Genomic DNA, 144,179 nt, shown 5'->3' with positions numbered 1-144,179 from the left:
GAGGAAATAGGCAATCTACCTGAAAAAGAATTCAGAGTAATGATAGTAAAGATGATCCAGAATCTTGGAAATAAAATGGAGGCACGGATTGAGAAAACACATGAAATGTTTAACAAAGATCTAGAAGAACTAAAGAACAAACAGAGAAGAACAACACAATAACTGAAATGAAAAATACACTAGAAGGAATCAATAACAGAATAACTGAGGCAGAAGAACGAATAAGTGAGGCAGAAGACAAAATGGTGGAAATAACTGCCAAGGAGCAGAATAAAGAAAAAACAATGAAGAGAACTGAAGACAATCTCAGAGACCTCTGGGACAACACTAAATGCACCAACATTTGAATCACAGGGGTCCCAGAAGAAGCAGGGAAAAAGAAAGGGTCTGAGAAAATATTTGAAGAGATTATAGTGGAAAACTTCCCTAACATGGGAAAGGAAATAGTCACCCAAGTCCAGGAAGCACAGAGAGTCCCATACAGAATAAACCCTAGAAAAAACACACCAAGACACATATTAATCAAACTAACAAAAATTAAATTCAAAGAAAAAATACTAAAAGCAGCCAGGGAAAAACAAAAAATAACATACAAAGGAATCCCCCTAAGGTTATCAACTGATTTCTCAGCAGAAACTCTGCAGGCCAAAAGGGAGTGGCAGGATATACCTAAAGTGATTAAAGAGAAAAACCTACAGCCAAGATTACTCTACCCAGCAAGGATCTCATTCAGATTCGACAGAGAAATCAAAAGCTTTACAGACAAGCAAAAGCTAAGAGAATTCAGCACCACCAAACCAGCTTTACAACAAATGCTAAAGAAACTTCTCTAGGCAGGAAACACAAGAGAAGAAAAAGACCCACAAGAACAAACCCAAAACAATTAAGAAAATGGTAATAGAAACATACATATTGATAATAACGTTGAATGTAAATGGATTAAATGTCCCAACTAAAAGACACAGGCTTGCTAAATGGATACAAAAACAAGACCCATATATATGCTGTCAACCAGAGACCCACTTCAGAAGTAGGGACACAAACAGACTGAAAGTGAAGGGATGGAAAAAGATATTCCATGCAAATGGAAATCAAAAGAAAGCTGGAGTAGCAATATTCATATCAGATAAAATAGACTTTAAAATAAGACTGTTACAAGACATAAGGAGGGACACTACATAATGATCAAAGGATCAATCGAAGAAGAAGATATAAAAATTATAAATGTTTATGCACCCAACATAGGAGCACCTCAATACATAAGGCAAATGCTAACAGCCATGAAAGGAGAAATCAACAGTAACACAATAAGAGTAGGGGACTTTAACACCCCACTTACACCAATGGACAGATCATCCAAAATGAAAAGACATAAGGAAACACAAGCTTTAAATCACACAATAGACCAGATAGATTTAATTGATATTTATAGAACATTCCATCCAAAAGTGGCAGAATACACTTTCTTCTCAAGTGCACACAGAACATTCTCCAGGATAGATCACACCCTGCATCACAAATCAAGCCTCGGAAAATTCAAGAGAATTGAAATTGTATCAAGCATCTCACAATGCTATGAGACTGGAAATCGATTACAGGAAAAAAATTGTAAAAAACCCAAATATATGGAGGTTAAATAGTGCACTACTAAATAACCAAGAGATCACTAAAGAAATCAAAGAAGAAATTAAAAGATACATAGAAACAAGTGACAATGAAAACACGACGACCCAAAACCTATGGGATGAAGCAAAAGCAGTTCTAAGAGGGAAGTTTATAGCAATTCAATCTCATCTCAAGAAACAAGAAAAATCTCAAATAAACAATCTAATCCTACACTTAAAACAACTAGAGAAAGAAGAACAGAGATAACCCAAAATCAGTAGAAGGAAAGAAATCATAAAGATCAGAGTAGAAATAAATGAAATAGAAATGAAGAAAACAATAGCAAAGATCAATAAAATGAAAAGATGGTTCTTTGAGAAGATAAACAAAATTGATAAACCATTAGCCAGACTCATCAAGAAAAAAAAGGGAGATGACGCAAATCAATATAATTAGAAATGAAAAAGGAGAAATCACAACTGACACCACAGAAATACAAAGGATTATAAGAGACTACTACAAACAACTATATGCCAATAAAATGAACAACCATGAAGAAATGGACAAAATCTTGGAAAGGTACAATTTTCCAAGACTGAAACAGGAAGAATTAGAAAATATAAACAGACCTATCAAAAGTAATGAACTTGAAACACTAATTAAAAATCTTCCAACAAACAAAAATCCAGGATCAGATAGCTTCACAGGCGATTCTATCAAACATTTAGAGAAGAGCTAACACCAATCCTTCTCAAACTTTTCCAAAAAATTGCAGAGGGAGGGACACTCCTAAATTCATTCTACAAAGCCACCATCACCCTGATACCAAAACCAGAAAAAATATCACAAAAAAAGAGAAAATTATAGACCAATATCACTGATGAACACAGATGCAAAAGTCTTGAACAAAATACTAGCAAACAGAATCCAACAACACATTAAAAGGATCATACACCATGATCAAGTGGGATTTATCCCAGGGATGCAAGGATTCTTCAATATACACAAATCAATCAATGTGATACACCACATTAACAAATTAAGTAATAAAAACCATATGATCATCTCAGTAGATGCAGAAAAAGCTTTTGACAAAATTCAACACCGATTTATGACAAAAACTTTCCAGAAAATGGGCATAGAGGGAACCTACCTCAACGTAATAAAGGCCATATACGACAAACCCACAGCAAGCATCATACTCAGTGGTGAAAAACTGAAAGCATTTCCACTAAGATCAGGAACAAGACAAGGATGTCCACTCTCGCCACTCTTATTCAACACAGTTTTGGAAGTCCTAGCCACAGCAATCAGAGAAGAAAAAGAAATTAAAGGAATCAAATTGGAAAAGAAAAAGTAAAAGTGTCACAGATTTGCAGATAACATGATACTATACATAGAAAATCCTAAAGATGCCACCAGAAAACTACTAGAACTAATCAATGAATTTGGTCAGGTTGCAGAATACAAAATTAATGCACAGAAATCTCTGGCATTCCTATACACCAACAATGAAAAATCAGAAAGAGAAATTAAGGAAACACTCCCATTTACCATCACAACATAAAGAATAAAATACCTAGGAATAAACCTACCTAAGGAGGTGAAAGACTTGTACTCAGAAAACTATAAAACACTGATGAAAGAAATCAAAGTTGACATAAACAGATGGAGAAATATACCATGTTCTTGGATTGGAAGAATCAATATTGTGAAAATGACTATACTGCCCAAAGCAATCTACAGATTCAATGCAATCCCTATCAAACTACCAATGGCATTCTTCATAGAATTAGAACAAAAAATTTTACAATTCATATGGAAACACAAAAGACCCCAAATAACCAAAGCAATCTTGAGAAAAAAAAAATGGAGTTGGAGGAATCAGGCTCCCCGACTTCAAACTATACCACAAATCTACAGTAATCAAGACAGTATGGTACTGGCACAAAAACAGAAATATAGATCAGTGGTACAGGATAGAATGCCCAGAGACAAACCCACGCACATATGGCCACCTAATTTACAACAAAGGAGGCAAGAACATACAATGGAGAAAAGACAGCCTCTTCAAGAAGTGGTGCTGGGAAAACTGGACAGCTACATGTAAAAGAATGAAATTAGAACACTACCCAACACCAGACACAAAAATAAACTCCAAATGGATTAAAGACCTAAATGTAAGACCAGACACTATAAAACTCTTAGAGGAAAACATAGGAAAAACACTCTTTGACATAAACCACAGCAAGATCTTTTTTGACCCACCTCTTAGAGTAATGGAAATAAAAACAAAAATAAACAAATAGGACTTAATTAAACTTTTTTTGCAAAGCAAAGGAAACCATAAACAAGACAAAAAGACAACCCTCAGAATGGGAGAAAATATTTGCAAATGAAAAAACAGACAAAGGATTAATCTCCAAAATACACAAACAGCTCATGGAGCTCAATATCAAAAAATCAAACAATCCAGTTAAAAAATGGGTGGAAGACCTAAATAGATATTTCACCAAGGAAGACATACAGATGGCCAAGAGGCACATGAAAAGATGCTCAACATCACTAATTATTAGAGAAATGCAAATCAAAACTACAATGAGATATCACCTCACGTTGGTCAGAATGGCCATTATCAAAAAATCTAGAAACAATAAATGTTGGAAAGGGTGTGGTGAAAAGGGAACCCTCCTGCACTGTTGGTGGGAATGTAAATTGATACAACCACTATGGAAAACAGTATGGAGGTTCCTAAGAAAACTAAAAATAGAACTACCATATGACCCAGCAATCCCACTACTGGGCATATACCCTGAGAAAACCATAATTCAAAAAGAGACATGCACCACAGTGTTCATTGCAGCACTATTTTCAATAGCCAGGACATGGAAGCAACCTAAGTGTCCATCAACAGATGAATGGATAAAGAAGATGTGGCACATACATACAATGGAATATTACTCAGCCATTAAAAGAAACGAAATTGAGTTATTTGTAGTGTGGTGGATGGACCTAGAGTCTGTCATACAGAGTCAAGTAAGTCAGAAAGAGAAAAACGAATACCGTATGCTAATGCATATATATGGAACCAAAAAAAAAAAAAAAGTGGTACTGATGAACCTAGTTGCAGGGCAGGAATAAAGATGTAGACATAGAGAATGGACTTGAGGACATGGGGGGGAGGGGAAGCTGGGGCAAAGCGAGAGTAGCATCAACATATATACACTACCGAATGTAAAATTCCCTAGTGGGAAGCAGCAGCATAGCACAGGGAGATCAGCTTGGTGCTTTGCGATGACTTAGAGGGGTGGGAAAGGGAGGATGGGAGGGAGGCTCAAGAGGGAGGGGATATGGGCACATATGTATGCATATGGCTGATTCACTTTGGTGTACAACAGAAACTAACACAGTATCGTGAAGCAATTATACTCCAATAAAGATCTATTTTAAAAAATGATTTCACTGGTGTATAACATACATATAATTAGATGCACATATTTTAACTATACTATTCAATAGGCTTTGATAAATGTTTACACCTGTGTAAGTCTCATTACAATCAAGATATAGGATATTTTCATTACCCCTCCAAAGGTTTCTTCTTTGCCCTTTCCCAGTCCATTTCCAACCCTACCTCAACTCCCAGCAACCACTGACCCTCTTTCTATCACTATATATGTGAATTGTCCCTTCCAGATTTTCATATAAAAAGAATCATATGTTATGTATGCTTTTGGTCTGGCTTCCTTCAAGCAGCATCTTTTTGAGATTTATCCAGGTTGTTTAATGTATCAGTAGTTCATGTCTTTGCATTGTTGAATATTATTCTATTGTATAAATACAATATAATCTGTTTATGCACTCACCTGTTGTATATTTGGATTGTTTCTGGTTTGAGGCTATTAAGAATTAAATTGCTATTAACATTTTCGTACAAAAAAAATAAGTAAATTTAAACAAATTTTCCCACATGAGAATAAAGTGCAATGTATTTATCAATCAGTAAAGACAAATGGTATGCATTCATTCACTTATTACTAAATAGATAGGCTTAGAAGAGAGTGCACGTGCTTTATTAAATGAACTGAATTAATTTTAGTAGGGCTGGAAGATGAAGTGCAAGGAAGTGAGGAGTAAAGAGAAACCTGGACCAATTAGCAGAGACTATGTCATGAAGGACCTTGTAAGCCACAGGACGATTCATAAGGCAATGGAAGCCATCAATTTTCGACTTCCTACGTGATCAGATTTACATTGTAGAAAGCTCCCTCTAGTGGCAGTGCTGAGGATAGACAGATTAAAGGGCAGTAAGAAGCACTTGGGAGGCTTGAGGTATTCTAGGTGAAAGATAACATTGAGCTGAAATAATAGTATTTGCCGTGGGAATAAAGAGAAGTGGAAAGACTCAAGATTGTAGGAGTTGAAATCTCCCAGACTTGATAATTTGTTAGATGTAGGCAGAGGAATGCCTGGCAGAGTCACAAACCGGGGAATAAAAGAAAAGAACAGGCTTGGAGTAGAAGACAAAGAGCTCAGATTTGGACATACAGAGATTGAGCCAGTTAGACATAAGGGTCTATGGCTCTGAAGAGAGGTCAAGGCCAGCCTACAGCACTATAAGCACAGCCTACCATCACTACTTTCTCATTATTTTTAGCCCCTCCTCATCCAGTCTGAAGTCCCAGGACCATCACTTGAGCCACATTTTGCTGGAATCCTCAAGTAAATGGACTTACCCTAGGGAAGGACATGTGTTCCTCTGAGACAGTGAGGACAGATATAAGGGTCAATACGGGTGCAGAGTCACAGCAAATGGAGATGTAAAGTTGATCTCTTAGAGTCTCTTATTATTTGGGGTAAAATAAATGTTTACAAAAAATAAACACTTAAACTATGTGTTTAATTTTAAGAGGATCTATATAGTAATTTATATACTGGTTAATTAGAGATAGATTGAGAGATCATAGTAATTTTATAATGGGTGAAATCAACACATTACGAAGAATACAGTTTAGAAATGTATGTGAACAAGTACACAAATTTTCTATAACAAGCACTTTAACAGAGGTAGTTCTCCTTAACAAGCGTTTTTAGTTTCCAGGTTGTAAGTCAACATCCACAAAACAAACATTTCTCAGCAAAGTGCTACTTAGTGCTTATAATCTCAAACTCCCATTATGTTTTCTAACCAAGTCTGAATTAAAGAAAATGGGGCTTTCCCCTAAAAAGAATCAGGGGTCCCTGGAAAAACAGCTGATTTCAGGACTAGAGCAGGGAAAGTACAAGATGAACCTAGAAAATCTTGGATCAGATAGTAGGGAAGTGCTGAAAAAATGAGAGGGCCATATGCCAGAAGAAGTCAGGAACTAGACCAAAGAAGCATCCTTAGGCTGAATCTGGGATAATTTGAGCATTAAAATTAATAATGATAGAAATGGACTATTACTCACTGAATTTAGAAAAAATCATGAGTCCATACTAATGCTAAATAAATAAAGGGGAAGAGGGGAGGTGTTATGAGTTGAACTGTGTCCCATCACCCCAAAAAAATCATACATCCTAATCCCCAGTATCTCAGAGTATGCTCCTATTTGGAGATAGAGTTTTTGCAGAGGTAATCAAGTGACAGTGAAGTCATTAGGGAGGGCATTAATCCACAATGACTAGTGTTCTTATGCAAAGGGGATATTTGGACGTAAAGACATGCATAGAGAGAAAAAAATGTAGAGACATAGAGAGAAGACAGTCATCTACAAGCCAAAGAGAAGCCTGGAATACATCCTTCCCTCATAGCCCTCAGAAGGAACTAACCCTACTGACACCGTGATCTCAGACTTGTAGCCGTCACAACTGTGAGACAATAAATTTCTGTTGTTTGCATCACTCAGTTTATGGTACTTTGTTACAGCAGCTTTAGCAAACTAATACAGGAGGAAAAGCTCTTTCTTATAGTAAATATAAAAGAAATAATAGAATTAGAAAATCACCATTATATAATCATCATAATAATAATTGATTCAGGCAAGAACCATTAGTAGATGGTAAAATGCATTGGGCAAAAGGGTAATTAGGACAAAATATTTACAGTTTCAAGGGATTCTCTTCACAGATCATTTAATAATTGCAGAAATGGTAACTTAAAAAGGAGAAAGCTGGTGGAAACAACCTTAACGAAATTTATCAAGTTATTATCACCAGTAAATGGCACAAAATGACATCATGTGTAACTTGAATCTAATCATGAAGAAACATCATAGACACCCAAATTAACATTTTATAAAACAACTGACCTGTACCTCTTCAAAAATATCAATGTCATGAAAGTCCAAAACGGCTGTTCCAAACTAAATGAGATAAAGGAGAAAACTAAATATCATGCAACACATGATCCTAGATTTAAACCTGGATCAGAAAAATATATAAACTGACTCTTAAATGATTCAGCAAAAATAAAAATAATAATAGAGGTATGTATTGTATGTGTAAAAAAATAAGGAGTTCCTTATAATATTTCTGCAATTCTTCTATAAGCTTGAATATTTTTCAAAGTAAAATCTTAACAAAGAGAAAACAGGGCTTAAAAACCAGAAGTATCCATTCAAAGTACACCTTAAATTCATACCAAAAATTAAACTCTTAAGTAATCATATTTACACAAAGTCAATTATTTTTATCAGAGAACAATATTTTTCAACAAAATTTTATAATCAGTTGAGTATTTTAATTATTTATTTGATATTTACTTTTTCTAGAACCCTGAACAATATTATTATATTTGCACAAATCATACTTTTAAAACTATAACCCTCACAGAGCTGTTAGATGATAAAGATCACTTATTTCTGCTAAAAAAGGAGACATAAAGGGAAAAAAGAGTTAACAAAACCTTTAGTTTCCCAGAAAAAAAAAAAACCTCGTAATTTATATAGCATAATTTGTTGTTTCTTAAATTACCTCTTCACATTAGTTCTCAATATTTATAATTTATATGGCCATTATGCAAACACATATATGATAGGCAGATATTTCAGATTCAATTCAATCCTCCAAATTCAATCCATTTTTTGCACTCAAAAACACCATTCAGACTCAAACAATAGAAGAAAAGTACATAATCCTAAAGCAAAGAAAGTTCTTTCCTGGTGAAAACATACGGCTTGAGATCACTCAGTCCAATAACATTTGTTAGAAACCCAAGGCAAATGTAATTTTTTAATTATAAATTAATTATAAATATATATTTTATTTATAATTGTTATATAGAATATACATAATCTCATATATTATATAATATTTTATTTTTATTTATAATTTATAAATAGAAACTAAAATTTTAATTTTTTAAAATAACCATTTATTTTACATATATTTTGACTTTTTTTTCCCTTGTAGATAATTATGAGCAAGAATTGGTGCCAAAAGTAAGTTGAGACTGTCATCAATTTTGAAATAGGGTAACCTATAACTCCTTTCTCAACACTCTACAGTTATGCTAATTCAGTATTTCCTTGTGGTAACTCCTCTGCTTTCTGATATATGGTTATCAGAATTAAGCTCTTAATGTGGCAGGATCTAAGTTATTGTTAGTCTCTCAATTTTGGCCCAGGCTTTGACCAGTGGGAATCTCAAACAATACTTCATAGACCACCAGCCTATAAAATTACCAAAAAGTAACAGAGCAATATTTCTCTGATTCAGTTGCCTCCTACAGAATTCAGGTAACTCAGACCCTAAGTCCTCTCTCCCAAGGAGAGAAACCCCTCTCAGCAAGGAGAAAAACCCCTGGAAGAAGTCTTCCTCCTCACTTCCATGTCTCTCCTCGCTCCTGGGTATGCAATCTTTCTCAATGTATCTGAGAAACAAGATGCTTCCAATGCCCATTAAATCCCAGCTCACTGAGGATGCCTGCTTGGTGCCAAAACAACTGCTCGGGACTGCTTTGACATGTGCTTTTCTTGTCCATGTCAAATCTCAAAGCAGCACTGTTGTGTGTCCTGTTATTTTTTTGTTTTTTATTTTTTGTTTTCTTGGTCACACCATGGGGCTTGTGAAATCTTAGTTCTCTGACCAGGGATCAAACCCAAGGCCCTGGCAGTGACAGCGATGAGTCCTAACCACTGGACTGCCAGGGAATTCCTTCCTGTTAATTTTAAATGGAAGCTCTTATGACACACACCTTAACTTATTTCTCTCTCTAGTACAGTCCCCTCTTAACACTTGTCCAAAGACAACTGGGCCAGAAGCCTGAAGATTATCACACCTGGGTGCAACCATGTGCATTCTCTACCCCACTCCCACCTAGGTTATAATTTGTGGAGCATAATGTCATAAAGGGAAGAGCGTATAGAGAGAATGCTCCAAAAATCTGCAGAAGGGTCCACTCAAATCTTTAACTGAATTCGCATCTATCCATGAATGTACTGAAACTCTATGAGGCTGATTAAGAACCTCCAGAAAACAGAAGACTGAACAATTACCAAAGCTCACACAAGGCTGGGAATAGTTCATATTACCAGGGTTCAGAGGCTTTTCAACACATAGGTCATTGGGTAGAGTCTATAGAAGGGTATTGCCTTAGCAAATTAGCCCCTAAAAGGCTATTCTGAACCTACCCTAACAAATTTTAAAATCAACCCTTGCAAGAATCCGATTAATCCCAAGCAACTAAACTGTGTACCACAACAAAGCCCAATATTCCTTAAGAGAATACAATACAACTCAACACCTAAAAAGTAAAATTACAATGTCTAGCATCCAATCAAAAATTGCTAAGCATTCGGGGGCTTCCCTGGTGGTGCAGTGGTTGAGAGTCTGCCTGCCAATGCAGGGGATACGGGTTCGAGCCCTGGTCTGGGAAGATACCACATGCCGCGGAGCAACTGGGCCCGTGAGCCACAATTACTGAGCCTGCGCGCCTGGAGCCTGTGCTCCGCAACAAGAGAGGCCACGATAGTGAGAGGCCCGCACACCACAAAGAAGAGTGGCCCCCACTTGCCACAGCTAGAGAAAGCCCTCGCACAGAAACGAAGACCCAACACAGCCATAAATAAATAAATAAATAAATTTAATACTTGCTACTTTAACTAGCTCCTCTGACATCTCACTGTATTCACTATTAAAAAAAAATTGCTAAGCATTCAAAGAAGTAGAAATATATAACCCATAACCAAAAAAAAAAAAGATAACTCAATCAATAGAAACAGATGCATAAATGACAAAGATAATGGAACTAGCAAGCATGAGCATAAAGAGGAAAGAAATAAAAGATATTAAAAAAAGACACAAATGGAACTTCTAGAAATGAAATGTATAATATCTTAAATGAAAAATATTCTGAGTGGGATTAACAGCAGGTTAGACAATGAAAAAGGAAAAATAAGTAAATTTGAAGACCTGGAAACAGAAAACTATCCAAAATGAAACACAAAGAGAACAGGGACTGAAAATAAATTGAGCATCAGTGAACTGTGGGAGAGTATCAAATGATCTAACATACATCTTAATTATAGTCCCAGAGATGAGAAAGTAAGTCTTAAAGAAATAATGGTTGAACATTTTTCAAGTTTGATGAAAACTATAGACCCTCAGTTCTAAGAATAAGGATCAACGAACCGCAAGCAGAGTCAACCTAAACAAAATCACACCAGGGAATTCCCTGGCTGTCCAGTGGTTAGGACTCCGCACTTCCACTGCAGGGGGCACAGGTTCAATCCCTGGTCAGGGAACTAAGATCCCGCATGCCATGTGGCACAGTCAAAAAAAATACATAAATAAAATCACACCAAGGAACATCGTAACCCGATTGCTAAAACCCAACAATAAAGAGAAACATTTAAAAGCAACTAGAGGAAAATGAAAGTACAGCTGACCCTTGAATAATGCAGGGATTAGGGGCAGCAACCCCCCCACATAGTCAAAAAATCCATGTATAATTTTACAGTCGACCCTCCATATCATCAGTTCCACATCCACAGATTCAACCAACTGTGGATCGTGTAGTACTATGGTACTTATTTATTGAAAAAAAAAAATCCATCTACAATTAGGCCCATGCAGTTCAAACCCATGTTGTTCAAGAGGATGTAGAAAGGAACAAAAATAAGAATGATAACAGAATTCTCATCTGCAGCTGTACAAGCTGAAAAACAGTAAAGCAACATTTTTCAAGTGCTGAAAAATCTTTTTAAACAAGCAGTTAAGGGGGAGCTTCAAGATGGTGGAAGAGTAAGACGCGGAGATCACTTTCCTCCCCACAAATACATCAGAAATACATCTACATGTGGAACAACTGCTACAGAACACCTACTGAACGCTGGCAGAAGACCTCAGACCTCCCAAAAGGCAAGAAACTCCCCACGTACTTGGGTAGGGCAAAAGAAAAAAGAAATAACAGAGACAAAAGAATAGGGACGGGACCTGCACCAGTGGGAGGGAGCTGTGAAGGAGGAAAGCTTTCCACACACTAGGAAGCCCCTTCGCGGGCGGAGACTGCGGGTGGCAGAGGGGGGAAGCTTCGGAGCCACGGAGGAGAGCGCGGCAACAGGGGTGCAGAAGGCAAAGCGGAGAGATTCCCGCACAGAGGCTCGGTGCCGACCAGCACTCACCAGCCCGAGAGGCTTGTGTGCTCACCCGCCGGGGCGGGCGGGGGCTGTGAGATGAGGCTCGGGCTTCGGAGGTCGGATCGCAGGGAGAGGACTGGGGTTGGCTGCGTGAACACAGCCTGAAGGGGCTAGTGTGCCACAGCTAGCCAGGAGGGAGTCCGGGAAAAGGTCTGGAGCTGCCCAAGAGGCAAGAGACTTTTTCTTGCCTCTTTGTTTCCTGGTGCGTGAGGAGAGGGGATTCAGAGCACCGCTTAAAGGAGCTCCAGAGACGGGCGCGAGCCGTGGTTATCAGCGCGGACCCCAGAGACGGGCATGAGATGCTAAGGCTGCTGCTGCCGCCACCAAGAAGCCTGTGTGCGAGCACAGGTCACTATCCACACCTCCCCTCCCGGGAGCCTGTGCAGTCCGCCACGGCCAAGGTCCCGTGATCCAGGGACAACTTCCCTGGGAGAATGCACAGCATGCCTCAGGCTGGTGCAACGTCATGCTGGCCTCTGCCGCCGCAGGCTCGCCCCGCATCCGTGCCCCTCCCTCCCCCCGGCCTGAGTGAGCCAGAGCCCCCGAAACAGCTGCTCCTTTAACCCCGTCCTGTCTGAGCGAAGAACAGACGCCCTCAGGCGACCTACTTGCAAAGGCACGGCCAAATCCAAAGCTGAACCCCAGGAGCTCTGCGAACAGAGAAGAGAAAGGGAAATCTCTCCCACCAGCCTCAGGAGCAGCGGATTAAATCTCCACAAGCAACTTGATGTACCCTGCATCTGTGGAATACCTGAATAGACAACGAATCATCCCAAATTGAGGAGGTGGACTTTGGGAGCAAGATATATATATATATTTTTTCCCTTTTTCTCTTTTTGTGAGTGTGTATATGTATGCTTCTGTGTGTGATTTTGTCTGTATAGCTTTGCTTTTACCATTTCTCCTAGCATTCTGTCTGTCCGTTTCTTTTTTTTTTTTTTTAGTATCTTTTTAAAAAATTTTTCTTAAAAATTATTTTGCATTTTTTATTTTAATAACGTTAATTTATTTTATCTTCTTTCTTTCTTTTTTTTTCCTTTCTCCCTTTCTTCCTTTCTTTCTTTCCTTCCTTCCTTCCTTGTTTCTTTCTTTCTTACTTTCTTTTCTCCCTTTTATTCTGAGCCATGTGAATGACAGGCTCTTGATGCTCCAGCCAGGTATCACGGCTGTGCCTCTGAGGTGGGAGAGCCAAGTTCAGGACACTGGTCCACAAGAGACTGGTCCACTGGTCCAAAGACCTCCCAGCTCCACATAGTGTCAAACAGCGAAAATCTCCCAGAGATCTCCATCTCAATGCCAAGACCCAGCTCCACTCAACGACCAGCAAGTTACAGTGCAGGACACCCTATGCCAAACAACTAGCAAGACAGGAACACAACCCCATCCATTTTCAGAGAGGCTGCCTAAAATCATAAGAAGGCCACAGACACCTCAAAACACACCACCAGACGTGGACCTGCCCACCAGAAAGACAAGATCCAGCCTCATCCACCAGAACACAGGCACTAGTCCCGTCCACCAGGAAGCCTACACAACCCACTGAACCAACCTTAGCCACTGGGGACAGATACCAAAAACAACGGGAACGACAAACCTGCAGCCTGAGAAAAGGAGACCCCCAAACACAGTAAGTTAAGCAAAATGAGAAGAGAGAGAAACACACAGCAGATGAAGGAGCAAGGCAGAAACCCACCAGACGTAACAAATGAAGAGGAAATAGGCAGTCTACCTGAAAAAGAATTCCGAATAATGATAGTAAAGATGATACAAAATCTTGGAAATATAATGGAGAAAATACAACAAACGTTTAACAAGGACCTAGAGGAACTAAAGAGCAAACAAACAGTGATGAATAACACAATAAATGAAATAAAAAATTCTCTAGAAGGGATCAATAGCAGAATAACTGAGGCAGAAGAACGGAAAAGTGACCTGGAAGATAAAATAGTGACAATAACTACTGCAGAGCAGAATAAAGAAAAAAGAATGAAAAGAATTGAGGACAGTCTCAGAGACCTCTGGGACAACATTAAACGCACCAACATTCGAATTATAGGGGTCCAAGAAGAAGAAGAGAAAAAGAAAGGGTCTGAGAAAATATTTGAAGAGATTATAGTTGAAAACTTCCCTAATATGGGAAAGGAAATAGTTAGTCAAGTCCAGGAAGCACAGAGAGTCCCATACAGGATAAATCCAAGGAGAAACACACCAAAACACATATTAATCAAACTATCAAAAATTAAATACAAAGAATAAATACTAAAAGCAGCAAGGGAAAAACAACAAATAACACACAAGGGAATCCCAATAAGGTTAACAGCTGATCTTTCAGCAGAAACTCTGCAAGCCCAAAGGGAATGGCAGGACATATTTAAAGTGATGAAGGAGAAAAACCTACAAACAAGATTACTCTACCCAGCAAGGATCTCATTCAGATTTGACAGAGAAATTAAAACCTTTACAGACAAGCAAAAGCTAAGAGAATTCAGCACCACTAAACCAGCTTTACAACAAATGCTAAAGGAACTTCTCTAGGCAAGAAACACAAGAGAAGGAAAACACCTACAATAACAAACCCAAAACAATTAAGAAAATGGGAATAGGAACATACATATTGATAACTACCTTCAATGTAACTGGATTAAATGCTCCCACCAAAAGACATAGACTGGCTGAATGGATACAAAAACAAGACCCATATATATGCTGTCTACAAGAGACACACTTCAGACCTAGGGACACATATAGACTGAAAGTGAGGGGATGGGGAAAGATATTCCACGCAAATGGAAATCAAAAGAAAGCTGGAGTAGCAATTCTCATACCAGACAAAATAGACTTTAAAACAAAGACTATTACGAGAGACAAAGAAGGACAGTACATAATGATCAAGGGATCAATCTAAGAAGAAGATATAACAATTGTAAACATTTATGCACCCAACATAGGAGCACCTCAATACATAAGGCAAATACTAACAGCCATAAAAGGGGAAATCGACAGTAACACAATCATAGTAGGGGACTTTAACACCCCACTTTCACCAATGGACAGATCATCCAAAATGAAAATAAATAAGGAAACACAAGCTTTAAATGATACATTAAACAAGATGGACTTAATTGATATTTATAGGACATTCCATCCAAAAACAACAGAATACACATTCTTCTCAAGTGCTCACGGAACATTCTCCAGGATAGATCATATCTTGGGTCACAAATCAAGGCTTGGTAAATTTAAGAAAATTGAAATCGTATCAAGTATCTTTTCCGACCACAACGCTATGAGACTAAATATCAAATACAGGAAAAAAATCTGTAAAAAACACAAACACATGGAGGCTAAACAATACACTACTTAATAACCAAGAGATCACTGAAGAAATCAAAGAGGAAATCAAAAAATACCTAGAGACAAATGACAATGAAAACACTACAACGAAAAACCTATGGGATGCAGCAAAAGCAGTTCTAAGAGGGAAGTTTATAGCAATAAAATCCTACCTTAAGAAACAAGAAACATCTCAATTAAACAACCTAACTTTACACCTAAAGCAATTAGAGAAAGAAGAACAAAAAAACCCCAAAGTTAGCAGAAGGAAAGAAATCATAAAGATCAGATCAGAAATAAATGAAAAAGAAATGAAGGAAACGATAGCAAAGATCAATAAAACTAAAAGCTGGTTCCTGGGGAAGATAAACAAAATTGATAAACCATTAGCCAGACTCATCAAGAAAAAAAGGGAGAAGACTCAAATCAATAGAATTAGAAATGAAAAAGGAGAAGTAACAACTGACACTGCAGCAATACAAAGGATCATGAGAGATAACTACAAGCAACTGTATGCCAATAAGATGGACAACCTGGAAGAAATGGACAAATTCTTAGAAATGCACAACCTTCCAAGACTGAACCAGGAAGAAATAGAAAATATGAATAGACAAATCACAAGCACTGAAATAGAAACTGTGATTAAAAATCTTCCAACAAACAAAAGCCCAGGACCCGACGGCTTCACAAATGAATTCTATCAAACATTTAGAGAAGAGCTAACACCTATTCTTCTCAAACGCTTCCAAAATATAGCAGAGGGAGGAACACTCCCAAACTCATTCTATGAGGCCACCATCACCCTAATACCAAAACCAGACAAAGATGTCACAAAGAAAGAAAACTACAGGCCAATATCACTGATGAACATAGATGTAAAAATCCTCAACAACATACTAGCAAACAGAATCCAACAGCACATTAAAAGGATCATACACCATAATCAAGTGGGGTTTATCCCAGGAATGCAAGGATTCTTCAATATATGCAAATAAATCAATGTGATACACCATATTAACAAACTGAAGGAGAAAAACCATATGATCATCTCAATAGATGCAGAGAAAGCTTTTGACAAAATTCAACACCAATTTATGATAAAAAACCCTCCAGAAAGTAGGCATAGAGAGAACTTTTCTCAACATAATAAAGGCCATATATGACAAACCCACAGCCAACATCATCCTCAATGGTGAAAAACTGAAACCATTTCCACTAAGATCAGGAACAAGACAAGGTTGCCCACTCTCACCACTATTATTCAACATAGTTTTGGAAGTTTTAGCCATAGCAATCAGAGAAGAAAAAGAAATAAAAGGAATCCAAATCAGAAAAGAAGAAGTAAAGCTGTCACTGTTTGCAGATGACATGATACTATAAAAAGAGAATCCTAAAGATGCTACCAGAAAACGACTAGAGCTAATCAATGAATTTGGTAAAGTAGCAGGATACAAAATTAATGCACAGAAATCTCTTGCATTCCTATACACTAATGATGAAAAGTCTGAAAGTGAAATTAAGAAAACACTCCCATTTACCATTGCAACAAAAAGAATAAAATAGCTAGGAATAAACCTACCTAAGCAGACAAAAGACCTGTATGCAGAAAACTATAAGACACTGATGAAAGATGAAATTAAATATGATACAAATAGATGAAGAGAAATACCATGTTCTTGGATTGGAAGAATCAACATTGTGAAAATGATTCTACTACCCAAAGCAATCTACAGATTCAATGCAATCCCTATCAAACTACCAATGGCATTTTCCACAGAACTAGAACAAAAAATTTCACAATTTGTATGGAAACACAAAAGACCCTAAATAGCCAAAGCAATCTTGAGAAAGAAAAACGGAGCTGGAGGAATCAGGCTTCCTGACTTCAGACTATACTACAAAGCTACAGTAATGAAGACAGTATGGTACTGGCACAAAAACAGAAACATAGATCAATGGAACAGGATAGAAAGCCCAGAGATAAACCCACACACATATGGTCACCTTATCTTTGATAAAGGAGGCAAGCATATACAGTGGAGAAAAGACAGCCTCTTCAATAAGTGGTGCTGGGAAAACTGGACAGGTACGTGTAAAAGTATGAAATTAGAACACTCCCTAACACCATACAGAAAAATAAACTCAAAATGGATTAAAGACCTAAATGTAAGGTCAGACACTATCAAACTCTTAGAGGAAAACATACGCAGAACACTCTATGACATAAATCACAGCAAGATCCTTTTTGACCCACCTCCTAGAGAAACGGAAATAAAAACAAAAATAAACAAATGGGACCTAATTAAACTTAAAAGCTTTTGCACAGCAAAGGAAAGCATAAACAAGACTAAAAGACAACCCTCAGAATGGGAGAAAATATTTGCAAATGAAGCAACTGACAAAGGATTAATCTCCAAGATTTACAAGCAGCTCATGTAGCTCAATATCAAAAAAATAAACAATCCAATCCACAAATGGGCAGAAGACCTAAACAGACATTTCTTCAAAGAAGATATACAGATTGCCAACAAACACATGAAAGAATGCTCAACATCATTAATCATTAGAGAAATGCAAGTCAAAACTACAATGAGATATCATCTCACTCCAGTCAGAATGGCCATCATCAAAAAATCTACAAACAATAAATGCTGGAGAGGATGTGGAGAAAAGGGAACCCTCTTGCACTGTTGGTGGGAATGTAAATGGATACAGCCACTATGGAGAACAGTATGGAGGTTCCTTAAAAAACTAAAGATAGAACTACCATATGACCCAGCAATCCCACTACTGGGCATATACCCTGAGAAAACCATAATTCCAAAAGAGTCATGTACCAAAATGTTCATTGCAGCTCTATTTACAATAGCCAGGACTTGGAAGCAACTGATGTGTCCATCAACAGATGTATGGATAAAGAAGATGTGGCATGTATATACAATGGAATATTACTCAGCCATAAAAAAAATGAAATTGAGTTATTTGTATGGAGGTGGATGGACCTAGAGTATGTCATACAGAGTGAAGTAAGTCAGAAAGAGTAAAACAAATACCGTAGCTAGCACATATATATGGAATCTGAAAAAAAAAAAAAAAGGTCATGAAGAACCTAGGGGCAAGATGGGAATAAAGATGCAGACCTACTAGAGAATGGACTTGAGGATACGGGGACGGGGAAGGGTAAGGTGGGACAAAGTGAGAGATTGGCATGGATATATATACACTACCAAACGTAAAATAGATAGCTAGTGGGAAGCAGCCGCATAGCACAGGGAGATCAGCTCGGTACTTTGTGACCACCTAGATGGGTGGATAGGGAGGGTGGGAGGGTGGGAGATGCAAGATGGAAGAGATATAGGGACATATGTATATGTATAACTGATTCACTTTGTTATAAAGCAGAAACTAACACACCATTGTAAAGCAATTATACTCCAATAAAGATGTTAAAAAAAAAAACAACAAAACAGGGACTTCCCTGGTTGTGCAGTGGTTAAGAATCTGCCTGCCAATGCAGGGTACATGGGTTTGAGCCCTGGTCCAGGAAGATCCCACATGCTTACTGGAGCAACAACGCCTGCGATCCACAACCACTGAAGCCCATGCACCTAGAACCTGTGCTCCGCAGCAAGAGAAGCCACCACAATGAGAAGCCCGCGCACTGCAACGAAGAGTAGCCCCTGCTCACCACAACTAGAGAAAGCCCACATGCAGCAACAAAGACCCAATGCAGCCAAAAATAAATAAATAAATTTTTTTAAAAACATAAATAATAAAACAATAAAAATAAAAATTTTTTTAAAAGCAGTTAAAATAGAATACTGGACACAAATGAAGAGAAAATAAGTGAACTGGAAAATGGAGCTACGAAAATACTGAGGAATGTAGTACATTGATTTATTCATTCAATGACCATTTGAGTGCTAAAATGTTCCAGGCACTGTCCTTTGCAATGGTGATATCTCACAGAGCTAAAGAGAAAAGTCCCTTTTCTGACCTTTTTGAGCTTACAGTATAGAGGAGAAGCTATACAAAACAAATAAACAAAAATAAATGTATAAGGTCATGTCAGGTAGTAGTAAGTCTTCGACAAAAAATGAAAGAGAGAAGTTAGCTAGAGACTGAAAGTAGATGCCATTTTAGATAGGATTCAGAGAAGTCATTTCTGAGGAGATGACTTTTGTGCAAATACCTAAAGAAAGTGATGATCCATGAGAATGATCCATAAGAATATCTGGAGGAAGATCATTCCAGATGGAGGAAACACCAGTGAAAAGGCCCTAAAACAGGAACCTGATTGGTATGCCAAAGAATATCAAGAAGATGGCTCAGAGAGAGAGACGAAAACTATAAAATAGGGGTTAAGAGACATGGAGGACAGACAGGAGCTCTTAAAGAATAAAGTATAAGGATGGAGACAAGTCACCATCCCAAGAAGCAATGGCTGAAAATTTTCTAGAGATTATGAAATGTATGAATCATTAGATTGAAGAAATATTATGAATCCCAAGTAAGAGGAAAAAAAATCCATACCTAGACAAGTTGTAGTGAAATCTTGGAAATATCAAAGACAAAAAAATTCTTGATAACAATTCTTCATGGCAAAACCACTCTTTTCTCACTCCTCGTGTTTCCTGGACTCTCTCCCCAACATTTATGCTTCACTCTGAGAGGAAGTAACTGATACAATTAAAGAAAAGCTTGCCTCCTGTCTCTCTTTATCCTTGACCATGTCTCTCTTTATGAGCATCTTCCTACATGCTCAAAGTGTATATGCTACCTAGTGGCGAAAGGAACCTGCATCAACAGAGCAGGTGTGAGATGGCCCGCTGTGCAGGGCCTGCGATTTACAACCATAGGTTGTTTAAAGGACATCAAGCTCTGACTGCAGCAATCAAAAGAACAAGCATTTAACTTCCCACCCTTCATTACTCAACATAAAGCACTAGTGAGGTTATTACTATACTAGTGTCCTGAAGAAAACTGTGTTCTTTCATTAGTCAAAAGTCGACTAATACAGTCTTAGGACAAGTGAAAAAACAGTGGTTGAGCTACTAAAATAGCACAGCAACTTTAAAATGTCACTTAGATTTCTTCCCAAAGTATGTTTCTTATGTCCTTTAACTATGCTCCTACTTAAAAGTTTTGAACTGCTTAGGAAATGCCTTCCTTGTAGGTGAAATTCACATAAAATTAAATTAACAATTTTAAAGTGAACAATTCAGCGGCATTTAGCGCATTCACAATGTTATGCAACCTCTATCTTTCTAGTTCCAAAACATTTTCATTACCCCGAAAGAAAACTCCATATCCATTAAGCAGTTGTTTCCCCTCCCACCCCTCCTCCACAGGCCCTGGCAACAGCCAATCTGCATTCTGTCTCTATGGCTTTACTTACTTTGGACATTTCGTATGAATGGAATCACACAACATGTTGCCTTTTACATCTGCCTTCTTTCACTTAGCCTAATGTTTTCAAGATTCACACACAGTTTAGCATGTATCAGTACTACTTTCCTTTTTAAAGCTGAATAGTATGCCACTGTATGTATATCCCACAATTTGTTTATCCATTCATCCATTCATGGACATTCAGGCTGCTACTACCATTTGACTTTTATGAATAGTGATGTTATGAACATGCAGCTACATCTCTTTGTTTGAGTACCTGTTTTCAGTTCTTTTGAGTATATACCCAGGAGTGAAATTGCCAGGTCAAACGATAATTTAATGCTGAATTTTTTGAGGAAGACATTTCTTTTAAACTTTACAATGTTACATTGTATTTTTATCATGATTCTAATTCAGCCATTCAGTTAGCCCATTCAACTTTTTCCCTCTAAAATATTTAGATTTTTTTCAAGTATATGTCATTTATTTTGCATGTGTTATTACCTATAAGTATAAATGATACATTAAAGAATTTTGACGTATTTAGATACTCTTAAGCAATTGAAATATATTATCTTCAAATTTCAAAGATATTCCATGATACTATTTTATTGGAAAATTTAACATATTTTTAATAGCTAATGGGCTATTTTATATATTAAAAACTTCTCCCAAGTCTAGCATAATTTAGTCTAAATTCTGAAAAGAGAATTTGTCACATTCATACTTATAAGCCTATAAAACTGTCTAATGATGATTCTGGTGGTTCTTTTACTGTTTGCATTTAAAGTCTATTATTTCATCTCTATCCAACGTAATTGATTGCTAGTTTGCTCAAACTACCATGACTTATAATAAATTAAATATATTCCTGGCAAATTTATTCAACAAAAATATCTCTATCATTCATATTAAATAACATCCATATTGTAATTGTAATTCCAAAGTTAAAAGAAGTATTATATTTTCTAAAGAGATTTTAATGGCCAATTTTCTTTATTCTCTTTATTTCTTTATTCTTTACCTTATTTCCATAAATAAATGTCTAATTTGAAATTACCCTAATTTTAATCTCTGATCATCAGTTCTCTTACAAAATAAAAGATACTACATTCTTGGGCCATCACGATAGTTTATTGTGGTCAGATATTTGTTACCAACTCTGCCTTTAGCTGGAATAATTCCTCACTTATGGACCATATCATGATTTTCATGTTACCTAATCTGCCTATAAGGACATAAAAGATATATATCCACCATCTGAGGCACATAGTTTTAAGAAAAGAACATTAAAAAGCTCTGCTTATCTGCCATTCCATTTTCCTAGGGACCACTCAAGAGTCATTACACTATGAGGAAAGCAGCGTTGTATACTAGTTAACAGATAGACCTAAAGCAAGCAAATCATCCCAATGTGATATCATGATTGCTATAATAGACATGTGGCAGGTGCAGGACTTTACAAAGGAGGAGGAAAGCTGCTGCGTCTGCAATTCTCACGCTTTCCCAGAGAAGTAACCCCTCTCATGCTTTGCCCAGAGTTTTACAGGATGCATAAGGCTCAGAGGCCAGAAACATCATGACGGCTTCGGAAAAACATGAGTCTCACAGACACAGAAAACAAACTACAGTTACCAAAGGGAAGGGGGTGATAAATGAGGAGGCTGGGGTTAACATACACACACTAATATATATAAAATAGACAATCAACAAGGACATAGCACAGGGAACTATACTCAATGTTTTGTAGTAACCTATAATGGAAAAGAATTTGAAGCTGTACACCTGAAACCTATAAGGGAAAAGAATCTGAAAAAGATTCACTGTGCTGTACACCTGAAATTAACAAGACACTGTAAATCAGCTATACTTCAATTAAAAAAAATACTGGGCATGCAAAGCGAACACTGTCACTAGTAATAACAAAAAAAAAAGAAAAACATGAGTCTCCTCGTACTCCTATTTCCGAAAGTGTGAAGGACATTAACTGGAAGACGTGGACGAGGCCAGACCATACATGGCCTCACAGGCCATTCTAAGAAACTTGAATTTAATTCTGTAGGTAATAGGAGCTTCTAAAAGGTTTTCATAAAGGAGGCTGGTCAGGAGCTCTTTGCTTAATCCAGGCAAGAAATGAAAGAATTTGATCAAATAGCAATGACACAGGAAAAAATGGAATTTATGCATAAGTAGGGTATAAAATGGACAAATCTTGGTGTCTGGTTGGAAGATTGAGCTAAGATGTGACAGGGGTTAGGGAGAGAGAAGTGGAGCGTGATTCCCAGGAGGAACCTGTGTAGAGTTGAAGCCAGTCCGTCCTCTGCCATCAAAGTGGACCTCAGTGTCCACACTTCTCAAAGGAGGGGTGAGACAAGGGACGGCCCTTTCCAGGAAAAACATGCTGCATCTGACATTATGGACCTAGCCTTTCTGGGGACAGAGAAAGACAGCTCCAGTATGCAGGAGGCTGGAAGGACAAAGATCATTCACAAAAAACAAACACACACACACACACACACACACACACACACACACAACAGGCTTGCTACTAAAGGCATTTAATGCTAATAGCCATGAATTCTCAAATGTCCTTAAATTCAGCCTCATCATTCATCCATCTCATGTATGAAAGGAAGCAAATGTAAGTTCTTTAAGAAAGACATCAATTCCTGGGACTTCCATGGTGGCACAGTGGTAAAGAATCCGCCTGCCAATGCAGGGGACATGGGTTCGAGCCCTGGTCTGGGAAGATCCCACATGCCGTAGAGGAACTAAGCTGGCGAGCCACAACTACTGAGCCCCGTGTGCCACAACTATTGAAGCCTGAGCACCTAGAGCCTGTGCTCCACAACAAAGACAAGTCACCGCTACGAGAAGCTCACGCCCCGCAATGAAGAGTAGCCCCTGCTCACCGCAACTAGAGAAAGCCCGCGTGCAACAACAAAGACCCAACGCAGCCAAAATTAAATAAATAAATAAATAAATGTATAAATAAATAATTTTTTTTTTTAAAAAAAAGAAAGACATCAATTCCTATGGAACTCAGTATCTACTATTCTGTGCCTGCTTCACTCTTAATGAAAGTCAAATGTGAGTGCTTGATTCTGATAGTCCAGGCATTTGAAATATTGTTCTGCACTGGAAATGAATTATGCCAGCATCTGAAGGACCACATGATCAATAGCATATAAAAATGCTTGCCACACAAACTGAAACTTAGTTTTTCTCTTCCTCTGCAAAAGACAAACAAACAAGCAAACAAATCCCCCAGCTTCTTACAAAATGTTACAGGAAGTTTATAGGCTAAGTAGATTTTTGCAAAGTTAATGATTTTTCAAAGTCCTCAACAAGATTAATTTACTTGATCAAAAGAGCAACATTCTCTTCCCTCAGATACTCTCTTTTCCTTCTCGAAAGTCAGAGTTTAAATATATAATCGCTAGTATTATCAGACAATAAGCCTCATTCTTCCCATCTCCGAACTACTCCAAAATTATAAGTTACACTCCCTTTTAGGTCACCAGGGTCTCAAAATCTATGGTGTTTTAAATATACAGTTTAATATAATAGTTCCCTCATTGAGCAAATAAATACTAAAGCTTCTACCAAAGGTGATTAACATAAAATCTATAAATAGGAAGCATCGTAATAAGATCAGAAATTGCCTCAAACTCCAATAACAATTAACTTAGAATTTTTTTCATACAGGAAATATTATTACAAGTTTTAGTCTGTGGGTCATAGTACTTCTAAAACAAAAACCTCAAAAACTGTTAGCAAATGGTTCTCAAAATTTTCTGCCTCAACTCCATTCACATGTGCAACCAATTCATTTCTCCCATCATAGGCATTCATTCAAAAAAATACATTGAATTCCTTCTATAAGCAAAGTGCAGCCAGAAGTAAATACCACTGACATGGTCCCTATCCTCATAGAGATTAAAGCCTCCTATGTAATCAAGTAATATAAATGTAAATAGGAATGGAAAGGAATAAAAAATGACATTAAGATACATGCACCCTAATGTTCACTGCAGCATTATTTGCAATAGCCAAGACATGGAAGCAACCTAAGTGTCCATTGACAGATGACTGGGTAAAGAAGATGTGGTACATATATACAATGGAATATTACTCAGCCATAAAAAAAGAATGAAATATTGCCATTTGCAGCAACATGGATGGACCTAGAGATTATCATCCTAAGTGAAGTAAGTCAGACAGAGAAAGACAAATATATGATATCACTCATATGTGGAATCTAAAAAAATACAAATTAGCTTATTTATAAGACATAAATAGACTCACAGACATAGAAAACAAACTTATGGTTACCAAAGGGGAAAGAGAGGGAGAGAGGGATAAATTGGGAATTTGGGATTAAAATACACACACTACTATATATAAAACAGATAAACAACAAGGATTTACTGTATAGCACAGGGAAATATACTCAGTATTTTATAATAACCCATAGGGAAAAGAATCAGAAAAGGAATGTGTGTGTGTGTGTGTGTGTGTGTGTGTGTGTGTGTATAACCGAATCACTGTGCTGTACACCTGAAACTAACACAATATTGTAAATCAATTATACTTCGATTTAAAATTTTTTTTAATAATTTTTTTCAAAGGCATATACAATTTGGTACCTAGGTTTATAAATTATGATATAGGAAAATCCCTAGTTAAAAAATGCCTCAAGGAGATGAAAGTTGGTTTCTCTCTCCCATAATAGTGCCACAAAGTCATCCAGATTCCTTCCATCTTGTTGGCCCATCATTCCTTAGGGTGTTCCTTTTGGCAGCCTAGTCACCATGCATCATGTCTACATTCTAACTTTAAAAAGTAGAAAGAAAAAATAAGAAAAAAATGGAAAGCAAGCAATTTCCTTTTAAGGGACAGGACCCAGAAGCTGCCTACATCATTGCTCCTCTCATCTTACAGTCCAGAATTTAGTTGCCCAGCCACATCTGTCTGCAAGAGAGTCTGTGAAACATAGTCTCTAGCTGGGCAGTCATGTGCCAAACTCGGGGTTCTTTTATTAAAGAAAAAAGAAGGGGAGACCAGAGACAGGGGACCCTTCCCAGTCTCTGTCTTATCTAGTCCTTATCTAGCATTAAACAAATGTCAAATGAATAAGGTAATTAGCACTTGTTGTAGAAAATCAGATCACAAGCATATATGGCCTCTCTCATATGAATTAATAAAATGACTGAGTATTAATTAAAAGGGTTTTTGTTCTTAATTTTTTATTATTTCAAGAAAGTTGGAGATTGGGTCTCATGACACTGTTTATCAACATCTGGGAAATATCCAAACTTGGTTGCTATGGTACCATCTTTATTTGACACATAGTTAAAATCCAATTGAAGTAATCTTTACTAATAGAAGAGAAACTGCTTAAATAAATTTGAACTACCATAAATTCATTCCAAGTAATGATTGTAAGTGGTTCTAAACAAACCAGTCACTTAAGAAGACAATAGTTAAGAAATAAAAATTAATGAAAGAATAAATATAAATCAGTGCCTTGCTTGAAATATAATTATTTTCCTATTTCTTCTCATTCACATAGACTTAGTAATCTTTTCTGACAAGCCCCACAAGAAGATATATATGTAAGAAGTATGGATCCAGGGCTTCCCTGGTGGCGCAGTGGTTGAGAATCCGCCTGCCAATGCAGGGGACACAGGTTCGAGCCCTGGTCTGGGAAGATCCCACATGCCACGGAGCAAATGGGCCCGTGAGCCACAATTACTGAGCCTGCGCGTCTGGAGCCTGTGCTCCGCAACAAGAGGCCGCGACAGTGAGAGGCCCGCGCACCGCGATGAAGAGTGGCCCCCGCTTGCTGCAACTAGAGAAAGCCCTCGCACAGAAACGAAGACCCAACACACCCAAAAATTAATTAATTAATTTTAAAAAAAAATAAGGCTTTAAAAAAAAAAAAAAGAAGTATGGATCCATTGGCATTCGCATTTCAAATTACAACTAAGAAAGATGTGAAAACATGATAGAATTAGAAGATCAGATGTCTAGATTCCCCATGATCAGGAACAGAGGAATATCTTTCCCAGCCTTCTGCTGAGCCCCTACCCTGTGTTAGATGCCTACCCTGTGTTAGATGACGTGCTAGGTGGTGTCACAAGAGTTAGGGGACATAGTTTATGCTGGCAAAATAATCACAATCAATGGTCAAGAAAGATAAGTACATGGGCTCTTTCATCTCCCATGTAATGGGAGACGTAGTGTAGACTAAGCATATTTTAAGCCTTCTACCACTGTTTCCTCATTGTGTTTACTTGTCCCCGTCCTCCCCCCACCCCTTGTGTAAGTGCTTACCATACTTGTTGTACAAGCTATTTGTTACATTGTATTTAACTTTGTCTTATTTAATTCTTATTGTCAAGGACCTTGAAAATTTTGTCTAAGGAAATTAGCAATGAAGTCACATAATGTTATCTACCCTACTTTGATTTGGGTAGGAAGCATTTATGAAATACTGTATGGCAGGGAAGATGGAATGGTTAGGTCCGAGTAATTACAGCCAAGCTGTTCTCTAATCACAAGGTATCTCTGGCTGTTTGGCATGAATCTAATTTCACAAAACATGTCATTCATTATTGCTGGTATAAAAGACTTTTTTAAAAGAATATCTTCTAAAGAACACTGTAGTTATGTAGGAACAGAAGACCAAATTTTATTTTCAATGGTTCAGTTTTTTTTTTTTTTAAGACTTTTTTTTTTTTAAAGGAATTCCTTTATTTTTTTAAATTATTTATTTATTTATTTATTTATTTTTGGCTGTGTTGGGTCTTCGTTTCTGTGCAAGGGCTTTCTCTAATTGCGGCAAGCGGGGGCCACTCTTCATCGCAGTGCGCGGGCCTCTCACTATCGCGGCCTCTCTTGTTGCGGAGCACAAGCTCCAGATGCGCAGGCTCAGTAGTTGTGGCTCACGGGCCCAGTTGCTCCGTGGCATGTGGGATCTTCCCAGACCAGGGCTCGAACCCGTGTCCCCTGCATTAGCAGGCAGATTCTCAACCACTGCGCCACCAGGGAAGCCCAATGGTTCAGTTTTTAAATTCAGTATTAGAAATAGATATGAACACCTCTTCTGAGCTCCATATACGTGAGTAAAACAACGCTGTTCACCCACATCAATCTGGACTGATGGTTTCCTACTTTCCTTTAAAGCATAAACAGCCAGCTCCTGCAACCTTCGCAATTGAGGGGCAATCTCCTCTTGGGAAGGGAGCCCCAGCTCTTACCTCAAGAGTCTCCTTTGAACATTCTTGCTACCACCTTGCTGGCATCAAGCATTGACCACCCTTAATAAACAACAGCATAGAAGGAAAAAAAAAAAAACCCAACCTGAAGCATTTAGCAAGGCTTTAGTAAAGACTCTGGGATAAGAAGGCATTAAAAACAGAATATCACATGAAACTGAATACATACAGCTCCTCAGGACTCTGAGGCTTGGTACCTCCTGTACTTCTATAGAGAAGACGGGGCCACCGTTCCCTCATTTAACTCCCTCAGCGTCTTCCCACACCTGTTTCTCTCCCCCCGCCCCCACACACAGTTTTGTTTTTGTTTTTTGTTTTTTGGCTCCATCACGCGGCATGCGGGATCTTTAGTTTCCTGACCAGGGATCAAACCCTGTGCCCCCTGAAGTGGAAGCCCAGAGTCTTAACCACTGGACCATCAGGGAAGTCCCTCCTCCACACTTTTAAGAGATACAATTGTTTCACCATGATTCACAAGAGCTTCCTCACTATTGTGTCCAAGATGGATACAAGGAATGATTTTTAAATTAAAATACCATTGGAAGAGATATTTTAACATACAATATGTCAATATTTGTCACTGTTACTGAGATTTGACCCTGAAAAAGATGTTATTAAACAGGCACAAAATGTAAGTTGTAATCTCAGAAGAAAGATCATAATTCGGTGTTCGGTGTCCATCACAGAATTAGAATGAAGTCAATCACATACATAACCAACTGTATGGAATTAAGGGATGTTACTGATGCCAGGTGGTACCTGCCCCATTTTCTTTCTACATCACATGATTGAGCCTCTCAGGCCAGCTTTTTCTCCCCTATTGTTTCCTAATGGAATTTCAGCATTTTGCCTTGAAACTGTAGGCCATTTCAATTTCTAATAAAAAAAAATCTCAAATGATAATAAGAACACATTATTCACTCTTCCTCTGCAGTTACAGAGAAGCAGATTTAGTTTTGTGACCTAAAACTGAACTTACAAATGTAACTTCTAACATATAAATCTTGTAAAACATCTGAACTTCGAAGATAATTGCTATGCCCTGTAAAAGTAACCTCTAACATCTAAAAAATCTATAATTGTGATTGATTGTTTAAAAAACCTGTTTTCCAGGTGTTAATATTTAAACAAACTCTTCCTTATTTGCCCAGGCATTTCCTGGTTTTAGCACTGAAAAGTCCCACTTCCCAGGAAAACGCTCAGTCTCAGGTAAACCCAGATGGTTGGTCACACTAATTGACATCCTTGTGTTCTGTAAAGTATAAATGCATGTAAATTTTCTTTGTAAAGTCAGAAGAGAATGATTGGCATATAGCTCTTCTCCCCAAAGCAAGAAGATTTTAAAACCTATGACTGCAATACTCCTTGCTTAAACAAAGGGATTAAGAATCTGTGTCTCACTTTAATTAACAATGCAAGCAACTGTAAACTATGAACTTCCATGATAATTGCAAATAAGTCAACATGCCCTGAATCCTAGAATATGGGCATACATTTTTGTGCTCACCAAGTACTCACAACAAAAGGAAACATACTTAATAAGTCTACCACGTAATAAAATAGATTTATGATTCATTTCAAACTGCTAATTAATAATAATTTTGATGTTCTCTTAGAATGCAGAGGGGCTTTGAGTCGAAAGGTTTAATGACTCAAACACTGCCCTAATTAGAATGAACCCTGTGGTCCTGGATTAGAATCAGAGATGTAAGTATCAATTCATGTTTAGCTTAATATAAATACAAATGGACAGATACAATAACAACTATAGACGTGTGTATACGTGGGTTAGTACACATACATATATTACCTGACTTTGTCAGCAGAGACGGCCTAGAAGTAATGACATCCCAGGAGCCGTTAGCACAGCCAGTTCCTGATCTTGGACCCAGGAGCCAACATGAAAGAGTTTCCAATTGCCAGAGCTGGAACAACCTAAGGAACGAAATAAATAAAATAGTATGAGATTGTAACTTAGAATATAATATAAATATGAGATTCCATTAAAATTTTAGTAAAGGAAAAAAATAAATGGCTAAATACAAAAGTGGACTGAAGTAAAAATATATTTCAAAAAAAATTTTGGAAAAAGTAAAGCAGTTGGCCAATCCAAAAATGGGCAGAAGACCTAAATAGACATTTCTCCAAAGAAGATATACAGATTGCCAACAAACACATGAAAGGATGCTCAACATCACTAATCATTAGAGAAATGTAAATCAAAACTACAATGAGGTATCACCTCACACCAGTCAGAATGGCCATCATCAAAAAATCTACAAACAATAAATGCTGGAAAGGGTGTGGAGAAAAGGGAACCCTCTTGCACTGTTGGTGGGAATGTAAATTGATACAGCCACCATGGAGAACAGTATGGAGGTTCCTTAAAAAACGAAAAACATAACTACCATATGATCCAGCAATCCCACTCCTGGGCATATATCTGGATAAAATCATAATTCAAAAAGATACATGCACCCCTATGTTCACTGCAGCACTATTTACAATAGCCAAGACATGTAAGCAACCTAAATGTCCATCAATTACAATAGCCAAAGACATGGAAGCAACCTAAATGTCCATCGACAGAGGAATGGATAAAGAAGATGTGATACTTATATACAATGGAATATTACTCAGCCATAAAAAAGAATGAAATAATGCCATTTGCAGTAACCTGGATGGACCTAGAGATTATCATACTAAGTGAAGTAAGTCAGACAGAGAAAGACAAATATCATATGATATCACTTATATGTGGAATCTTAAAAAAAAATGATACAAATGAACTTATTTACAAAATAGAAACAGACTCACAGACTTCAAAAACAAATTTATGGTTACCAAATGGGAAATGTGGTTGGGGGGGAGGGATAAATTAGGAGTTTGGGATTAACATATATACACTACTATATATAATATAGATCATCATATACAGTTCCTACTATATAGCACAAGGAACTCGACTCAATATTCTCTAATAACCTATATAGGAAAAAAATCTGAAAAAGAATGGATATACATATATGTATAACTGAATCACTTTGCTATACACCTGAAACTAACATAACATGGTAAATCAACTATACTCCAATATAAAATAAAAAATTAAATTTAAAACAAAATATGTGCCATATTTGTACAATGGAAAACAATTCAGCAACTGATAGGAACTACTGGTACATACTACATACTGATGAACCCAAAGACATTGTGCCAAGTAAAAGAAGCCAGACACAGAATATTGCGTATTTATATGTACTGATCTTCAAATTTACAGAAACAGAAAGCAGCTCAGTGGCTGCCTAGGACAGGGGTGGGAGGAGGGAAATTGACTGTAAATGGGCATGAAGGAACGTTTTAGGGCACTGGAGATGTTCTACAACTGGACTGTGGTGATGGCTGCACAACTTCATAAAGCTAATAAAACCACTGAATTGTATACTCACAATGGGTGAACGCTATGTTGTATAAATCATACCTCAGTCAAGCTATTAAACTAAATAAATAAATACAAAGTGAAGGTGTTATTGTCACCTAATATGTTATATTGTAAACCCTGTTTCTCTTTAAAGAAATGATTTGACATTGCTCAGTTTTGAAGACAAAGTGCTTTGAAAGTTGTCAATCTGTACATAAAGTAGTAATATTACTGATAAAAATAAATAGTAATAAACACATTTTAAGGTACTCTCTTATCCCCCAAACCCCCACCCTCACAGTCAAATACTCCCACAGGAATCCCTTGCTTCATGAGCCTGAGTTCCACAGCCAACTCATTCCCATAACCAAGCTTTCTTTGGAGCTCCATCAGCCCATCTCTGGAACACACTCCAATGGAATGAAAAAGAATAAGCCTTAGAGCAGTCATGGGTTCAAACCTTAGCTCAGCGCATACCACCTATATGACCACCAGCAATGTATTTACCCTTGAATATCTCCTTTTCCCAAGGGCAGGAAGAGAGGCACTGAGGCAGAAAGATCAGCCCTGCACTGAGAAAGCCTAGTTGTCCTCTGCACATCTTTCCAAATCCAGCTGAGCCCCAATTCCTCCACCTAGCCTTCTCTGCTCCTTCAGCTTTTCCATGAAGTCATCCATGGAAGTACCTTCACCGGCCTTGACTTTGAGTTCCTTGAGGGCAGGGACCAGGTCCTACATATATTATTTCAAACTTCCAGGTTGGAGGTGTGCAAGAAATATTTATTGAAAATAACCTATTTCTACTCACCACTGAGTGAGCTGCTTCTCATGATCACTTGCAATGACGAAGGGTTGACCATGAGCCCCTGTCAATACCTCTAGAGCCTGAGGGTTTGTTCCTTGCTGTGTTTGTTCTAACCAACCTAGTCTGCCTTACTTACTTCTTCATGGGAACAGGTGTTAACGTGTGCTAACATGGAGAAAGAGCCAGCCTGTTGCCAGAGAAAGGAGCTTTTTCCTAGTGCAAGGACAACTGTTCCTGTAAAGTTTGGACTCTGATGACGTAGTCTAATCAATTAAGTTAATCAACCTAGATTTATTATTTTGCTCCCCATATCCTGAGTTTGGTGAACACCATTGGCCAATAAAGTCAGTAAATAAATATTTTTAAAGAGAAAATGCTTTCATTCAAAAGCATTGCTGGACATTTGTCATTTGAATACTTGGTGGACAATATTTGTCACTCCTAGGCTCATCTCTACACAGCCCTTCCCTGGAATCCCTCCCAGTGGAGGAAGTATACTTTTTATTCAGTTGACATCAGACTCAGCCATGTGACTTGCTGTAACAAATGGAATGGGAGCAGAAATGATCAATCTTATAATTAAGCAAAAACTTTAAGAAGCACTGTGATGTTCTGCCATTACACTTCCCTCCGCCTAAGAATGGTCTGGCTCCATCAGCCTGTGTCCCAGGACAAACATGTGGAGTGAACCTGCTAATCCACAGCTAATATGTAGTGTGGGCAAGATACGAATATTTGTTGTAATCAACCACTGAGATTTGCGGGTTATGCTTTGTGACCATAGCGGAACTTACTGAGAGTTGACTAATACAGGAAGTTAACTGTAGACATCTCATACTCCTCCTCTGGCTTTTGTCACAACATAAATCTAGAAAGCAACCGGAAGCTCATTCTTTGAAATCAACAGTAAAAGAGATGAGAACTATGTCATACGGTTATTGGGATTGTTTGGTGGGCTAGCATATGGAAAGCGTCTAGGATTCTGTGAGCTTAATTACTGTGAGCTCCTCCCCACCACAACTCCTTCCCTTCTCATTTTATTCCTACTTCCACGGTGGAGGTAGGAAATTACAGATAAATGTCTAGTAGGGTCTTGACTTTTCTCCGAACAAGTCATACACAGTCCCTACCTTAAGAAGTTTCTAGGCTAGCTTCTGGTAGGAAAATGTGCATGCTTGCTTCCTCAGATGTTGAAGTAAGCTTCCAGCATCCACGTGGAAAGCTAACAAATGTGATTGGGATATGCCTCGGAAGCAACGCATTGTTCATCATTTTTTCCACTTCCCACCACTACCAACCACCACCCCCATGCCCAGCTAATACTCCCTGGTACTCAGGCTGGATTAGATTCCCCCCACTTTGCGTTCCCACCCCTCCCTGTACTTCCCCTTTTGCCCAACTATTACTTTGGATTGGACTTACAGTTTGTGAATCAGTCTTTCCCCCAGATGCTAAGTTCTGTGAGAGAAGAAACTATATTTTCTTTATTGTATTGCCAGAAGCTGGCTCATGTCTGGAACATGGTACTCATTTATCAACATTTTATGAATGAATAAATTTGATCAGTTAATTCCTTCATAATGACTTTTGAGTTCACACCGAAAGTTGATGAATTTGCTATGCCATGTGCTCAGGGCTCCAACTCAATCCTTATAGATATTTTTTAAACTGACAAAGAGCTCTCCACGTGAAATCAGTATGTGGTTTACATATACCTACAATCTTAAAGCACTCATATAACCTTGTGGAAATTCAAATGGGCAATCCACCAGCTGAATTATCAGCTCCTAACTAAGCAGATTTTGGCTTTCATTAAAACTGGTAAAATATATCCCAGAAGTTAATTCATAGCTTGAGAATAACCATGAACTTCACGAAGCTGAAATCTGCTAAAGCAGGGGTGTTCTGAGGTACGTTCAGCAGAGTTTCCAAGTGTATATGTTTCCATAGTTGCCTACACTGTAATAACCAAAAAATAGATAAGCTAATTTCCTAAAAAAGAACAGAATAGAATGGAAAGAATAGAATCTCCTTCATCTCTTGGAAGGACTCCAGAGTTGCCAGAGTATGACCATGTCTTTGCTCCTGGGATATCTACAAAACTTTGATTCTATGAGTTTCTTTTTAATGATGAGGAATGATTCTTGTTCTGTTTATTTTTACATAACACCTCTATCATCAAACATATTTCAAAATGATGATTTGGACTGGTGCAGCCACTGTGGAAAACAGCATGGAGTCTTCTCAAAAAAACTTAAAACAGGACTACCATGTGACCCAGCAATGCCACTCCTGGGTATATCTGAGAAAAACAAAAACACTAATTCAAAAAGATACATGCACCCCAATGTTCAGAGCAGCATTATTTAAAATTGCCAAGATATGGAAGCAACCTAAGTGTCAACAGATGAACAGATAAAGAAGATGTGGTGCATATATATACAATGGAATACCACTCAGCCATAAGAAAGAATGAAATTTTGTTATTTGCAGCAACACAGATGGATTTGGAGGACATTATGTTAAGTGAAATAAGTCAGACAGAGAAAGGAAAATACTGTATGATATCACTTATATGTGGAATCTAAAAAATACAACAAACTAGTGAATAATACAAAAAAGAAGCAGAATCACAGATAAAGAGAACAAACTAGTGGTTACCAGTGGGGAGAGGGAAGGGGGGAGGGGCAATATAAGGGTAGATGGAAAAGGGGGGTTATTATGGGATTATATGAAATCACATGTGTGAAACTTCTGAAAATTGTAAAGCACTATAGAATTTAAAGACTCTTTCTAAATACTATATGATATCACTTACACGTGGAATCTTAAAAATACAAAAAACTAGTGAATATAACAAAAGAAAAAGCAGACTCACAAATATAGAGAACAAACTAGCGGTTATCAGTGATGGCAGGGGGCAATATTGGGGTAGGGAAATAGGAAGTACAAACTATTGGGTGTAAGATAGGCTCAAGAATGTATTGTACAACACAGGGAATATAGCCAATAATTTTATAATAACTGTAAATGGAAAGTAAACCTTTAAAATTGTATAAAAATTAAAAATTTTAATACAAATAAATAAATAAAATGAAATCAGATTTTTAAAAAAGAGTAGTTCATTCAATAAAAAATTTTAAATAAAGGAAAAAATTTAAAAATTTAAAAAAATTCCAATGACTTGGAAACACCGTCTTTCTTTGGTAGAAAAAAAAATCCTTCCATCCCATCCTCCTGTTAGGCTTTAGTCAGCTTAAGCCTTTTCTCTTAGTTTCACAGGATTAGCAGAAGCAAAGCGCAATTCAGGACTTTGGTTTTCCAACTTTCTCTGGTTCAGTGAAATTCTCCTTCATACCCATCACCCAGTCCCTGCTGATCCTGAGAGGCCCTCCAGAAGGCAGGAAGAAGGGTACACATGCCTGCTTTCTGAATTGAAGAAGGATTTTGTTTGCTTTAGAATTGCCAAGCTACTAGAAAAAACTCACGTCAATTTAGCCATGAGGCTACACACAGCAAAGGCAAGCGTGAGGCAGGTATTTGGGGAACCACATGGTTTGTCTGCAGACGTTCCAATGACCTTTCAACTCAAAGATTATATCAAGCTGTCTACAAATCACATTGTCTATGTAAAATTTTCTCTTTCATTTTATGGCTCCCATGTCTCCTCTCCCATCTGCCAGGGTTGTGGTTCAGATAATCTGATTTTTTTTTCCTGAAATATCATGGAATAAATCTACATAAAGCCTCAAGGTTTCAGAGCTACCCAGGTTCCAGACAGGAAGTAAACCACTAGCCCTCGGGAAGCCTCCTTCAGCCGGGCCAGGATTCTATAAAGTCCCTCCCAAGTTAAATTCTCTGGCCTCGCGGCAGGTGGATACTCAGAACACGCGGAAGAGCACGAAAGCTCCTGCCAACTTTTCCCCACCCCAATTTGTCCCCCGCTTCTTCCCCACCCTCTTCTTCCCATCCCTCTCCGTAAAACATCCTGTGGATGTTGGCTGGAATTTTCCCCTTGAGGAAAGCTGAGGAATAATTCACCTCCAGAGGGTTTGCCTGGAGGAACCGCAGGAGACAAAGTCCAAATCTGCCCCACTCTCCCCCGTAACCAGGTTGGCCACAGGAGAGGGCAATGGGGTCTGCTTCTCCCGCAGCCACTGGCCCGCCGCCAGCGAAGGGCTCCTCGTCCATTCCTCCCCGCTCCCCTCAGGCCAAGTTTATAGTGCGGGCAGCGCTGCCCTCTAGCGTTGGCAACTGGGAGCCCTGGGGCGCCGTCAGCTCCAGAATTTCTCTTTTACAGCCTGAGCAAGACCTGAAGCACCTCGGAGCTCCGGCCCCCTGTTCTCGTCCACCACCCCACCCCCCGCACTGCACCCCGGCCCACCTCTTCATCCCACCCACCCCCTTCTCCTTTCAAGGGTGTCCTGGAGGGCTGCAACCTACCGGTGGATTTAACAGACGGCCCCCCGTTCCTGCTCCTCCTCCTGTCCTTCTCCTCCTCCCCGCTCTCGCTCTCGCCTCCTCTTCCAGTCGGGGCGCCCAGACTTGGCGGAACGCAGCGCCTGCCGCCCTGCGCGCCGCGCTCCCGGCCCCTTCTCGCCGCAGCCCGGGGTCACCGCGGGGGCAAAGGGCGCCCGAGGGGCCGGCGCCCGGGCTCGACGCGCCCCGAAGCTGGGTGCCGTGAGAAGCGGCGCTTTGGTAAAGCTCGAGAGGAAAAGGAGCGGTTCGGAGTGAGACTTCAGGAATCACCGGACGCCCGGGTTTGCCTAGTGCGCGGCGGCTGCGCGCACCGTCCACAAGGTGAGGAGTGCACGCCTTCCGGTACGGCCTCGGCCTCCCCTTGACCCCGTCCCGAGGCAGAGGCTCGCGCTCGGGCTCGGGCTGGCGGATTTCTGACCGGTCTGAGGCTCAAAGGCGACGGGGGTTAGGGCCCGGGGAGGGCGACTACGGGGGTCGCCCAGGCACCGTGCCTGCCTCTGGACTTCTTAGCACGGGACACGGTTCTCGATCAAACAGTCCTCCAAATGTGTGAAGCTGAGTGTCGACACTGTGTAGAACTGTGCTTTGAGAATTTTATACGGCTTCCTTGCAAAAGGATTTGAGGCGGCTTAAAAATTAAGTAAAGGTGGAAAAGGGGTGCTTGGAGGAAGGAACTTGGGTGGCAGTCCGGCGGAGAGGGGTATGCTGTGGGGACCGCGGGAGGACGAGGGGGAATGCAGAGCCAACGCTGATGGAAAAACCTTTGATTAGAAAGGAATGCACGGTTGCTCCTGCGGTCAGAAAACAGTGATGTGCACCTGAGAAAGAAAATACCCAGGTGGGGAGGTGATGGGGCTGACTCATTTTCTTAAATTACCAAATAAAGCATGGAAATGCGAGTGAAGACGGGAAGTTTAGTCTTAAGCTATTTCCACCCAGTACTGAAAGGTGAGAGACTGGCCCCCTACGTAGTGAAAATGAAAGGGAATTGAAGCTAAAAGGAAGTGGTTCCTGCTCCTATCTCAGGCTCATACAAGGTTGTGCGTTATTAAAATATCATATACTTTTATGTGTTTCCGTCTGCGTCCAGTTTGGGGTAAGACCTTGTATTCAACCTAACCCTGCTTGTCCTTGAGTTAGAAGGATGAAGCAGAGGGTGTCAGCCTCCCAGGGTGCTTCTTCCTAACCTTCCTTATTGTCCTTCCGTGCTTCCTGCACCAAATCTCCCAGAGTCTGGGAGGGACTAATCGATGGTCAAATGGATTGGGGGAGGGGTTTTTTCCCAAAATAATTCAGGGTTCTCTTACCATTTTTCTCTCACTCCCAGCTCCAAGCAGTATATGCTCAGATCTGAACTTGACATTGCTCCACAATATATGTTTGCCATAGTTATACACTCAGATGCAATGTGCATGACCGTAAACACCCAGGGTGGACTTGTGAATCCGGGACTTCCCTGAATTAACCCTGTTCAAGGGTCAGGAAGCAGGGGCCTGGGTCTGGTTCCCTGTGCAGTCTCTTCCATGGGGAACATATTAGAAATACATATTTGAAATACAGAGGAGATTATGAGCCAGCCTTTCTTCTCTTGCTGGTGTACTTGTTTACCTGCTGAATTCAATGAGATGACCCTGTCTTCAACAAATAAATGAGTAGAAGCATCTGAGGGCAGTTTAGCAAATGCAGAAAATATGCCTGCCTGCCTGCCTGCCTGCCTTTTTCCTCCCTTCAGAAATTTAGCCCCCGGACCACAGAACTGTGAAAATGAAGCAGGCCTCCTAAATGGGGCTCAGCTCAATTTCTGTAATCATGTTTAAAGCAAAGTATGCTGCTTATTTCTAAAATTGCATAGCACCTCCACTACTAACCATTTTGCTGCATAGAAGTGGGAGAAGTACTTCTGCCAGGTATTTCATCACTAGAGACCTATACAGAGAAGCTCATTCACATCCTGATTCATCGTTGTTGATAGAACTTAACTATCATGTCATCATCACCTGGTATGGGCTGTCGAAGCCCAAGGGTTGCTGCAGATCTCATGATGAGCTGGAAAGAGCTGGAAGAGTTCAAAAAAATAATGTAGCTGAGACTCAGATTCTCAGAATCTTGTTTCATGCACGCCCAGACATTCCTTTTGGTGGTCATTGTTCCTTTCGGGAAGATATACAGGGATGAAGACTTCACAGATTATTTTCATAGTAAAAAGTATTCAAATTAGCCGTTTATGTCCACCAGCTGACAAATTTAAAATTCCATGGAAATCAACATAGTAAACTCAAGTTTTCCTTCTCTTCTCCTGCCCATGGTGACTTTACACAGGGCATATTCCCAGACCAGTGCTCCTGGCACACCGTGCCCTTAGGCACATGTTGAGACATGAGCCATCACCTCCTTTGCAACTCTCCCTGCTATCACTTTTTTTTTTTTTAATAAATTTATTTATTTATTTATTTATTTATTTATTTATGGCTGTGTTGGGTCTTCGTTTCTGTGTGAGGGCTTTCTCCAGTTGCGGCGAGCGGGGACCACTCCTCATCGCGGTGCGCGGGCCTCTCACTGTCGCGGCCTCTCCCATTGCAGAGCACAGGCTCCAGACGCGCAGGCTCAGTAGTTGTGGCTCACGGGCCTAGCCGCTCCGCGGCATGTGGGATCTTCCCAGACCGGGGCACGAACCCGTGTCCCCTGCATTGGCAGGCGGATTCCCAACCACTGCGCCACCAGGGAAGCCCCCCCTGCCATCACTTTTTAAGTTTATTTTATTTTATTCATTTATTTAATTTTTGGCTGCATTGGGTCTTCGCTGCTTCCCTTCGGGCTTTCTCTAGTTGCGGTGAGCAGGGGCTACTCTTCATTGTGGTGTGCGGGCTTCTCATTGCGGTGGCTTCTCTTGTTGTGGAGCACGGGCTCTAGGGGTGCGGGCTTCAGTAGTTGTGGCGCGCGGGCTTCAGTAGTTGTGGCTCACGGGCTCTAGAGTGCAGGCTCAGTAGTTGTGGCACATGGGCTTAGTTGCTCCGTGGCATGTGGGATCTTCCCAGACCAGGGCTTGAACCCATGTCCCCTGCATTGGCAGGCGGATTCTTTTTTTGTTTTGTTTTGTTTTGTTTATTTATTTATTTATTTATTTATTTATTTGGCTGTGTTGGGTCTTCGTTTCTGTGCGAGGGCTTCCTCTAGCTGCAGCAAGCGGGGGCCACTCTTCATCGCGGTGTGCGGGCCTCTCACTATCGTGGCCTCTCTTGTTGCAGAGCACAGGCTCCAGACGCGCAGGCTCAGTAGTTGTGGCTCACGGGCCTAGTTGCTCCGCGGCATGTGGGATCTTCCCAGACCAGGGCTCGAACCCGTGTCCCCTGCATTAGCAGGCAGATTCTCAACCACTGCGTCACCAGGGAAGTGGCAGGCGGATTCTTAACCACTGCGCCACCAGGGAAGCCCTCCCTGATATCACTCTTGTTAGCCTTTCTGGTATCTATTCAGAAACACCTGCTCCCCATTTCTTCTTATTGATGCCTGGTCAGCATCAATCATGTAAATAAATTTCTATTCTTTGGAGGAAAATAGCCTAGGTTCTCAGAGATGGGACCTAGGAAGAGACAAAAATCCAGGACACATCTTTAGCCCAGATGACACTGCAATATGTTTCCATTCCCTGCTGTTTGATGAGATTCTTACTGGAGAGTGAAGTGAAATATGTCTCTAGTGGCACCTTGTCCCCAGCTGGCTCAAGTACCTCCCCATGGACGTATTAAACCACGCCCGATCACCACCACCACCACCAGGATCTCAAGGCTTCAAATCGAAAGTAGATCCCTTTGCAGAAAACCTCAGGCCCTGACCTTCTGGGTTATCTTTGCACTAATCAAGCATCTGATTTCCACGCCTCACCTGTATACACGTGTCATTTTTTCATGTTTCTGTAGTCTTTCTTGGAACTTTATTTCTATACTGTCCTTCAAAAGTACAAGATTTAAGTCTAATATTTTAATATAGAGAGGGCTTCTCTCTTATTTCCATAGGCTTATTTACATGAGAAAATAAGCTCGAGGCTGCTCAAGTGGTGAATTTCAACCAAATACGGATTTACTGTTCATACCACATTTTATCAAGGCCATCTCATGGCAGAGGTGAATCTGGGCATGTTATGCTTTATGCTCCTTTCTGCTCCACCTCCCACATTTTTATGCATGGGAAATTATATGAACATTAATTGCAGGGAAAGACTGAAGATGAGTATGCTGTATGGGTGAGGAGAGGGGTAGATGGCTGGATAGGGAAGAGAAAAGGCGGGGAAATGGGGCAGTGGCTCTTTAGAGCATCTGACTTCTCCTGTTTTCTCCTCCCTGAGTTATTTTCTAAAACTAGTACTGGGGCCTCTAAAGCTTGGGGCCAGTCATCCTTCCAAAGTCTATCTTCCTAGGAATGAAAGGACTTTCATCCATATCCCATCACCTTTTAATAATTTGGTATTTGTTTCCACATTTTGTGGATAAGAAACTGAGAACCAGAATTTACAGAGATCATTCAGTCAGTTGGCATATTCCTGAATCACAACAAATTGGCAAAATCTTTGAGAATTCTGTTTCTGATACAGTTTGATTCTGATTTTATTTTTCATTTTTAGTTTATTGTTTGTTCGTTTGTTTCATCCACTGTGGATTACCTGGTCACTATGGTCTTTGTCCTAATAGATTTCAGTGCTTTTAGTTCTGAAAAATGCACATAACCAGAAGAACACTTGTAATAGGTTTGTTGTTAGAGCTCTCTCCTGGTCACCAGTTCTCAACATGTGCAGTTGTAGGATTAGGAAGACAAAATCCTTTGGAAGAAGCTATAAAACCCAATCCTTCTACACGTGGATCATTTTAAGTTGTAAGAGGAATGAGCATCTCAAGATTTTAGTTATCAGTACAGACCAGATGGAAGGTCTTTATGAAATCTGGCTTGAGAAAGAAAGCATTTTTAGAGTAAGAAGGTAATATTTTGAAAGATAGCAGCCAATAGCAGCAGCAGCTTGCAGTTTTAAAGCTCTCAGATCCTTCTAATGACCCCATCTACCAAAAATGCCCAGGTAAAGTAAAACCAGACCCTGAGAAATGTCTTTCCTTATCTGCAGCCGTTCTTTATCCCTTTTTCAAATAATGGGCATATGGTGATGTTTCCAAGGGATCTGGGAAGGATCTGACTTAAACTTGAAAGTATGGGTTTGGTTGGGGCAGCTTGCCCGAGAAAGTCAAATTTGTGTCAAGATCTGTATTCTTGGGAATCAAAGACAAGCCAAAGTGTCTTTTTGGAGTAAACTCTGCCTAATAGTGAGATTGATAGGCAATACCTCCCAGAAAATGACTTCAGCTACAGTATTATAGTAATGTGCAGAGTTTTCATAAGCCCATTCATATATGGTGGAAGGGGGAAAAGAGGAGGGAACTAATGTATGATGAGTATCTGCAATGCTTCAGGAATTGTGCTAAGAACTGCACATATATTCTTTTATTTAATGCTCACAAAAGCACTGCAGGATAAGTATTATCAACCCCTACAATTCATTCATTCATTTAAAAACTACATTTGTCATCCAACTGCAGGACCTGCTGTCCTTTTCAGGAAGCTGCAAAAAATCCAGAGTGAGTGACGTGAATACACACAAGGGGAATAGCTAGAGAGAAGCTTTGAAAAGAATGTTGGTTGTGGAGGGGATCCTATGACTTTGGACTTTACTCTGTAGGCCTGGGGGAATCATTACAGAATTTGTAAATGTATTTAAATGTATTAATTAAGAATAATATACATACAAAAAGTGTACAAATCATAAATGTTAAGCTCAATGACCTTTCTCAAAGTGAACATACCCAGGTAACTAACGACCACCAAGATAAGAAATAGAACCTCTTCACTACACAAATCCCTTCTGTCCCCACCCCATCACTCCTTCACCCTCCTCCCTAAATGTAACCCCTACCTGCCTTCCAACATCATAAATTATTTTAAGCTTTATATACACATAAATCACATAGAATGGTCTCTTTTGTGATTTGGCTCAATCTTATACTCATGAGATTTATTCTTGTGGATGGTGATACCAGTAGCTTGGCAATTTGTTACTGTGGTTGAAATCGCATTGCATTGTATGAATGTGCCACAGTTTAATGAATTATTCTACTGTTGATGGGCATTTGGGTTGTTTCCAGGTTTCTAAACCTGGTGACTAATGTTTCCTTTCACCAAGACTGAGAGCACAGGAGAATGAGTAAAAACGCATTTGTTGGCTCTCAGAAGGTTAAAAGAATTGCCAGATTTGGGACTTCCCTGGCGGTCCAGTGGTTAAGACTCCACGCTTCCAATGCAGGGGGCGTGGGTTTGATCCCTGGTCGGGGAACTCCCACATGACGCGGGGTGCGGCCAAAAAAAAAAAAAAAGAATTGCCCCAGTCTGTTCTTATGCCACAAGCACTCTGTCCCCTGGCTCCCCCCATGCCCCTTCCTCCTGCCCCAGCAGCCCTCACACCCCGAATTATAATGGGAACCTCAAAGGGAACGTGAACTACATATTTCCTGAGCTGGTGACCTGTGAATCATTTGCTTTCCCTTCAGTTTTACCTCCTTTCAGCGGCGCAATTCCAAACAAAGAAGGAGATGATGAGGAATCAACTAAAACTTTTTTTTTTTACCTTTTAGACTACAAGACAGAATTCAGGGCAAGAGAATGGAAATAAAGGAAGTAGAATGTAGAGAGCCTAGTCTTGTTCTGGTTGGTTCAGGAGGACTGACCCAGTTAAAATGTGCAGAGTGGCAGATGCCAGCACTTCACGAAAGACAAGCACTATCTGAAAATGCAGTTAGACCTCCAATGGGCTGTGTACTTGGCTTTGCTGGGGACCTGTCACGGGTCAGGCTTTCCAAGAAACACACGCTGAGATGGGATTTATGGTACAGGATGTGTATCAGGGAATGCCCAGGGGAACCACACCAGAGGAAGGGGAGGAAGCAGGATTGGGCAGAGGGAGAAGCTGAGCTGCAATGTGGGCCTCCGGGGGGTGTGTGAGCATTCTAGAATGATCCACCAGAGTTGTCCCAAGCTGGGCCACAAGGGTCAGGCTTCCCAACCTTTCCTCCCACGGGAACTGAAAGTGGCTGCCCTGAGAAGGGCACAACCCAGCTCTCTGCAGCTGAGGACATTCCTGAAAGGGCTGTCCTGACCCAAACCCAGCGGCCTGGCTACAAGCCCTTTCTTTTTTTTTTTCTTTTTTTTAATTTTTAAAAAAAATTTTATTGGAGTATAGTTGATTTACAATGTTGTGTTAGTTTCAGGTGTACAGCGAAGTGAATCAGTTATACATATACATATATCCCCTCTTTTTAAGATTCTTTTCCCATATAGGCCATTACAGAGTGCTGAAAAGAGTTCCCTGTGCTATACAGTAGGTCCTTATTAGTCACCTATTTCATATATCGTAGTGTGTGTATGTCAATTCCAACCTCCCAGTTTATCCCTACCCCCTTTTCCCCCCTGGTAACCATAAGTTTGTTTCCTACATCTGTAACTCTATTTCTGTTTTGTAGGTAAGTTCATTTGTACCCTTTTTTTAGATTCCACATACAAGCGATATCATATGATATTTGTCTTTCTCTGTCTGGCTTACTTCACTCAGTATGACGATCTCTACGTCCATCCATGTTGCTGCAAATGTACAAGCCCTTTCTTGAAGGAGAGATCTGGGCAGCGAGTCTCTGTGTCCATCTCAGGACATTTTTTTATATGGACTCCAACTAGAGAGGGTTAAACTAGATAACTTTCCAGGCTGCTCCTTCTAACTGTGAGATCTGCATTGACTTTCTTCATTATACCCAGGTTTCTAAGCCACTGAAGAGCTTACAAAGTGTTGTAACTAATTTGCCAATTTGCCTTTCATCTCTCCTCCCTACCATTTCAGCAAGTAAATACATCACTTAAACCACTCAAAGAAGAAGGGCGGCAAGACCCCCTATAAACACACGTGACCCCTTGATGCAGAGCTTCTCTTAAGAAGGTGGAGAGGGTGTACTGCCAACTGTCTTCAGTAGTAACCTTTTAGATGATCCTAAAGGGACTGTGTGTGTGTGTGCGCATGTGTGCGCACGCGCGTGTGTGCATGCCTGTAATGGTGATGCCCGTATTTAACGCTTGAGAAAGACTTTGCTGTAACTGCTCCTTTATAACTGGACCTGCCTGAAGACTGAAATATAATAGAAAAACTGCTCATGAAAACCTCTCCTTACTATCTCTGCCTATTCAACTCAGTTAACATGCTATCCTGTAGAGGGGTTTTTGTTGTACATCTTTACAAGGGACTGGATGATACTTATCAGTTTGAAGAACCTCTCGGAGCAGATTCTGCTGGGGAAACCCCTGCTCACACACCACACACAGCAGCCCCTGAGCTGGAAACTCTGCCTCTGACCTCATGATTCATTCCATTTTGCCTTTAATGCTGGGGCTGTTGCTCCCAGCTTTCCCATGACTGTATTTAGTGAATCCCTACCAAGGGCCTCTCCCCAACACTTTTGTGACCCAGAGAGGGCAGAATTACACTCTGCATCCATCCGAGCTCCATTCCTGGGTCCTATTTGCTTTTCCTCCCACTGTTTGGTCTCCTTTCAAAAATAGTTTTAGTGTCTGCAAAAGCATCATTACGAAGGAAACACAGTCTGTTAAGAAAATGTCATTAGTTTTTGGTCTTCACTGTGTTAATTTTCTCCAACATTCTTACTTCAGTTCTCCAGTTTGCTTTTCTTGATTGCAATCTGACGCCTCCCCCCCGCCTTATTACCTAAAGTAAGTTCTTTGATCGCTCTGGGCCTTGGTTTTCCCATCTCTAACATAAGAATGACAATTCCTGCCTTCTAGACCTACTGTGAGGAGTAAAGAAAGGGTAGTGTAACATAGGCTGTGAAGAAATGGAGGTATTATTACAATCACTATCTTCATTATTATTCCTGTGTGGGGTGTTGTAGAAATAATCCTGACCTAAGTTTAGGTGAAGGATGTGGCGCTGGTCTTGTACAAAATAAACAGTGATGGATCCAGGCTGAGTTCCACTGCCCTGAACCCTGTCGGCAAGAATTTTTCCTCTTTTAATTACTAAACTTTGCCTCAGATCAGCCCCAGAGCATGCTCTTGTGGGCTGCTTTCTCCAGCCACTCCATCTCCACACTCTGGATCCACTCACAAATCCCTCCTCTGTACATGCAGGAGAAGAGACTGGTCCCAGGGTGGAATTGTGGAGTTGCATTTGTCGTTGCTCTGTACCTAGAAAGTCACATGATTCTGCATGCTCTGTAGTGATGCCTCTTAAACCTCAGGTGCCTGGGCCCCACCTGCAAAGCTACTAATCAGTAGGGTGGGGAGGGCAAGAATTTTCATTTCTCACAATCTCCCAGTGATGTTGATGCTGCTTGTCTGCACACTGCACTTTGGGTAGCATGGATCTGGGTGGGTGGCGGGGGTGAGGGGGGTGGCCACGGGGTCAGCACGCCATACAAAAGAAAATGTTTTTGTCACAGCGAAAGAAACAGAAAACGTATAAGGGAACTCATCTCAAAGAACTACAACCCAGATTAGAGGTGTGTCATCTTTAAGCAAGAAAACATTTTGCTGTCATGTTGCAAATACTTTATTACCGCAGTCTTCTTTGTGGGGAAAGCAAACTTCCTTTTAAAATGAGCAAAAATATCACATCAGTGAGCCAATGTTCATCTCAAGGGCTACCAAAAGTTTACAAAATTCAATATATATTCATAATTTTTTTAAAAACTAGTAAACTGGAAGTAGAAGAAATAAATTTATTAATAAACTAGAAACAGTAAAGAACAGTTTTTCACAGTAAGAACATCTTTCTCAAACAATAGCCAACATCATGCTTTTTGGTAAAACACTATAACGATAAGACAAGGATGCCTGCTAATACTACCATTATTTAACTTTCATCTAAATCTTCTAATCAATGTGGAAGGAAGGAAGGAAGGAAGGGAGGGAAGCAAAGAAAAGAGAAAAAGAAAAAAAAGAAGACTAGAAAAGAGGTGTTATAAATACTGGTCAGGCTGTAGCTGTATTATTATTTATAGATGATGTGATTATCTACTAGGAAAACTCAAGTGAATAAATGAAAAGTGCCATTAAAAAGAATGGAGGAACTCACGAAGATGAGTATACAAAAATATACAGAAGCCAATAGCTTGCCTAATTGGCAACAATATTATTGTAGGGATATCTACAAAGCTTGCAAATCACTGGGGAGAAAACAGGCCTGAGAAATGTCAGAAGATTCTGTCAGAGTCCAAGAAGAATGGGAAATGAAAGCCCACCTCATCTGAAGAAGCTGAAGGAAGAGGACCCTGCAGGAAGGGACTTCACATTCCAAAACTCATCTCCATGAATTCTGTAATATTTATCACTCCATGGTTTCTGACCATACCATGTGGCACTCTAATTCTCTCCTGTATTACCATAAATGAAAAAGAACAGTATCCTTAGTTAAGTAGCTTACATCTTTTTTGTTTGGTTTTCCCCCCTTTTAAATTTTTATACAATTTTTAAAGGTTACACTCCATTTACAGTTACTACAAAATATTGGCTATATTCCCCATGCTGTACAATACATCCTTGTAGCCTACCTTATACCCAAAAGTTTGTACCTCCTACTCTCCGACTCCTATATTGCCCCTCCCCCTCCCACTGGTAACCACTTGTTTGTTCTCTATATCTGTGGGTCTGCTTCTTTTTTGTTATATTCACTAGTCTGTTGTATTTTTTGGATTCCACATATAAGTGATATCATACAGTATTTGTCTTTCTCTGTCTAACTTATTTCACTTAGCATAACGCCCTCCAAGTCCATCTATGTTGCTGCAAATGGCAAAATTTTGTTCTTTTTTATGGCTGAGTAGTATTCCATTGTGTATATACACACACACACCCCACGTCTTCTTTTTTTTGTTGTTTTTTGTTTTTGGCCACTCCCCATGACATGTGGGATCTTAGTTCCCTGACCAGGGATCAAACCCACGCCTTCTGCATTGGAAGGCAGAGTCTTAACCACTGGACCACCAGGGAAGTCCCTATACCATGTCTTCTTTATCCATTCATCTACCGATGAACACTTAGTTTGCTTCCATATCTTAGCAATTGTAAATAATACTGCTATGAACATTGGGGTGCCTGTATCTTTTCGAATTAGTGTTTTTGATTTTTCAAATATATACCCAGGAGTGGAATTGCTGGGTCATAAGGTAGTTCTATTTTCAGTATTTTGAGAAACCTTCATACTGTTTTCCACAGTGGCTGCACCAATTTACATTCCTACTTATTATGTATGAGGGTTCCCTTTTCTTCACATCCTTGCCAACATTTGTTATTTGTGCTCTTTTTGATGATAAGTAGCTTACCTCTTAAAACTTTATTTCATGGTGCAGATTTTAATGTTGAACTCTGCCCTTCTCAAAGAAATTTTTGTCACCTGGCAGAAGAAGGGGACATTTAGTAATCCATAAATACTCCCCTACCATATAGTCCAGCATAATTTAAGTAAACATTCAAGGAAAGAAGCAGAGTTTCCTCTTTCATTATGTTTTCATTTGAACTGTTTTAACTTTCTGATCATTCTGTCCCTCTGAACCTAATTCAGTTCCTTACGAAGATGGTCTAAAAAAAAATCAAGTATTAAATATGACATTTTATTAGTAGTGGTCAATTACCAAATAAATTTACAGGATACATTCATATTGGCAAGCATATTTCATAGATTCTAAACTAGTAAAGTAGTGTAATCTCCTCACCCTTTCTGTGACATGATAAGCCTGTTTCTAAGGCCACCTGAGGCCTCACCTGATGTCCAAGGCATTGGAGGACCAAAATGTGCTGACCCCAGGATTTGGCAACTTACATATAAGTGAAGCATCTTATCAAGAAGGCATGAAGATGACTTTAGAGGAAACAAAAATCTCCAAGCTCACGAGTCTTGCTTGGTTTTCAGCTTGGTAGCAGAAGCAGTGCTCTTGTGATGCAGATAGAGCGGTTTTCCCCAGCACATCCGTGGCGATTTATACCTTTACCAAAAAGGTGGCCAGCCAGGTCCCACTGATTTTTGGATAATCTCTCATATTGCCTTAGTGTACTGAGTGCCTCTTTCTCAGACATATTTAACACTGACATGCACTTAGTTAATAATTTATGGTTCATACTATTGTTAATACAATTGCTACACATTACTGTTATTATATTAAAACATGTGGTATTAGTAGCATATGGTTTGCCGGTTTAATAAAAATGAGCATGAATCTAAGGGTGAGGATGCATGGAGCAAAGACTTAAGGTCAGAGAACCTGGATTAACATCCCAGCCTCCTGGCTTGTGAGCTTCATGGTTTGTCACCATTACTGTTGGACAATAATACCTGCCCTGCCACCTCTAGAGAAGTTTCTCAAATCAGTGCGTGCTGTAGGAATTCATCCTTTACATGATCACCTGTGTTAAGTCAAACTGCATCTTGTCTTCCTCCAAGGGGACAATTCAGCATGGAACTCAAGCTCTGGAGTTCAGCGAGCCAGGTTCAAATCCCAGCTCAGCCACTTGTTAACTGCTTGCTTTGAGGAAAATTACTTACCTCTCTAAACCTTAATGTCTTCATTTGTTAGACAGGGCTGGCATAATAGTACTACCTCATAGGGCTACAATGGGAATTTAAAATATGTATTAGTTATCCATTGCTGCATAACAAATTACCCCAAAGCCTAATGGCTTAAAACAACAGATTTTCATTATTTCAGGGTTTATGTGGGTTGGGAATCTGGGCATGGTTTAGCTGGGTCCTCTGGCTCAGATTTCTCACAAGGCTGCAATCAAAGGGTCAACCAGGAGTGCAGACATCTCAAGGGGCAACTGAGGGAAGATATGCTTTCAGACTTACTCATGTAGCTATTGACAAGCCTCAGATACTGGCTGGCCAGAGACTTAGGTTCACTGTCACATGGACCTCTCTATAGAGCTATTATCAACACGGCTTGCTTCTCCCAGGTGTTGCAGCTTGCTTTCCCCAGAGCTAGGGCTGAGAGTGAGAGATTCCAAGATGGAAGCCACAGTCTTTTTATAACCTTATCTCAGAAGTGACATCCCATCACTTGGGCTGTACTCTGTTTGTTAGAGACAAGACACTAGTTCCAGCCCATACTCAGGGGAGGGATTTACACAGGGGCATGAGTACCAGGAGGAACAGATCACTGAGGTCCCCTTTAAGGCTGCCTACCACAATATGATGATATATGAAAAGTTGTTTGATAAAGACTCAAGTCAGTATCAGCTGCTATTACTACCTCACAGTACTGTTCTTAGACTGAAATTAGAAGCTATGTAATCTATCAGAATATATGTAAAAGGAATTTGTAAAATGTAAAGATCCTTGCAAAATAAAGATTTTATTAGTTTTATAACATTGAAAATCTACTTCCAAATTATAGGTGGTGATATAAAAACAGCAAATCAAGGAGTAAGTGACCTGAATTCTACACCTTGCTCTGCGAATGACCTTGGAATAACCATTTATTTGTTTCATGCATTAGTTCTCTTATAAGAGCAATACTAATAACAGCCTTATTAATCTCCAAAATTTACAAGCAGCTCATGCAGCTCAATAACAAAAAAACAAACAACCCAATCCAAAAATGGGCAGAAGACCTAAGTAGACATTTCTCCAAAGAAGATATACAGATTGCCAACAAACACATGAAAGAATGCTCAACATCATTAATCATTAGAGAAATGCAAATCAAAACTACAATGAGATATCATCTCACACCGGTCAGAATGGCCATCATCAAAAAATCTAGAAACAATAAATGCTGGAGAGGGTGTGGAAAAAAGGGAACCCTCTTGCACTGTTGGTGGGAATGTAAATTGATACAGCCACTGTGGAGAACAGTATGGAGGTGCCTTAAAAAAACTAAAAATAGAACTATCATACGACCCAGCAACCCCACTACTGGGCATATACCCTGAGAAAACCATAATTCAAAAAGAGTCATGTACCAAAATGTTCATTGCAGCTCTATTTACAATAGCCAGGACATGGAAGCAACCTAAGTGTCCATCATCGGATGAATGGATAAAGAAGATGTGGCACATATATACAATGGAATATTACTCAGCCATAAAAAGAAATGAAATTGAGTTATTTGTAGTGAGGTGGATGGAGTTAGAGTCTGCCATACAGAGTGAAGTAAGTCAGAAAGAGAAAAACAAATACAGTATGCTAACACATATATATGGAATCTAAGGAAAAAAAAAAAAAAAGGTCATGAAGAACCTAGTGGCAAGACAGGAAAAAAGACACAGACCTACTAGAGAATGGACTTGAGGATATGGGGAGGGGGAAGGGTAAGATGTGACAAAGTGAGAGAGTGGCATGGACATATATACACTACCAAACGTAAAATAGATAGCTAGTGGGAAGCAGCCGCATAGCACAGGGAGATCAGCTCGGTGCTTTGTGACCACCTAGAGGGGTGGGATAGGGAGGGTGGGAGGGAGGGAGATGCAAGAGGGAAGAGATATGGGGACATATGTATATGTATAACTGATTCACTTTGTTATAAAGCAGAAACTAACACACCATTGTAAAGCAATTATACTCCAATAAAGATGTTAAAAAAAACAAATAACAGCCTTGCCAGGATAAAATGTAATAGCATACATAAAATTATGCTGAAACCTAAAGAAATGAGATGCTGATGGTGATGCTGATGGGGATGATGATGATGACAATGATAAAAATGATTATATATTTCAGCTACTGCTTCTTGGTCCTTTGTTGACAGTTCAACTAAACAGATGTGATTTTTTTTATCAGTTATATTTTAAATCTATGCATAAAATCCAGCTACTCCCAATTTTTACAATTTTATATGGCTTAATCTTATCTGGCTTTGCATATTAGATATGCTGCCCTGAAAAGTGGATGCAAATAGAACTTTTGGAAACTGACCCACAATTCAAATGCACAGAAAGGGTTTCCATATATCTAGTGGAAGTTTACAATGCATGTGTGATATAATTAGTATTTTTGTAATAGGAAGAATTATCTTTATCTAATTAGCCTGAAGTTTCTGACATTATATCAAGTGCTTTAGAATTGGGCACACATGGATAAATATTCTTCTAGTATATAATCAAGCCTTAAAGTTATTAGAGAAAGAACTTGCAAAACAGCCTTTTGAAGTAGGCAAATATAACCAACTTTTGGTTATCTCCAAGAGTGTTTTATGTTTAATTCTTTTGCTATGTACACTTCATCTCTCACTGTACACTGACTCAAATTCAGCAGGCACAAGTTGAAAATCTCCTGTTCAACCACTTTATGTGTTTTTTTTCCCTTGCTTATAAATGTATTACATGTTTATTGTAGAAAATATGGAAATACAGAAAAGTGTACAGAAGAGAATTAAAATTATTCAAAACCCCACCACCAAGAGATAGCCACTGTTGATACTTTGATGTATTTTTGCTCCCACTGCTTTTACTCTATATAAACAGAAAACAGATGTTTCTTTTTTAATAATATTAGAAGCATACTATGTGTGTTTTGTATCCATTAACTTTTTTCCAATTGACGTTATATCTTTAATAGTTTCACGTATAACTAAATATTCTTTTAAAACATCACTTCTCATAAGTATATATTGTATGGATATATCATAACATTTAACCAATCGTTACCACTGGATTTTTAGATTGTCATTTTTTTAATACTATAAAATTAGAGTGTGAAATTATATACATTTAATACTATAACATAGCATGAAATTTTTTACTTAAATCTTGTCATTTATTATTCTAGCTATTTTGGTAAGCGGTCTGTAGCAAAGGAGTTCTTGACGTCACTAGAGGGGAAATGAGTTTTGGTAATTTAATTGTGGATAGGACTTACATACACACCACAGCCTTTTCTTTCCCTTCCTTCCCTCTTTTGGCAGCAATTTATAGGCTTTTAGTGCTGGAAATTGTCAAAGCAACAATCTAATTGGAGTGGCATCTGTCCTTTTTTCCCTACCCAGCATCCATCCGCTTTCTCTGGTAATAGTGCCCTGATTTTTCTTGAAGAACCACACCTCTTTTTCCTCAGTCTGCATGACCCACTCAGGTCAAACTGAATGCACCCTTGACTCCAAGAGTTACACATGACCCAGACCAATTGCAACATCTTGCTCTTCTAGCCCGAGGTCCCGTGATCCAGAACAGACCAATCAGAACCAGTGAAACTCAGTTCAGAGGTTTACAGGTGCTGCCAAAGCCTTTTATCTGTATCGGCTGTGTAGATTTGAGGATCTATGCCTGGAAATGCTGGGACCTGACCTAAGGGGAAAGCCCCCTAAAGATAACACCTTACATGGTGAAAAGAAGAGATGGAGAAAGATTCTTGATTTAACTCTTTGACTTCCTGGATCCAGCTGTTCCTGGATCTACCCTGGACATTAAAGTCTCACTAGCAATTCCCTTTTTTGCATAAACCAGTTTAAGAGGATTTCTGTCATTTGTGTTTGAAAGGATTCTCACTAATCCAGAGATCTTACACCCTCAACTGATGAAGAGGAGTTGTGATTAAGATGTATAAATTCATACTTTATAACTTTATGAGTTGTGGTTAAGAAGATTCTGGAGCTGAATCGTGTATCCATCACTCACTGTGTAACTGCGGGAAAGTTAACATGACCTTCCCTCCGCCTCAGCTTCCCTACTTCTACAATGAGGAAAATGAAGGGTTAAAGACATTAATAGGTGAAAAGTGCTTAGAACAGTGCCTGGCACCTCCTAAGTGCTATCTAATTGTGCCCCTGCTGCCGCTGTTGTTATTTTGAAGGCGGAAAGTGAAACACAGGAGGGGTAAGTGACCTTTTTCACTCACAGCTTTGTTTGCCAACCTAAAATTCAAACTTAGGTCTTCTCTTTTCTGTGCTCAGTTAACGATATCATCATCTTTATGACAGAGATTTAAGCATTAGGCTTTGAGAGGGTTTCTGTCCGCATATTTGAATATTTCTGTCCAAAGCATTGGAGGGAAATCCGAGGCCCACAAAACAGCTTTCTGTTGCTAGCAGTGAACAGCCCCTACCGCTAGGACTGCAGGTTATAACTTACAACCGAATATCTTTTATCATAAGAAATTTAATTAACTGTATTGTTAAATGTATTTATTTAAAATTAAAATACACTTTATTGTAATTTCTATTATTACAAGTGATTGAAAAGGAAATACTTGGTCCCTCTCCCAGCTTTCTTTTTCTTAAATAAAATATACCTTCCCACTAAACCAGTTGCCCCTGCAGAATGCCCTCAGGCAGTGGGCTCCTGTGACTACGGAGCCCTGGGCAGGCATCTGGTCTCTCCCAAACGTGAATCAGATTTCATCATGACTGGCTCGGAGAGAACGTGGCATATGGCCAATGAATACACAGCTGCCTCGTGAATTTTTCCACCGAGATTAGTCTAATACCTAAATGTACAGTGAATAAAACACTTTCTAAATAAGAATATTATGTTCACATTCCTTGTCACTGTCAAATATTAAGAGCCAGGTCATTCCCTTGAATTATAACAAAATCCCACTCTCCTGTTTGAAAAAGTCCACGTTACTTAGTATTTATTGTCATACTAGTCAAGTCCAGGCTGCCTTTTAAATTTTATTATTAAAATTTTTTTCAGACAGCTACATTGTCTGTTATTAAAATAGAAACTCTTCTGTGAGTGGAGAACTGCTCCGTAAAGGCCTCATAAAGTTCTGATAGAGATGGAGAGCATGGAAGAATGATGGCGTGATTGGAGGTGCTGGGCCTGGGGCTTTGGAAGGGTCCGATCGCAGTTCCAACACAGCCCTGACACTTCTTGGCTGCCTGCCATTGAGCAAGGTACTTACTACCCTCTGCCTTAGTTTCCTCATCTGTAAAATGATAGTAATAATATCATGCCCTAATGATAATACAACTATTATCAGAATCAAAATTGGGATAATAAAATTGTCAGAATCAAAATGAGAAAATGTATACAATGCTCTTAGCACAGTACCTGCTGCATAACAAGCCCTCAAAAACAATGAGAGCTGCTTTGTTATTGATCCCAAAGTTTGCAGAATTATCTTTGTAACCATGGGACAATTATCAAACCTTTCTGGGCCTCAGTTTTGTCATCTTTACAAGTAAACTGGATCAGATTCAATATAAAATGCCTTTCAGGTTTAAAATGCTATGACAGTGCCCATAGGTGTAAGGTAAACCCCAAATCTATAACAGTGTTGATGTTGGGGGAATTTTTTCAAACCTATTCTTCCACAGTGAAATCAAGCTGCACCCATTCTCAGCAAGGTTCCTCCATTCATGACTTTTTCTCCATCCAGTGTTCAGATTTTTCAGCACTTGTTTGGGGAGAAGAGTTAATGGCTCACTGCAGAACTTTCCTCAGCATGACAACTTTAATAGTATTATCAACTTTCTTTCCGATTCCATAATGAATCTTTATCATAATTAAAGGGCTGCATGATGTTGATAGCACAGACAAAAGTAACCAATTCAAGGATTAACTTGGTTACTGAGCATCACTGATATAGGTTATTCCTTCCCAATTGTTTTGCTGGGGTGGGTGCTGAGGGCACTATCTAATCGTCTTCACTGATTAAGCCAACCTGAAAATCTCTTTATCAGCCCTTAACTTCGTACTTCACCAACACAGCCTTTGAAGTATTTATGTTTTTCTTCTCATGAAGAGCTTTTAATTTTTTTTTTGCCTAGGCTCCAAAGTAAGAAATTAATTTAAAAAGCATTACTTTCAAAGTAGACTTCTGAAAGCCTCCACACATCAACATTAAATCTAAATTGATAAGTATTTTTTTCTTTAAATGATGCAACTTGTAAAACTAGTGGTATATTTCCTGTGTGAATAACTATACCTATATTGATTTATGAACTCCAGAAAGAATTACCACTAGGGAAAAAGACAGGCTAGAGGAGCATTAGTTGTGAAGCAGATATAACATTTTAAACTGTGTTTGCATTTACAACATGTGTTTATGTGTTAACTGATATTTATACTCATTTTCCAAAAATGAATTATAGATTGATGAAGGATGTATTCAAAACTCAATTCACTGGAAGAAAAAACAATAGATATAAATATATGCTGTGAGATTGAAAAATGTTTTTCTTCTAATAATATAAATGGAATAATGCAAATAAAAATGTCACCTAAGTAAGTGGCACACTGTATTTTTGGACCCCAGATTGACTACTGTCATAACTACCAGAAAATAAAATAGAAACTAGATACAGCCAAGCATTGGCAAATATTCTTCCATATTATTGTTAAGAAATTAAAATAACTGCCTCTTCATGGTGTGAATTTTCCTTATTTGAGCCTTTCTTGATTACAAGTAACAGATTCCCATTTCAAATTAGCTTAATCATGAAGGGAATTTATTAAAAGTTGCTAGGATATATGGTGGAATCCCAGAGCCAGAACTAGCTGCTAGGAAGTTATCCAGAACCCAGAACCCAGTATGTATATGTCTCTCTTTTCTCTCCTTCCCTCCCTCCTCATCCCCTTCCCTCCTCTCCTCTCCTCTCTCCAGATTGGCTCTCAATGTTCTGCATGCACGTAGGGAAATGTAGGTGTTCTGCAGCTCCCTAGCTTAGATGTCCGGGTTCAGACAACTCAGAGAGAAAACCAGTAAACATCTCTCACTCACAGGTCCAAATTTTTAGAAGAAAGTGTTTGGCCCAGCTGTAGTTAGGTATGTACCCTTGGCCCAATGAACAATGGCCAGGCGGTGAGGTTCTGGAATTGCAAACATGGTTGCTGGGAATCTAGTCCTACCAGGAGGGGAACAGTATGCAGGAAAAAAGAGGATATGAGTTGTAGAGATACTCCCCCCGAAAGTTGTCTGTTCTTCCTTTTGGCTGGCATGCATAAACACACACACACACACCCCTCTACCTGTCTCCTTATATGAGGTCTCCCTGCCATATGTGATTAAAACAGCTTACATTGAACTACACACTCTCACCCACTCTCCTCCTAAAGGGGGATAATCCAATCAGTCATATCTAGCAACTGAAACCAAAAGTGTCATCAATGGGCCCCTGTCCTCAAAATGAATGATTTCCAGATTAGCCCATTTTCCCTCTAGACCAGACTCCATTTTGTCGGACAATGCTCTTTTCCAACCTGCAATTCAATGGTTAGATGGAAAAATTAGAAAGCTGTCAGAACCACAAACCACCCCCACTTAGAAAGAAAAAGATACAAGAAACAAAAGTCTTCAAGGCAACACCATGCATTGGTTACCAGACCACAGAATATATTACATCTCACAGGACAAGGATTACAACGATTAAAAGGAAGGATAAAAATATTTTATGGGCATCCATTGGTGTTGTGGTGGGTTCCTTGCTTAATTAACTGCTTCAGTAAAACATAATGCAAATGAGGGAATTCTTTCTGCATGCTGCCCTGAGTGACTTAGCCAATCACTTCCACAGTCTCTCTGTAGTTCTGTAGCCTTCTCTATTGATACAATTTCTCTCTTGGTCAAGATTCTTTGGTTTGCAAGTAAAAACATACACAGATGTAAAAACACACAGCTTAGGGGGAAAAATAGGTTAGGAGTTTATTGGAAGGGTACAGGGGTGTACCAGTTAGCTACTACCAGATAACAAATAACCTCAAAACTTAATGACATAAAACAGCACCCTTTATTTAACTCAGTTTTGGAGACTGTCTGGGTAATTTTTCTGGTGTGGTCCAGCTCAGCTGGTCTCTGCTGAGATAGCTTATGCATCTGCACAGCTGGCATGTCAGTTATAAGCCTGATCTAGTGTGTTCACACACTTATGGGGATTGGCAGGCTGCCGTCTAGTGCACCTAAATGGGCCATTCAGGATACTAGACAAGGTGTCCTCACTTGGTGGCCACAGGGTTCCTAAAAGAGCAGCTCTTGAGACCCAGAATCAAAACTCATACAATTCCATTTCTGCCATGTTCTACTGGTCAAAGTAATTCATAAGTTCAGCCGGATTCAAGAAATGGGGAAAAGATCCACCTCCCGATGGGAGGAGCTGCAAAATATTATGGGCATTTCTGCAACCTCCAGCAAGTGATATTTCAAGGAGGTCCAAGGTAATGTGAATAGCCAGACACCACAGTGGCTAGAACTGGGAATTGTAAAGCTTGCAGAGCCTGGGAGATTTCCATTTTCATTCAGGCTATTGTCTGCCTCTCATCATAGCTAGCTCTGTTCCCCTCAGTAAGACAACTGACTTTATTCTGTGACTTTCTTCTCTTGTGTGTGTGTACAAGACCAAGAGGATGGCCCCACGTTCACCAGTGCACATGTCCAGTTCAAGTGACCAATAGACAGCTGTTCACCCAGCCCATCCACCGTGTCTGGGGGGAGAGCCACAGAATAGACACATGGTAGCTGGGAGCCCACCCTGTGGAAGGGGAAGTTTTGGGATCCTTCTCAGAGAATGAGAGAGACCCAGGAGGCACTTTCTGTCACCGTAAGTAGTGACAAAGCCTGTGTGCTATAAAAAAGACAACTCTCCAAGTGAAATATGTACCCTATTGCCAAGTCAGTAGCAGGCAAGTGCAACAAAAATTGAAAACAAGCTTGTCATTTTCTTTTATTTCTTCTGAATCTGAAGCTCCTGTAAATACTTTCTGTTCTTTTAGAAGGTTTATAAATGATATTTAATGGAAGTCAAATTTGGTCTGCAGCGTATTTTTTTCGTTCAATTTTTCCCCATTATCTTGGGAACATCCCCTAATGAACATCCCCTATTCCAGAGCACCACCACAGCATCCTTTCCATCCATCTGGGAAATGAGCACAACATAAACCAGAGCAAATAGACTATCTGCTTTCTGATAGCAAGCATGATTTCAGGAGTTTCTCTGAGCCCGTGTCTTATGACTCCACCACATTTTCCTACACTTTCTGGAGGTCCAGCAAAGAGTCAGTTTTCCCTGGCAGTCTTGTTGGGGCAAACGACATCTCTTGCTGACACCACTGCTTATTTTCTACAGAGCGATTGAGAGGGACTATACACCCCATGCAGATTATTTTCCCACCTGCACTTACCCATCATGGAACCTTAAGCAAAGCCTCCTCTCTGTCAACTTGTCACCTACAAAATCTAGATGTAAAATATCTGCTCTTGCTGGTACTCGATATGTTGGTTATCAAGATCAAATGAGTCCAGGTCTACATGTGTTAGCACCTTGAAAACAGTAGAATGTTCTGTACATGAAAAGAAATGGAACTTCTCTCACAGATGCTTGGAAGTGAGATCAATTGGCACAGGTTATTTTATGCCCAGTGTCGTGGTACAGAAGTAAAATCCCATCCTGTAAATGTAGATGGGCCTGTGGAGAATTGTTCCTCTGCTACCCCAGCCTGCTGCTGCCCCTTGCAGTATCCCGGCGGCTTTTCCTCTCAGCCTTCCTCTTTACATACAAACACTTGAATAAGTCCATCAGAAGGAGGTGGAAGGTATGAGAACTTAACCAAGTTTGGTTCTCCCAAAAAAAGCCTCCAGAAAGCTTGCCAGTGGGTTCAAAGATGACTTGTCACACTGGTCTGGTTTAGAAGTCCTTTGGCTCACCCACTTTCTGATATCCCTTCCATAATTTTCTCCTAAGTTTATCATTACTGTCTTCTCTGATTTCCTTTGAATTTTTTTAACAGATCATGCATTCCCATGCTTAAAATTACTCCCAAATGTCAAGAGGACTCTTACAAAATGCCAAAACAGCCAATCTTCGAATTATGTTCTGGATGTAGTAACTTTTGCCCTAATTTTCAATTATTATACTTGAAATTTTTCCACTACTTCAATATTTTGTTTTGATAAATGTCAAATCTACAGAAAAATTAAAAGACTAGTACAATGAGCATGGGTATATCCTTCTAGATTCTTCAACTGTTAACATTGTCCCACATTTATTTGCCTTCTGACTCTGTCTCAAAATATCTCTCCCCCTCCGCTCGAGTATACATATTCATATACGTCTGTATGTGTGCATATATACACACACATATGTATAGGTTGAACTATTTGACGTCACAAGATGTTCTGGGCTCATCTTGGGCTTTCTCTACAACCAATTTGGAATCATCCATTTCTTCCAGGAGTACTGGTTTCTTTTAATGGAGAATTGTACTTAGAAACCACAGTCTGGGCTCTAGGTATACTTGATACTAAGGTGTCATTGCTTCTAGGCCTTTTTAGTGAACAAAACTAAGAAAACAGTTCTAAGAGTTCCTATCGTTGATGTTTCCAACTCTAATCCAGCACCCCTGAGTTCTTTCTCACTATCTCTTGTTTCATATTTGTATCTTCCTTCTTCTACAAATGAGAACTCTTGTTTACACCTACATCAGTGTATTTAATCATGTGTTCTGTCCTGCCGTACACACAAAATAGTTTCAGAATTACTGTATCCATACTACCACTAGCAATAAAACTTCTAAGTAAAGGTCAAGATTTCTTTGCAGTTCTTTCTTTCCTTAGGAAAAAAAAAACTGCAAAAAAGTTCCTTAATATTATAGAGTATGTGTCATTATATTATCAGTTTGATTATGTACCTGTGTTTATATTTACATTCAATTCTACAATTTTCTTTTTCCATTGCTCTTCAATTAATTATTTTTGAACACATAAAATATTTACAAAGTTCAAAAGTCCATCTCCTCACTTTCACTCTGTGTGTGTCTTTTGCCCTAAAGTGAGTTTCTTATAGGCAACATATTGAAGGGTCTTGTTTTTTTTATCCAATCAGACACTCTTTGTCTTTTGATCAGAGCCTTTAGTCAATTAACATTTCTAGTAATTATTGATGGGTATGTACTTATTGCCATTTTATTCCTTGTTTTCCAGTTGTTTTTTGTAGTCCTTTTTGTTTCTCCCTCTGCAGTTTGATGATTTTCTTTCGTAGTATGCTTGGGTTCCTTTTGGTTTTTGTGTATCTGTTGTAGGTTTTTGATTTGTGGTTACCATGGAGTTCACATATATTGACACATAATTATATCTACTTGATTTAAACTGATAGTCATTTAAGTTCAAACACATTCTAAAAGACTTACTTATTTTACTCCCCCTTGCCACATTTCGTGTTTTTGATGTCTCATTTTACATCTTCATACTTATTCCTTTACGGTTAATTGTAGTTATAGTTGCTTTTACAATTTTTTTGTCTTTTAATCTATTGAAGTGATAAAGTGCTTATTTACGTGATCTTCAGTCTCTACATTGCCTTTCCTATTGGGATTATCCCCCTCCTATAGATCTTTATTTCTTTTCCATTTAGAGAAGACCCTTCAAATTTCTTTTAAAGTAGGTTTAGTGTTGATGAATTCTTTTAGTTTTTACTTGTCTGAAAACTTGTTTATCTCTCCTTGTGTTCTAAATGATAATCTTGCCAGGTAGAGTACCCTAGGTTGCACATTTTTCCCTTTCAGGACTTTGAATATATCATGTCACTCCCTTCTGGCCTGTGAAGTTTCTGTGGAGAAATCAGCTGATAGCCTTATGGGGATTCCTTTGTATATGACTCTTTGTTTTTCTCTTGCTGCCTTTAGAATTCTCTCTTTATCTTTAACTTTTGACATTTTAATTATGATATGTCTTGGTGTGGGTCTGTTTGGGTTCATCTTGTTTGGGACCCTCCGTATTTCCTGTACTTGGATATTTGTTTCCTTCTTTAGGTTGGGGAAGTTTTCAGCCATAATTTCTTCAAATACATTTTCAATCCCCTTCTCTCTCTCTTCTCCTTCTGGAACCTCTATAATGTGATTTTTGGCACGTTTAATGTTATCCCATAGATCTCGTATGCTGCTTTCATTTTTTTTTTTTTTAATTTGTCTTTCTGTCTGCTGTTCTGTTTGGGTGATTTCCATTATTTAATCTTTCAGATCACTTATGAATTCTTCTGTGTCATTTAGTCTACTATTCATTGCTTCTAGAGTGCTTTTTATCTCACATATTGAATTATCTATTTTTGATTGTGTCTTCTTTATATTTCCTAGTTCCTTGTTAAAATGATCTGTGTTTAGGCCAATTCCCTTCCCTAATTCACTTAGCATTTTTATTACCAATGTTTTGAATTCTTTGTCTGATAGATTGCTTATTTCTGTTTCATTATTTTTTCAGGGGTTTTCTCTTGCTCTTTCAATTAACAGTAGTTCCTCTTCCTTTTCATTTTACTTAACTTTCTCTGTCTCTATGAATTTAGATGAAACATATGCATTGTGGTCTTGAAGCGGTGTTCTTATGTGGACTATGTAGACTGCATTTGCCCAGTCCCTTTGGTGGGAGTGCTGGATTTGATACGGACACCTGTCACATTTTTCCTCAGGGTGTGGTAACCACTCTCACCTTGGTAGGGGCTGTAGCTGGTGATGGAGGAGCTAGAGCTGGCTCTAGGTGTGAGGCAGGACTTCCTCTCTGTTCAGTGGCCATCACTGCCCTGTCCTGGGTGGGGTCTCCTCCCAAGTTACTGGAGTAGAAGCCCTGAGGGTCAGGCTCAAGCTGGCTCTGTTCTCTTTAATGGTGTGTTTTTCTTTCTCCCCGCACTGAGACCTTTGCCCAAAAGGAGGGGAGTGCTAAAGAAAGTGGGGCTCATGTGCTTACAGGGGTCCGATGTGCTGCCTGTGTAGGTGTCTGTGGCTCCGCTCAGATGCAGCCCACAGTTGCATCTTTTGCACTGTTGTGGTCGCCCCAGATCTAGTGCTAGGCAGTGGCATGGAGTGGGCGGGGCTGGAGCTTTTGCTCAGCCTGGGCTGGGGCACATAGTGAAGCAGTGGTGGGGATTCCAGCAGCCACGCTGCCATCAAAAGTCTGGGCTGTTTCTGGGGTGCTTTTCGAGTAAGCACCAACAATGGCCACCACTGCCCCATCTGGACTACACCCAGGGACCCCAGGTTGCTTCTGCATTCCTAGGTTGTAGGTTGAGTTTTTTCCCAGGTCCTGGCAGCCCTAGGTCCACCGGCATGGAGTAGCAGGGATGGGTTGTTCACTCAGCTCGGACTAGGAAGCACAGCGAGGTGGCAGCTGCTAGGGCAGACCTCTCTTCACCCAACCTGGAGGCAACCAGCACCAGTGCACTCCTTATGAGTGGAGGCTAAGCTTCAGCCTTTCTACCTGTCCCGGCAATTCTCCAAGCAGCCAAGGGGGCTGGTCTTCTACATGTAGGACCCCAGGACTGGGACGCCCAGTGTGTGGCTCAACCCCCTCACTCCCCAGGGCGAATGCCTGCCTGTGTGATCTCCCTTTTCCTCTTAGTTCCCTCCCAGGGGCACAGGTCCCAACCAGATGGTTTCCTTCCCATCCTACCTGATTACATGTGTATCTTTCTTAGAGCCCTGATTATATAGGAGTCCATCTCCCAGTTTCCAGTTAATTTTCCATGAAAACTGTTCCACATGTAGATGTATTTCTGATGTGTTCATGGGGGAAGATGAACTCCACATCCTCTTACTCCGCCATCTTGATCTCCCTCCTCTGGCCTTAGACCTATATCTGGATTTTGAATCAACATTATAAAGGCTTTTCCCTGGCCTATAAAGAAATTGACCTATATTTTCTTCTATTCTTGTATAGTATTTTTACATTTAGAACTGTAATTAATTGGGAACTTTGGTATGGATCTAATTTTATCTTTTTTCAAATTGCTATCCAGTTGCCCCAACACCATTTAATTTACAAGTCATCATTTTTCCAGTAATGTTAGAGGCAGGCCACCTTTATCATAATCACAATTTCCACTTGCACTTGAATCTACTTGGGGAGTTCCTGTTCTGTCCCACTGATCTATCTGTCTATTCATGCACTAATATAAATGTGATAACTGGGTTTTTTTAGTGTTTAAAACTTATTTTTCATTGGATTGTCATTACAATTATGGATATTATGTAATTCTCAAAACAATTTGAACTCACTATAAGTATTGGTAGTTATTAAACATGAAACAATAATTATAACAGCAAATCTTAATAAAATAGATGTGAGAGCCTTTGTGAAAAGTACCTTTGTGAAAAGTAATTTTACTGACATCAATTTTTTGAATTGTTCCATTTTTTTGGTGCCCTGAATATTTTTACATTTGGGTGCAAAGCACCACAGTAATACAGCTGTTTTCTTCTGGGAGACACAATCTTACACACAAATCGACATTATAAGAGTATATGTGGATGACAAAGTCTGAATATTGATTCCTTTAAAAATGTGTGTTTTTTTTTAAATATGATTTTAAAAATATGATTCCTTTAAAAATATCCTACTATTAGGATATTTTCCTACCCAGTTTTAAGACCAATGATATATACAATACAACCTTCCAACACAAAATGGACCTGCTAATTCAGGAAAAGCCTATGGTTTTCCAGCTATGTCTATGATCGAGTGGAAGAATCTATAAAAACACGTTTTTTTAGAGTCACAGAGTGCTTGGGTGCTACTTGCTTAGCCTACGGCCTTATTACATGTTATTTACTTTTTTTTTTTGAGTTTTGTTTTCTTTTTCTGTGAAAAAAAGAACACCACCACCAACCTTAGAGTTTTATGAGAGTTGCATATGCAACTTTTATTTGGCCAGGCTGGTATATGCATATGCTTATTTAGCCAGGTTGGAAGACTATAATGTTAGATTTGTGCTTATTTGTTTGTTTGACTCTTTATTGGTGTTCACGGGGTTCCATGGCTGAGTTCCATCACATGCCAGCCTTGTTGTTAAGCATATAAAACAACCATTGTTGAAACCGCCTGTCTCCAGATACCCAACAACAAGGCTGAGACTCTGAGACAGCTTAGTAAAATCTATCCAACAGAATTGAGAAGGCTTGGGAGCAGATGTTCGGGGGCATTTTAAAACAACTTTAGGCACCAGTCCAGGGGGAATTTTTGTTCAAGTGGAGCTGGCATTGTGGGATTTTTTCAAAAACAATAAGCAGTCCACCATTGTTCAAAGATGATTATTTCCTGCCTTCTGAGGCGATTACTTGAGCAATGTATTTCAAATAATCCTGATCTAAGAATTTTTCACTTGAACCTTTGAAAAAAAGCAAGAAAAAATATCTATCTTTTACTCTTAATAGTTGTGTAGAACAACCTCTAATGATTAGGGTATTTGGAAGTTTCTTTTTATGATAGATGCTGGCCAAGACCATCTGTGTTTTTGTGAAACATTGTTAGAATTAAATCCCCAAATTCAAGAGGAGCTTTCCCTTACTGTCACTTTTCTTCCTACCTCTTGACTCTTCAAGGACTCTCCATGGATACCTCAGCCCCAGCTTCTCAGGCCTGTGACACTGGAGAAAAAGCACAGTGTGGTCTGTCTCACATCAGTTGATCTGAAGGTTTAGTTCTTTCCATTTGTTTTACAATTTCTTATAAAATAAATTATTTTCCCAGTGGGAAAAAAAAAAGAAAGACTTACAGGCATTTGCATGGAAAGATTTCGAAGATGTATTGTTAAATGGAAAAAAAGCATGTGATGGAATGAAGATTAATATGCAAAACCAGATCCCACAAGCATAGAAAAGCATGGACAAAAGTCTGCAGGGTGCGTGATGGTTACACTGGGCACCCATGGAAAGGGAGTGGAGTGGGGAGGGGTCAGGGGGCCTGTTGCCTTTAGTTATGTCTATTTCCGTTATTATTTAAATATTTTACATTTAGGCTCTTTTGACTCATTGTTTCATTTCTTAAATTGTTTTCAATTGAAAAAGCACATGCAGCGCTTGATCAGTAGAGGCACTTGTCATTGACAAGCCTATGTTTAGGTCAGCCCCTCGAAATCACCTTCCTTGATCATTCTATCTAAAGGACCCTCTCTTCCTTCACTCTGTCCCTGCTTCCCTCATCTCCCTCAAAACACTTGCCACAATCCAAAATTAAATTGTATCGATGTTTATTGGCCTCTCTCCCGACAAGAATGCAGGTTTTGTGATGGTGGAAGTCTCATCAGTCTTGTTCAACTTTGATTCTCCAGTGAGAATCTGGAAGAGAACTGGGCGTAGAGTAGACGGTCAGTGAATATTTGAATAAATACTGGAATGAATGAGACAGGTGCCCATTTAACCTGTGTTCTCAGCTGCACAACTCCTGAGGGGCAGAAGCTGCAAGGGAAAGTAGCAGCTTTCCCAAGTTCTGTATCTGCTTCCAAAATACCCCTCTCTTCTCTGTTAGAGACACTTGTTTCAAGAGATTCAGAGAAAATTTGCCCCACGAAGGATCCCAGCAGTCACAGATTTGTGACACAGAAGTGTCTACCAACCTGATGTTGGCCTGGCTTCCAAACAGTATGAGGCAGTGTGTTACTCAGGGTTCTCCAGAGAAGCAGAACCAACAGAATGTGTGTATCTCTCTGGCTCGCTCGCTCTATACACCTATTTTTTAAACATACATTATAGCTCTGTTTATTCTGTAAAAATGTAAAAAGTGAATTTTTTTTCCATCAGGGGAGAGCACAAAAGAATAACCACAGCCGCCCTCTTATGTAGAGAGAGATGGTCCCATATCAGATTGTGACTCCCATCACAGCTTTGTAGTGAAGCAGTGGTACTATTCAAAAGAATCCAGAATTGGGCTTAAAGTCTCTCTGTCACCTTGCCTGAAGTAGTAAAGAAATGAATTATTCTAGAAGAAGAATAGATGTTTGATATAGCACAACATGAAGGAAACAAAGTGAAGTAACTGATTTTCACTAGTAATGTTTTTTTTTTTTTAAGTAGTATGAATTTAAGCTTGTATCCATCTTTTGGAGCTTAGATGTGATAAAAGAATAGCAGCACAGGACAGACAGGCCCTAACTTTTGGGACGGGTTAACATGAGCTGCTCTACAGAACCAAGCTGCTTCCAAAATTGTCACTGTGATTTTTCAGGTACCACTTTGTACTGTGGGCACATTTTGAATTAGAGGTTGGTCCTTTCTGTTATTCTCTGTCTTGTCCTGTGCAGCAGTTCCACTGGCTCTGGCAGCATCACTCCATATCCTACCAACAGAGAGAGATTGATCTTAAGGAACTGGGTCACAAAATTATAGGGGCTGGCAAGTCCAAAATCTACAGAGCAGGCCAACAGGCTCGAGACCCAGGGAAGAGTTCATGTTTCAGCTTGAGCTCAAGGTCAGTCTGCTGGCAGAATTTCCTCTTTCTTGGAAGGCATCAGTATTTTTTCGTTTAAAGCCTTCCACTGATTGGATGAGGCCCACCCTCATTAGGAAGGGTGATCTGCTTCACTCAAAGTCTACTGATTTAAATGTTAATCTCATCTTAAAAAATGCCTTCACAGGCAGGGAAACTCTGCACCCTTTCCCCATACTTTGCCCTGTGTATGTATCTCTTTCATCTGGTTATTCCTGAGTTATAGCCTTTTATAATAAGCCAGTGATCTTGTAAGTAAAATGTCTCTCTGAGTTCTGTGAGCCACTTTAGCAAATTAATTAAACCCAGAGAGGGGTTCATTGCAACTTCCAATCTATAGCAGGTAAGTCAGAAGCACAGGTGACAATCTGGACTTGGGACTGGCATCTGAAGTTGGGAGGGCAGTCTTGTAGGAGTGACCCCTTAACCTGTGGGATCTGATGCTATCTCAGCAAAGATAGGTCAGAATTGAGTTAAATTGTAGTTTTGGGACTTCCCTGGTGGCGCAGTGGTTAAGAATCCGCCTGCCAGTGCAGGGGATATGGGTTCGAGCCCTGGTCCGGGAAGATCCCATGTGCTGCGGAACAACTAAGCCCGTGCGCCACAACTACTGAGCCTGCGCTCTAGAGCCTGCAAGCCACAACTACTGAGCCTGCGTGCCACAACTACTGAGCCTGCGTGCCACAACTACTGAAGCCCACGTGCCTAGAGCCCATGCTCTGCAACAAGAGAAGCCACTGCAATGAGAAACCCGCACACCACAATGAAGAGTAGCCCCCGCTCGCTGCAACTAGAGAAAGCCCACGTGCAGCAACGAAGACCCAACGCAGCCATAAATAGATTTATTTTTTTTTAAATTGTAGTGTTGGAGAATTTCTCCTTGGTATGGGGAATCGCCCCCAACACAGACACACACACACACACACACGCACACGCGCACACACACACACACACATTGGAATTGGTGACCAGAACCTTTAGAGACTCACCCACGTTGTGTGCAGTTGTGCTTTGTTTATTCTCATTGCTATATAGTATGCCAGTGTATGAGTATAAAATAAATTTTTTAAATACAAAAAAAAAATGCCTTCACAGAAACATTTAGACTAGCATTTGACGAAATATCAGGGTGCACAGCCTGGCCAAGATGACACGTAAAATTAACCATCCCAGGCAGGATGACAGAGCTTCAGCTGAGGCAGGTGGGTAGACAGTCCGGTGGTGAAAAGATTAGAAACAAGGGCATGTGTGAGGAAGAAGGGGTAAGTTTTATATAACTTCCTGACAGATGTTGAACCTCTCTTAACCCTCTTTTATGCAATGATTGGAAAGAGAATCAGAAGCTGGAGCCAGGGTCAGCAGTGGGATCCCTGGCTTTCCAGTCCCATCTCAGCCAAGCGTGGAGATAAAGCTGTTGGTGGAGGCCAGACAGCTCTGAGCGTCCAGCTTTGACAGCAGTGACCTTCTTCCCCAGTATCACTACATTCTTGGGTACTAGTAAGAAAGCCAATCAATTCTACCCAAATTACAAATAAGTTGAAATGTAATAGGGAAGAACCTTTTGTATTCTATTACAAGTTAATCACTAAAGGGATGTTGCCTATAAGCTTAAATTATACATAATGGCCCATCGCTGGGAACCCTGCTTCCCAGGTAATGAGCATTAAGCTAGAATACCTTTGTTTAAGCTCACAGGAAACATCCTGACCAGGTCCACCTGTGAATGACTGCAGGGAGGAAGAAATTAACACATTCCCTCCTGAGGCTGATGGGAACCAGGAGGTGTTTGACTTTACTCCCTCCCCTTCTAGTATAAAAGGAGCCTGAATTCTAACTCAGGCAAGATGGTTCTTTGGGGGCACGATCCCACCATCTTCTAGGTTTGCCAGCTTTTCAAATAAAGTCGTTATTCCTTGCCCCAGCAACTCATCTTTCGATTATTGGCCTGGTGTGCGGCGAGCAGTACAAGCTTAGACTCGGTAACAGAAAGGCAGACTGTCTAAACAAGCAAACTTAAGTGGCACACTGCAGAAGCTGTCCAGATAAATCAGGATAAGATTCAGCCGGCAAGTTTGAAAAGCTTATATTTGGGGTTCCCATTATTCCAGCGGGTGACCCTGACAAGTTAGATTCTCTTTAGGACTCAACTCGGGCAGATGCTCTGTCATCACAGATGTCCTGTCAAGTTCTGTGGAGCTGCAGGTGGAGAGAGGAGTGGAACAGGGATGACCCCACCCGGAAAGTGGAGGTTAATGAAAGGATGTCAGAGAAACAGGATTCTAATGGGCTTTAACACCTCTCTGGGTGATGTGGGACCAGTCACTTAATCTTCAAGCCTCTGTTTCCCTTCTGATTCTCTCCCAGCCCTACAATTTCCTGGGATTTCTAATCTCAGACACTCTGATGGTCATAATGGCCTCAGTCCCCTCTCCTAATACCTAATGCTAGCCCTCTATGCCTTCAAATATCTGCCACTACAGCTGTTGATTTTACTTCCACCACTTCAGTCACGGAAAAACCATACTAAAAAACACTTCTTTTCCCCACACTGGTGAGTCAGAATACAGGTTCTGAATTGCTTTATACATACACTGTATGTTTATCTAATTATAAATAGAGAATGATACTGTGCCAGTGATAAAAACGAAGCGAGGAACTATCAAGAGAGCCTGGCCATATTTCCAAATACCACTATATTCTTTCATAGTTTGGTTTCAAATCAGCTTCCAGTATTTGGGGAGTCAGTTTTTCTTTTTTTAATATTCCTGCTGTTCACTTGATTCAGAAAATCTCTTGTTGCTATGGAAGTCGAATGGGTTTTTTTTCATGTTTTCAAATCCTCTCTTCATGCCTTTACAATTAAAGAAGTCAGACCTAATTATAATGCTAAACATTTCAATGTGAGATCACATGTGAAATAAAAGAGAATGCTTTTTCTGACTCGGTTTATTATTGTACCTGACTTTAACTCTTTCCCATTCTTTCACATCCCACTTAAATGAGACTAAGGTGTGATGAAAATCAATTATATGAGTTTAATTTGCCCAAGCTTGGGATCAAATTTCATTACTCTTTTCCTGAACATCTGGTTATTCTAATTAATTTTCTCCTCCGTATCAGCGAATTTAATGATTCACTTCCATGCCCTTCTTTTGCCAAGTGTGTCAGAGCGGTGTTGTTGGCCAGAGGTGTATCCATGGCTGTTAAGAAGGTCTGACTCTGGGAGAAGAGCCAGGAGCAGGGTGCTGAGCAGGAGAGGAGGGATGAGGTCATTCCATTGAGCAGTGACTGTCACCTTCATTTTGCCTGTGGGCTTCGTAATGTCCACGTGTGCACATGCAAATGGACATGGGCACACACAGAGATATGCATCGTTGCATGTATCCTGATATCAGAAATGGGTGGCAAGTGAAGATGAGGGCATATTCCACATTTTTTAACCTAGGGACGTCCCTGGCAGTCCAGTGGTTAAGACTCTGCGCTTCCACTGCAGGGGGTGCGGGTTCGATCCCTGGTCGGGGAACTAAGATCCCACATGCCGTGCAGTGCTGCCAAAAAAAAAAAAAAAAAACCTAGTCTGAATTCAAGTCCTTTGCAGAGCTCATCTGAATAAGCCCTTTTAAATCTGAGCCCTTTAATTACTCCAGATTCCCTTAACACGTGGCTACTTCTGTACCTTGACTGTCATAGCCAAGTCACAGGTTGACATGCACAGCAGGGAAGATCAGTAACAAATGCATGAACTTGAGGCACGAGATCAGGCTCCAGGCATCCATGCTCAAGACTGGCATTGAGAGGAATGTCAGACCTGCTAAACAGTTAAGAATGTGATGTGAGTGCCTGGAATTAAGAGTGGAGACAAATTAAATCTGAAATGGTATGTGTGGCCCCATCCATGGAAGGTGTGAAAATGTCCCTGGTCTACTGCAGCCCTCGGTAGGTTTATTAACTCCTTCCCGAAGGGAACACGGCTCAGCCTGTGACTGACCCTGAGCATCTGCAAACACTGAACAATGTGCAGGGAAACAGATGCATGAACATGAATACATCCATGGGGAAGGGTACTGTCAGCACCAACGACTACTGAGGCTGACGTCAGTCACACAGAAACAATAAATCGACAACCCATGCCTTGTGCTTCTGTTTCGCCTTTAATTCCCAAGGCTAATCTTCAAAGTAAGAACTGCCTTCCTGAGAGCATGTTTTCATGTACCTTTTACTAGTTCACAGAGTGGGCAAAGAAGATGTGAACACAAAGCAGGTGAGATTTTGTTTGCACATGAAGGAGCATTTCTTGGTGATGAACAATTGGAACAGTTTATAAAATGTGGTGTGTGGGTTTTCCAACCCTGGAGCAGGTTAAAGAAAAAAATCAAAAACCATTTGCCTGAAGTTGCTTGGGTTCAAAATGGCAGGGATTGAACGTACATCATTTTAAGCAGCTGTGAAACTGGTCAGACATAGATATAGAGAGATTAATATCATCATTTGTCCTGTAAATACTTGCCGAGTACCTAGTATACACCAAACACTATGTCTGGCTTTGGAAATACAATGAACAAACTTTCTTTCCAAGGCCTTCACAGTCTTAGGGGTAGGACAAATAGACAAGTAAAAATTGCTGTACAAGTCAGGACATAATTCTAGAAAACTCTAGAAGAGGAGTTGCACTGGGTGCTATGGAGCACAGAAGAAAGGCACCTTACCTGGGGCAATGCACGCTAAGGAAGGCTTCCTGACGATAACCAGTCCTCCAGTTCTGAAAACTAAATCATGTGATTATAAAGAAAGCTCATCTGTAGGAATAAAATAATATGCATTGGAATCGTATCATGTGGTGTGGGGTGGTTGTGTTATTAGCCCGCAAGACAAAAATCAAGTGTATTTACAATTATTCGCAAACTTCCTGCATGTTGCCCCTAAAGTACAATGTACATAAATATTTGCAGTTTTATGTTATAACTGTATTCAGTAATAAATATGCATAAATATGTGGTCTAAGCAATAAACACAAAGATCACAATCAGCATAGCAAGATGCTCTCAATGTGAGAGACACGAGAAAATGCAATACACTCATTTAGTGATAGAGCAGAATCGTTTGCAGTATTTAAATTGTTTCTTCCTTCCTCTGCCTTTGTATTTTTCTTCAAGCATGGGTAGTCAGATTTGACTAAGTTAAATGAGGACATGGTGGGATTACACTGTATTACTTTGACTTCTCTTTACAACAGTGATAAATTACAGTTGGAACAAAAGGCTTCAAAGTGTCTTAAATTCTCTTAAAATAGTGATTCACAGTACTGAAGAACTAAGTGAAAACTCCAGCAAAAGAAACCTTTACAAATAACAAATATTTATTAATTTTGGTATCCCTATATTTTTTAATGCTGTTCAATTAGGAAGAATTATTTCATTTATAAGAATGACGACTTTCTCATAAAATTATAACTGATCATTTAAAATTAACAAATGAAACAATATAGTACCATTAAAAGAAATGAAAAGGAACATCATTAGAAACATATCCTCCAGATTTACTGTGTTCCATCCACCCCTGGACTGTGTTGCCCCGGCTGTTGCTTCAGAGCCAAATCTGCTCAATTAATATCACCTTCTGCCTCATTTCCATTGCATCTGTCAGTCAAGTTCCCCATCACTGCCCCGCTCCGTGCCCCATATGAAGCCCTCCAGACCAGTCTTGCCTTGAGGGACTCAGTATCCTGGGCTTCCTACCTCTGTCAGGGGAGCTGTCCGAGGTGCTCCTCCTTCAATCCTGGGACATGTTCACTGCTGCTCTGGCCCAACGTGGGACCAGAGCTGGCTGACCTGTGACGCTAGGCAGTTCTGAGTCTCCTCACCTTCTGCGCAAAGCTCCCTGTCTGATAACGAGGCTCTCATTCCTGGCATGGAGTCTATCCCACTCCTCCATCTTCTATGAGTCCCACTCCAGGGAGTCTCAGTGATACACAACTGAAAGCATTTGAATTCCTTAGTGCAGTACTTCTCAAACTTGACTGCATATTTTATTCATCTGGGAAATTTTTTTTTTTGATATCAGTGTCTGGCCCTACCCCCCATAGATTCTGACTTAGGAGTTCTGGGATGGGTTATAGGCATTAGCATTTTGTACAAGTTTCCCAGATGGTTCTAATGTACATGCAACCAGAGTTGAGGACCACTGGCCTAGCAGGCATCACGCTTAATCCCAGGCTCACCTTCCCAGGCAATGCCAACAGCCAGGTCAGTCCATCTAGGGGTTCCTAGCGTGTGTACACACACACACACACCAGACTAAGTATAAGTAAATAATTCAAGGAATGATTACAAATAGGAGCAGAGACAAAGTACACCCAGCATGCTATGTCTGAATTTCTGACCCACAGAATCCAGGAGCGTGATAAAACAGTTGTTGTTATATACCATTCTGTTTGGGAGGTTTTGTTATACAGCAAGAGATAATTGGAACAGCAAGTTACATAACTTTTCTAAGGTTTGGTTTGATCGTTTTCTAAGGTTTTGAAAAGTTGTGTTGAAAATTAAAATTAATGTATATAATTTACCTGGCACAAAATAAGTGCTCAATAAATGATATCCATTCATGATAGTGATTATCATTTATTTTCATTAACTTTTGTCTCTTTGAGACCTGGCTGCTGCCACTGCTTCACAGGTGCCCTTCACATCTGAAGATGCATAAAAATGTGAACAAAAAATTCTATATGACGAATGCTCTTTCAAAGCTAACCATGCAAAAGGACCAGCCCCTTGGTTTGAGGTGACACCATTTGCCCAACAATTTAATCATAAGTTACTTTTTCGATTCATGTTTTTCTGAGCAATTTAACAAATATTTATGAAACAGTGTGCCATGTACAGTGACACAGAAGATAGAATCCCTGCCCAAAGGAGTTAACAGTCTTAATAATAATTAAGAAAACAAAATCATCAAATAGGCCTAAGAGAGCTTCTAAAATATCCCTTCATTTTATACTTGAGGAAATCGAAGTCTGGAAAAGTTAATCAAGCTGCTCAGGACCACACATTATTGGCAGCAGACCTGAGACTAGAACCCAGGACTTATTACTTCCAATAATTTATTCATTCCTTCCTTCAAGATACATTTGTTGAGCACTTCCTATGCTCCAGTCACTGGGGACTCCAAGATGAATAGGAAACACTCTTGCTGACAAGGAGTAGTACAGGCACAAAAGCAGATAAGTGCAGAGCTCAAGAGAAGAGCTGCAGGGTTGAAAGGTGGCCTGGAAGCAGAGAGGGGGCTGCCCATCTTTGCTGGGGAAAGATTCAGATAGGAGATGACATTTGGGCTGAGTTTTGAAGGTTGAGTAGGAGTTTGCCAGGCAGAGAAAAGGCATGCCAGGTAAGAATAACCAATTTTGTGATGCCTTAGAGATATGACTATGCATTTTTATTAAACCAGAGTTTCAGAAACTCAGCTCCATGGACATATTCTTAAAGGACCTAGAGAATTTTTATCATTTTAAAGGGTTAATATTTTATTCAAGTTTATTAAACAGACATAATTCTTCACAAACAAAAACAAGACACATAAAATATACATCTTTTCTAAAGGAACATGTAGTGTCTGAATTGAAGAGACCTTCAGAGATCATTTATCTCAGCCCCCATGGACTCATGGGCCATAGCAGAGGAGGGATATAGCTTAATGAGCAGGAAGACTGTGAAACCAGAGACACAGTTAAACAGCAAGAACAATTAAAGGTTAAAATTAGATTATTATTCCCTTTGATGCCATTCCCCCATGGCATATCACAAAATATAAAAGCAAAGGGGAGGAAAAAAAAACAGCAACTGAGAAGATTACCCTTGAGCCAGCCTATCACAATTATAATATGGTATTTGATAAAAGAAAAGACATTTCCAAAGGCCACCATTATTAATGCCACCAAGAAAGAATTGGAAAGTTGCAGTTTAAATCATTGGTTCTGTGCCAGTTCTCTTTTTTATATAAATATCAATTCTCACTGTGAGTTACTGCACCTTAATTTAGTTAGGAATAACTAAATGGCTTGCTAGAAGGTGTGACTCAATGGAGGGAAAGGATTATCAGGTAGGGCAATGATCCATAAATAGCTGTTATTATTATTTAACATTTGTTAAACACCCACAGTGAGCTAAGCACCGTACTAAACCTCGGGAAGTTGTGGTTCTTTCTCTGACAAGGAAAGGCTAAATACACAGAAGAGAGGAACGCTTAAATCTACTTAAGATCAGGGAAATTTATTTTTCTACTCCAACTTTTCCTTACTTTGCTTGTCAAATTAATACAATTCAAGGTATTAGACTAGTATTGATAATAGTTATTCCTTACCCTTACGTATTCAGTGTTTTATACTTTACAAAGGGTCTTATATAAAGATCTCATTAGATAACAGGGTACATAGTCTTTGGAAAATGTCAGCATTAAGGAGAGAGAGTTTCATTTCAGGAGAAGATGAAAAAAGTAAGAGGGGTCAGCTGACCTTCAGAGCATCACAGGGCAGTTGTACTTGGGGAAAGAGAGAGATTTTTAGGGTGGGTAATATACGCACAAAGCAACTGTCCCTCCCACCTCTGTCTTTCAGCCACCAGTTTCTCTCCTTAGAGGCAGTCAACAAATTCAGTTTCTTGTGTATTCTACCAGAGCTATCAAATGCATGTCCTAGCATAAAGTTTACACGTGTGGTATCATACTGGATGCACTGTTCTACACCCCACTTCTTTCTCCTATATTTTGGAGATTATTTCATGCTGCATTATTATTTGTAATGGCTGCATCATATTTCAGGTATACATGTGCCATAATTTATTTAATTAGTGTGGTAATAAAGGATATTTAGGAGGGTTGGGTTTTTTTTTTTTTTTTTTTTTTTTTTGGCTGTGTTGGGTCTTCGTTTCTGTGCGAGGGCTTTCTCCAGTTGTGGCGAGCGGGGGCCACTCTTCATCGCGGTGCGCGGGCCTCTCACTGTCGCGGCCTCTCCCGTTTCGGAGCACAGGCTCCAGACGCGCAGGCTCAGTGGGTGTGGTTCACGGGCTTAGTTGCTTCGCGCATGTGGGATCCTCCCAGACCAGGGCTCGAACCCGTGTCCCCTGCATTGGCAGGCAGACTCTCAACCACTGCGCCACCAGGGAAGCCCGAGGGTTGGGTTTTTTGTTTGTTTCTGCAAACTTCTTCTGTTACAATGATTCAATACATATCCTTGTAGAAACAACTTTCCTGTAAGTGGATTTGCTGGTCAAAAGTGTACATGAATTCGTAATTTTGATAGCTGTTGCCAGATTCTTCTCTGGAACACCTTGAAATTCTCAACAGCAGTGTATAGGAGTGCCTATTTTCCCCACTGTCACAGGCACAGTGTGTTATCAAAATTGATGATTTTTGATAATCAGATAAGTAAAAAATAGAATCTCATGGTAGTTTCATTTGCCTTCCTTCCAATTATAAGACTTTTTTTTTTCACAGTTTAAAAAACATTAGCATTCCTTTCTGTGAACTCTGTTTATATTCTCTGTAAGATTTTCCTTTTGGGGTGGTTCTCTTTTTTCTGATTGATTTTGGGGAACTCTTTTAATGCTAATGAAATACATCATCTGAATAGCATATTTTTTTGTAGTATGGCATTTCTCTTGACTTTAAGGATAATTTTTGCCTTACAGAATTGTCTCATTTTAATAATTTAGTGAATTAATCAATCTTAGGTTTTGTTTCATATTTATAAGTCACTATTAATACAAGATTGTTTTTAAAAGAAACTCCCTAGTTTTCATCTGGTATTATGATTTTTGTATGTAAGTGATTAATCCATTTGGTATTTATTTGGTGTGAGGTAAGGATCTAATATTTTGTTTTTCTTGATGGCTACTAAGTGGTCCCAACTTCTTTCATGAATAAATCATCTTTAAGTTTAAATGACACTTCTGTCAAATATTAAATTCCTCCATAGACAGTAATGTTTTGTTAAGACCATTATTCAGTTTAGGAATCTAGAAATTCGCCTGGGTCAATTCACCAGAGTTTATGCTGGAATGACCTCCTGAATCGAAGTAGATGTGCGTGGCAAGGAAAAAGTGATATGTAGGAAACAGAGTGCCAGCTGGCATTAAGATAGCAAATAGGAACAGAGAAAAGTTAAGATAAAAATATGAAGAAAAAGTAGGAAAGATTCCAAAACAAATGCTTATGATGCAGAAGGTGATCTGCATTCCAGGTGCCCTACTGATAAAATAGGCAATCATCTACTCCAATTGCCCTCATTATAAAGTTTAAATTCCACTACGTGAACTCCAGGACCTACCTGTCTGATCTGGCCTCTGCCTACCTCTCTAGCCCAGGATAGGTTGTTACCCCTACTTGTCTTTCAGGTTTCAGCTTAAGCACTATTTCCCCAGGTCTACTTCCCTGACCTGGCCAGTACTGAATCAGCTATTCCTCTTAACGTGTCTCTGCAGGATCCTGTGCATTGCAGAGTCTGTCTAGTCTCTTAATGCTTTCACCTCTGTTGTAGACTTTTCCCCCACCCCCCAGCTTTTATAGACCTTTCTCCTGGTAAATAAATTTCTCTCTGGGAGACTGCCCTTTCTCTTACAATAAGCTCAGTGTTTCTGAGGGCGTTGACTCCGCCCAACACAGAGATCCTACACAGGATTTAGAGCAGAGCCATTTTAGCACCAATCATGCTCCAAGCCCCAGTGCTTGGTTCAGGGATGGGCGTGTGCCCAAGGAGAGCTAATAGGACACCGTGAAACTTAGACTGGGGAGCCTGAATACAGACTCATACCAGAAGTCATCACAAAACAGGAGGCTGAAGAATGAACCAAAAATAAAGTGGGACTAAGAAATGGGAAGACAGAGAACATCACTTGAAGCCCTAGGTCAATCTGAAACCAGTCTTGTCCCTGGACTGTTTAATGATATGTGAGTTAATACATTTCCTATTTGCCCTCAAGTCACATTGAGTTGGGTTTTTTGTCACTCCCAACTGCAACTTCTTAACCTAAAGGTTAAGCTTCTTAAGGGCAAAAACTGTCTTAATGCTATTGTATTCCTAGCACCATGCCTGGAGCACAACAGCCTTCAATACAGATACAGGGGAAAAAACAGAATAACTAATCTGATAAAGTTCTTTCAAATTCTAAAGTGACAATTGCTTCCATGTATTGATATTCTACTTGCAAAAGATCACTGAGACCGGGTTGTATGGCAGAGCCTGGATTCTTTGCAGGGCTCCCTGGGTCAAAGTCCTTGGTTTTCTCATCTATAAAATGGCAACAATAATACCTAATTTGAGGCTTGACGTAAAAATGATGATAAAATAGGACCTGGGAGCGCGCCCCACTGCTGCTCCCAGTGAGCGGCCACAAGACCCGCCACACGCCCCGCAGGCCAAGTCCAAGGTCAGGTGCGTGGGGACCCATCCACGGTGGATCCTGTGGAGTTCTCCATGTGGACCCAGCATTACTCTCAGTACTGCCAGACTGTGTGGGTCCTCAGGCTGAAATTAGTGCCCAAAGTGCAGAAGAAGGCAGACCAAGCCTGGGCTGGGTCCTGGCAGAGAGCAAGGTGCTGAAGGCCATCAGTGAGTGCCGGGAGCTGACGGCCTGGGAGTAGGCCAAGAACCCGGAGCAGGGGCAGCAGCAGGCCGAGGACAGGGCCCCCCAGGCTGGAGAGGCGCAGGCCTGGACATGCCTCTAGGAGCTGGAAGTGCTACAGCTGCAGGAGAAGATGAAAAACTTCCTCACCCAAGAGAACCTGGAGATGCAGGTGCAAGACGCATTGGACTCCTGGAAGAGCTACAACTGGGCCATTTCTAGCACAGGGCTCCTAGGGGCCCAGCAAGGACAATGCCCACCCAGGGCCCAGAAACCATGTGTGCGTGTGTGTGGGGCGGGGGGCATTAGGAGAGTTGAGCCTGATCTGGAATAAAGCATCTGTTGCTTCTTATTAGGAAAGCTCAGCCTACTCCAGCACAGCCCTCACCTTCTGGCCCCTGCACCCACCACTTGGTTAGAAACTCTCCAACACAGTGCCCTGTGCCACCCACGTGCATAGCTCTAAGCACAGCACCAGCCCCTGGGACAGGTTCCATCTCACAGAGGAGCAGACCAGGCCACTGTCCCCTCAGGCAGCCAGGTCATCTCTGAGTATCTTTAAGGTTAGCAGTTAGCAAATTACAACCCATGGGTCACATCTGGGCTGCTGCCTACTTTTGTTAGTAAAGTCTTATTGGAATACAGGCATGCACACACGCACACGCACACACACACGATGATAATAACAGCACACATAAATACTTATTCTTAAACTGATTATTTCACCCTTTTTCTCCTGTAGGCTTAATCCTCTTCAGAATCTTTACAGATTATAAAAACCACATAGGAACTCTCTAAACTCGGAAAGGAAGGTATCATGGCTATCTATGAGAGGTTACCCTGATTTTGCAAATAAAATTGTTTTCACTCAGCTTCCAGTTGTCTCTGCTGATGAGAGAATGCAAAGTAGTGGATAATCAAAAGTCATTTATACATGTTTGGGGACCTTGTTGTCTGATGAGTTCAGCAGTAAATTTTCCTTCCTAATTGCATTTTGCCTACAGTGGCACCAAAGTGAGTCTGGATTGTGAGAGCGTAGGTTGACCGGGTGATAAAGAAGCTAATCATTGTGTCGGACAGGAACAGAAACCGAAACCATTTTTTAATGTTTTTAAATTTTACTTCATGGAATCCTCAAAGCAGATAATCTACAAAGCAGAGCGATAATGTCAACGAAGTATAAGAAATGTTTTTGTTCGACGCCATCATTATGATTTTTAACATAGCATTATAATTTTTTTATTTTGCAATAATTAAAAAAAAATTTTACCTACTGTAGTTAGAGGAACTTTTATTAACTGTAAAATTTTACACTACTTGAATAATCTCAATGTTTCAATTACCATCTTCTTAAAATAGCACAAGTAATGGTTGAAGCAGTATTCATTCTATTCATAAGTTAATGCTGTTTTAATTCTGTGAGTGAAATGGATTAAAAATTCTTTATGGAGCGCTGCTCTGATCCACAGATCACATATGAGCAGCTGGGCTTTGGAGAACAAAATGATTCCTCTGTGCATGTACGACTGGGGAGCCAGGATAGGAGGTATAAGAGCATGAATTGGTTTGCAGAGAAAATGTAGCAGTCTCAGCTGGACTGGGAACTATCGTCTTAGGTATGCCTAGTGAGATGTGCAGGTGCAAGGCATTGCTAGAGGATTCCTTTCTTAAATGTCTGTAAAGAAACTTATTCCTGTAGTGACATCAGCATCATGGCTTCATGAGATGCTCCCGTTGCCTCTCCCTTTCAACCTACAATTAAAATAAAACATCCATAACTCAACAAAGGCTCCTCTGCCCAACACACCAGGACGCCAGAGAGATCCCCACGGCTGTAGATCTAAAGGTGAGTGGGTTGGAACATACACAGGAGACAGAACTGGGGGAACAATGGACGTGGTGCCCACCATCCCCGCCGCAGCCCCAGAGAATGCAGAAGCAGCAGCAGAGGTGACACACACGACTCTGGCCGCCCAACACAGTAGCACCTGCAGCCACAGGGAACCAGGTGCAGTGGAGGTGGCACTCGCAAACCTGACAATCCCAGATGTGGCAGAGGCACCTGAAGCCCTGGCTCACCCGCCTCCCCTCACCACAGCGGTGGTGCCCGCGACTCAGGCAACCCCAGACATGGCAGAGGCGTCGACCATCCCCGTGCCCCCGATGACAACACCAGCAACAGCAGGGACACTGGAAGCAACAAGGCTCCGGCAGCCCCAGAGGCACAAGCAGTGATGACAAGGACACCGCAACACCTCTGGCAGAGGCAGTAGAGGATGCGAAGTGCCAATTCTCAAATACAGCCTGAGGAAGCGCAGGTAAGAGAAACCAAAAACTTGTGCTATAGCGCCACCTACTGGAAAACGAAAGAAAGGCCTCTAATTACCAACCTGTTGACTTGATAGAATCAAGTTCGCAAAAAAAGCTTTACCTAAAGAAGAAAGGCGTTTGCTACTTCACATGCACTGGCAAAGGAATAACTCATCAAGCACCATGAAAAACCTTGGTCACACAGAACCACAAGAAGAAAATGACAATTCTCCAGAAACCAAACTTAAAGTCATGAAAGACTGTGATCTAACTGATAGAGAATTCAAAATAGCTGTCGTGAAGAAACTTAACAAGTTACAAGAAAACTCAGAGAGGCAGATCAGTGGGCTCAGGAATAACACTAACAAACAGAAATAATATTTTACCAAAGAGACTGAAACTCTAAAAAAGAATGCGACAGAAATTCTGCAGCTTAAGAACTCAATAAATGAGATGAAGAATGCATTAGAAATCATTGGAAATAGAGCAGACTATATGGAAGAGAGAACTAGTGAACTCAAAGATAGAAATCTAGAAATGATTCAGGTAGAAGAGGAGAGAGAACTAAGTTTTTTTAATGAAGAAACTCTATGAGAACTACCTGACTCCATTAGAAAAGGCAACATAAAGATAAGCGTATCCCAGGGGCTTCCCTGGTGGTGCAGTGGTTAAGAATCCACCTGCCAGTGCAGGGGACACCGGTTCGAGCCCTGGTCCGGGAAGATCCCACATGCCACGGAGCAACTAAGCCCGTGCACCACAGCTGTGCCACAGCTACTGAAGCCGGCGTGCCTGGAGCCCGTGCTCTGTGACAAGAGAAGCCGCCACAATGAGAACCCCTTGCACCACACCGAAGAGTAGCCCCCGCTCGCTGCAGCTAGAGAAAGCCTGCACACAGCAATGAAGACCCAACACAGCCAAAAATTAAAATTAATTATTTAATTAATTTAAAAAAAAAAGATAAGCATATCCCAGAAGGAGGGAGCAGAGAGCTTATTAAAAGAAATAACGGCTGAGAACTTCCCAAACCTGGGGGAGGAACTGGATATACAAGTCCACAAGGCTAATAGAACACTTAATTATCTCAATGCAAACAAAGACCTTCTCCAAGACACATTATATTAAAACTATCAAAAGTCAGTGATTAAAAAAAAGAATTTTAAAGGCAGCCAGGGGATAAAAAGACAGTAACCTACAAAGGAACTTCCATTAGGCTATCGGTATATTTCTCAGCAGAAACTCTACAGGCCAGGAGAGAGTGGAATGGTGGACTCAAAATATTGAAAGATAAAAACTGTCTGACAAGAATACTCTATCCAGCAAAGTTACCATTCAAATATGAAGGAGAAATAAAGACTTTCCAGACAAACAAAATCTGAGGGAGTTCATCACCACTAGACTTGCCTTACAAGAGATGTTGAAAGGAACTCTTCTACCTGAAACACAAGGCAAAAGTAAATAAAACTTTGAGTAAGGTGATAACTGGACGATCAGAAAATTGCAACTCTATATCTGAATAGGTTGTTAAACACAATTATAGTATAAAGGTTAAAGGGGGGGGGAATCATTGAAAATAACTATAGCTACTTCCATTTGAAATGAACCCACAAATAAAAAGGGATAATTTGTGGCAATAAAAACATAAAAAAGGAAGAGGAAAAGAATGGAACTTATATAGGCAAATGAAGATAAGATGCTATCAGCAGAAAACTGACATTTTATCTATGAGGCATGTATACAAACCTTAGGGTAACCACAAAACAAAAATCTAGAGCAGAGACACAAAATATAAAAAAGATGAAACTGACAAAAACATCATAGAAAACCATCAAACTAAAATAGAAGACAGAAACACAAAGAAAAAGAAATAATGACGACATAGAGCAGCCAGAAAACAAAAGATAAAATGGTAGTACTAAGTCCTCATTTATCAATATTCACCCTAAATATAAATGGATTGAATTCACCGATCAAAAGACACAGAGTGGCTGGCTGGAATAAAAAACAAGACCCAACTATATGCTGCCTCCAGGACACTCATCTCAGCTCTAAAGACAAACATAGGCTCAAAGTGAAGGGTTGGGACATGATACTCCAAGCAAATGACAGCTAAAAGAAAGTGGGTGTAGCCATACTGATATCAGACAAAACAGACTTCAAGCTAAAAAAGTAACAAGAGATCAAAATGATCAGCATATAACAATAAAGGGGACAATCCATCAAGAAACAAATCTATTAATATATACGCACCTAATTTAGGAGCACCAAAATATATAAAACAATTACTAACACACCTAAAGGGAGAAATTGACAGCAACACAACAATAGCAGGGAAATTTTACACTGCACTTACATCAATGGATAGATCATCCAGACAGAAGCCAACAAGGAAACATTGGCCTTAAATGAAACATTAGAACAGATAGACTTAACAGATATACACAGACCATTCCATTCAAAAGCAGCAGAATACAAGTGCTCATGGAACATTCTCAGGGTTAGACCATATGATGGGAAACAAAACAAGCCTCAATACATTTTAAAAGATTAAAATAACAAGCATCTTTTCCAACCACAAAAATATAAAGCTAGAAATCGACTATAAGAAGCAAGCTGGGAAAATCACAAATATGTGGAGGCTAAACAACATGCTATCAAAGAACTATTGGGCCAATGAAGAAACCAAAAGAGAAACATTTAAATACTTGAATACGAATGAAAAAAAATACAACATACCAAAATCTATGGGATATAGCAAAAATAATACTAAGTGGAAATTTCACAGCAATACAGGTCTACTTCAAAAAACAAGAAAATTTTCAAAAACAATCTAAACTTACACCTAAAGTAAGTAGGAAACAAAGACTAAACAAAGATCAAAGTGGTAGAAGGAGGAAATAATATGGATTAGAGCAGAAATAAATGAAATACAAACTAAAAAGACAATAGAAAAGATCAATGAAGCTAGGAGGTGGTTCTTTGAAAAAATAAACAAAATTGACAAATTTTTAGCTATACTCACTAAGAAAAAAAGAGAGAAGGCTCAGATAAATAAAATCAAAAATGAAAGAGGAGGAATTACAACAGCTACCACATAAATACAAAGGATTATTAGTAAGAGAATACTTTGAATAGCTATACAGCAACAATTTGGACAGTCTAGAAGAAATGGATTAATTATTCAGATCAATCATACAACTTTCCAAGACTGAATCATGAAGAAATAGAAAATCTGAATAGACCAATCACTAGTAAAGAGGTTTGAAACAGTAATAAAAATCTCTCAAAAAGCAGAAGTCCTGAACAGATGGCTTCACAGGTAAATTTTACCAAACATTCAAAGAAAACTTAATACTGATCCTTCTCAAACTCTTCAAAAAAATTAAAGAGATGAGAATGATTTCTAACTCATTTTACAAGACTAACATTACCCTGATACCAAAACCAGAAAAGGACAACACAAAAAAGAAATAAAAGGAATTCAAATTGGAAAGGAAGAAGTAAACTGTCACTATTTGCAGATGGGATAACTTTATATATAGACTCCACCAAAAAAACTATTATATTATAAATATATGCGCCACCAAAAAAAAAAAACTGTTAGAAATAATAAATGAACACAGAAAAGCTTCAGGGTACAAAATAAATATACGAAATAAATATATGAAAATCTGTTGCATTCCTATACACTAATAATGAACAAGCACAAAGAGAAATTAAGAAAGCACCCTTCATATTCTTAGTTATGCAGGGTTTAAAGACCAAGCAGGATATTTGAAGATATGCTTTGGGCATTCTTTAAAAAAAAAAAAATAACCTAAACTCAGTGAAATGACCCACTTTTACAAGGAAGTCTCTGGTACCTTTCCCATTATGGCCGGTAGCTGTGTACATTGATATATTATTTCTGTAGTACAGTTTTCCAATTTGTATAAAAGGCCCTGAAATATTTAGCATTTGATTCAATTACACTTTGAGGAGTTATCTTAAGAAAATAATTAAAGACACAAAAGACATGTCATTGCAGCCCTATTGATTATAGGGTGAAAGGTCTAAATTTCTAACTATAATGACATATCTGTAATTTTTAAAATCATGTTTTCAAAGATTATTTCATAGCCAGACAAGATAATTACAATACAATTATTAAGCAAAATACACACACAGAGAAAATTATCCTGGATATCTCTATGAGTGTATAGGGGGAATAGGGGAGTGTGGTAGAAAATTTGCCAGGTACTACTAGGGTTGTGCGATGATGGATAATTTTTACTTCTCATTTTCAACTTGCTGTCTCATCACAAATGTCCGTGATAAACATATACAGCTTTTATAAGTATGAGATCTATGTGCTCCTTGTCTGGAGGCAGGAAGACCTGTTAGGAGGCTGTTGCAATCGTCTGGGTCAGAAATGATAAATATGAGCCAAGGCAGTAGCAATTGGAGGCGGGGGGTGTGGCTAAGTGGGAGATTCAGTTAGCCCACCCAGCCCATGTGTATCCTCAGCCTAGAATGATCTTCATCTTTGCTCAGCCAGATCCTCTCATTCTTCATGCTTCCATTCAAATGCCTCCTGCATAAAATCCTTCATATTTTGTATTTTGAAACAATCACACTTACAGAAAAGTTGCGGGTACAGTACAAAGAGCTTTTTCTTAAACAATTTGAGAGTAAAGTTGCCAAGCTAATGCTCCATTACCCCTGAATACTTCTGTGTGTATTTCCTACCAAAAAAAAAGATGTTCTCTACATAACCACATTACAACCATCAAAATCAAAAAATTAATATTGAAACACTAATGGCATCTATTTCTCACTCCAGTCATGTTTCTTCATAGCAAAAGGATCCTCTTCAGAATCAATGTCTCTTTAATTTCATTCAATCTGGAACACTGTCTGTCTTAACTTTCATGACCTTTACACTGTAGAAAATCACAGGCCAGTAGAATATCCATCAATTTGGGTTTGTCTGGTATTTCCTTATGACTAGATCCAGGTTATACATCTTAGTAAAAATAGCACAGAAGCTATACTGTAGTCCTATTAAATGGTACATGATTGCAATTTGTTCTATTATTGGTTATGTTCACTTTGGTCACTTGATTAGGATGATTTCTGCCAGTCTTCTCAACTCTGAAGTTAATCTATCCCCCTATGTAATTAATAATATTTTATAAGGATGTACTTTCAAACTTTTAATTTATTCATTCATTTATTTCTTATCAGTGTGGACTCACCATTCATTTTATTCTATAGGCTATAATCCATTACTATCATAATTTATTTTGAAGCTCAAATTGACACAGATTTGGCCAATGGGAGCCCCTTCAAGGTGGCTTCTCTATCCTTTAACATGTCCTCATTATTCTTTGAGCATTTCCTTGCTTTGTGGTATGTTCCAAGCTCATTTGTACCTTCCTTGTTCCAGACCTGTAATCATCCATTTCTATTGGGTTGGCCAAAAAGTTCATTCCAGTTTTTCCATGCAATCTTACGGAGACCCAACCCAATACAAAGATGCCTGGTTCCCTTAAGAATGGTATTTAGAAACCGAAGTCTGAATCCTAGGAGTGCTTATTGCTTTCAGAGCGTAACTGCTCCCAGGGCCACTCAGCAGACAGAGATTAGTAATCTTGGGAATACATGTATATGCAATGCCTATAAATCCACACACATTTACATCTACAGCTATTAAGACGTCTGTCTGTATATACTGAAAACCATGAGTTCACACTTAAATCTTTTAATTCCACTGAGTTTATTCAAGCTTTCTCCTTTTCCGTATTTGCAATTCCTTTTTCCAACAGTGAGAAATCTGGCTTCCATTAACCTTATTATAGTTATTTATTTAAACACTTCCCCTATATGTAACCAGTTTCCCATCTTCGAAACTACTACTTCTCTCCTGCATAGACGTCCTCCTTAATCCACGAAGGCTTTATATGACCACACATGGATGTCCTCTGTACCATGTTCAGTCACTGAAACCCCACTCCATATGTATACCCTCTTCAACCAGTTCGTTCTGATACTTCCATGCCAGGCCACTGGCCCCATGTGGATGCCCCTGTCACCCTGCTTATGCTCTGATACCCCACTCCAGGCTATCCTACATGTGTGCCCTCCTCACTCCACCAGGCCACCTGATACATGGACCTCCTCTTCACTCTGCTTACAAATAATAAAATCTTTTAAGTTAAGAGAAAAGAGATACTGGTAGAATTTTTACTCTAGGGACACCCTTGACCAAACCCTGAAGTTATTAGAATACTTGAAACACACTCAAGGAAAAGTGATTCCTTCTTTTCTACCCCACAGACCATTCATCAACATAATGATTGTTTAAAAGAGAAAATATATCAGTTTTTCCTTATTCAATATCACACACACTCACTCACTCACTCACCGTGGGAGTCTCCTTCACTTTCACTCATTCCTCTGTGGATTGAAAGTTGGCAAAGGAAAATCAAATTATTAATATTTTTCATGGAAAGCACTGCTTATTACATTCTGTTGCTGGAAAGAGGCTCCTCTTGCAGATTCCTTTTGTTTAGACAACTTTAAAACTTCAATGTGAATTCATAATCCTTTCTTTTCTGGCATAGAGAAAATCAATAATACCAGCTTGGCCAAGGTTAAACTCATTGATTTGGGGACAAAGGAAATAACGCTATATAAATTCAACCCAAAAGAATCTTGGAAAATATTGATGTTCTTTGACAACAACCCACCATTGAGTCACAGTTTTTAGCACCAGCTGCCATCAAAATAAAAATATCAAAATCAATTTAGTGCCCAAGATAACTTTCACATTGCTATGTCAACCTCTTTTTCAAGTTTAATATCAGAAGTCTTAATTTGGACAGAGTTAATGTTTACTTTTTAGGAGGGGTGGTTTTTTGGGTTTTTTTTTTTCACAAATTAGATTTATTTCAATTTTTCCAGAAAGGCACTATTAGGTTTTACATGATTTTGTCCATGAATAAATTATTCTGGTCAAAATCAATTTCCAGTTGAGTAAAATAAATTATACGTGAATTTGTTATATATATGTTTTAGGTACTATTCTTGGGAGAAAAATTATGTTTTCCTCTGGTTCGCAAATGAGTCATGACTCAAGAAAGTTACAACTATTGCTGGAGAATGAATAATAATTGTAGGTGGTCAGAAAAATTACCATGACAGGGGAAAGGACAAGAAGGAATAAAATAAGATGTATTTAAAGAGTTTTGACATGAACAGATATAAGAAAACTACCTCCTGGACATGGCAAAGTGGTTGCATATGTATTCAAATTTGTTACGGTGTAGTTGGGAAACTCAGCACGTACATAGAAGCCACTGGAGCCTTTAAGATATTTAATGACGATACACTGCAGTGCATGTATAAATTAGGTGCATGCCTATATCAGTGAAAGTTCCAGCAGGAAACTTAAGGCACAAACTAAAAAGGTATTTGAAGAGATTGCAATGAAGGGAATGTTTACAAAAGAGTGGACAGGATTAAGGGAAGCCACAGGGGTGATGGAGGAGCCTAGGACTGACAGCAGTGAAAAACTATTACCACTCATTCCTAAGCCCAAAGAGGCGAGGAGGGAATTTTCTCAGAAGCTAGCCTGTGAGAGTCAACGCTAGGGGAACCAGGATGCCTGGCAGGAACTTGGACCTTAGGAAGAGGGGCGCAGAAACTGCCAAACTGCAGCCCAACAAGGAAGGAGCCAGGATGCTCCACAGGTGAGGATGCTTCATGAGGTGATGCATGCACCATCCTCACTCTCTCCCCATCCTCCGACCTCTCACCGACCAAATCCACACAAAAGCTGAGGGTAGGGGAGCTGGCTCATCCTGTCTGAAGAAGTCAGTTTCTAAAGCCCGAATAGGTTCAAGGGTGGAGAAGGATCTGACAGGGCAGACACCGCCCAACACAGATGCCGCCTGAATGAGTGCACGGGAGGGACTCATTAAGAAATGGAGATACTTGGTTCCACAACAGCATTGGTACACATTTTGGGCGAAAGTGTATATTTTAGAATCCTTCCCATTTTCTTAATGTTAGTTTTTAGTCTTCACGCTTCACGGTGACAACTTTCTGAGTATAAACAAATCATTAACTTTCTGACAGTAAGTCCAATCCTTTTTCCGTCAGGCAGAATCACTCTCCTAGTTCCATAATCTTGGCAGTACTTTATTACTTTTCAAAAGCAAAGTGTTTATGTAACTTGAAATCATTTGCTTTGATTCCACCTCCAAGTTATACTCATTCACATTCGATTCATATTTCTCTTGAGTCGTTATGAGTATAAATTTTGTCTGGGAGCGTGGGTAGGTGTATGCGGTTAATTTACTGAACTGATCAACGGAGAGGCCGTGTGTCCAGACGACCTGAGTGCCACCACTAGCTCATCATGTCTGTCTTTTCAGGAACTGATTGTATAGGTTGTGTGGTGCAGTGGAAAATGTTCTGGACTTTGGGTCTGGAGGCACTGGTTATGATCTGTCTTTTCATTAACAAGCTGTAGGACTCTGCAAGTCCCTTCACCCCTCCAGCTTCTCTTTTATTTCCATAAAATTATACTCCAATAAAGATGTTAAAAAAATAAAAAATAAAAGGGTTAAACTAATAAAAAAAAATATGGAAGGCAGCAGAGGCTCTGATGTCAGGCCTAGCTTTAAAATTCTGTACTTCAAACGTAACTCTAAGTACCATACCTAATAGGAACCATCAGTTTTGCTACTTATTGGTAGCTTTAGTTTGAAAGGGCTTTTTTTTTTAATTGAAGTATAGTTGATTTACAATGTTGTGTTAGTTTCAGGTGTATAGCAGACTGATTCAGTTATATATACATATATATTTTTTTAGATTCTTTTCCATTATAGGTTATTACAAGATATTGAATATACTTCCCTGTGCTACACAGTAGATCCCTGATGTTTATCTATTTCATATATAGTAGTGTGTATCTCTTAATCCCAAAGTCCTAATTTATCCCTCCCCCCGCTTTCCCCTTTGGTAGCCATAAGTTTATTCTCTCTGTCTGTGAGTCTATTTCTGTTTTGTAAATAAGTTCATTTGTATCACTTTTTTAGATTCCACATATAAATGATATAAAATGATATTTGTCTTTCTCTGTCTCATACTTCACTTAGTATGATAATCTCTAGGTCCATCCATGTTGCTTCAAATGTCATTATTTCATTCTTTTTTATGGCTGAGTAATATTCCATTGAGTGTGTGTGTGTGTGTGTGTGTGTGTGTGTGTGTGTGTGTGTGTGTGTTTGTGTGTGTGTATGTCTGTGTATATACCACATCTTCTTTATCCATTCATCTGTCAGCAGGTATTTAGGTTGCTTCCACGTCTTGGCTATTGTAAATAGTGCTGCTATAAACACTGGGGTGCACATATCTTTTCAAATTAGAGTTTTCATCTTTTCCAGATATATGCCCAGGAGAGGGATTGCTGGATCATACTCTATTTTTAGTTTTTCAAGGAACCTCCATCCTGTTTTTCATAATGGCTGCACAATTTACATTCCTATCAACAGTGTAGGAGGGCTCTGAAAGGGCTTCTTTTAAACTAATATAGAGAATGCTAAATACTCTAAATTAAAATTTAGATAAAGAAACCAGTGGGCGGCATTAAAATCCTCAGTGAGTTTCTGAGAGTCTAACAGTTCTAGCCTCCCATGAACCTTGGCATTTCCCTGAATTGCATAAATTATGTTTACCATTTCATAGGTAAATATTTACATGCCTGAGTAATGACTCCACAAAGCTATGAATAATGACAGGATAATTTATGCCCTAGAGTAGATCCATACTTTGTAATTCAGCTCCATTGAAGAAACTCTCCTTACTATCCTTTATATCTTCTTCAATGTCCTAGAACAGAGGAAAGAGCTATTCAGCCCCTGCTGAGGCTGAAGTATTCCCTACAAACTGGTACTATTTACATAGGTAAATAAGTAATTACCTTCATATTTAATACGTACTACACGGTGTATTATGTGTGTTACACACACTATTTAATTCTCACAACTGTCCTTTGATATTAAGTCCAATGTGCTGGTCTCAGAGAAGTCAAGTAACTTAACCAAAGACAACCTAGTAAGCAATAGGACCAGGATTTGAACCTAACAGTCTAGAGCTGATGCCTTCATTCTTTTACCCCAGTGTCTCCAGCAATACTGGTCAGACATATCCACTATATCTCAAACACTTCATTTGTTTTTCATAGAAAATGAAGCTTTGCTTCCTCCCTTGAGGGATGCCTCTGCACTCTGAGCCCCTCTACATGTCCCTCTAGCAATATCCATCCCTCCTTCAGGAATGAGAACCAGGCCTCAAACTTGGCCTCGAATTACAGTGTTCTCCAGCTCTGTATCAGAGGCAACTGACACATCAAGGAGGCTTGTCTTTAGGCATTAAAAGCCCTATCTCTTTTCATTCTTCTTAATTACAGACCACTTTTTTCCCATAAGTATCTACCTCCTCTGTACTTCTACCATAGTTACCCAAGTGTCCAAATAACCTACTCCCTACCTCAGTTCTCTCTAGAAAACACCTACCTTCTAAATGTGCTTTAGAAAATTTTACACCTTTACTGGTCTTTGAGGAATAAAGAAAGATTGGAGACACTGTCCTAGACCGCTCCCCTTCCATCTTAGATTCTGTCTCCTCAGAACAGACTGAGATGGAGAATTGTGTGCAGAAGTTTGGCTGGGGAGTCCTCTGAGGAGATTCACCTGCAAGGAAGTGAAGAAAGAAGGACTGATGGAGGGAGGACCCAGGGGTGGGTCAGCCCTGAAGAGGGGTCTGGGATGAGCCCCACAGTGTACGCTACATCCCATCAGACTGGTGAATCGAATTCGTGTCTTCAGTGTAATTACCTGTTCTTCTTCCCAACAAAGGGTTTTTAAGGTTCTAAAGACCAGTCTGGAATCTGTGCAAAATTTAAAAGATACTGAGCTTTCTCTCTTGGGAAAATAAATGGAACAAAGATTATAAAATTTGAAAGTTCTAAAGATAATAGAATGAAACTGGGTAATCTGAATGAAAGCCAGTCAAATCTATGTGGAATATAGTATATTACTGATTCATTATCAGGCCACATAGTTTAATTATATTCTATTTACCATGCAATTTTCACACCCTGAAACTTCCCCTGTGAAGTCCATGTTATCTGATTAGAGAAAACAGAGAGAGAGAGAGAGAGAGAGACAGGGCGGGGCAGGGGACATGTAAAAAAGCTTAGTTAAGGATGGCAGAATGCATTGCAAATTCAGAAACATCTTTAACATGTAAAAGAAATGATGCAAATTCATGTTTTGGTTTCTATAAATAAGCAGCGTTTATCTTAAACTATTAGTAAGAATATCCTTCCCTTTCATCTTTCCTGAACTTGAGTCATTTACAGTTTGTAACAGAGAACCATTTTTTAGATCTAACTTAAAATGTAACTCCGTTGTTTCAACTGAATTTAGCAAAACCCAGAAAGAAAATCCTTTCCTAAGACATAAGTAATTTCTACAAAGTGTTGATTTAGGAGCTGCTGTATTAGGAACATACATTTCATGATTGCTAGGTTCTTCTGGTCAAACTTTAAAGATATGCTTTCAAAATATATATACATACCTCAAGTTCTGGGATCAGGAATTTTTAGTGACTGAAAGATGATGAGGAAAATGTAAAGCTCTTACTTAAAAGTATCAAGTCAAACACATTGGTGGTATTATCTTTGCCGAAGACAATTACTTACTTTTGTCCTAATAAGAGATAATATAGTAAATATGCAAATAATGCTGTTAGGTTAATCTGATCAAGTACATTAATAACTTAATAAGCACTCTCAAGTTTTGAGGAGTGTTTGCATATGAAGAATAAAGAGGTATGTATGTATGTGTGTATATACTTAAAACATTCTCCATAATTTTTATTGTCCTAGGAATTATATTAAATGCACTTTTAAGTCTGTTTCTAAAGGAGCCATAATTAACATTTTATTTTAAATAAATTTGGCTAGGAATAGGATATAAGTTTGTGGAAGGCAAAGTTTTTTATCTGTTTTATTTACACCATATCCCCAACAAGTGGAAGAGTAACTGACATAGAGTAGGTGCTCAGTAAATACATGTTGAATTAATAAATTAGGACAAGTTTAGTGAGGACTATAATACAATACTAAGAACAAGAAACGGCCCTCGCCATTCAGTGACCATACTTTGTCTTAGAAAGAGAACTAGCAGGCATTTAAAGCAAAGGGGTTCAATCCAGGTTTGGATTAACACTAAAACACGCTATTGACATCTGTCCAAATTCTTTCCACAATCTTGGATTTTTACGTAAATGTTCTGAAATCTTTTAAAATAGCACAACAGGCATGAGCCCAGAACCACGACAGCTTTGTTTCAATATAGAATTAAGAGGAGGCCTATTGATGAAATATCTTTAAGATGAATTATTCATGCTGGGAGATGAACAAATTACTTACGAATTCAGTTGTAATGCTTAACTGTGTTATCTGACCAAGAGATTGAAATGGTCCTGAAAAACTCAGTAGAGGCAAGAGAACTTGGCAAGGAATTGCACCCCATGGAATCACATAAAGACCCTAAATGCTACATTATCATCACTATTATATAATGTGCATTGTAGTTACCAAAGCTCATTGATATTTATTATCTAAATTGATGCTCAGGACAACTTTGTGAATTAGGTAATAGTACTGAATCATGCAGGAATTTGGGAGCACTAGTTACAACTTTTTGCAGTCTAACCAATTGAAAATAATAATAGTAACAACAATCATAATAATTATAGCTAACACCTAAATAGTGTTTATTTATGTGCTAAGTACTATCCATGTGCTTTTACGTCTGTCAACTCACTTACAGCAATCATAATGTTCCAAATAGGAATCAAGGCATCTGCTATATTAAAGTTAGTTGGCAAATTCAGTTTCCACCTGATGTAAAAACTACAGTGTTTGTCCCTCTCTCCTGAGTTGAAAGATAATCAGGGAATGACCACCCTGACTTTTCCACCCAGTGTCCTGCTGTACAGCTGAAACAGACAGAACTGAGGTCTGGATACAACAGGTTCATGTGTCCGGGGCGCTTTTTACTGACAGAGCCTGCATGTGTAAGCTTTAGGCTTTCCCCAATTTCACCAATCTCTCACAAGGTTTTCCAGTGGGTGGAAAATGGTTACTGAAAATGCTGCTGCTCTCTCTGCCCTCTCCTGCAAAGTCAAGCAGATATCCCCCAGGCCTCCGTGGGAAACTGCAGCGGAGAAAATGAGTGCTCCAGTCCATCCTATACTCAGCACCTCCAGCAGCCAAATGAGGAAAACAGAGGACCAGGCAGGTTTAGGAGCTTCCTTCAAGTCAAAGAACTGGCAAGGAGCAAAGCCAGATCTTAAGTCCTAGCACTCTGAGGGCTGTCCACGTCATATTCACTCTACACGACACTGGAGACCTTCCACTCAGACAAGTTTGATGAAAGCTGAAAGGCAAAACTCCTGAACACTCTTCCAGAAACGCTCTCATGCCTTTACCAGATTCTCTTTTTCCCATAATTTTTTGCCACATGCTCTGAAAACATACCATTCAAACCACTTCTTTCTGAGCCAAGTTAAGGGATGAAGTGAACAACAAAAAAGAAAAGAGAAAGACACTGTAATTGTATTTTATCTCACACCAGCATATTTAAAATTTGACTCAGTTTTGACCTTGCTACAGTTCCATTACTCAATAAGTACTCACTATATTGAATAACACAGTAAAAATCTTCAGTTTAGAGAGTTACCAATTGTGCCAAAAGTACTAATAGTTCACTTTGTCGAACATCAGACTCAGGAGCAAATGCTACACTATTCTCTTACTTGTATTTTTTCGTCAGTCTTCATTCAACAAGTATCCCAATATGAAACTGCTTGTTAGTTTACTTTCCACTGAACACATACACGTAATTAATATGTGCTAGTTCATGTAGTATTTACCTTACTGTTTATTAACATGCTTAAACTGCAGAGTATGAATAAATTTGACATGTTACCACCAAGAAAAAGTCTTATCAGTCTAATGTCATTAGCAAAGGTCTTTCCTCTAATTTTTTTTTTGTGGGTTTTTTTTAATAACCAGTTTGAATGATTCATTGTATTTCTAAAGTTCTTTTTAAGAATTCCACTATGGGAATTTAGAGTTTAATATCTCTCATTTAGCCTCTGATCTCTTAAACTATTCTTCCACTGATAAGCACTCCAATTGCAATTATAGTAACAGATTCTATAACTTTATTAGAGTAGAATTTGAGATGTGGGGTGGAAAGGGAATTATAAAGATCCATTCTTCTTCCCAAGAAGTCCTGGCAATACTGGACCCTGTTAGCGTGTCTGTGGGAGCCGAGTACTTTTTGTTTCTGCGGTAATTCTTCCTGATCAAGTAAAAAATTAAAAAGGTTAAGTAACTTCAAGACCTCATAAAATCATGACAAAAATCATTTCAGTTTTGAATAAGACAGTAATTACTTCAGATAATGACATCCAGCTCATCTGTCTTGTACTTCCTATGGACAAATTTTCCTGGGTACCATTTGAAATGCTATTTTTTTTTGCTTGATCATTTGTTTTTAAGGTTATTGTTCAGACACCCAATATAGTATGTAATATTTGGTTTTATTTTATTTTATTTTTTTACTATTTATTTCTTGAATTTTATTTTATTTATTTTTTATACAGCAGGTTCTTATTAGTTATCTATTTTATACATATTAGTGTATATGTGTCAATCCCAATCTCCCAATTCATCACACCACCACCATCCCCCCCCACCGCTTTCCCCCCTTGGTGTCCATACATTTGTTCTCTATATCTGTGTCTCTAATTCTGCCTTGCAAACAGGTTCATCTGTACCATTTTTCTAGATTCCACCTATATGTGTTAATATACGATATTTGTTTTTCTCCTTCTGACTTACTTCACTCTGTATGACAGTCTCTAGGTCCATCCACATCTCTACAAATGACCTAATTTCATTCCTTTTTATGGCTGAGTAATATTCCATTGTATATATGTACCACATCTTCTTTATGCATTCATCTGTCAGTGGGCATTTAGGTTGTTTCCATGACCCAGCTATTGTAAATAGTGCTGCAATGAACATTGGGGTGCATGTGTCTTTTTGAATTATGGTTTTCTCTGGGTACATGCCCAGTACTGGGATTGCTGGGTCATATAGTAATTCTATTTTTAGTTATTTAAGGAACCTCCATACTGTTCTCCATAGTGGCTGTATCAATTTACATTCCCACCAACAGTGCAAGAGGGTTCCCTTTTCTCCACACCCTCTCCAGCATTTGTTGTTTGTAGATTTTCTGATGACGCCCATTCTAACCGGTGTGAGGTGATACCTCACTGTAGTTTTGATTTGCATTTCTCTAATAATTAGTGATATTGAACAGCTTTTCATGTGCCTCTTGGCCATCTGTATGTCTTCTTTGGAGAAATGTCTATTTAGGTCTTCTGCCAATTTTTTGATTGGGTTGTTTGATTTTTTAATATTGAGTTGCATGAGCTGTTTATATATTTTGGAAATTAATCCTTTGTCCGTTGATTCATTTGCAAATATTTTCTCCCATTCTGAGAGCTGTCTTTTCGTCTTGTTTATAGTTTTCTTTGCTGTGCAAAAGCTTTTAAGTTTCATTAGGTCCCATTTGTTTATTTTTATTTCCATTTCTCTAGGAGGTGGGTCAAAAAAGATCTTGCTGTGATTTATGTCAAAGAGTGTTCTTCCTAAGTTTTCCTCTAAGAGTTTTATAGTGTCCAGTCTTACATTTAGGTCTTTAATCCATTTTGAGTTTATTTTTGTGTATGGTGTTAGGGAGTGTTCTAATTTCATTCTTTTACATGTAGCTGTCCAGTTTTCCCAGCACCACTTATTGAAGAGACTGTCTTTTCTGCATTATATATCCTTGACTCCTTTGTCATAGAGTAGTTGACCATAGGTGCGTGGGTTTGTCTCTGGGCTTTCTATCCTGTTCCATTGATCTATATTTCTGTTTTTGTGCCAGTACCATATTGTCTTGATTACTGTAGCTTTGTAGTACAGTCTGAAGTCTGGGAGCCTGATTCTTCCAGCTCCGTTTTTTCCCCTCAAGATTGCTTTGGCTATTTGGGGTCTTCTGTGTCTCCCCACAAATTTTAAGATTTTTTTATTCTAGTTCTACAAAAAATGCCATTAGTAATTTGAGAGGGATTGCATTGAATCTGTAGATTGCTTTGGGTAGTATAGTCATTTTCACAATATTGCTTCTTCCAATCCAAGAACATGGTATATCTCTCCATCTGTTTGTGTCATCTTTGATTTCTTTCATCAGTGTCTTATAGTTTTCTGAGTACAGGTCTTTTACCTCCTTAGGTAGGTTTATTCCTAGGTATTTTATTCTTTTGGTTGCAATGGTGAATGGGATTGTTTAATTTCTCTTTCTGATCTTTTGTTGATAGTGTATAGGAATGCAAGAGATTTCTGTGCATTAATTTTGTATGTATCCTGCAACTTTACCAAATTCATTGATTAACTCTAGTAGCTTTCTGGTGGCATCGTTAGGATTCTCTATGTATAGTATCATGTCATCTGCAAACAGTGACAGTTTTACTTCTTCCTTTCCAATTTGTATTCCTTTTCTTTTTCCTCTCTGATGGCCGTGGCTAGGACTTCCAAAACTATGTTGAATAACAGTGGTAAGAGTGGACATCCTTGTCTTTTTCCTGATCTTAGAGGAAATGCTTTCAGTTTTTCACCATTGAGAATGATGCTTGCTGTGGGTCTGTCGTATATGGCCTTTATTATGTTGAGGTAGGTTCCCTCTGTGCCCACTTTCTGGAGAGTTATTATCATAAATGGGTGTTAAATTTTGTCAAAAACTTTTTCTGCATCTATTGAGATGATCATATGGTTTTTCTCCTTCAATTTGTTAATATGGTGAATCACATTGATTGATTTGTGTATATTGAAGAATGCTTGCATCCCTGGGATAAATCCCACTTGATCATGGTGTAGGATCCTTTTAATGTGCTATTGGATTCTGTTTGCTAGTATTTTGTTGAGGATTTTTGCATCTATATTCATCAGTGATATTGGTCTGCAATTTTCTTTGTTTGTAGTATCTTTGTCTGGTTTTGGTATCAGGGTGATAGTGGCCTCGTAGAATGAGTTCCTTCCTCTGCAATATTTTGGAAGAGTTTGAGAAGGATAGGTGTTAGCTTTTCTCTAAATGTTTGATAGAATTCACCTCTGAAGCCATCTGGTCCTGGGCTTTTGTTTGTTGGAAGATTTTTAATCACAGTTTCAATTTCATTACTTGTGATAGGTCTGTTCATATTTTCTATTTCTTCTTGGTTCAGTCTTGGAAGGTTATCCCTTTCTAAGAATTTGTCCATTTCTTCCAGGTTGTCCATTTTATTGGCATAGAGTTGCTTATAGTAGTCTCTTAGGATGCTTTGTATTTCTGTGGTGTCCATTGTAACTTCTCCTTTTTCATTTCTAATTTTATTGATTTGAGTCCTCTCCCTCTTTTTCTTGATGAGTCTGGCTAAAGGTTTATCAATTTTGTTTATCTTCTCAAAGAACCAGCTTTTAGTTTTATTGATCTTTGCTACTGTTTTCTTTGTTTCTATTTCATTTATTTCTGCTCTGATCTTTATGATTTCTTTCCTTCTACTAACTTTGGGTTTTGTTTGTTCTCCTTTCTCTAGTTCCTTTAGGTGTAAGGTTAGATTGTTTATTTGAGATTTTTCTTGTTTCTTGAGGTAGGATTGTATTGCTATAAACTTCCCTCTTAGAACTGCTTTTGCTGCATCCCATAGGTTTTGGATCATCGTGGTTTCATTGTCCTTTGTCTGTAGGTATTTTTTGATTTCCTCTTTGAGTTCTTCAGTGATCTCTTAGTTATTTAGTTACGTATTGTTTAACCTCCATGTGTTTGGTTTCTTTACGTGTTTTTCCCTGTAATTTATTTCTAATATCATAGCATTGTGGTTGGAAAAAATGCTTGATACGATTTCAATTTTCTTAAATTTACCGAGGCTTGGTCTGTGACCCAAGATGTGACCTACTCTGGAGAATGTTCCATGTGTACTTGAGAAGAAAGTGTAATCTGCTGTTTTCGGATGGAATGTCCTATAAATATCAATTAAATCTATCTGGTCTAGTGTGTCATTTAAAGCTTGTGTTTCCTTATTAATTTTCTGTCTAGATAATCTGTCTATTGGTGTAAGTGAGGTGTTAAAGTCCCCCACTATTACTGTTACCATCGATTTCCTCTTTTATAGCTATTAGCATTTGCCTTATGTATTGAGGTGCCCCTATGTTGGGTGCATAAACATTTATAATTGTTATATCTGCTTGGATTGATCCCTTGATCAATATGTAGTGTCCTTCCTTGTCTCTTGTAACATTCTTTATTTTAAAGTCTATTTTATCTGATATGAGTATTGCTACTCCAGCTTTCTTTTGATTTCCATTTGCATGGAATGTCTTTTTCCATCCCCTCACTTTCAGTCTGTATGTGTCCCTAGGTCTGAAGTGGGTCTCTTGTAGACAGCATATAGATGGGTCTTGTTTTTGTATCCATTCAGCGAGCCTGTTTTTTTGGTTGGAGCATTTAATCCATTCACATTTAAGGTAATTATCGATATGTATGTTCCTATTCCCATTTTCTTAATTGTTTTGGATTTGTTTTTGAAGGTCCTTTTCTTCTCTTGTGTTTCCCACTTAGAGAAGTTCCTTTAGCATTTTTTTGTAGAGCTGATGTGGTGGTACTGAATTCTCTTGGCTTTTGCTTGTCTGTAAAGCTTTTGATTTCTCCATCGAATCTGAATGAGATCCTTTCTGGATAGAGTAATCTTGGTTGTAGGTTCTTCCCTTTCATCACTTTAAATATACTGTGCCACTCCCTTCTGGCTTGTAGAGTTTCTGCTGAGAAATCAGCTGTTAACCTTATGGGAGTTCCCTTGTATGTTATTTGTCATTTTTACCTTGTTGCTTTTAATAATTTTTCTTTGTCTTTAATTTTTGTCAGTTTGATTACTATGTGTCTCAGCGTGTTTCTCCTTGTGTTTATCCTGCCTGGGATTCTCTGTGCTTCCTGGACTTGGGTGGCTATTTCCTTTCCCATGTTAGGGAAGTTTTCAACTATAATCTCTTCAAATATTTTCTCAGGTCCGTTCTCTCTCTCTTCTCCTTCTGGGACCCCTATAATGCGAATGTTGGTGCATTTAATGTTGTCCCAGAGGTCTGTTAGGCTGTCTTAATTTCTTTTCATTCTTTTTTCTTTATTCTGTTCCGTGGCAGTGAATTCCACCTTTCTGTCCTCCAGATCACTTATCTGGTCTTCTCCCTCAGTTATTCTGCTATTGATTCCTTCTAGTGTATTTTTCATTTCAGTTATTGTATTGTTCATCTCTGTCTCTTTGTTCTTTAATTCTTCTAGGTGTTTGTTCTTTAATTCTTCTAGCTCTTTGTTAAACATTTCTTGCATCTTCTCGATCTTTGCCTGCATTCTTTTTCCGAGGCCCTGGATCATCTTCACTATCATTATTCTGAATTCTTTTTATGGAAGGTTGCCTATCTCCACTTCATTTAATTGTTTTTCTGGGGTTTTATCTTGTTCCTTCATCTGGTACATAGCCCTCTGCCTTTTCATTTTGTCTATCTTTCTGTGAATGTGGTTTTCATTCCACAGGCTGCAGGACTGTAGTTCTTCTTGCTTCTGCTGTCTGCCCTCTCAATATTTCGTTTTAAAATCAACAAAAGTTGTTGCCACTAACCCTTCTAGAGCCAAAGAGTCCTTTCTGCTCAGCCATCTTAATTTTGTTTTTCAGTGAGTTTGGTTAGCTTTAGAGTTGTGTCCATTATTGGAGTCATATAGTTCTGAATCGTTTCATTGCCCATGAAAATATAACCAGAGTATAGTAAAAGCTTAAAAATCAACAAAGAAATGCATTTCAGTAGTCTGAAAATGTTTCAAATCAAATTTTTTCTCATTTCTAATTGAATAAACCTATTCATCTCACTAGGAAATTAGCTTTCAAAAATAACCAATAGATAAAACTTTTAAAAAGTCAGAGATCGTATCTTGAATTGCAATGAAATGATAGGTTATTTAAATATGTATATACTTCTAGAGTTATTTGACTTTTACTTAACTAATGTTTTTCCTGATCAATCCCCCTGATTAAATTCAACCTTATTTTGGCCTATACTCACATTTTTTTGGAAGTACTTTAAAATATTTTCCAAATTGGGCTGATTAACATAGTTCATCCTTCCTATTGTTGCAAGAAATTCCAATATGATCCATTTCCTGGAGGTATTTTGATCTTAGTTGCTGTGGCCTTTGCTGCAATGGCTTTGATTTTTAAGGTAAAGCCTCACTTCCCTAATACATTCTATGTCTGGGCACATGTATTTAGGCCTCAATAAGCCACATCTTTAGACTGAAGAAACAAAAGCAGTGGTGGTTTCATATACATGTGTGTTAAATATAAAATTGTCTTCCAAGGTAGAGGGGTCTATAATTCTGCTCTCACTAGGAAGTCCAGTACTCTGAGATGTTTTTCATAAAGTGGATAAATGAATTTGATCAATCCACAGTCTCTCAATCAGCCTTCCTTAAAACTAAAGCACAGTCCTCTGAGCTTCAGTGTTTAGAGCAACTCTCTGGCCTTCACAAGGAGCCCATCCATGACTTGGATTTTAATACTGTGCCCTTAACCAATGGCAAGAGTAAGACACCAAAAAGAAAAGACAGGGACACTAATTTTAAGTACTTAATTACAATTCTCTATAGGTTAGAGTAACCCCAAGTATTACAGCACATAATCCCTGAAATGTCAGTACCTTGACACAGCAGAAATTGATTTCTTGCTCAGATAATGGTCCAACACAGGAACTCCTGATTGAAAGGTAGCTCTCCTCTATGTGGTGATTTCAGACAGCCTCCTTTGTCTTTTGGTCCTGCCATTCAAGGCCTCATAATCTTCTGAATTCACCCAATGAAAAAAGAAAGCATGGAGAAACACCCGTGCTTTTTTAAAGCATGGCCCAGAAATAATACACATCACTTTTGCTCACATTTCATTGATAAGAAATTATCACAAAATCAAACCCAGGTGCAAGGGAAGAGGGAGAGGAGGGTACAAAATATAGTTCTTCATTGGATGGCAACTTGACAGTGATAAACCTAAAGTAAGGAACAAGAAGCACAAGTTTGATGTATAGCTCACCACAAACATCATCAAACAACAATTTACTAACACCTATTTTGTTCTGGATACCACATTAATAATCAACATATGTGAAGTGACAATAATTAACTACAGTTTACTCACTCAGTCATTCATCAAATGCTTATTGAACTTCTACTTTTTTTTAGGAGGATGAATTAGGAGGTTGGGATTAACATATACACACTACTATATATAAAATAGATAATCAACAAGGACCTACTGTATACCACAGGGAAGTCTACTTAATACTCTGTAATAACCTATATGGGAGAAGAATCTGAAAAAAAATAGATATATGTATATGTATAACTGTATCAATTTGCTGTATACCTGAAACTAACACAATACTGTAAATCAACTATACTCCAATATAAAATAAAAATAAAATAAATAAAAGCATAAAAAAGGGAAAAATGAACTTCTACTCTGTGCCACTTGCTAGGCTGTGAACTAAGGAAACAAGGACAGTGTTCTCAATCCAGGGCTGAATAGCGCTGTATTACCCCCAAAGGAAATCAAGTACATTTTTAAGGTTCCATTGCAGGAGCACCAAAAATAGAGACTTCTCTGCTACCTTTTTCCCTAAAAGAAAGCTTTTGAGACAATTTTATCCTTGATATGTCCTTAAAAGGCATTAAAATGGTCATCAAAAGTAAGAACTTGTGGTTTTCCCTTATACTTAAATTGTTCAGCATTTTAAAATTAGACGTAGAAGGAACATAAAAATATTTTTATAATGCCTGAGCCCTCTAAAAATCTCAACTTGGTCTTGGATATTTAAAGAAATAACTTCAGGAATGTTAGAAAAGACCTCATAAATGGAATAAGATTTGGGTCCTTGGAAAAAAAGTAGGATTCAAATGAGGAGAGAAAATGAAGGAAGGTATTCCAGGCCAAAGGAACTTGAATAGTGCTGGTCAGTAGACAGCGTTGAGGTACCATTATCGCTAGGAACGATCAATTAACATGAGGGGAGGGGAGGTCCTCTATCAGTCTAGCTTCGCCTGATTTAGAGAAACCAGGTCTATCTTTCCTGGTGAACTGTGAGAACCTCAAGGCAAGGACCATAGTCAACCTTTAGCTCCAGTAGTATCTGTCCAATTGTGTCTACTCAGGTTTGGAGAATTGAATAAAATTGAATGTGTGCATCCATTCGTATACAGTATATGTGACATATCTATACCTATCTACGGTATACATTACAACAAGCGGAAACTTTTTAATCATATCTTGACTTCGAAAACCATGTATTGTCAGACTGAGATGGGAGGAAGGTGAATGCTCTTATCTGTCTAGGATTGGAATGCTTCTCACTTGTATCACAAATTAAACTTACTGGAATCTTTTCTTCTCTGTACATTTCTCCTCCTGTCACTGCCTCTTACTTTGTGTGGTAAATATATGTTTCTCCACATAATCTTCACCCCAGAAAACTGCCATTATCTATTCTATTAGCCCTACACATCTGAAGTATTGGAAAAAATGTTAGTTAAAAATTCATGGTGGCATCCTTCACAGGTTGTAGAACAAATTCTGATAATGTTTATTATTTCCAACATCTAGAAGGCTGTTATTTACTATCTGTGCAGTTGTAGAAGGGGAAAAAGTTATATCACTACCTTGCTGTATTTCTTATAAACAATAAAAAAGTAGCATGGAGGGTCACAATTCTATCACTTTTCTCATAAAAGCTGGAATTCATGAACATGGTGATTAGAAGAATTTATTTTTCTCTAGGTAGAACTCGATTGAAATTAGATTGAATCAAAATGATGGTCCTCAAGACATTTGCTGCCATTTGGAAGGACACTGACTTTTTTTTTAATTCTAGGGAAATAAAAAAATCTTAGCTTTTCAGATACCAATCCAGACTAGTTACTAGTGATTGATCACTAATCAGTCATAACACTCTTGCTTAGTCTGGCTACCACCTCTGAATCCTCAGTCCAGCACTCCAGCAGCCAGGACCCATGAATTGGGGTTTATATGAGGTGAAACTATTTCCTTTTCCTATTATATCTGAAGAACCTCACCTGTAACAGTTTAAAAAGCAAAATATATAATCCTATAATATTTGCAGAGATATCAGTGCCCTTTTAAGTTCTGATTAGTGCTACTAATCCCTATAAACAATTTCAACACTTTGCTGGAAAACAGTGAAATCTAATTAACTGTATTCTAGAAGGGACTGTGGCTCTTAATAGCTTAGCAACTCAGAGGATTCATCAAGAGTAAAAAGAAACATACAAAGTTCCCTTGGCCCCCTTAATAAGCATAATATTGATGAAGGAAAAAGGAAATGAGGCAAAAATTGACAAAGTAAATATTGTGAGTTTGGGAGTCAGATAATATAACTATGGGAAAATCAAAACACATTTACTTTTTGAGGCAAGACAGTCAAATACAAAGTAAACAAACAAATATAGGACCAAGAAAAGGCAAATATACAGGATGCATGCTCCAGCCCCTGCCCACACCCATAGCAGACAACACTTGCCATTCACAGCACTGTCATGCTGAGCTCAGATGCAACCTTAGAAAGTCCAACACAGCAGTCCATGCAGCCAGTGATACAACTGGTACATGAGATGAGGCTTTGCTGTCATTTCCAGTCTTATCTCTGTTGCCAAACTCCAGACTTTATTTGGATCTGACCAGTTTTTCCATTAATGCCCTCTTTCTTTTTCAATCCAGGACATACATTGTATTTAGTTGTCGCATTTCCCATCTCCGCTGGCCTGTGACAATTTCTCACTCTTTGCTTCTCTTTCATGACCTTGATGGTCTTGAGGAGTGCTGGCCAGGTATCCTGCAGAATGACTCCTGATCTTGGTTTGTCTGGTGCTTTTCTCATGTTTAAACGGGGGCTATGGGTTTTTGGAAAGAACACCATGGAGAAGTGCCCTTCTCATTACATCATATCAGAGTATATCATATCCACATGACATCACTGGGGATGTAAACCTTCATCACTTGGTTAAGGTAGTGCTTGCCAGGATTCTCCTCTCCAAAGGTACTATTTTTTCCTTTCTCTACTCTATTTTTTACAATGGTTAGTCATTAAGTCTAGCCTACCCTCAAGTATGGGGAATTAAGCTCCAATTCCTGGAGGCGGGAATATGTACTTGTATTTTTTGGAATTCTTCTTTAAGGAAGATTTGTGCCTTCAGTACTTATTTATTCAACAATTTATATGTGTATACACTTATGACTCAGTCCTGAGAGGACAGTAGCCTCTTGTTTTGGGGAAGTTACCTTTATAAAAGTGCAGCTGATGCTTATTTATTTTTTTAATTAATTTTTATTGGAGTATTGTTGCTTTACAATGTTATGTTAGTTTCTGCTGTACAGCAAAATGAATCAACTATACATATACATATACCCCCTCTTTTTTGGATTTCCTTCCCATTTAGGTCACCACAGAGCACTGAGTAGAGTTCCCTGTGCTATGCAGGGGGTTCTCATTAGTTATCTATTTTATACACAGTAGTGTATATATGTCAATCCCAATCTCCCAATTCATCCCACCTACCCCCTTACCCCCTTGGTATCCATAAGTTTGTTCTCTATGTCTGTGTCTCTATTTCTGCTTTGCAAATAAGTTCATCTGTATCATTTTTCTAGATTCCACATACAAGCGATATTATACAGTATTTATTTTTGCTGATGCTTATTTATATTATTTATTTATGTCAGTATGGACTCATGGATATTTATTTTATTTTCTGGGTTATAATCCAATACTATGTTATTTGTTTCACTGCTCAGATTGTCCCAGCTTTTGCAGTCATTGTCATTGGGAGCTCTTTCAGTTAGCGTCTCTTTTATCAGACTGCTTTCCTTTCTCCTGTATGGACTGGATACATCTCTTTGAAAGGTGATGGGGAAATACAATCTGTCTTGTGAAGTATAGATAAGGTTTTAGTCAATAAATAGTCTCTACTGCGGGCAAATAAAGCTTTTTAATATGAAGGGCACCCGTAGAAGTGTTATTTACTTTTCAGCTGAGAATAATAAAAATGAACTTTATGAAGTGCCTGTCATTTAAGCTAGCTGGTGCTTGAGGTTGTATTAGCAAATTTTTTTAAGTGAATTGACTTTCTTTTGATCCAGCTTAATGACACAACTGAAGTACTCAATTCATCAGAGAAGATCTGGGCTCCTTCCTGTGCTGTGCACACATTTTTCTTTTAAATCTTCTGCAGTGCAGTGTGCCTTTGTACCAGACTCAAGGAAATGAGCATTTAAGCTGCCTGCAGACCTAAGGTTTCCTACTGAGCTTCCACCTTGGAAAGTATTGCTGTCTCAGACCACTTGGCTCTGCTCCAACCACCTCCAAGGGCATGTATATAAGAGGGAGGTTTGCAGGTACATATTTTGGGGGGTTTTTGCTCAACCTACTTTAGGTTGAGAAGCAAGAAATAGTGTGTTGCGGGGCTTCCCTGATGGTGCAGTGGTTAAGAATCTGCCTGCCAATGCAGGGGACACGGGTTCGAGCCCTGGTCCGGGAAGATCCCACATGCCGTGGAGCAACTAAGCCCGTGCGCCACAACTACTGAGCCCACGTGCTACAACTACTGAAGCCCGTGTGCCTGGAGCCTGTGCTCCACAACAAGAGAAGCCACCGCAATGAGAAGCCCACGCAACGCAATGAAGAGTTGCCCCCGCTCGCTGCAACTAGAGAAAGCACGTGTGCAGCAACAAAGACCCAATGCAGCCAAAAATAAATAAAATAAATAAATTTATTAAAAAAAAGAAAAAAGAAATAGTGTGTTCATAGCTCCTGTCAATGCGTATATCTGGAGTCCCCATCTCCTTCATGGCAAATTTCAGGATTTCTTTGAGTGCCCGAAGGGCACACTTCTTGAAACCGACTCCACGGATGCCTTGTGAACATTAATAGTGTATTCTCTGGTCACCACCTTGTTGATGGTGGACTGACCCTTGTTCTCGGCACCCTCCTATGCAGGAGCCATCCTGCTGGTCTGGGGTTGAAAAAGAAGGGCACAAGGGATTGTGGGAGAAGGAAAGCAACATCCTAACCTACCCTTTGATAGGAAGAGAAGTTCTTACCATATATGCTGAGAGGTTCTACCTGGAGGAATGTGTATATTGCTAGGAGTTCTTGCTCTATGGGGCTATATCGGGTTTCTGCCCCCTTTTAGAGCTGGGACAAATATCTTAGGGGTATTCTGTTGTCTTTGCCACAGTGCCCAACCCATACCTTCCAGGGCTACAGGCACATCTAACACCAGTGGTAGCCCTGCTTGAGAGATGCCCAGAGCTTTAATCAGCTTCGCTAGTATTTTTGCCTTCTCAAAGGTGGCTTGCTGCTCTGATCCATGTCCCATGCATGTCCTTTCTTTACCAGGCAGTATAGGGATGGCAGCACTGTGCCAGGTGGGAAGTAAAAACCTCCAAAACCCCCAAATCCCTATAAAAACTTGAATTCCTTTCATGTTCTTAGGGGTTGGATCGGTTTGTACATTATCAGTCAAAGCTTCTGGGACAATATACATCTTACCCAAACAAATGGCTCCCAAAAACTTGATGGCAGTGCCTGGGTCTTGAATTTTCTGTGGATTCATTGTCCATCACCTCCACAGAGGTTCCAGCAAAGTCTGCAGAGTGTCTTGCAGCAAAGGCAAGTCCTCATGTGTTAACATTATATCATCAATGTAATGGGCCCATTCTGTTGATGTGGGGAGAACGCCCAATTTGCAACGTCGAAGGGAACTTCCTGACTATAATGGTTTGCCCTCTGTAACCATCGGTGGGATCAAACAGCAGGGGTATTTCATCCATTTCAATGTCAATCACCATAACATCCTCTTCTTCATTCAAATCCCTTTCCCAGGGATTCCACCTCTTAGCATCCCAGTTAGGCTTTGTCCCATGCTTAGACCTTAATCCTAAGCAGCTTGTGCCCTCCTAGCTTTGCAAACCAGCGCACTAAAGTCTCTAACTTCTTACTCTGCTCTCCCACTTTGTCTGCCAGCCCGGAAGCTAGCAGACTAGTGGACACTGCACACCCTTCTCCAACCTCAGCTCTTCTTCCAACTTCTACTTGAGCTTCCGTCTCTAGCTGGGCATAGTGGCCAGTGAACTGCCCACAGTAGAGACTAGCCCACTGTCAGCCCTTCATGTCCCTTCCTTGCTGCAGTGCACCATGCACAGTTCCTCAAACAAGCTCACTAAGCCAGCCAGGGTTCCAGGGAGTCCCCGGATTCACGTGGAGGACCACGAGCATCTAACATACAGGTCACCCTTCCCCACGTAGAGGTCAATGGCCAATTCGGGATTTCCCCCACAGATGCCTCTTTCCCAAAACCCACTCCTCCAGTCTCCTGACTGGCTTACCAATTGTTGGTTTGCAAATTCAGGAATTTCCGGAGTGAAATCTGAAATTGGCCTCCATACACAGAGGGCAAGGAGAGGCCAAAGATAGAGGCAGACCACTCCAGATGGGTAGGTGGGAGGTTTACTAAGCAAGGGAACTTACATATGAGTCTGGTCACAAGTGTTCATGAGATGAACAGATCTCCACACCTGTCTACCAGAATCTTTAAAGTTTATAGGGAGGCCTTAACTGGATGCAGTCACGTGTACCGTCCAGATGGTCTCAATAACACCTTAATCTCTCAAGGCTGCATCCTTGAAAACAGCTCCCACTGTGGGAACTGTGAGCAGAACATGCATTCCCAGGATGGGGGACGGAGTGAGGAGCCTCCCATTGCTCTGGTCCAGCTCACGGGCAGTCATGTCCTCTGGATGACCTCTCCCAAGATGAACATAAAACCTAAAACTATTAAGCTTCTAAGGAAAATACAAAAAAAAAGATCTTTGTGACTTTGAGGTTAGAAAAACCTTCTTTGGACACAGGAAGCTCTAATCGTAAAGAAAACATGGACCACTTAGACTTCATCAAAATTAAAGTTTTCTGCTTTATCAAAAGGCTACATAGAAAAATACAAAGGCAAACCACAGAGCGGAAGAAAATTTTCACAAAACATTGTTCTGACAAAAGAATTGTGTCCAGAATATATAAACATCTCCTGAAACTACGTACTCTGTTTCACTTGAATTTTTACAATGATAATGTTTTCCTGTTATGAGTATAGTAACCTCATAATAACCACATGTCATGTCCCAGTCGTAATTAAAATAAATAAATAAGAAAAAGAGAATAAAGCACACCACACTCTGGAATCTCCTCTCCCTCTTCCTTTGCACCCACTAAAGGTCAAATTGAGAAATGTACTACTATCCACCCTTCCTTTCCCCTGGACAGGCAAAGAAAAATCTTTATGAAGGCTGAGGAAGTGGATTTAACAAACAATTAGGAGATAAAATTAGTAATATGAAGGCAAGTTGTCACTCCTGAAATAACAAAAAGAAACTGGCGCATACTGAGGGTTTTTCTCATGATTTGAAGAAATTGGGGCAAAAAGAAAACAATCAAAGAAGAGATGAAAGAATATTTATAGCAAGTTATCTAAAACCAATAGAAGACTAGATAAGAAGGTAAAATTCAAAAGGAGTTGAGTGTGCTCATAACTCTGGTGACTGGTGCTCTGACCATCACTGGGATAATATAAATCAGAGGCTATGAAGCATCTCGGTAAATGGAAGCAGCATACACTGAGCTGTTTGGCTTAGAGTGATTCTCTCCTATTCATAATTCTAACGAAAAACTATTTAAATATGGCTTTGGACTGCACTGGTATTTTCCATGTCATAATTAGAGCAGAAACTGAAAGTTACAAACCCCCCAAGATGTTCCTGCATCAACTCCTGATAGGATATGTCTGGTTTTAGCTACAATTACTGCAGTTAATTTTCCATTCCAGGGGACTAATGAAATTTGGTGTGTTGCTATCACTATTTGCCTTGGTTCTGCAGAATGTGTTTTGACTGAAGTGTTATTAGAGTCCCTCCCCCAGCACTACGTGAGAAGCTAAAGATGCTTGAGAGATTTTCAGGTGCTATGTAACAAGCTCTGTTCTAATTAGAAATCATACTACCTCCTAAGGAGTTGGTAGTGATTATCAACTGTGTTATTTTCTTAAAAAGGTAAAAGGAAGCCAAGACAATTGAGGTTGGGTCATTTCCTGAGTATGGCTGTATCTCTGGCCCCTTCACCGCCCCCAACATGATCCCTTAAATTGCTCAGGGAATTCTACTTACCTGGTGTCCCAAGGCCCCACTGACTGACTCGAGCCTCCTCCTTACGGCTTTCCTGCTTCCTCTTTTACATTTCACCCACTCCACAAATGCTCCCCATCCCAATACAAAGGATACTGAATGTAGCAGTAAAGAAAACTATGAACAGCCTGGTTTAAAAAGACAACCTCTCATCTTAAAAAGAAAACAACCCTGACTCCACATTTCCCTCCACATCCACCAACTTATTTTTCTGCTCCCCTTTTCAGTAAACTCCACCACGGCACCAGATGACTCTTGTCAAGGTCATGGATGTTCACCCGGATTGCCCAGCCCATCTACAGTCTGTCAGCAGTGCTTACACAGTGGATCACGCTCTCTTACTTAATACGCTTCCTTCACATGGTCGTGGCATGGAATTCTCTCTCCTCGTTCTCCTCCACCTCAGGAGCTTTTCTTGTCCTCTGATCTGCAGGTTCCTCCTTACCTACCTGATTTTTTAAACAGTGAAGAGCTCCAAAGCCCAGTCCTCCACACTTGTTCAATTTATCATCACCCCCCCAGGGGACCTTACCCAGCCGTCTGAAAGAATGTGTTACAGGTGTTGCTATGGAACAAACTTCAAGATATATTGTTAAATGAAAACAGATGAAAGATGGCAAGTTGGATGTGTGCAGGAGTTTAGGGTGGCTGACGATACAAGGATACAAAACGTCTACTCTGAAAGGCTCAGGCACAAATAAACCAGGAAGTCACATTAAAGAGCTGACAATGCAGTCCCCTCAAACTGTAATGTTTTTACTAATTTAACTAGAAATTAAATTTAATTTAAAGCTAAAAAGATGAATCAGGCATACATCCTACCCTCCAGAAATGTATAGTCGGCTGAGGGGAATGAAAAATAAAGTTACAAAATAAGGAGCAAAATGGTGTCACCAGAGAAATGACAAGTAGGAGTTATGGGAGCTCAGCTAAATAGAGCAGCTTTTAAAAGCTCTATGAAGCTGAAATGACTCTGATTTTTTTTTTTACTGCACACTTTCAAAATTAATGCATTTCCTAATTGCCTCTATAATCAAGTTGAAATTTCTAAAGTTATCTGTCCCTTATTCATGCTACTATATGCTCTTAATCTTACAGAGTGGAAAAGCCTTTTTACTGAGAACTACTCTATCCCACAAACCTCAAGAACCCGAGAAACACATAGCTAAGGATTAATATTTGGAGAAAAAAACAACTTTATTTCATTTTATTAAACAGAAAGGGGTCAAAATGGAGAGATAAAGACATAAGACACCAGGAAAAATGTAGAGAAGTTGCCCCAAGCAGCTAGTAGATGGCTTAGCTGGGATCTGAACCCATGTCTGTCTGATTCCAGAGCCCATATTCTTTCAGTTTTATAGCCTGGTCTCAAATATACATGCACATTTAAACTCATTATAAAAGGAGGGAAAGGTACCAGCGGAGAAAAAAATATTCCATTTACAAGAAAGAAGGAGTTGTTGATGGCACAAGTCCCCTGAAAGAACTAGGGAAACACAAGACATTCAAAAGTGGACTTTTGAAGTACATCCAGGAACTTCCCTGGCCGTCCAGTGGTTAAGACTCCGTGCTCCCACTGCAGGGGGCATGGGTTCGATCCCTGGTTGGGGAAACTAAGATCCCACATGCGGTGCCATGCAGCCAAAAAAAGGAGGAAAAAAAGTAGGTACATCCACAGAAACAATGTAAAACATCATAGAAACAGAGATGCAGAAGAAAGATACAGACTATCTTAAAAATAATTGCCTCATTTCTGATCTTTAGGGAAATCATCATTATTTTCTTTCATTTTCTGTGTCTAAAAGATAAATGATCCTCATTTACCCTCTCTTGGTTTTTGCCCTATAAACAGGAGAAATTAAATTTAGAGCTAAATCTCATCCAGGCTGGAGATTTTGTTTCCTGCCCACTGCCTTCCAGTTTCCACTTCATCCAAAGACCTCTACCCACCTTCACTCCCATTTCACACATGTCTCGGCTGCTCTTGCCCTCATCCTCTGCTGAAGTCATTATGTCTGTTGGGCCTAATCCACAACAATCTATGTCCCTTCTTAAAACTGCTGAAACACCAGTATTTCTTTGAGGTTTTCCTGGACCTAATGTCATAGAGTCAAATCAGAGGATTTGATCTGTGTTCTAACCAATAGTCATTAGCCATGAATATTCCTATGCAGATTTTGATTGACTTATTCTCATGAATATACACTTGTATTTGACTTTACTTTTTAAAAATTCCTTACAGCTATGCATTCAGTAAATGTCACTGACTATCTCATTGACTGCCCAGCTCAATGACAGTGTTCCAGTAGACAGGTGACAAGACAGATAGGTAGTTAGAAAGATGATAGATAGATAGATGGATAGATAAACACAAATGTTAACCAAAACTAAACACATTTTAAAAAATATAGAGATCTTTGAGCTTGGTGATAATTCTGTTTCACAGTCAATTTACTGTATTACTCTGAGAACAATTTGCCATAAACATCAAAGTAACGTTATATGCTTTTTTCTCTCTTTTCTCCAGAGAAATGCACAGTGGGATATGTAAAATGTCAGAAATAATTAGACGAAATTGCACAATCCCATTGTGACACTAAAATATCTGTGAAGTTAAATATTTGCTGTGAAACTTTAAAATCTGGTTTGAAGGCTTCTTATTATAAACAATATAATTTTTCCTTTAATGTAATGGTCCCAGAATTTTTAAAGCGTGATATTATGTGAATATATGTCTCCAAGTGTAAAAAGCCTTATAAATGTAAATGAGACAGTAATTTGGGTGGCAAGATAGACTTAAAATTTGATAATGTCTTCCTCATAAAGAGTTTGGGAACTTTAAAAAAAAGTAGCATCTGAATAATAATGTAAAGATGAAGTTTATTAGTGAATATAACAAAAAAGAAACAGACTTACAGATATAGAGAACAAACTAGTGGTTACCAGTGGGGAGAGGGAAGGGAGGAGGGGCTGTATGGGGGTAGAGGATTAAGAAGTATACATAATAGATTGTATTATGTATAGAATCTATTATGTATAAAATAAGCTACAAAGATATATTGTACAGCACAGGGACTATAGCCAATACTTTATAGTAACTATAAATAGAGTATAACCTTTAAAAATTGTGAATCATGGGACTTCCCTGGAGGTCCAGTGGTTAAGACTCCACGCTTCCACTACAACGGGCACGGGTTCAATCCCTGGTCAGGGAAAAAAGATCCCACATGCCGCACTGACAAAAAAAAAAAATTGTGAATCACTATATTGTACACCTCTATCTTATATAATATTGTACATCAACTATACTTCAATTTTTAAAAAAGATGATGATTACATTCAAAGAAGAAAAAAATTATATCAAAAATATGTAAAGATTTTATGAATACCAAAATACTGTCATTTTGTCTTCCAGGTAAAAGAATATGGCTTTTTTTTTTAATATCTTTATTGGAGTATAATTTCTTTACAATGGTGTATTAGTTTCTGCTGTATAACAAAGTGAATCAGTTATACATATACATATATCCCCATATCTCCTCCTTCTTGCGTCTCCCTCCCACCCTCCCTATCCCACCCCTATGTGGCTGCTTCCCACTAGCTATCTATTTTACATTTGGTAGTGTATATATGTCCATGAAGAATATGGCTTTTTCATTCATTAACCAGTAGCATACTATTTTCCAGGAACCCTCCATTCAGAAGAAATGCTGTGGTGCTTCCCTTTACCCACACGAAATGGAACCCAAGACACTATGCAGCTGAAGAAAAAATTACCGCCTCCTTACAAATGAGAGATTTTCAAGTCTACATAGTTTCCAACTGCAGGAAAATAACCATCAGCTTCTCCACAGTGTAGATTAGAACAGGGGAAAATGAACATTACTAACTGTACCCCAGAAGCCAGTGTGGCTGTGAGACCCAAGACCATCACTGAGAAGATGCTCATTTCCATGACTCTGGTGCTCATCACCACCCTGACCATGCTGCTAAACTCGGCCGTGATCATGGCCATCTGCACCACCAAGAAGCTCCACCAGCCTGCCAACTACCTGATCTGTTCTCTGGCTGTGACGGACCTCCTGGTGGCTGTGCTCGTCATGCCCTTGAGCATCATGTACATCGTCATGGACAGCTGGAAGCTGGGGTACTTCATCTGCGAGGTGTGGCTGAGTGTGGACATGACCTGCTGCACCTGCTCCATCCTTCATCTCTGTGTGATTGCCCTGGACAGGTACTGGGCCATCACCAACGCTATTGAGTATGCCAGGAAGAGGACCGCCAAGAGGGCCGGGCTGATGATCCTCACGGTCTGGACCATCTCCATCTTCATCTCCATGCCCCCTCTGTTCTGGAGGAGCCACCGCCAACTCAGCCTGCCCCCTAGTCAGTGCACCATCCAGCACGACCACATCATCTACACCATTTACTCCACACTTGGGGCATTTTACATCCCCTTGACTTTGATACTGATTCTCTATTACCGGATTTACCGTGCAGCCAAGAGCCTTTACCAGAAAAGAGGATCAAGCCGGCACTTAAGCAACAGAAGCACGGATAGCCAAAATTCGTTCGCCAGTTGTAAACTGACACAGACTTTCTGTGTGTCTGACTTCTCCACCTCAGACCCTCCCACAGAGTTTGAAAAGATCCACACCTCCATCAGGATCCCTCCCTTTGCCCGTGACCTAGATAACCCGGGAGAACGCCAGCAAATCTCCAGTACCAGGGAGCGCAAGGCAGCACGCATCCTCGGACTGATTTTGGGTGCATTCATCTTGTCCTGGCTGCCATTCTTCATCAAAGAGCTGATTGTAGGTCTGAGCATCTACACCGTGTCCTCTGAAGTGGCCGATTTTTTGACATGGCTTGGTTATGTTAATTCTCTGATCAACCCTCTGCTCTACACAAGTTTTAATGAAGACTTTAAGCTGGCTTTTAAAAAGCTTATTCGGTGCCGAGAACATACTTAGATTGTAAAAAGCCAGAAGGCATGACTTTTACCAGCCTCGTGAGTGCACGGGGGTAAGGGGTGCAACTTATTAATTCTTGAACATAGTTGGTTCAGGAGGTTTGTAAGTATGTGTGGTCTTGGTTTTTGTTTGTTTGTTTGTTTTCTGTTTTGTTTGAGGCTTGTTATTGTGTGTGCTGTTTTCTACCTCTGGTCTTATTTGTGGTACCTAATTGCAAATAAACACTATCATACAAAAACAGAAATTTCACAGCAGTAATAATAAGGTAAAATAGTAAATACTTTTTACTTTTTTAGCCATTTCAGTTAACCCTGCAATTAAAGAATACCAAAATAAATCTTCATTTGGAGAATTTCTTATTACTTATAAATCAAATATCTGATAACTTGCCCTGGTGTGTGGCATTAATTCTGAGCATATGGATCCAGATGCTTACCAATTCCAGTGGAAATTGCATGACCACATAAAGCAGTAAAAGAAAAAAAAGTGGTGTGCTGTCATCTACTGCTTGCAGACCTGATCTAAAGCCACTTATTATGATTACATGGCCCACTCCTTTCCAGCACAGATAGTACAGCTGGCATGTCTTCTTAGTTCATGATTAAATACACATCCTCATTCTCTAAAGAGAACTTGGAATGAATGTACTGGCACTTTCCTAGGTCTTTGACTATGAATATGAAACATAAGCAAATAATATTATAAAACAATCATGGAAATTGGTCATTTTGTTGCTATTTAACCTGACAGACACATTGGGCCTCCTCCAGTTCTAAGAAGTGTCCCAGCTAAGCCTCGAGTACACTCTCCCATTCTAGCAGGATTAAGGTGTGAGTACAAGTCTAATTTGGAGAATTTTTAAAGCAGCATTAAGCTGCTGAACCCATTAAGGGGTGCAGGGGGGATCAAATGAGAGAATATATTACCTGAAGAACTTTGTTGGAGACTGTTGCTCATTACGTTACCAGCTGTGCACTTGGAAAAAAAATTAAAAATTGAAAATCTGTGTTTACAGCAAAGGCCACCCACTAGCAAATGAGTATGAAATTGTGTCTCCTGGAATCCCTATAGCTTCCATACTGGACTGCAGACTGGGGCCAGGAGGCTGCAGGCGGGACCCAAGGCCACACGGTGCGTGGCCAACTTGGACTGATGGCTCTGGTCATATGGTGGAGCTCGTCACTAAGTCAAGAGTGATGACAGAAGGGACTGAAAGTGTGTAACTTCTTGGACACTCCTCAGTAAGTGACTGTTCTAGACCTCTGCTCCTCACCTCTCATCCACAGCCTCTCCCACCTCTTCACTCCCCCCAGATCACGTCTCTTCTTTGTTTGTTGAGAAGACATTGCTTTGCCCCCTGCCCGCTTCCACCTCCATGTTTTACCCCTTAATTCTATCCCCTCTCAAATTTTCTGTAATCTTGCTACTTTCCTCTCTCTCTCTCTCTCTTTCTCTCCCTCCCTCCCACCATCCCTTCCTCTCCCCACTCTTCTTTAATCTCACCCATCAGTTTGCTCAAGTCTGTTAGACATTAGAACCAACATACTCTGGCCCTACTTCCCCTTCCAGCTCCTGCTCCATCTCATTCCACACTCTCCCATCTGAGTCTCCCCAGTCATCAACCTGCTCGTTCTACCTCCACTTCTCCCCTTCCACTAACTTTTCTCTCCTTTGCCATCTGGGTATGCCCCTCCCAGTTCCCCCAAAACTGATCTCCCAAAGGATATCAGCGACTTGCCAATGGGCAAATCCAGTGTCCTTTCCTCTGTTCTTATCTACTTCCCACTCTCATCAGTTAAAACAGCTAACCACCCCTTTCTTGTTTAAGCCCATGCCTTCCAGGATCCCTTTACTAACCTGGTTCTCCAGCTACCTTCTCATTCTTTGCCTCCTTTTCTTCATCCTAGGGGTTTATTCTCAGCTCTCACCTCCTGTATATTCATACTCCACCCCAACGTCCATCATTTCCACAAATAGTTCTATGCCTGAGGCTCTAAAATGTGTGTCTTTAATTCTGATCTCTCTCTTTCTCAAACCCTAGACCCATGAATTATGTCTGGTGAACATCTCCCTACTAACACTCTATTGGTGCCTCAAACACAGCCTTTCTAAACTGAACTCATGATCATTTCCCACACTCATACCTTCTCCTTTTCCACCTTCTCAATCTCAGATAACAGGATTACTATGCTTTTTATCATTCACATTAGGTAAATGAGATTCTCTCTCTTTGTGGCTTGTCTCTCACATCCAGATAGTATAAAAGTCTTATCCATTTACCTCTGTAGCAATGTTTGTATATGCACCCCTCTTCTCCAATAACTTGGTCCTCTGCCCTGGACCAATCTTCTTATCTGATCCACCTACCTCTGGACCCCTCACCTGCAACTCTGCCCCTGCACACCTGCCAGATACATATTCCTAGAACAGTGGTTCTCAAAGCAACATCTCCAGACCAGCATCGTCAGTATCACCTGGGAACTTGTTAGAAATGCAAAGTCTAGGGCCCCACTGAAGACCTACCACGTCAGAAATTCTAAGGCGGGGGGGGGGCATCCACCTCTATCTTAACAAGCCCTCCAGGAGATTCTGGTGCATGCTAAAGCCTGAGATTCAGTCTCCTAGAATGTCCTGTTGATTTCTAACTTCAGTGCTCAAAATCCCTTAGTATTTTCCCACCAGTACAAAATAAATTAAAATTCCTAAATATAACATTCAAGGCTTCTTCACTATGTGGCCTCAAACCACATTTCCAGAATTAAGTCTCAGCACTTCGTCTCACCCACCTCATATTCCAGAAAAGTCTGGAGATTTCCTGTTTTCTGAGCTCCCCTAACATTTGTCCCCACTGCTCCAGAAACCTGACCCCCTGGCTTCCCATCTTTCTTCTCCCTGTCCTTCATCATGGAGTGCCAATGCAATCTCTTCTGCAAAGCCTTCCTGAGGTCCTCTTTCCTTCTCTGTCATGTGAAAGTCCTCTCTCCCAGCTCTATGCTCCCATAGAACCTCACTGGGATCTCTATTATTATATGCATCCTATCTTGTAGTGCATTTGTTTGTATATTTCTTCTGTCTGCTATAGTAGATTGTGAGCTCCTTGAGGGCAGAAACTGTGTCTGTTTCATCTCTGTATCCCCAGGGCCTCCTAGAGTGTTTTACACACAGTAGGCACTCAATAAATGTTCCCAGAAAAGAAATGTAAATGTGCAATGTTCTCTCCGTGAGAAAACCAAACTTTTAAAATCCCATGATGTAATAACACACTTCCTTTTTCTTTAAAACTTACCCTATCATTCCCATCTTTGTTCAAAAACTGCTAGGAATGCTTCCACATGGAAAGAAAATGGATTTCTCTCTCCACTGAATATATGAACGTCCTTTACTGGTTAGGATTCAAGCTAAGCTGCTCTCAAAGAAGAGACCCCCAAGTATAGTAGTTCAAACAAGATAGTTTCTTTCTCTCTCACATGACAGTCAAGAGGTAGGAGGGCAGCCCAGAGTGAGCAGGAGACACTGCTCCACGATGTTCTCCAGGGACTCAGGTCCTTCCATTTTGTGGCTCTGCCGTCCCCTCAAGGCTTGTCCTCATCTGCATGGCCAAAGCTGACTCACCATCACATCCACGTTCCAGTCCATAGAACAGAGGAGAGAGAAATGGAGAGCAATTTCCTTTTAAGGAAGTCATGTGTTAATTGTACACATTTACCTCTCCTTATAGTCCATTGACAATAACTTGGTCACACGGCCACACCAAGCTATAAAAGAGAATAAGAGGGTGAATCTCTAGTTGGGCAACCATGTGCCTTGCTAAAAGTGAGAACTTTATAATAAAAGGAAGCAGGAGAGAATGGATACAAGGGGCTAATGAGCAGTCTTTTCCACAAGGGGATATTGGTTTCTGTATGTGCAGCTCAAATATTACAAGGCAAATCAGACAGCTGTCCAGCTAATGGTGATCTATGTACCAGGATGTTGAGATTTAAATTACAGGTGATTTAACTGAGATTGTACCTATGCTGAAAATCTAGTATTTATCACGACTGTAATATCTATAATATCTAAAAGCTATATGGGCAACTCACTTGCTTTCTTATCACCCCCCATATGTCATCATTGAAAATTCTTGGCGATTATAAGAGTTTAAAAATTTTAAGAGTCTAAAGAAATAAAAAACAAAGAAGCAGAAGCATAACTAATTTTCACTTACTCATTTTCACTAACTAGATAAATTTCATTTATTATTTACTAGATAAATCCTAATTAAATATATTTTCTCATACCTACCCACCTCTGCCCTTAGCAAAGAATCTATATATGTTTCCTAGTATAAATCAAACCTGTTAAAAAAAATTCTGTTGTTTGGTTTACTCATTTAACTGATAGGGCTAGCTGCTATTGACCACTATTGCCCCTTTAAATTAAAGCCTGAGTGAAGTAACAGTACCTTCTGATATGGTCGGTGTTTCTAGGGTAAACATTAGCAGATTAAAAGTAAAACCCAGGGGTGACATTTCAATCACCTCCATTAACTAATAAATTAGGACTTCCTGGTTTGTGTACTTGGTAAAAGAATTCTTGGACATGTCACTCCCTTGGAGACCTGGTAGATGCTTTGGTTGTAACTGGTGTCGGTAAGTACCCCTAGTAGCACTGCTACTACTATCTGCTTTGAATAACTGTATAGGCTTTCCACACTTATGAGCTTCAGTTTGCAAACTCTGATAATTGTGTACAAGGTCAGCTGCAGAGCAACATCCAGCAACTAACTGCTGGTTTCCTGCACAAGTCATTTTAGTTTCGACCATCACGTTGATCTTAGTCTACTCATGTGCGTTTGCTTATTTGCTGTGTTTGCTTAATTTTTAAGGCCTTCTACACATAACTTCATTATGTACAGTATTTACAGAAACAGTGAGAACATTAGAAAAAAACAGCAAAAAAGGAGTATATGACTACAATAGAAATACAAATAAAGGTAATTTTTAAATTAAAAGTGATGAGACAGTGACAACCATTGCATATGAGAATGGGATGAAATCTTTTTCGGTTTACAAGGGCCACCAAGAGCAACATGTGAAAAGGCACTGTGCCTAAAATTATCAACTATAATCAGCAGGAAATAAGGAAAAGTGATTAATGAGATGGGAACATGTCTGAGCATCACACAGTGGTTCTAAGAGGTATTTGGGAATGTGTGTGAGCACATTTAGTTATCTCAGTAGAGAACACCAGTGGCGTTTTGTAGTAGGAGACAAGGAGGCTAAATCCTGCAATTAGAAAAAAGCCAGGACTTCCCTGGTGGTCCAGCAGTTAAGTCTCCACGCCCTCAGTGCAGGGGGCCTCGGTTCGATCCCTGGTCAGGGAACTAGATCCCACATGCTGCAACTAAAGATCCTGTGTGCTGCAACTAAGACCCGGCGCAGCCAAATAAATAAATAAATATTTTTTAAAAAATAAAAGCCAGTCCCACTCAATAAAGAACTGCCTCACCCAGAATACCATTACCACCATTATCACCACCTGTGGAAAACCCCAGGTGTATCAGCATCAGCGCGGGGATGCTCAGGAGCCTAATGTTAATTCCGGTGTTGGCTTGGGGATATTTGAGAACTTAAAGACTACGCATGGTGAAAGTGCTGCCTATGAACTTTTATTGTAAGCCATGGAGGGTTTCAAAGGCTCGAGACTAATTTGAATCTGCCAATATCAAAATGAGGGTCAGGCCAACACATACGGACACCACATTGGTTAAAGAGTTTCCTGGGACACTGGCAGAGATCATTAAGAAAAGGGACCCAATAAAACGTCTGTCATCAAAGAGGAGATATTGATGCTTCAAAAGGACTAACTCATATCCTTCCCTGCTGGAAATGTTTTTGAAAACTGAAGTCTCACCTAAGTCACCTCAGGCTTAGAATTAAAAGACAATCTCAGACACCTGTCAGTAGGAAGAACAGCTATTTCAAATGGTAGAAAGGAAGATACTGGATGTTCCTGGGACCCTTAAATCATCCAGGATCCTTAAATTATCCTCCTTTTGCCCCATAAACCCTGGGGAATTCACAGCAGGCTTCAGCCTTGCCATAAAAAAGGGTTGAAATTACTCCCTTCATAATAGAAGGGAATCACTCTGAGGGGAGAATCTTCAGGAAAGTAATCTGTTGGCTCCCTGGAAGCTCCCAGCACCCAGCACAGAGGGTGGTACGTAGTAGCATTCAATTTATATAATTTATATGTCTGTTGAATTTAATTGAAATGAACACATTGATTACAGACTTTAAGAAATTCAGAAGCAGAAGTATGTCCTGGGTAAGGAGGGTCCCTTCTCATGCAGAAGCAGAATTGTCAAATATTTATAAAGAAAAGAAGGCATCAGGACAGTGATGATACAAAAAAAACAGCAACAAGAGGAGCTGGAAAATAAGATCAGCAAAGTCTTAGGTACTCAAAGAATATTGACTGACCATCTGCTATGAGTGTGGGTAGATTATGGAAACTTTTAATTGAAAAAGAAAAAGGTATAACAGCAATGATATGAAGAAAGCAAGAATACAGCAATGGAAAGAGTAGAGGTCAGAAGATAATATTGGTGATGGTTTTGGGTCCACAGACACCAAGTGAGAATCTGGCATGAGTTTGACATCTACCTAAGCACTGGGATCTCTGTAAGGGGAAAATAAAAGGGAAAAGAGGGCAGAAAATCTAGGTGGAAGACTATGAGACCCTGGTCTTCAGGGCAGATTTGTAGAAAGCTGATTATATTTATTTTCTATTTGGATAAAATAGAATTTTAGAGGAATTTATAAACATTGCCTTTGCTAAGAGGATGAGGGAAAAATGAGGCAGAGGAGAGCATTTTGCAGATCTGATTCTTAGGGAAAGTGAAGGTGATACCAGAAGCTCTGAAGAATGGAGAAGAATGAATGGTTCTTCAAAGAAAATGTATGAACAACATGCAACATACATACAACATACACACAACAACATACAACAAGAAATAAGGTCATATGGACATGTTTTTCCAGTTCGTGTGGTATCAAATAGTCATATGTCAAGGGATGATTTAGGAAATGCCAATTTATGAAGACATCCAAAGGAATGGCGATGGAAACAGTTCTCTGAGGAAAATTTAGACTTGTAAGCAGCCTAATAATAAACAGACCAGTGACCCCAAGTGTTTCTGGTTCATGGTTAAGCACTCAATAAGAAATTGTCAAATGAATAAATCAATTACTCAGTTAAGCAATCAAGCCTGAGTTGGAATTTGGATAACAAAGGAGAACAAGTCGGGCAATATAACAAAAGTATTTATGCAGGTCAGTAAAAAAAAAAAAAGGATGCTGATAAAATACACATTCAGAGGCATGAAGCAGTGATATAAAACAGCTAAGGCTGCAAGCTGAACCATCAGCCATCCTTTCTAGCTGTACTTTGAGGGTGGGGGAAAAAGAGGTGTTTTATAGAGAACAAGAAGAACATCCAGGGACTTCCCTGGTGGCGCAGTGGTTAAGAACCCACCTGCCAATGCAGGGGACACAGGTTCGAGCCCCGGTCCAGGAAGATCCCACATGCCACGAAGCATCTAAGCCCGTGCGCCACAACTACTGAGACTGCGCTCTAGAGCCCACAAGCCACAACTACTGAGCCTGCGTGCCACAACTACTGAAGCCCGTATGCCACAGCTACTGAAGCCGACACGCCTAGAGCCTGTGCTCCGCAGCAAGAGAAGCCACTGCAATGAGAAGCCCGCACACTGCAACGGAGAGTAACCCCCGCTCACCACAACTAGAGAAAGCCCGCACACAGCAACAAAGACCCAATGCAGCCAAAAAATTAAATAAATAAATAAATAAATTTATTAAAAAAAGAACATCCATAAGGTAAATGGTGTTGACATAGACTATAAAACTTTTGAGGCAGCATGCGTCTTCTTACCTGACAACTTTACTTGAATACTTCTTATCAGTTTCTCACTAATGGAGAACTAAGGCCTGACTTCCCTTTCTAATCACACACACACACACATACCCGTAGAAACAAAAACAATGTTCTTTCCTTTCCACAGTAAGGAAAGCAAAGGTACGTTTGATACAGGCAAGTGTCCTTGATTGAATGAGTCCAATTAGAAATGCGACGTCAGGTGTACCATGTATGCACATGTCATTTCATGTATGATTGTTGGATACAGTACAAACTGGAACAGGAGCCTATGAGGATCTCAGCCTCACTGGGAATACCTAGGAGAAATCATGATCAGAGTTTCCAAAATATGTCTATACCCAAGACATCCTGCCTTAGAACACCTGACTTGCCCACAAACTCCTTCTAAATGTGTTAGGAGACACAGGCCAGCTGAGTAAAGCAGCTCTAGGTGGTTCTTGAACCACAGTCCACCATGTGGTACCATGTGACACCCTCTCCCCTATCATCCGTCAGCTGATTGGTCAGGGCAGCAGGGACCGGCCCCAAGAACAACTGTTTCTACAGGCTGGCTGTGTGCTATGGGGTAGCCTGGTACAAAAGCTCCTCCCAGACAGAAAGTGATCAGTTGCAGCAATGACGTTCTTACCTCTCAAAAATTTGAACAAAAAATATATGAAGAGACATTCCACTGTCAAGGGAAGCAGGAGTAGAAAGATAAGCAAAGGGAAGTTGAAAAAAAAGAGTAGCCACCTCACATCCATGGCAAAGGGGTAGAATGAAGCTCAGTTAATTCCTGCTGCCAAGGAACTAACAGTGTCACCTGTCATCAAGAGCTGCCTCTTAACAATTCCTGACAGCCTTCCGGTCCCCAAACTATGCTCCAGATCCTTGAGGTTTAGCTGTAAGAATGTTCCAGAGACTCCTGTCTCTCTTTTAACAGCAGTTACCATCACAGTCAATCATCACCACCTGCCATAACCTGCACTGTTCTCTCTTCCAACCACAGGAGCCCTGTCACACAGAGCTCCCAGGCCTCTGAGCCAAGAGCTTTTGGAACAGGCACGCTGGCTCCATTTGGATAGTAAGTGCCGTTGGACCAGGTTCAAGTCTTTTCTTTCCAGTGACCTTCCTAGGGTGAAAACGTACACTGTTTCCATTACTCCCTGATACCCTTCAGTTACCCTCACGAAACTAAATTAGTTTTTACTCCATGGATTTCAATTCTATCCATTATAGGTTTTTTTCAATTGTTGTTGTTATTTGTCTTTTGTTTTGGTTCCTAGGATAAAGTGACCTACTCTTTGCCCAAGGAGCAAGTGATGTTGATTTCCTTAAGTCTTAGCCTTGGGAATGGAAAGTAGTAAGGAAGGGCATGGTGGGAGGGCCAGTGGGCAGAGAGATCAAAGTAATGTCTTAGTTCATCAGGGCTGCTACAACAGAAATGCCGTAGAAACAACAGAAATGGTTGACTTATAAACCACAGAAATTTACAGTTCTGGAGGATGGAAGTCTGGGATCAGCTGACTGCCAGCATGGTCAGTTCTGGTGAGAGCCCTCTTCTGAGTTACAGACCGCAGACTTTTCCTTGAATCTTCATATGGCAGAGAGCAGAGGGAGAGACAGGAAGCAAGCTCTCTCATGACTCTCATAAGGGCACTAATCCCATTCGTGTGTGATCCATCCACCCTCTGATCTTCATCTAATCCAAATTACCTCCCAAAAGCCCCACCTCCCAATACCATTGCATTGTGGGGGAGAGGGTTTTGATATATGAATTTTGGGGAGATGCAATATTCAGTCCATGACAAGCACTAACAGGCATCTTTAAAGGGTTTGTGGACCAGGCTTCACTGATTCCACTTGTATCTTCTCCGAGTGTTTTGAGGGCTTTGGGGAGCAGAGTTATGACATTAACAACCACTATGTACTCAGCCAGGCTTAACAGTCACAACCATCCTAGGGGAATAGAATCACCTTCTTTCAACTTAAAAAATGTTGGAAGTCTGAATATACTCCAGCAAATGGGCATATTTCCAGTGAGATGAGCCATTTCTTAATAAAAATAACCAGGAGAAATTACTAAAGTCTAGCAAGGGTGGGTAGGGATTTAGTCTACTAAAAAAAATAATGTGAAGATTAAGTTTATTCAATCAACTAACTTTTATTAACATCTCTGTGTCAAGCTTTGCATCACATTGCGTTGTGAACAAGACACAGTCCAGCCATTAAGGAAAATATGATATATTGGAAGAGAAAGTGAAGTAAACAAGTAAGTGATTACAACAGAGCGTGATGTGTTGCATAATAGATACATGTACAGTGTGGTATGTGAGCAGAGAAAAGAAATAAACAGTTCTGCGGGAGATAGGGGAGGGGAGCCTTCCCTCCAGATTTGAACCGGAACATGATATGAGATCACTAGGCTGACAATTTATTCAGAGAAGCAGCATGAACAAAAGCATGGAGATACAGAGATGCAGACGGTGTTTGGGGAATGAGATGTGGTGTGTGGTGGCCAGAGTGTGGGTTAGGAAGGAGAGTGACAGGAGAGGAGGCTGGCCGGGCAGCCAGGTCCATGAAGGGCCTCAAATCCCTCTCTGAGGACACTGGATCTCATCCTGCAAGCAGCAGAAAAATGCCGGAGGATTTTAACCAAAGGAGAACATGACCAGACCTGCAGTTTGGAAAGCATCTTTGAATGAAAGGGGTTGGAAGAATGAAGACTAGGTAGACAGGTGTTGGAATAGCCAGAGAGTGGTAAGGGGGGAGTCTGTACCAAAGAAGAAAAGAAAGTGAGGGGGAAGAGAGGGTGGGGAGATTTTCAATTTCAGAGATAAAATTGGAGGACAGACAAATCAGTAGATTTAACTGGAATATGACCTTTTTCAATCAAAATAGAGCAAAGTTTCAGACTGCCAAGGGGCAGATCATCAATCTCACAATTTGAGGATACAGTAGCAGGAGAGAACAAGGGTCACTTTCTTTGCCAAATGGGCCAATCCTTTTCACACTTTGGAGGTTGTCTACCTTCGCTTAATCACAGTCAACTGGGCAGAAAATCTCTTCTGGGAAATAGCAACAGGATCAGAGGTGCTAATTACACACCTCATTTGTCTGCACTGTTAGCATTACTCCTCAATTGAGCCCTTCTAAACACATTGGTTACTTAACAACTAGGTTAAGCAAACAACCATTACTCTGCAGATATCCATTCATTTATCATTCAGCAAACATTTACTGAGAACCTACTATCTGCCAAGAACTATGCTAGGTCCTAGATATTCAGCGGTGAGCTAGACAATACAGATTCCTTCCCTAACTGAAATTTAAGTCTAATGGAAGAGAGAGACTTTAAGTAGCATTTTCAATACCGTGTGTTAAAATGCAGTAAAAGCCCGTTTTTCTCATATTTCTGATTTGGCAGGTCTGGAGTGAGTCCTGAGATTGTGCATTGCTAACAAATTCCCAGGTGATACTGATGTCACTGGTCTAGGGACCACCCTCTGCATGATGCAGAATCATGTAACTCAGTCCAGAACATTCTCAACCAAAACCATCTGAAGAGAAACTGGCAGGAGGATGAAATCTCCTGCATTTCATACTTTGAGCAACAGCAGGTAATAACATAAAAAAGAAATAACAAGCACATTACAAGCATACTTGCAGAACTCTGATGACACTGAAGCAGAAAATCTGAGCTCATCCTCGAGCAAGTTGGAATAGAAAGACAGTGGAGATGAGTGTCCACACTTGGGACCTCAAGCAGACGTGGAACCAGTGCCATGAAAGTTTAGAGAACAAAGGCCAGGACAGAGCACTCACCTCATCGCTCAGGCTCTCTCTGTCTTTTTTGTTTGTTTGGTTTTTGTTTTTTGCCCACAGCACAGTGTAGAGGGATTAGATGGCCCCAAATTGTGACAACAGTATTTTCAAAATAATTTATCTGTGTGTAGTTATGCTTGAGTTAACTCTTCTATCAATAGATGCACTTTATCCCATGGGTTCATCTTTTCAACTAATCCTTTTGTTGTCCTAATAAAATCTGTAGATCTTAAAGATCCCCCTCAGGCAACAGTAAAGAGAGTGCCTGAGCATGGAGAATTTAACTAACCTGGATCCTGAGACCATGTAAACCATTGGGCCCTTTGTCTTTTCTTGGTTGTTCTTTTTGTTTTGTTTTTGGCCGTGCGACATGTGGGATCTTAGTTCCCTGACCAGGGATCGAACCCACACCCCCCGCATTGGAAGTGCAGAGTGTTGACCACTGGATGGCCGGGGAAGTCCAGGCACTTTGTCTTTTTAAAGGAAATGAAAAGGACAAGAGAAATGGAAAGGAAATGGGAAAAGGCAGAAAGTTGCTCCTGTTAATTTAGTCAGCTTCTTTCCCACCTGCCTGCACTGGACATTGCAAACCCAGAGTCCAACAGCAAGACACAGAAACATAAAGCAGGCCATAAGGAGACACTGAGAAAAGAGGATTTTCCAAGGAAATGCTTTTTACTTTGCATTTTAATCTACAAAACGTGCTTAAGTTCCAAAACTGACACCACCATTAACACAAGAGATTTAAATGTGCACCTAAGTCATCATTCTGAGAAACGGCTCACCTGGCTCCCTGAGCACCACCAGACCATGTTCTGTGAGTTTGGTACCCTCCAGGAAGCTGTGATTCCCAGCCCTGTGTGTCCTGTAAAAGCCTCAATACAGGGAGTAAGCCCCAGATGCGGAGGCACATCATCCCTCCTCACTGAGAGGACTGGCCCTACACTGTCAAGAAAAGCCAAGAATCTTAGTTTTGCTTGGTTTTGTTACATTGGTAGCCAAAAAGTATCTGATAGGATATTTCTGCAGTTCTACCCTTAACACGCCTAGACTCTTTGGGTCTTTCCTATACTTGCTCTTGGTTACATTCATTGGCTGGCCCCAGGAAAGGAGTTAGATAAGTGAAGTTTGTTTTCTGTGTTCCTCACTCCTTTGATAACCGTCAGACACCCAGGTCCTCCTGTTGTTCCTGGGCTGCCCACAGACCTTCCCTGAGGCACCCACCCTGGGCCAGCAGCCCGTACTCAGAAACCATTTTACTTCTCTTTTCTTCTGGAAACAGTTCCCTCAAGAGCATGGAGAATTTCCCCTGGAACCCACTTCCTGTGGCTCCAGGGAGGCTTTCAACTACAGCAAGCACTGTAATACCACCCCCAGAGAGCAGCAGGCACGTGACCAGGGCCTGGCCAAAGTCCTTCCCTGGGATTCATGCATGGTCCCTGGGGACTGTAAAAAGAGGAAGCCGGTGACCATATGCTCTGCTATTTGAAGGAGCCTGAGCCAATGAGACCAACACAGGAGATGAGATGAAATAAAAGCTGGAGAGGTGGAAAGAGCCCTATGTGTTTTTGTTAATGGGGAATTAGAACAGCTAATTCCTCCCACCTCTAAAGGCTTATGATTCTTGAAAATATATCCATGAATAGTTACAGCTTAATAAATTACTCCTCTCAAGTAACATACCGGGAACTGAGTCAAGACTTACTCTGGTGGACTGAAAAGAGAATGTGGAGTAACAACCTAGATTTAAATTCCCACTCCAAAATTACTGCACGACATCGGGAAAAGCTGCTTAGTCACGCAGAGCCTCAGTTTCTTCATCCATAAAAAAAAAATATATATATATATATTTACTCCCTAGGTTGTTGTCAGACTTAAATGACATAAAACTCAAAAAGGTGCCTTGGTAAACTACAAAGCCAGAGAAAGAAAGAGATTGGAGCGGGTAGGAAGTGAAATTAGAAAAATCTCTAAAACTGTGTAAGATAATGCAATGCAAATAAGGGTTCTATTTTGATAAATAATGCTAAGAAATCAGTCATGCAAGGTCCAGAAACTGCATGGCACGTTCAATCCAAGTTCTGGTTTGATCGAGGGAGCCCTCCAGTGGCTGATAGATAGGATGGCTCTAAATTCTCTTCGCGGTGGTGTTCCCAGATGAAGAGACTCATTGTCACATTATGATACTGTGTAACTAGAAAAGACCTTGGAGAGCACTTCCTCTATCTTCCACATTTGAGATGAGGAGACAGAGATGCTAGGAGGCTGTATATACATATTTCGAAAGTTAGAAATCATACCATTTTAAAAAATATTTAACGCTTTATATTTTTCCTAAGAATGTTAAAATTCAACAATTTCCATTTCAACATAAGAGCTACTACTCTTATTTTCAAAATGTATAACTAAGGCATGTCTATAGTGACCAAGACACAAAATGATCACTCGGTAATGTAACCATGGTGCCTTAAACACATTTACATCATGGAATTATTTCAGTACAGATGTTTCGGCTGAAATTGTCCTGCAATTAGAACACCAATATTTCTACCTCTTCAAAACCTGTACTTGTGACCATTACTTGATGCCCTCTACTAGCCATAATGTTATTATCCAAGGTTCAATACGAATTATTTCTGCGTGCTCTACTAATCTACTTCATAATATGCCAGAACATTAGAAAAGTTAACTTTGGGGATAAACAAGTAAATAAAGGAACAAGGGAATATACAAATTACAAGAATATATCAAAAAAATAGGTAATGAAATAAACCCAAAACAAATCATTACTGGAGTAAATTTTTGGAATGTTAAACAATTATGACATCAACTAGTTTCACTTATTGTTTGAGCTTCAAAATATAACTAGGCTGTCAATTTTCTCAGTGTAAAATTTTCCTATTCTGCCATTTTCTATAAGGATGTTCTATTGAACGATTTATTACTGAACTTGACACAGAGCAACAGAATTGTTAAAATTCAGTTGTTAACTGTTGAGAGATGCCATGTTTAGAAGTGCAGGCAGGTCTCTTGTCTCCTTAGGTAGGTTTATTCCTAGGTATTTTATTCTTTTTGTTGCAATGGTAAATGGGAGTGTTTTCTTAATTTCACTTTCAGATTTTTCATCATTAGTGTACAGGAAAGCAAGAGATTTCTGTGCATTAATTTTGTATCCTGCTACTTTACCAAATTCATTGATTAGCTCTAGTAGTTTTCTGGTAGCATCTTCAGGAGACAAAAGACCTGTATGCAGAAAATTATAAGACACTGATGAAAGAAATTAAAGATGATACAAATAGATGGAGAGATATACCATGTTCTTGGATTGGAAGAATCAACATTGTGAAAATGACTATATTACCCAAAGCAATCTACACATTCAATGCAATCCCTATCAAACTACCAGTGGCATTTTTCACAGAATTAGAACAAAAAAGTTCACAATTTGTATGGAAACACAAAAGATCCCGAATAGCCAAAGCAATCTTGAGAAAGAAAAACGGAGCTGGAGGAATCAGGCTCCCTGACTTCAGACTATACTACAAAGCTACAGTAATCAAGACAGTATGGTACTGGCACAAAAACAGAAATATAGATCAATGGAACATGATAGAAAGCCCAGAGATAAACCCACACACATATGGTCACCTTATCTTTGATAAAGGAGGCAAGAGAATACAGTGGAGAAAAGACAGCCTCTTCAATAAGTGGTGCTGGGAAAACTGGACAGCTACATGTAAAAGAATGAAATTAGAACACTCCTTAACACCATACACAAAAATAAACTCAAAATGGATTAAAGACCTAAATGTAAGGCCAGACACTATCAAACTCTTAGAGGAAAACATAGGCAGAGCACTCTATGACATAAATCACAGCAAGATCCTTTTTGACCCACCTCCTAGAGAAAGGGAAATAAAAACAAAAATAAATAAATGGGACCTAATGAAACTTAAAAGCTTTTGCACAGCAAAGGAAACCATAAACAAGACCAAGAGACAACCCTCAGAATGGGAGAAAATATTTGCAAATGAAGCAACTGACAAAGGATTAATCTCCAAAGTTTACAAGCAGCTCATGCAGCTCAATAACAATAAAACAAACAACCCAATCCAAAAATGGGCAGAAGACCTAAATAGACATTTCTCCAAAGAAGATATACAGATTGCCAACAAACACATGAAAGAATGCTCAACATCATTAATCATTAGAGAAATGCAAATCAAAACTACAATGAGATATCATCTCACACCGGTCAGAATGGCCATCATCAAAAAATCTACAGACAATAAATGCTGGAGAGGGTGTGGAGAAAAGGGAACCCTCTTGCACTGTTGGTGGGAATGTAAATTGATACCACCACTATGGAGAACAGTATGGAGGTTCCTTAAAAAACTAAAAATAGAACTACCATATGACCCAGCAATCCCACTACTGGGCATATACCCTGAGAAAACCATAATTCAAAAAGAGTCATGTACCAAAATGTTCATTGCAGCTCTATTTACAATAGCCAGGACATGGAAGGAACCTAAGTGTCCATCAACAGATGAATGGATAAAGAAGATGTGGCACATATATACAATGGAATATTACTCAGCCATAAAAAGGAACGAAACTGAGTTATTCGCAGTGAGGTGGATGGACCTAGAGTCTGTCATACAGAGTGAAGTAAGTCAGAAAGAGAAAAACAAATACCGTATGCTAACAAATATATATGGAATCTAAAAAAAAAAAAAATGCTCATGAAGAACCTAGGGGCAAGACGGGAATAAAGATACAGACCTACTAGAGAATGGACTTGAGGACATTGGGAGGGTAAGGGTAAGCTGGGACAAAGTGAGAGAGTGGCATGGACATATATACACTACCAAACATAAAATAGATAGCTAGTGGGAAGCAGCCACATAGCACAGGGAGATCAGCTCAGTGCTTTGTGACCACCTAGAGGGATGGGATAGGGAGGGTGGGAGGGAGACGCAAGAGGGAGGAGATATGGGGACATATGTATATGTATAGCTGATTCACTTTGTTATAAAGCAGAAACTAACACACTATTGTAAAGCAATTATACTCCAATAAAGATGTTTAAAAAAAAAAAAAGTGCAGGCAACAGAAAAACATGAGTGAATGCCCTATCTACTCAGATAGCCTTAAGGCTACAATAAACTTAACTAAAATATATTCCTTAAAGATACAGTTTTATGCACACTCCACACAGCATAAAATCATACTTTGACCCAAAGAAAAATCACAACCCCTAATAATAAACCAAATTATGCCATAAGCAGTTAAATCACTGATGATCCACTCCTACCTTCACCACCTCATCATCTGTGGCGTCTCTGGCTTCCTTCTCCAGTCCCTCAGAGGTGAATCTATCAATACATTTCCCACATAGAGGCGCACCGGGCTCTACCTCTACCTCCTAAATAACTATTTTTGACCCCTCCCCGGTCCTGTTGCATATCCTAAGGGGGGCTGTGTTGCTCCCTGGGTCATCTTTGCTGTCTATGCTCCCAGCTCTTCTTGGCCCTGTGCACCCCAACTCCTAGCCCAGCCTCTTCTTTGGTTCTTACCTGCCAACCTTATTCTACTGTCCCCCTATCCCAGCTCAATGTCTGTATTTGTTTCCAGGGCTGCCATAACAAAGTGCCAAAGACTGGGTGGCTTAAACTACAGAAATTTATCGTCTCACAATTCTGGAGGCTGGAAGTCCAAGATCAAAGTGTCAGCAGACTTGGTTTCTCCTGCAGCCCCCCACCTTGGCTTGCAGATGGACACCTTATTGCTGTGTCCTCACATGGTCTTTCCCCTGGTGTCCCTGTGTGTGTTCAAATTTCCTCTTCTTGTAAGGACACAGTCAAATTGAACTAGGGCCCATCCCAATTGCCTCATTTTAAGTTAATCTCCTCTTCAAAGGCCCTATCACCAAATACAGTCACATTCTGGGGTACTGGGAGTTAGGGCTTCAACATATGAATATTAAGAATGTACTGTATAGCACAGGGAACTCTACTTAATACTCTGTAATGCCTATATGGGAAGAGAGTCTAAAAAAGAGTGGATATATGTATATGTATAACTGATTCACCTTGCTGTACACCTGAAACTAACACAACATTGTAAATCAACTGTACTCCAATAAAATTTTTTTAAAAATTATGAATCTTGGAGGTGGGACACAATTTAGCCCATAACACGGATGGATGCTTAATAAGCCACAGGGAGCAAGATCTCATGCCCATGTGTGATTGAGGATCCCCAGCTCTGATGCTCTGCCCATAGACTGAGCCCTTCCTATCTGCCCACAGAAGCCAAGGTTCAGACTCTTGTTTGACTCTACCCAAGGAGTCTTATCAACCTTGGGAACATCTCCACAGTTCATGTTGACCATTATCTCAGTTACTCTAAACTACTGTGTGGGTCTCAGACGAATCACAGGTTCATCTACCTCCTCATCTATATCATGTTGCCAGAATATTACTACTACCACTTATAATAACAGTAGTTAAAACATTTATTGAGTTCTAGCCATGTTTCAGGCACTTCTCATGCTTAATTCTCACTATAATCCTGTAAATTTGGTACAGAATACATGGGAACTAACTGTATTATCTTTGCAACTCTTTTGTGAATCTAAAGCTACTCTAAAATAAAAATTTATTTTAAGAGAATAAAAAGAATAACTGCTAACGGTTCTACCAAATTTTCACTGTTATTTACAAAGTTTTGGTGCATTTCCTTCACTCACTTATATATATACATATTTAAAGGTAAACTCAATTAACAATCTCATTATCTTAGATGTGACACAATAAACCCAAGAATCAAATGCTACTTGATGGATGTGAATGCTTTGCTAAGCTGTACTCTTTAATATGTTCCCTGTAATTTGTCACTTCATGTACATGTCCTATAAAAAGCTCTCAAAATAGGGGCCTAGGTAGCATATGGTGTATTTATTATCTATGCTTAGCTGTCCCTAGTATCATGCATTGCAATGCTCACAATTATAAAACATATTTTTCTGTCCTGCTTTTCTACCTTGATTATAAGTTGCTGATGGCTTATATTTAGATTTCATCGTAATTAATCTTATGTCAATTCCCTCCCCTTCTCAATTCCACTCATTAAATGGGACTATTCCTAATCTCAGCTGAAATGAATAGGTGTCATATGTCCCTACACTCTAAAGAGAAGTGCCAAATACACATTCAGGACTGGCTAAGAAGCATCCAAAAAACTGAAAACTATAATCCTTTACACCTCACCAATCGCCAGGATATTGGAAAGGAAACTAAGAAATTACTTGAGGTTATTGGTGAGGTAACTGAACAGAATTGTCAGTGTTATATTCCCACCCCAACCTGTTAGAATAGTCCCCACTCCCACCCCCAGCCAAAGGACAGGGCTTCCAGAGAACTACTCAGACAGAATGGAGGATGAAGGGTGGACCTCAGAGGAGGGCGCCCCAGGGGGATGTTTGCTGAGAGGCAGGTGTGTGTTAGTCTGCCTGGCGCCTGGGAAAGAGTTTAACCCATGTCCTCTGGGGATGGAGAGTGCAGACACTGGGGCCTGCTCTTATCTGGAAGATCTCACAGACAGAAGCTGGCTGGAATGCCTTTGGACTGCAGGGCAAGAAGAGAAGGCTGGGATGAAGAAACCTGCGCTTGCACCCACAGTGGGTGGAGGAGACATGTTTCCTAAGGGCCAGGAGTGGGCACAGCAGAAGATAGGCTTGAGTGACCTCTGAGGGACCCTGTCCCAGGGGATGGCTGGAGAGATGGGGTGAGCCATGCAGAAACAGGCTGAAAGGGGTCAGTCAGGGCACACATAGCCAACTTCAGGAAATGTTGAAGCCTCTCAGCCAGGGAGCAGGAAGGCTGTCTGAAAAATCCATAAAATGCGCCATGAGATAAAGAACCAGCATTTAGGCATAATCTGGTTATGACAGAGAACACCAATTCCAGGCTGCAATCACACCAGGTGAGGCAGAATTGCTTCGGTTCCAAATGACCAGAACTGATCTTGAAACTAAAGTAAGTATCCTACTAAAACAACATTTTTTATGTATTTATATTTGGCTGTGTTGGGTCTTCGTTGCTGCACACAGGCTTTCTCTAGTTGCCGTGAGCGGGGGCTACTCTTCGTTGTGGTGCGTGGGCTTCTCATTGCAGTGGCTTCTCTTGTTGCAGAGCACGGGCTCTAGGTGTGCGGGCTTCAGTAGTTGTGGCACGAAGGCTCAGTAGTTGTGGCGCACGGGCTTAGTTGCTCTGTGGCATGTGGGATCTTCCCAGTCCAGGGCTCGAACCTGTGTCCCCTGCATTGGCAGGCGGATTCTTAACTACTGCGCCACCCGGGAAGCCCCTAAAACAACATTTTTTAAAAACCCGAAAACAAGACATCTTAATAGGTTCTGCTTGAATTAATAGATTTTTTTCTATTACCAAGAGATTAAAACAGGTAGCAGTTTGAAAGGGAGGGAGGGAGGCAATATTATTATTATGCCTCCTGTGGCACAAATAGTTTCTGGCAAAAAAGCTTTAACCTTAGAATCGCACAAATTGAATTTTTAAGGGAATGGAAAACCTGAAAGACTGCTAGGAAACGTAGGTGAGAATCACCTTTCAAAATCATATTGATTCTCCCTGGAAACCCACTATTATACAAAATGCAAACTGCAACACAGGTCTGTTCAGGAGAAAGGGCTTGCTGGCATAGTATCAAATAACGTCCATCAGCCAAATGGCAATCTACTCACTACACAAATAGATGTGTCAGTCCTGTATTGTCAAGAGATAAGTCACTCACCAACTTAAATTAGAACCTGTGAATCAATACTCTGTTTTAGGAAACATAACTACTCTCATCTGCACAAAAGTGCAGCCTTCCTCAGAGAAATTTTCTCATGAATTTCTCACCCATGATCAAAATTTACAGTAGTCCTTGCTAAGGTTTTGTCAAGAAATGATCCCCTGACACTTGAGAACTGTATGTACACGAGGATGACAAAGTCAAGATCTGGAACCTCACATTCTTTAAAGTAATTCTAATAGAAACCTGCAATCCCAGATGCTTACTATGCCTAGAAATCGGTTATGGACAACGAGGCATATTAAGCAGCTTTGTAAGCCCCAGCACACGTGCCTAATGTCCTTCATTTTGAGGGTTACTGTCTGTATTAGTCTGCTCAGGGTGCCATAACAAAGAACCACAGACTGGGTGGCTTAAACAACAGAAATTTATTTTCCCAGAGTTCTGGAGGCTAGAGGTCCAAGACCAGGCATTGGAAAATTCAGTTTCTGGTGAGATCTCTCTCCCCAACCTGTAGATGGCCCCCTTCTCACCGTGTCCTCAATGGCTTTCCTCTCTGCTCACACAGAGAGAGTTCTTAGGTGTCTCTTTCTCTTCTTATAAAGACATCGACCCTATTGGATCACGGTCCCACCCCTATGACCTCTTTTAACTTTAATTATCTCCCAAAAAGCCCTCCAAAATACAGTCACTTTAAGGGTTAGGGCTTCAACATATGAATTTGGGGGAGAGGAAAACACAATTCTGTCTATAACACTACCTTTTCCGTAATAACAGCACATTGATTAATGTTAAGACAGCCTGAGATCAAAATGCATAATTTCTATTGTCTAGCTCTTCAGAGTTCTAAGATAACCATTCAACATACGTAACGCTTTATTGAGTTAGATACCACTAATTTGAAGTTGGCGTTGTTTGAACTGGGGAATCTGAAGCTTCCAGTGGTACCATATATGCAAAAAGTATTACTGAGGCAATTGCAAGTATTAACAAGATTGCAGAATTGGGGAACCAATAGAGAAAAAATTTCAACTGCTGCCATTGGTATATAAATAATGAGCTGGTTACTAATTACCGTTATCTGGTTGTAAAAGCAGTTTGTGGGCTCCCCCTTCAGGTACTCCTTGCCCATCTTCAGTCAAATAACTGTAAGTTCAGTGCTCTAATACTAAATATATATTTAACATTAAATATATATATATATATTTCTTTTCAAACATTTCTGAGTCTCTAATGTATACAAATCACACTCAAGATCCTCATGGATAATCAAGGCCCTCCTTAATCCAGCTCTATTTATGTACCCAGCACTGGCTCCAATTATTCCCCAGTATAACCTCTTCTTCAGTCAGGCTACTCTTCTTCCGGCCCTTGGACATCCCATGCTAATTTGACCCTGGCTTGCAGGGCTGGCTTGGCCCTTCTGTCCTTGGTGCTTCAGGACCTTGGAATGATTTCTAAAAGCAGAATCTAGGAAACAGAGATGCTTCCCAACCTTAGGGCTCCAACAGCTATGATTTAGGGTCTCAATGCCTCAGTCACTTTCATGTTGAGAATTTCCACTTCCTATAAGTTTCACTCAAGTCCCACTTCCTTGAAGAAAGACTAATTTTCCTAGTAATTTTTATGGAGTTGCTCATCTCTGAATTTCAAGATCCATTCCACCCACTCTAGCTATGCAGTACAGCTTTTCTTCCTAGTCTCTTTTTTTTTCTTTTCATAAGCAGGTCTTGAAATGGAGCGTCAATTCCTTCAAGTCAGGTACCGCTGGCTTTCACTGTTTTTTTAAACATCCAAAGAGCTCAACAGAGTGTGGAAACATCATTCGATAAATTTTTTTTCTTCAGAGTAGCTTGAGTTCAAACCTTTCACTGCTTCAAATCAATCCTCCGAAGTAATGCTAATTACTGAAGCTGTGCTGCATCTAGCATTCTATTCATGCTTGATATCACAAACCAATTCTGGAGCAACAGGTATGTGACAGCAAGAGAGAAACATTAAAAAAAAAAAAAAAAGAGAGAGAGAAACATAAAAAGAGGGTTGAAAATTGACAAATTCCTTAAAAGAGATGGAAAGAGTCACTGGGCAGTAGTCAAAGAGAGAGTCACTTAGGGAAGTTTTAATGCAGAAAAGAAAGCTCTTATTTGACATACTAAGTGGGAAAACAATTTAACTTTAGTTTATGTACATTGGTGCTAATTATTTAGATGATAAGAACTAAATTAGTTTCTTTTCTTAAAACCAAATAAATTCAAACCTCTTGAACTTCCTGAAACACTAAAGCAAAGTTTTGGGTAGAGTGGGCTAGAATAGATGGGGTGGGGAATATAATTGTATTTTATTTTTTAGATGAATCCTATCACCTAGGGGCAGTTTCTGCCCCTTTCCAAAAGTGAGTGATAGGGGTCACACTCTGGCCTCACCCTAATATTAGGCAGTGATGGAAAAATGCCTCGTTCAGCTCTCTGAATCAATAATTCTCAACCCTTTAGAACTGCAATATTGTATTCTAACTTGCCTTTACGACTACCGCTTCACTAAAAGTCATCCGTGCTATAATTATACACACGTTAAGCATATAAGCTAAAAATACATACTTTTACTAAAATTCTAGACACAAAAGGATAGGATGGGTTGCACTGAATTATCTAAGATAGCCATTCTAGAACCCAAGCAACAATTCTCAGCATTTTCTAATACAGACCACAGTGATTCTGAGCAGAGAGAGCTCATAATCCCTTCTGACTGAATTTCATGACGTCTGATCAGCCAAATGACGTTCCCAAAAGTTTTTGGACAAAGTATTAATTTTAGCTGAACATATCCTGTCTTTGACCAAATCTCCAAAATATTTTTTTACATGACAGATTTTGAGTTGTGCCAAAATTATACAATCAGGATTCCCCACGTAATTCAATGGTTGATCTCACTCAATAAACCATATGCGGTAGGTTGGGAAAAGTGGCCACACATGCTTCATCTCTTTGTATTCATACCCTCTTTGTCATGGAAGTTTGAGCGCCCTCAAACTTGACTCTGAACTTGGCCATGGGACATGTTTAACCAATGGGATGCTAGCAAACATGATGCAAGGACTGAAAAACACTTGTGCTTTGGGGCTTCCCCTCAGACCACCACCACCACCACCACCACCACCACATGAAGAAGCCCAAACGAGCCTATTGATGATGAAAGGCACGTGGTCCAGTCAGCCTTGCCACCCAAGCCAAGAGCTACCCCCACCCCCGGAAGCAGAGCTGACCAACAGCTAACTGCAGTCTTTTATCTGCCAGTAAATGAGAGCCAGCCTAAACCAGAAGAATCACCCTGTGCATTCCAACTCCCGATGCAAAGAAACAAGAATCAATTAAATGGCTGTTGTCTTAAACCACTAAGTTTTGGGGTGATTTGTTATTCAGTAAGAGCTAACTGACACACCATGAGATTTCAAATAATAGCCTACCATTTTCCTCACCCCTTGCCTTCAACTCCAATGATCCCTTTTTTAAATTGGCCATTGCTAGATCTTTCATTTTTTCCTAAACACAATGGGATTATGGGATTGCAGTCTGGAAACCAATTCAGAGATTTAAGAGATTGTCTCATAAATGGGAGAATGGGAGTGCAATAATTTTCACCAGCTGGGTTTTACTAATATTCAGCTGTCCTATCTCTGAAATGTATTCCAAATGGCTGAAATACACTGATGGCTGAAATACAAGCACCAAAGTCCAGCATCTTTTACTCGTAAAGTTACTTGAAATGTAGTGAAACAATGAAAGCTTTCAAGCAGAACAAGTTTTTCTCTTTTTTTTTTTTAATACACCAAGCAGGTGGCATACTATAGCCACAAAACCGGTATTCAAATTTCAATCCATCTCAACAGAAATTGGACAGTTATTTGGCTTCATCATGGATCAAAGCCCCCAGATATCTGTAGTTTTTGTACTAGAGATTCCAAAATTGAACAAGGGAGAACCATAAAACTAAGTTGTAGCCCATCCAAAATAAACCGTTGGTTTATGTCACTGATAAAAATCATTGTTTTAATGCTATTATAGCTACAATTATTATGGCATCTATTTTTTTCTGATTCCTATCATATGATATTTTTATTTTTGCATATTTAATGACTATTCTTGCTTAACTTTAGGACATTTGGATAGACTTCCCCATAAATTTCCAGACTGAAATCCACCTTCATACCAAAACTCGTACTGAATTATTTTTCTCATCAATCAGTGAGGAGGCAAAAACTGACAACTGATAAATTATACTTCAATTTAAAAAATGGTTAAAACCAAAAAAAAAGACGGTTAAAATTTAAAAAAAAAAAACAATAAGATTCTTGGATGTTAAAAACACTGACAACTAAAGTGGAGACTCATTGCAAACAAACAGGCTGGGGGAGGAATCCTTTTAACATTTTCAGAGTGAAATCTTCAGATGGTGTTATTTCTAAGTTTTCTTTCCTGCCGTTTTTATGCTTGTTGCATTTGGGGCAATTAAAAGACAAAAGAGCTTTAAGAGACTAGGCTTGGAGACCCTTTAGAGGCTTTCCCAGTGTTCAAGAAATGTGATGGGAATGGGTTAAATGTCTTCATTGAATGTAAGCGAGTGTCTGGCCTGGAGCCAGTCACTGTTTGGTTCGACCTGACCAACACGTAAACCATGTATGAGCGACGCGACTGGGGCTGCAAGGACCGAGAGAAACACGAGGAAATGATGGATTACCTCTCATCGCTGAGGAACAACAGCTCGGTCCATGTCGCCTTTCCTCTCTTCCGGTTTGACGTGGTGTGCAGGGACGAAGTCCTGTACCACTACGAAGTCCAGATGGAGAGCAAGGTGCGGCGGAAAAGCCTGGGCAAGCTCCTCATAGAATCCAGCAGATCACGGCCAGCAGCACACAGAGGAAGAGAGTTATGTTAGCTGTATGTAAGCACAATCGTGGCGCCTACAGGTTCTTCAGAGACGCGCTGCAATGTGAAATCGACGACTCTCCCCCAAGCGTGTCCGGGTGCTGCTCCAATGGGGTCCTGAGCCGGAGGACGAAGTGTGGGGACAGCCAGCACTCCCACGTGGTTGGTCACTCTGGTGGCTGCTGTCCCTGCACTCCCAAGCCAGAACACTTCTCTCAGGCCTGTCCTCTCCCTGGTCTCACGCCGCTTACCAGGTGCCCTCAGAGCTGTGGCCTCCTCAGCCCTCCCCGTGCCAGGCTGCACCCTGAGAGCACAGAACCTTGGGAAGGAGACGGCCACGCTGCCCCTCCCGCTCTCTCCTAGAAGAGCAGGAGGCCAGGACAGAGCAACGGGAAGAAGATGCTGTGGGAAGCCCCGGCGGATGCCTAGGCACAAGGCGCATGCTCTCATAGTTGCCGCCCGCTCACTCGGCTCTCGCCTCTCGCGAGAGTGAGAATCCTTCCGCGTAGCGTTCCTCGACTTTCTTCCAGCGGAATGACAGAGGCGCCCACCGGCACCACTATCACCACCACACGCTCACAGTTGGACAATGGAGTGTTTATACCCACCTTTCTGAAAGTTCTGGAGCCCTGGGTCAGGGTCTGGCTGCTTCCCAAAGAGGAATGGACTCGGTGTAGATTTGGGCTTTTGGGCGTAGAGACAGGCTTCGGAAAGCCTCCCGTTTCGTGGATGGGATGCTCGGATGCAGACCTTGGGAAGGTCTTTGGTGCCGGGACACAAAGAAGCGAGGGAGCTCCTTATGGCTGTGCTTTCATGGATCCACAGTTAGAGCAGAGCTGTGGCAGGGGACCAGACGACTCTGGGAGGAAGGCTGTCTCCCTCACTCCATTGCTGCCAGTGAGGGGCTGAGAGGACCAGGAACAGGTGTGATTGGGGCCTACCACGGGGACTCTGGCTTCTCCGGGCTTTTGGACTTGGCCACATCCTGACCTTAATCTCTTGATCTCATGGCAGTGACTCGAGTTTTTCTTTCATAGAAAAAAGCCGGAGGCTCTGCCTGCTCTTCTCCGTCACCTCTCACCACTGTTTCCGCTCCTGCCTCTCACGCCACCCCAGATACCCAAGTTCTTACTCTCAAGGGGAGAATAACATCAGGGAGCCCCTCGTCTTCCCCCAAAATGGCCCCTCTTTCCTGGCATATTTAGTGCTGTTTCCTCTCCTATCTTGGTGCTGATAGCTCTCTGAAGGTGGGTATCCCTCCCCACTGCCCCGCCCATCCCCCCGCCTGCTTAGAGAGCCCCCAGTCAGCAGCGGGCCCCTCTGCCTGCACTCCCCAGCCTGGCCCCTCGCTGCCACACAGAGCCACCAGTGCCACTGCCCTGGCCGGCAGCGCAGGGTGCAGCGGGAACGCCTCTCAGTGGCCAAACAGCTGCTTTTCTCTCCAGTATCACCTGTGGCAGCAGGTGGCAGCCAGGAGAAGGTCTTCCTCTCCTCTCGTGGGATAGAGAGAGTTCAAGCTCACCCTGATCTCTAGGGCGATCTCTTCCCTTGTTCCCCTTCCAGGGAAGAAAATGACCAAATCCTTATCCAGGAAGAAGCACCTAACGCTTTCCCTTGGACAACCTTGAGCTCTGCTTTAGGGAGTGTCCCAAAGGTTCTGCCTTCGTGAGGTTGCTCGCGAGGAGGCCTGTCCGTCCTTCTGACCGCTGTCTGCTCACGTCCCACCCTCTGCCCTGACTCGGGCCGCCCGTGCTGGCAGATCTCTCGGGAGCTGTTCCTGCTTCTCCCCCCCTCCGCCCCCCCCCGCCCGCCTCGCCTCCTCCACACCCACCCCCGTTCCCGCCTGTGCAGGGGGGCCTGTACACACGGCCTCCTTCCCCCGGCCCAGCCCTGCGCTGTGCGTTGCTCTTGACTAGCCAGCAGTGGACGTGGCCTTGCAGCTTTACACAGGAATAAGCCCACCTTTGCCCCTACCCTGATGGCTCCCAGGGGATTTTACCCAAGGGGGAGAGTTTTAATGGCTGGGAGGGGATTGGAGGGCTCATTCCAAGAATGACAGAAGCATATTTAGGAAAAGATTTTCCTCTGATCCCTGATGTGTCTCAAAGGACACAGGATGATAAATATTTACTGTATTAGATCATGGATTTCTTTTTTTTATTTTCCTTTAAAAACCAAAACAAGTTTATTAAAGTAAACTTTTTTTTTTTTTAGAGATCGTGGATTTCTGATGCCTCCCACTAAAGGTGTCCGAAAGGGACCCCAGCGTAAATGCCACATAAGGTGAGTTCAGTGTACGACGTTCTCTCTTTCTGCTCCCTGGATACCTGTCAGCGAGCCCGCTGGTAGATGGGCGCTTTGTGCTGGGCCCTGCTGGTCCAGCTGCCTCCAAGGGCTGCTGTCGGGGGAGGGGCTGCCTGAGACCTGCGGGTCACCCTGTTGTTGGTTTTGAGCCCATTCAGTTCTCAACTATCAATCTTTCTCCATTTCCCCAATGTCTTGGTTTTGAGAAACATAGCAGGCCTTTTGTACCAGGCTTTTTTGTTTGTTTCTTTGAGGGATGTTAAAATATTAATTTTGAGGTTTTTTTTTTTTTAGTTGTATCTACCGTATTTCAGGTTATTTTCGTTGATGCCAGATAGATGTGTGTATGAGATGTTTATGGTTCTTTTTTTAACCCTTCCTGGTTTGTTTTTTTTAGAGGAAACTTTGAAGATAAACTCCTTCTTGATATATATATTTTTTTCTTTAGCAACTTGTTATCACTGGAAGCAAAGGGGAAAAGTGACCTCTTTTTGCATTGGTTATATTTGTTTTTTGTTTGTTTGTTTGTTTTCATCTATTTATTTATTTATTTTTGGCTGCATTGGGTCTTCGTTGCTGCTCGCGGGCTTTCTCTAGTTGCGGTGAGCAGGGGCTACTCTTCTATGCAGTGCGCGGGCTTCTCATTGCGGTGGCTTTTATTGTTGCGGAGCACGGGCTCTAGAGCGCACGCTCAATAGTTGTGGCTCACGGGCTTAGTTGCTCCGTGGCATGTGGGATCTTCCCGGACCAGGCCTTGAACCCGTGTCCCCTGCATTGGTAGGCGGATTCGTAACCACTGTGCCACTAGGGAAGTCCTGTATTTGGTTTTTGGGGTTTTTCGTTTTTGTTTTCCTGGGGTTTTTTTTTTTTT

General features: G+C 40.0%; 1 protein-coding gene and 1 pseudogene across 2 annotated transcripts; both read left to right on the top strand.

Moving 5' to 3' along the window:
- Nucleotides 1–36,784: 36,784 nt before the first annotated feature.
- HTR1E (5-hydroxytryptamine receptor 1E) lies at nucleotides 36,785–121,617 on the top strand. Its single transcript, XM_082405994.1, has 2 exons — nucleotides 36,785–37,257; nucleotides 114,235–121,617. Exon 2 carries the CDS (start codon nucleotides 114,423–114,425, stop codon nucleotides 115,518–115,520), a length of 1,098 nt encoding a protein of 365 aa, XP_082262120.1. The 5' UTR covers nucleotides 36,785–37,257; nucleotides 114,235–114,422; the 3' UTR covers nucleotides 115,521–121,617.
- An 18,992-nt stretch (nucleotides 121,618–140,609) lies between these two features.
- LOC309635141 (N-alpha-acetyltransferase 40 pseudogene) lies at nucleotides 140,610–142,226 on the top strand (annotated as a pseudogene). The gene has a single exon. The product of its transcript is annotated as an N-alpha-acetyltransferase 40 pseudogene (transcript).
- The last annotated feature ends 1,953 nt before the right edge of the window (nucleotides 142,227–144,179 follow it).

This window comes from Balaenoptera borealis (assembly GCF_965194805.1).
Source record: "Balaenoptera borealis genome assembly, chromosome: 9".
In the NCBI taxonomy this organism is placed as follows: domain Eukaryota; kingdom Metazoa; phylum Chordata; class Mammalia; order Artiodactyla; family Balaenopteridae; genus Balaenoptera; species Balaenoptera borealis.
Note: the sequence above shows the minus strand (reverse complement) of the source record. Positions and strands in the feature narration are given on the sequence as shown.

Bases quoted from the DNA above. Each gene is read 5' to 3' on its own strand.
- HTR1E (XM_082405994.1), top strand. From the start codon at position 114,423: ATGAACATTACTAACTGTACCCCAGAAGCCAGTGTGGCTGTGAGACCC.